This window comes from Hyla sarda, chromosome 3 (assembly GCF_029499605.1).
Source record: "Hyla sarda isolate aHylSar1 chromosome 3, aHylSar1.hap1, whole genome shotgun sequence".
Taxonomy (NCBI): domain Eukaryota; kingdom Metazoa; phylum Chordata; class Amphibia; order Anura; family Hylidae; genus Hyla; species Hyla sarda.
In genome coordinates this window covers 157,658,164-157,802,342 of record NC_079191.1, presented here as the reverse complement: position 1 = coordinate 157,802,342, position 144,179 = coordinate 157,658,164, and the positions used below count along the sequence as shown (strand labels likewise).

The 144,179-nt window shown below is 42.3% G+C and overlaps 2 protein-coding genes and 1 long non-coding RNA gene across 27 annotated transcripts in view; 2 read left to right on the top strand and 1 right to left on the bottom strand.

Annotated features, from left to right (window-relative positions):
* DLG1 (discs large MAGUK scaffold protein 1) overlaps positions 1 to 4,975 on the top strand; it is a 296,709-nt gene extending 291,734 nt beyond the window's left edge. For all 25 annotated transcript variants that reach the window (XM_056565340.1, XM_056565338.1, XM_056565345.1 and 22 more), the window contains 2 exons: positions 1 to 58; positions 3,321 to 4,975. The exon at positions 1 to 58 is cut by the window's left edge and continues 34 nt beyond it. In XM_056565340.1, coding sequence (XP_056421315.1) covers positions 1 to 58; positions 3,321 to 3,427 — 165 coding nt within the window. In that variant the 3' untranslated portion in view covers positions 3,428 to 4,975. The remainder of the gene's footprint in view (positions 59 to 3,320) is intronic.
* A 38,171-nt stretch (positions 4,976 to 43,146) lies between these two features.
* Positions 43,147 to 141,738, top strand: MELTF (melanotransferrin). The gene is made up of 17 exons (XM_056563208.1): positions 43,147 to 43,272; positions 45,464 to 45,667; positions 90,943 to 91,097; positions 92,073 to 92,172; positions 92,436 to 92,618; positions 93,096 to 93,240; positions 95,032 to 95,096; positions 95,366 to 95,553; positions 98,502 to 98,682; positions 105,336 to 105,487; positions 107,505 to 107,601; positions 111,238 to 111,429; positions 112,279 to 112,435; positions 116,485 to 116,549; positions 119,435 to 119,622; positions 138,639 to 138,828; positions 140,782 to 141,738. The coding sequence occupies exons 2-17, from the start codon at positions 45,622 to 45,624 to the stop codon at positions 140,847 to 140,849; spliced, it is 2,172 nt and encodes a 723-aa protein (XP_056419183.1). The 5' UTR covers positions 43,147 to 43,272; positions 45,464 to 45,621; the 3' UTR covers positions 140,850 to 141,738.
* LOC130360659 (uncharacterized) lies at positions 106,732 to 119,018 on the bottom strand. The gene is made up of 3 exons (XR_008890747.1): positions 118,883 to 119,018; positions 113,676 to 113,882; positions 106,732 to 106,866 (listed from the first exon to the last, which is right to left on the bottom strand). It is a non-coding gene; the product is annotated as an uncharacterized LOC130360659 (long non-coding RNA).
* Positions 141,739 to 144,179: the final 2,441 nt, after the last annotated feature.

Here is a 144,179-nt window from a genome sequence, read left to right as displayed (position 1 = left end):
CGGAAAACCTTTGAAAGGGCAATGAAATTAGAACAGGAATTCACAGAACATTTTACAGGTTTGTTACTTGTTTATTTTATTACATTGCAACATATATATGCAGTATTGGATTAGGGTTTCTTTAGGTCCAACAGAGATCTTTCTACAGTCCCACCCTCCATCAATACAGAAGATGCATGCATTTTAATTTTAACTCTACTTTATTGTTGCACACATAGGACATACAGTCATGGCCGTAAATGTTGGCACCCCTGAAATTTTTAAAGAAAATGAAGTATTTCTCACAGAAAAGGATTGCAGTAACACATGTTTTGCTATACACGTTTATTCCTTTTGTGTGTAGAAATTGGACATAATGTCACACCAAACTGCAAAAATGGGCTGGACAAAATTATTGGCACCCTTAACTTAATATTTATTTGCATACCCTTTGTAAAAAATTATTGAAATCAGTCGCTTCCTATAACCATCAATAAGCTTCTTACACCTCTCAGCCGGAATGTTGGACCACTCTTCCTTTGCAAACTGCTCCAAGTCTCTCTTATTGGAAGGGCGCCTTTTCCCAACAGCAATTTTAAGATCTCTCCACAGGTGTTCAATGGGATTTAGATCTGGACTCATTGCTGGCCACTTCGGAACTCTCCAGTGCTTTGTTGCCATCCATTTCTTGGTGCTTTTTGACATATGTTTGGGGTCATTGTCCTGCTGGAAGACCCAAGATTCTGAACGCAAACCCAGCTTTCTGACACTGGGCTGTACAGTGTGACCCAAAATCTGTTGGTAATCCTCAGATTTCATGATGCCTTGCACACATTCAAGGCACCCAGAGGCAGCAAAACAACCCCAAAACATCATTCAACCTCCACCATATTTCACTGTAGGTACTGTGTTCTTTTCTTTGCAGGCCTCATTCCATTTTCAGTAAACAGTAGAATAATGTGCTTTACCAAAAAGCTCTATCTTGGTCTCATCTGTCCACAAGACTTTTTCCCAGAAGGATTTTGGCTTACTCAAGTTCATTTTGTAGTCTTTCTTTATGTCTCTGTGTCAGCAGTGAGGTCCTCCTAGGTCTCCTGCCATAGCGTTTCTTTTTATTTAAATGTTGACGGATAGTTCACGCTGACACTGATGCTCCCTGAGCCTGCAGGACAGCTTGAATATCTTTGGAACTTGTTTGGGGCTGCTTATCCACCATCCGGACTATTCTGCTTTGACACCTTTCATCAATTTTTCACTTCTGTCCACACCCAGGGAGATTAGCTACAGTGCCAAGGGTTGCAAACTCCTTGATAATGTTGCGCACTGTGGACAAAGTCAAATCTAGATCTCTGGAGATGGACTTGTAACCTTGAGATTGTTGATATTTTTCCACAATTTTGGTTCTCAAGTCCTCAGACCTCTCCTCCTCTTTCTGTAGTCCATGCTTAGTGTGGCACACACACAATGCAAAGTCTAAGTGAACTTCTCTCCTTTTTATCTGCTTTCAGATGGGATTTTTATATTGCCCACACCTGTTACTTGCCCCAGGTGAGTTTAAAGGAGCATCACATGCTTGAAACAATCTTATTTATCCACAATTTTGAAAGGGGGACAATAATTTTGTCCAGCCCATTTTTGGCGTTTGGTGTGACATTATGTCCAATTTGCTTTTTTTTCCCCTCCCTTTTTTGGTTTAGTTCCAATACACACAAAGGTAATAAACATGTGTATAGCAGAACATGTGTTACTGCAATCCTTTTCTGTGAGAAATACTTCATTTTCTTTAAAAATTTCAGGGGTGCCAACATTTACGGCCATGACTGTAGAATAAATAAGCTTTCCCAGGATATTTCTATACAGGGGTGTGGAAATAAAAAATAAATAAAAAAAAACTTGTTCACAATCTACTTGTCCCTCATGAAAATCTACTTCTCCTGGTGGACAAAATAATTTCAACCAAAATAGTACATAAATAAGGTCTTTATTAGTTTTTGCACTTTCATTTTTTCCTCCTCATCCGAGAATAGCCATAACTCTTATTTTTCCATCTACAGACTCGTATGAGGCTTGTTTTTTGCGGGACCAAATAAACTTTGTAATGACACCTTTCATTTTTCCATAACTTATGCTGTGAAACTAAAAATAATTATTTGTGAGATGAAAATGGAAAATGCTAATTTGGGGGTTTTCTTTTTTTTTTCGCCATTCACCTTGTGGTCAAACCTACTTATTATTTTAATACTTTAATACTACATGTCCCGGGCGTCGGAAGATAGGATTTCCACATCCCTGTATATAAATTGACTTTATCCTGACATGAACTACGGAGTAGGCTCAGGAGCAGCCCAAGCTCCAATCAAGACAGGCTCTAGCTGTTAAAGCTGTCAATTCTCCTGCAGCAGCCAGATCAGGGATAACTCTTTGATGCCGCAGTTAATAGCATGTGCAGCATCTAAGCTGTTAGACAATAAGGCACCCCTCTTTGTCACATTCAAAAATATTGTACTAGTGATCTAATCTCCTAGTGACCAAGTCCAATAGTGAGAATTAGACTTAAAAAGTATATTAAACTAAATGATAAACTGAATTTTTACACAATAAAAAAAACAATACAATTGTATTGTTTTGTCTGTTAGGCTGGATTACACGTTGAGGCTAATTAGTGGAACCACATCTAATCACAGTACGTGTTTTTGCTGCAAATCACAGAAATTTAGCAGATCGTGGTAAAATGCACTCTTTTTCCGTTCTGTCAGTCGCGGCTAAAACACGTGGTAATTAGCTGTAACGTGTGAACACAGCCTAAAAAGCCTGAATTGCTGTTTAAAATGTTCATGTTAAGTTCAGTTCCCTGGATTACCCCTTTATTAGACACTTCCTGGACGAATGTGTGAAGTCCTGCTTAGCCAATCACATGGCGCAGCAGTGTCCCACCACAATCAGTGATTGACTGATAGTAGATAGGCCCCCATACAGGAGATAGCTGGGGTCCCAGTAGTTGGACCACTGCGATCAGATACTTATAAGTTTCTGATAAGTTCAGTTCCCTTGACTACCCCTTTAATTATTTTACACTGTAAATACTGTAAAATAAAAGTATACAATGTGAATTTCTATATAGTGATTAAAAGTTGAATGTGCTTCAAAAAAACTAGTTTATGCATTATGACATGCTTATAAAAACCAATTGATAGCATAAAATTGCTATAGCACAGCAGCTTCAGACTATAGTTCTGTTCTTATATCAAGAGTATAATCCTATATAGATTTGAATTTGTATTGTATTTACCAATAAAATACCCTTGCCTGCTTTAGTCATTTGTCTTATTTTTTTATTTTAGCGATTGTTCAAGGAGACACATTAGAGGAAATTTACAATCATGTGAAACAGATAATAGAAGAACAGTCCAGCACTTTTATCTGGGTACCTGCGAAAGAGAAGTTATGAAACATGAAATGAACTGCATCAAAGTCCCCATCACTGCCCGTACATATACCCAATACCTTCTCCCATATGAACAGGCTCCATTTCTTTTGGGACTGTTCTTGCCACTTATTTGCTGCCGTTCCTTCCACCTTTTTACATTGTCATATTTTAACTAATATTTTAATTATTTCCCAATTTCTATTTTTTTTTGTGTGTTTTTTTTTAAAGGTGGAACGGCCGGACCAGTTATTAAAGGTTAAAAAAAGTGGCAACAAGTGGCAAAATTCCTTAATGTTTAAGGGAAAATGACAAATGCATTTTAAGGAGAAAAAAAAAAGCTTTATAGACAATTTTCAGAAAATAAAATACATGAAATAAGTGGTCTTAACTATATTGTGAGCATCTTTGCACAATTTCGCTTTTAATAGCACGGTTTGGCCTATGCATTTCATTCTCTAAATACTGTTTGACTTGATATGGTTCTCTACATAGGCAGAAGTTTTTATTTGAATTCCATTGCTGCAGCATTAGTATATACCATCCTGGAATAGAAGGAATAATCTAAACTCTTCATTGTAATAAAGTTTTTTTCAGTTTTTTTTTATCCCAGCATTCTTGCTAGGAATGACACTTTACCTTGGTAAATCATGTATCTGTAACAAAATTTAACGGTCTGAATGTGTTTTTTTCTTTTGAAGATCACCTTTATGAAATGAAAGTAAAAACTTCAGGTAATTAACATAGCCTCTTGAAGATCTGCTCATGTATATAAACACTAAACGAGAACGCATTATCTCTTCATCTCTTGGAGAATTGGATTCATAGACTTAATGCTGTATGTTTATTCTTAGAGGACAGATTTTAATATTTTACCCACAATAACTGCCTATTTTGTTATAATAAAATATTAAACTTTCTTTAAAATCTAACTATGGAAGTACTTTTCTTGCACACGTGCATATATATATATAAATATAAAATATATATTTTTCTTTTATCACATCCATGTTTTAAATTTTTTTTGGGGGGGAGGCGGGATAGAAGTATGAGGTATATCATCTTTTATGAGGTTTATCATCTTTTCACAAGAATTATGAACAAGACTTTGGTGGCTGTGTTAATTGATGCTGGGATAAGAAAGGTTAGCTGATTTATTAAACCTAGGCGTGTTCTCCTCTCTTCTGAAGAGTCCCTGGTGTGTTATTTTTATGTAATGTGCATGTGTTTACTTTGTGTGGAATTTGCCTATAATGGTCTTGAGTTTTTATGTAGACCTACACTGAGCTGCATGTGCCATGTTCATGACAACCTGTGTTTAGATTCATGCCAGATTCTTCTTTTAGATGGTGGGAATTTCAAAGGAAGTTCTGGTCTTGGACAAGTACATTGTTTGGTACTAATTATCCATTGCTAGTTTTCTGGAATTGTATATACAAAAAAAAATGTACATGCTTCTGAGAGCCTCACTATACACCTACTAAATGAACATAGTTGGTAATAAACAGGCAGCATTATTCATTCCATTTGTCAGAAAGAGGAGAACAGCTAATAAAATTTTATTGAACAATGTACATGTGTGGAATGTGTCCTAATTTAGATGTAATTGTTTTATAGGTTCTTTCTTTCATTACACCATACAAATAGCCTCAAAAGTGGAGCAGCTGGCCACTAAAAATCTACCTCTCATTTTTGTTAGGCCACTAATTTAAATATTGCTTGACGTCGTTATGCATTACTTTATAGCACATAGACCAATATGTCAGTTTCTGTCTTTTTTTTCTTGAGGTTTCATCGTGATCCTTGCACACTAGTTATTCCTTAAGTTTTCTCTCTGTGAACTATTTACATAGTGTTTTCTCACTGAACCCTAAAATCTTGTCATAGTAGATTGCAGTATATGTCAACTGAATCATACTGCACACATCCACCTTACAGGATATGCACAAGTAAATACACAATAGAAAAATATAACTCTAAGACTGTAGTCTCCCTCTCTTTCTCCCCCTCTCTTTCTCCCCCTCTTTCTTTCTCCCCCTCTTTCTTTCTCCCCCTCTTTCTTTCTCCCCCTCTTTCTTTCTCCCCCTCTTTCTTTCTCCCCCTCTCTTTCTTTCTCCCCCTCTCTTTCTTTCTCCCCCTCTCTTTCTTTCTCCCCCTCTTTCTTTCTCCCCCTCTTTCTTTCTCCCCCTCTCTCTCCCCCCCTCTCTTTCTTCCTCACCCTCTTTCTTTCTCCCCCTCTCTCTCCCCCCCTCTCTCTCCCTCATTCTCTCTCTCTATCACTTTCTCGCTCTCCCTCCCTCCTTTTAATTTCATTTAAATATCTTAAAGAGCTATTCCCATAGCAAGAAGAAAAATGCAGGGAAAAAGGCTGAAGATCTGTAGAGAGTTTAAAGTAAACTGTCCTTTTTAGAGTACATGTCACCTAACAAAACTTTTAATATAGTGTTCCTTGTGTAATTAGCAGACACTTTCCCATTCACTTGATTTTAAAATGATCAACATAAATATGTTTAAAATTGAAAAATCGGCCATTAGTTGGCTCTGTTCTGTTCCATGCCACAATTTAATACAGTAAGTTTGGTCTCCAGGCAGGCAGGGAGAGGACCAAACTCAGGAAGTGCTTCTCTGCACTGAGCTTGATTGAGAGCTGCACAGAGCCTCCCTGAAAGCTGCACAGAGCTTCCCTGAAAGCTGCACAGAGCTTCCCTGAAAGCTGCACAGAGCCTCCCTGAAAGCTGCACAGAGCCTCCCTGAAAGCTGCACTGAGCCTCCCTGAAAGCTGCACTGAGCCTCCCTGAAAGCTGCACTGAGCCTCCCTGAAAGCTGCACTGAGCCTCCCTGAAAGCTGCACTGAGCCTCCCTGAAAGCTGCACTGAGCCTCCCTGAAAGCTGCACTGAGCCTCCCTGAAAGCTGCACTGAGCCTCCCTGAAAGCTGCACTGAGCCTCCCTGAAAGCTGCACTGAGCCTCCCTGAAAGCTGCACTGAGCCATCTTTGAAAGATGAACAGACAGAAAGCTGCACAGAGCCTGAGGTCTTCTATTCAACACAGCGCTGTAAAAAGTGAAGGCGGAAGTGGTCCCCCAGCAGGCTTCAGTGATGTAATGCCTGCTGGGGAATGCCCACTTTCTCCTGCTGGGAAATTGCACTATGTGAGTAAGAAGAATGGTAAGATACAGAGCTTTTTAAAGCTGAATTTTTTTTAAGGGTGGGAGGGGTGTTAGGAGTAGTTAGGGAACATAGCCTGAGGAGGTAGTTTATTTTGCTGCCATACTGCTTAAAGACTGAGCTCAGTTACACTGTTCTATGAAGAGGGATGCTGACATCCTACTGACAAAAACATGGGTAGTGTACGTATGTACAGAGGGGCAAAAAAGTATTTAGTCAGCCACCAATTGTGCAAGTTTTCCCACTTAACAAGATGAGAGGCCTGTAATTTTCATTATAGGTATACCTCAACTATGAGAGACATAATGAGAAAAAAAATCCATAAAATCAATGTCTGATCTTCAAAGAATTTATTTGCAAATGATGGTGGAAAATATTTGGTCACCTACAAACAAGCAAGATTTCTGGCTTTCACAGACCACTTAGGGACCCAGGGGGTACCTGTACCGGGATGACTGCTGATATCGATAAGCAGGCACACCATGCAAACCCCTGGGGGGTACTGAGACACTCTAAACTGTGGCCCTCTAGATCTTGCAAAACTACAACTCAGCATGCCCACACAGCAGTTTGCTGTCTGGGCATGCTGGGATTTGTAGTTTGGCAACATCTAGAGGGCCACAGTTTGGAGATCACTGTGCAGTGGTTTCTAAACTGTGGCCCTTTAAATCTTGCTAAACTACAACTCCCAGCATGCACGAACAGCAAACAGCTGTCTTGCCATGCTGGGAGTTGTAGTTACGTGCCTACAGCTGTTGTATAACTGCATCTTCCAGCATGCCCTTCGGTGATCAGTAAATGCTGGGAGTTGTCGTTTTGCAACAGCTGGAGGCACACTGGTTGGAAAATGAGTTCGATAACAGAACCGAACTGAAGGTTTTCCAAACATTGGGCCTCCACCTGTTGCAAAAGTACAAACCCCACCATGCACGGTCTGTCAGTGCATGCTCGGAGTTGTAATTTTGCAACAGCTGGAGGTTTGCTTCAAGTTTGAGCTGGGGCTAATTTTCCGCCGCAGAGCAAACTCCTAGCGGGAAACTCACCGTAAACTTGCCCGTGTGATTTTACCCTAAAAACACTACACTAACACATAATAAAGGGTAAAACACTACATATACACCCCCTTACACTGTCGTCCCCCTCCCCAATAAAAATGAAAAACGTATCGTACGGCAGTGTTTCCAAAACAGAGCTTCCAGCTGTTGCAAAACTCCCAGCATTTCCAGACAGCCGCTGACAGCTGGAGCCACCCTGTTTAGGAATCACTGGCATAGAATACCCCTATGTTCACCCCTATGCAATCCCTAATTTAGTCCTCAAATGCACCCCACAGGTGTTTGACGAATTTTCGTTAAAGTTGGATGGGAAAATACATTTTTTTTTTTTTAACTAAAATGCTGGTGTTACCCTAAATTTTTCATTTTAACAAGGGAAAATGGGAAAAAAAGCCCCCCAAATTTTGTATTTGTAACCCCATTTCTTCTGAGTATATAAATACCCCATATGTGGATGTAAAGTGCTCTGCGGGTGAACTACAATGCTCAGAAGAGAGGGAGCCTTCCAGAATTGAAGGCCACGTGTGTTTACAAAGCCCCCATAGTGCCAGAACAATGGACCACCCCCACATGTGACCCCATTTTGGAAACTACACCCCTCATGTAATGTAATAAAGGGTACAGTGAGCATTTATGCCCCACAGGTGTCTGACAGATTTTTGGAACAGTTGTCCGTGAAAATGAAAAATAAAATTTTTCATTTGCTCAGCCCACTGTTCGAAAGATCTATCAAACGCGAGTGGGGTCTAAATGCTCACTGCACCCCTTATTAAATTCTGTGAGGGGTATAGTTTCCAAAATGGGGTCACATGGGAGGGGGTCCACTGTTTTGGCACCACGGGGGGCTTTGTAAACGCACATGGCCCCCGACTTCTATTCCAACCAAATTCTCTCTTGAAAAGCTCAATGGTGCTCCTTCTCTTCTGAGCATTGTAGTGCGCCAGCAGAGCACTTGACGTCCACACATGGGGTATTCCCTTACTCAGAAGAAATGAGGTTACAAATTTTGGGGGGCATTTTCTCCTATTACCCCTTATAAAAATTTAAAATTTGGGGAAAAACTGCATTTTTGTGAATTTTTTTTTCTCATTTACACATCCGACTTAAACAAAAAATCGTCAAACACCTGTGGGGTGTTAAGGCTCACTGTACCCCTTGATACGTTCCTTAAGGGGTGTAGTTTCCAAAATATATATATTTTTTGCTGTTCTGGCACCATGGGGGCTTCCTAAATGTGACATGCCCCCCAAAAACCATTTCCGAAAAACTCACTCGCCAAAATCCCATTGTTGCTCCTTCCCTTCTGAGCCCTCTAGTGCACCCACAGAGCACTTGACATAAACATATGAGATATTTCCTTACTCGAGAGAAATTGGGTTACAAATTTTAGGGTGATTTCTCTCCTTTTACCCCTTGTAAAAATTCTCCCTCACTTTGCTGCTATTCCTGTGAAACACCTAAAGGGTTAACACACTTATTGAATGTCATTTTGAATACTTAGAGGGGGTGAAGTTTTTATAATGGGGTCATTTATGGGGTATTTCTAATATTAAGGCCCCTCCAATCCACTTCAAAATTGCACTGGTCCCTGAAAAATACAGATTTTGAAAATTTTGGGAAAAATTGGAAAATTGCTGCTGAACTTTGAAGCACTCTGAGGTCTTCCAAAAGTAAAAACTTGTCAACTTTATGATTCAAAAATAAAGTAGATATATTGTATATGTGAATCAATATATAATTTATTTGGGATGTCCATTTTCCTTGTAGGCAGAGAGTTTCAAAAAAAAAAAAAAAAAAAAGCAAAATGTTTACATTTTTCATCAAATCAGAAATGATCCAAGTATCGACGAAATTTTACCACTAACATAATATGTCACGAAAAAACAATCTTGGAATCAGAATGAAAACTAAAAGCATCCCAGAGTTGATGCTTAAAGTGACACTGGTCAGATGTGCAAAAAATGCCCGGGTCCTTAAGGTGAAAATGGACTGGGTCCTTAAGGGGTTAAGAGTCTCCTCTGTCCTCCACTCGTTACCTGTATTAATGGCACCTGTTTGAACTTGTCAGTATAAAAGACACCTGTCCACAACCTCAAAACAGTCACACTCCAAACTCCACTATGGCCAAAACAAAAGAGCTGTTGAAGGACACCAGAAACAAAATTGTAGGCCAGCACCAGGCTGGGAAGACTGAATCTGCAATAGACAAGCAGCTTGGTGTGAAGAAATCAACTGTGGGAGCAATTATTAGAAAATTGAAGACCTACAAGACCACTGATAATCTCCCTTGATCTGGGGCTCTTCGCAAGATCTCACCCTGTTGTGTCAAAATGATCACAAGAATGGTGGGCAAAAATCCAAGAACCACATGGGGGGGGGGGGGGGGACCTAGTGAATGACCAAAGTAACAAAGGCAACCATCAGTAACATACTACGCCACCAGGGACTCAAATCATGCAGTGCCAGATGTGTCCCCCTGCTTGAGCCAGTACATATCCAGGCCTGTCTGAAGTTTTCTAGAGAGCATTCGGATGATCCATATGTACTGTGAAGCATGGGGGTGGAAACATCATACTTTGGGGCTGTTTTTCTGCTAAGGGACCAGGACAACTGATTCGTTTAAAGGAATGAATGAATGAGGCCATGTATTGTGAGATTTTGAGTGAAAACCTCCTTCCATGTGCAAGGGCATTGAAGATGAAACGTGGCTGAGTCTTTCAGCATGACAATGATCCCGAACACAACGCCCGGGCAACGAAGGAGTGGTTTCGTAAGAAGCATTTCAAGGTCCTGGAGTGGCCTAGCCAGTCTCCAGATCTCAAGCCCATAGAAAACCTTTGAAGGGATTTGAAAGTCCGTGTTGCCCAGCGACAGCCCCAAAACAGCACTGCTCTAGATGAGATCTGCATGGAGAAATGGGCCAAAATACTATCAACAGTGTGTGGAAACCTTGTGAAGACTTACAAAAAATGTTTGACCTCTGTCATTGCCAACAAAGTGTATATAACAAAGTATTGAGAGGAGTATTTGGTCAATAACAAAAGTTCATTTTCCACCATCATTTGCAAATAAATTCTTAAAAAAATCAGACAATGTGTTTTTTTTTTCTCATTATGTCTCTCATAGTTGAGGTATACCTATGATGAAAATTACAGGCATCTGGGGGCGTGGCTTGGGCGTGCCGGAGATGAGCTGCGTGTGCTGAGAGCTCCTGCAAGTGGCCGTGATTTAGGGTCTTTTTCCGGGCTATGGGAGGCAGGAAAAAATACAAAAAACCCCCAAGAAGACCTCTGAAGCCAAGCACCGCACAATAGAGAAGTTTTTCACAGTGTCCGTCCCTGCTGCTGCGGCTCTTACCGAGATCGCAGCGCGGCCTTCTCTTCCTGCACCGCCGGAACGCTGCGACTCCACTCACACAGCCAGGAGCGCACGAACTGCCGACATCCGCCCACCGCGACAACACAGGGTGCCGCAGGCACTGGAGTGCCATACTGCTGCTGATCCCCAGTGTTCGGGGACCGAAGCCGACATACATAAGGTCAGCCAACTTCTTTCTCCTTCACCCCCTGAGGCCACTTACCGGCAACCAACAATGGCGGCGCTCCCCCCTCGTGCTGAATCGGCCTCCTCCCGCTCTGTGCAGCCTCCTGCAATGAAATCAATGGCCGCACTGCCAGATCCCCACACTGGGGGCTATACAGACTCTATCCCTGTACCCACAACCCGAGTACCCCACTCCAGCTGAGGCTGCTAAACATGCCAAGCCTCCACTCTCTGTCCCCCCTGGCATCAAATCGCCTCAGATGTTACGTCAGAGTGCTGCTTTACCTGGTTTGTCTGCTCAGACGTCAGCCACATCCTCTACTAACCATACTGTGCTCCCTGCAGGAAATCAATTGGCAGAAAATGCCTCTCACTCCACTTATCCTTCACATTCTGATCCAGGTTCCCTCACTTGCAACCTGAAATCATACCAAACTAACAGCCAAACATGCCACACGCCTTGTAAACGAACCACGACTCCACCTTCTGTTTTCGCCCCACAACCGGCATGTCCATCTTTACCACCGCCTGAAATGGCGGCCAACACTCTTAAAAATCACCCAGAACTACAAGCCTTGTTAGCTTTATTGCCGACCAAGTCTGATATGCTAACACTTGCATCTGATCTAAAAACTGCCTGGCGACAGGATCTCAAACCGGTGAAGTCTGCGGTCTCTGTGGCCCTACAAACCCGTGTTAAAACATTAGAAGACTTTCAAACATCGGTCTCCTCTCAACTCCAGGACTTGCAAAAAGCTACTCAAAATCTGTTGCTGCAACAATCAGCTACTACCGAACATTTAGACGACCTTGACAACCGCAATAGGAGGAACAACATTAGACTCAAGGGCCTCCCCGAATCTGTTCCTCCGCATGAAATAACAGGCACCCTCCAAAAAATTTTCAACACCATTCTGCAGAGGCCCCCAGATTCCCCACTGGAGCTAGACAGAGCTCATAGAGCCCTGAAAGCAAAAAGCCAAGACCCTTCCAGACCTAGAGATATCATATGCAGAGTATATAATTTCCTCCTAAAAGAGGAGATTATGCGTAAAGCAAGACGTCTCCCCAACATTTCATATAACGGCACCACTGTTCAAATTTATCCTGACCTGTCGCTCCGGACCACCAGACTAAGGGCAACACTGAAACCTCTCCTGCAACTTCTTCAGAATGCCCAGATTACCTACAGATGGGGATTTCCATTCTCCTTGACGGCTAAACATGGAACTGTGACTGCTACTATTCGTCGCCCAGAAGACCTCCCTGCGTTCCTAATGATATTCAAACTCCCACATGTGTCACTGCCAAGATGGCACATAATGTATCTGACGCTGTCTCCTAATGGACTCCCTATTCCGAATGGACAGCGTGACCCGACTGGAGGACAAGTCGACCCTACACCAGGACCCCTTCCCCAGAGATCCAAACGCAAGACCTGATGTGCTTGGTTTTGTATTATTCTTTTCGCTTACCTGCCTCAACAAGTATTGGCTTCTTTGAATGTACCATTCAATAACTTTATGATGCCCTGGTTCCCCAGGGATTCGGCCATCAGTGTGGGTGCTAGACCCAGTGGCCTCTTCCTGGGTAACCAATTTCATCTTACATGATTTTGTTGATTCATTTGTTCTTGAGTTACATATTCACCTTGTTCGTATACCTAACCCCCCTTCACACCCTACCCTTCCCCCACATTCCCCCCTTAAGGGAGTGGCTATATCTCCTACCTCACTTGGACACTAAGTGGGGGACATGACTTACACATAGGACCCCCTAACTATTTCCTCCCTCCCCTACATTTTCTATGAGTTCGTTAACAATGCATCTTACTTCCTCCCACTCAGTAACCATCACGCGGCCTACCACGTTACCCACCCTAGGTACGTGATTGGACTGGACCCGATCACATTTCTGGCCCATATGGCCCAGCCTTGTAGTACTCTGCGCACCCATTCTCTTATGGTTGCTCTCTACTCTCCCAATCTCCGCTGCTCATACCTCTGTTTCTTTTCTTTTCTCCCCTAGGACTTGCTATTCACTACAACCTTGTGGACGAGAGACATCGGTGATCTGCACTCCAGGCGGTAAGTGGATCCTTAACACTACATACCACAATGGCCACTAATATCACATTGACCACCGTTAATGTTAAGGGCTTCAATACCCCAGAGAAAAGGGCCCAAATTCTCTACTCACAACATAAGCAAAAAACACACATTCTTGTACTACAAGAGACTCATTTCTAAGAAGGACATGTACCCAAAATACAAAATAAATATTACACCACCTGGCTCCACAGTGTGAACCCAGATTCACGAACCAAAGGAGTCTCTATTGCATTTCACAAATCGTTGCCAGTCGTAGTGACTGCCTCAGTACTAGACCCTAATGCCAGGTACATTTTTACTAATTGTACCATTTCAAATCACGCGGTGACTATTGCTGCCATTTATGCACCAAATGTGACCCAAGTTCCTTTCCTCCTGAGAACACTGGAGTCCTTAGCTGATTTTGCTACTGGACCGATTCTACTTTGTGGTGACTTAAACTTGCCCATGTTTCCTGAGGTTGACACATCCTCTGGGAAATCGTACCTTTCACACAGTAAATTACGGGCTCTCAGGAGGAAACTTCACTCTCTTCAATTGGTGGATGTCTGGCACTCCCTCCATCCACAGGACAGATACTACTCTTTTTACTCCCATCCAAGATAAATGTACAACCGCATAGATTACATCTTCTGCTCCCACCATCTTCTTCCCTCGATAACTAGCTCCCGCATAGAAGTCATCACATTCTCAGACCATGCACCTGTCAATTGCTCATTCACGCTCCCCTCTTGGGTTAAGCCCCATTCCTCTTGGCGCTTAAATGAATCCTTACTCCTGGACACCCTGTGCATGCAGGAACTCAAGGAAACCATATTGCGCTTCAAAAGTGACCACATAGCTGATATGTCTTCCTCTATGGTTAAATGGGAGGCGCTGAAATGTGTTCTAAGAGGTGTATTGATAAGCCATGGGGCGAGACTCAAGAGGGAAGCGTCGGACAAACTACAAACGCTGCTGCAGCAACTACACTCTCTCGAAACATTACACAAGAGATCACGACAAGACCTCGTGTTCCGAGACCTGATTCGAGTTTGCGCAGAGATTCTCTCTCTACTGAACTCTAAACATCGACACTATAAACAAATAACCAGTCGGCTGTTTTATGAATGGGGTAATAAGTCAGGCAGACTGCTGGCCCGGGTTCTGAGAGCTAAAAAGTCCTCCCTATTTATTTCTAGCATTAAATCCCCATCTGGTGTGGAGTTTTCCCTCACGCCCGTCATCCTCAAATCATTCAGACAATACTACACGTCCATTTATAATCTGCCAAAACCAGCAGGGTTGGCGTCACGCCCCCATAGTGGTCCCTCCTTAGCTCACTACATCAGTGATACTGCTCTCCCTCGACTTCCGGATATGACGATCCAGGCAATGGAAAGACCTTTCTCTTCTGACGAACTAGAAGCAGCCATATCTTCCCTGCCTGCCGGCAAGAGCCCGGTCCCGGATGGATATACAGCTAGATTTTTTAAATCCCTCTCCCCAGAGTTGTCTGCTCCATTGCTTGAGGCGTTCAATGACATATCGGACGTCTCGCCCCCCCCCTCCCTCTTTTCTCAAGGCCTATATTACAGTGCTCCCAAAAGAGGGCAAAGATCCCCTACAATGTTCCAGCTATCGCCCAATATCCCTTATTAATACAGATGCCGAATTGTTTGCAAAGTTAATCGCTAACAGACTATCCACACATGCAATTCCTAGTCCACCCGGATCAAGTTTGTTTTATTACTGGAAGAGAGGCTAGAGACAACACCCTTCGTACATTCTCAGTGATTCATCATGCTCGACCATGTGGTGTTCCCCTCCTCTTATTGTCACTAGATGCTAAAAAGGCCTTCGACCGGGTGGACTGGGAATTTTTAGCAGAATCTTTGGCTCAAATAGGGCTGGGTAAGTCAATGTTAGGTCGTATAATGGCACTATATTCTAACCCACAGGCACAAATTAGAGTGAATGGCCGGCTGTCTGCACCATTTAGCATTCGCAATGGCAAAAGGCAGGGATGTCCCCTGTCTCTGCTCCTCTATGTTCTCTGTATGGAACACTTGCTAACAGCCATACGTAGCAACACAGATATTAGGGGATTATCCCCTCCTTTGGGCCATTGCAAATGTTCAGCATTTGCCGACGATCTGCTCCTATTTATATCCTCCCCACTCATCTCGCTTCCCTCATTAATGTCCACAATACATACCTTCTCGGGATATAGTAATTACAAACTCAGCCCCACAAAATGTGAGGCTTTAAACATTTCCATTAACCAAACACTTCTTGGCCAACTCCAATCGTCTTACCCTTTCTGCTGGCAAACAACTTCCATCAAGTACTTAGGTATACAGGTCCCGACTGACCCGTTAAACACATTCTGTCTTAATTTCCCTCCACTATTGAAGCAATTCAAATCAGACCTGACCAAGTGGGACCGTAAAGATTTCTCTTGGATTGGCAGGATTAATATTTTAAAAATGAATATTCTCCCACGTCTGCTATACCTCTTTTCCTGTATACCATGTCACATTCCCAAAACCTTCTTTAAAGAACTCTATGCACTCCAATCAGGATTTGTATGGGCGCACAAACATCCACGACTGGCGCGCAGCGTACTTGTCAGGAGGAAGACGGAGGGGGGCTTAGCCTTGCCTGATTACATATCTTACTATGTGGCTTCAATACTGACCCTAGTCATCGACTGCTTCTTTCAAAAGACAAACAATGGGTCCTTTTCGAAGGCTTCATGGCTAATATCGCTCCACATAATCTTCTCTGGCTGCCCCATCTGTCTTCCAACTCACAGAGACTTGCGGGCCTCCCACCAATACTCCATTCCATAGCTAAATCAAAACTGACTTACATGAACAGACTCTCGCTTTTTTCTTCTGACGGACCACTGACACCCATCTTCAACAATCCAGACTTCCCGCCAGCAGCTAACGCCCGCTCTTTCCTTACCTTACATCGCCAGGACGGAGCTACCCTTCATACTCTCCTAACTGCCACATCTCTCAGACCCCTGCAAGACCTCATGGACGGTGCATCTCCAACAGCCGCTCACACACTTCAATATGCTCAATTAAGACACTTTTATCTATCAGCTAGAAATCGTTTACACCTTCACCGCTCTCTCACTCAATTCGAGTCATTGTGTGTCTCCCCCTCTGCGTTGCATCGACCAATCAGTGTCCTCTATCCCATCGTCCTAGCTGCATCCTCTATCTCCCCACCTGCTTATCGAGCTGGATGGGAGAGGGACATTGGCCGCCCGATCAACGACGGGGATTGGAACAAGGCTCTCTCTCTATGCCACCGCACATCCATCTCCTGCAGGGCGCAAGAGACTAATTACAAGCTTCTCACCAGATGGTACAGAGTACCTGATTTGTTGGCCAAATTTTATCCAGATGTCTCTGACGCGTGCTGGAGATGCGATGCGGCTGGAGGCACTATTCTCCACATCTGGCTCGGCTGCCCCACAATGACATCATTCTGGGCCGTGGTTCTAAGGGTTGTTGCACACCTCACAACTTATAAACTGCCAGACAAACCCGAAATTCTCCTGCTGAACATCCTCCCTTGCAGTATCCCGAAACATACCTTAAAACTGATTTCATTTCTTCTCCTGGCGGCTAGGACAATAATACCGAGACTGTGGAGATCCAAAACTCCTCCTACCATATCTAATTGGTTTCAGGAGATATCCTATCTACATAGGATGGAGGAGTTGAGGGCAGAATCCCTTCGCCAAATAGACACATACCACAAGATCTGGCATCCCTGGACACAATTCACGTCCTCTAGGCTATATGAGGAGGTTCACCCATCCAATTGATAGCTGATAGCTTCCCCTATTAGACGTACTCATGACAGGTACACCTTGGCCCTTGACTGTCACCTAGGTCATACGTCGCTCGCCTGGCTGTAGCGGAGATCCGGTGTCTACTCGCCACACAAGGTATGTCTTTAATCTCGTCTGTCCTTTTCATTTGTCTAATCTATCCCCCCTTCCTTTCCTTCCCTCTCATTGCTCTACTACTACTCCCCCTTCTCTTTTCGTTCTTTACTTACCTGTTGTTGAAGCGACCTTTCAAGTACTATGTCAGTTGTCCTTGACGTCGCCATGCTGCCTTGTGTTTCATAGATTTAGTATAACTGTATGACTATACTACTGAATACACATGAGATAATGGCCATGTGCGGCAACTCGCTAATTGGATGACTGTACTTTCTACGACAATTGTTACGCCCTGTAGGTCGTATGCCATTTTGTTCATGTTTTCTTTTGATATTGCATGTATGTTTGTACTTTGATACTTCTTGTACATCTGTTAAAAATCAATAAACACTTATTGTTAAAAAAAAATAAAAAATTACAATTACAGGCCTCTCTCATTTTTTTTAAGTTGGAGAACTTGCACAATTGGTGGCTGACTAAGTACTTTTTTGCCCCATATAACAACTACGTATCTTGAAAGATGTATGTTCCTATGAATAATCCACATTGACAATGCTAATAAACATAGAGAGAATGCCATTATTCCAGATGGCAATTGGTTTACAGCAGAGTGCTCAATAACAACCTTTAAGGGGTGACCCCCTTGCGTGGAAAACACTTACTAGAACCCTCCCTTTAAAAATATATCTTTATTCCTCTTTATTAAAATATATAGTACCCCAAGAAAATGTTAAAATTTGCAGTGGTATTGGGTGACTGAGTTTAGAGTGTGGGGTTCTCCCACACTCTGTAGCTAGGTCAGATCCGGACTGCGGTGTCTATTCATTCATGTAATGCGGACCATTGGTGCCTCCAATGTCCGTTATATCACCGCAGTCCCTGACTCTATTAATGTCACTGATACCCTATAACCACGCCACTAAAACACTAGTCTGTAAGCCTTCCTGACGTTTCGGTGACGAATCACCTTTTGTCGAAGGTTGCGAGGCTACTGAGCTCCCTAACGCCCGGTGGGTGTTTATATAATCTCTGGTGGCCGGTACTTCCTGTACGCTGAATGCCCAATCCCTGGGCTACACATTATCTTCTCTGATCTCGCGTTGTTACCATCCACCAATAAACTACCTCCCTGATGGCTGATACTCCCTGTTCACTAGATAGCCAATCCCCGGGTTACGCGTCATCTTCGCTCGCATCGTGTTATCTCCATCAGCCAGTCATGTGCCTCACTCAGCATACTGCTTTTGTTTACATGTGAGGTCACTACTACGTGATTCCACGCATGCGCGTACATATACTGTTGGAGTATTATGTCTCCAGCTACACGTAATTCGCGCATGCGTGAGAACTTAACATCGATGTGAGTATGTGGCTTCAGTATTAAGTGTCTATGACTTGCCTTTTTATCTATTTCGCGCATGCGGGAAAACTTAGTGTCGGCATCTCCATCTGTCATACACTCTGCATCGCTTACTGCGCTTGCTATTTGTACTTTAACTCGGAATCATTCACATTATTTCATATGTTATTTGGGTAAGTAAAATACCTCCTTGTCATTATATCAATAGTCAGGGAGTATTAGAGATGGATGTATGGTGTGGATATTACAATAGATGGATTTGGAGTCTACTCTAGACTTATTAATAATAACACATTATTAAGAATATGAAATACCCTGGATTTCCATAGGGGTGACAAAATGGAATAAAGGTATGACATTCTAGATGGAGCTAGGAAGTGAGGTTCGAGTACACTGGTGCATTGGTGGAACTTCCCAAAATTTTGCATTTCTTGGCAACTCTTGGCCACTATTAAACAATAGGGACATGGATAGATCCTCCTATGTATCAAATAATGATTTAGTAGTTGTTCCATAATCACCCATCCGGACTCTGGACCGAGTTCCTCCGGTTTCTCTCTTTGTGATGTTTTCAATGCTCCATGCATTACATAACATCCTACATGGATGCCCCCCGCCATAAAGTATCTGCTGGAGGTTCAAAATCAGTCCCATTATATATATCAACTGTGTACCCACTATTCAGCATGGTACCACTGGTCAGGGTCCCAGCAACACTAACCGGGTCCATGCCCTTATATTATTAGTGTGTGGTATAGCTGATGTTGTCTATTAATATATTTATCACCATGTCTCCTAATAACACAGTATTCCAAATTCCTCTCTGCACCATATATGCTTCGGTCTCTTGCGTGGATTGTCCTAACACTTAAATCTATGCTTTCACAGATTCTCGCTCACTGTTTCTTAGCCTCAGAACTCCATTCCTTCCTTCATACTCCTCTCATCTATCCACTAAACCACAGGTAAATCTATGCTTTCACAGATTCTCGCTCACTCATGAGACCATTGTTCCGGTTTACCACTGCTACATCCTTATGTCTACTTCATCCCTCCATCTCACTCCAAGGTAAGTGCCCTAATATCAATCATCTCAATGGATGTTAGATTTTAGATTTGATATAGAGAGTTGTTATTCTTATATTTTATAGGTATCTTTGCTGTTTCTTAGCCTCAGAACTCCATTCCTTCCTTCATACTTCTCCCATCTATCCACTAAATCACAGGTAAGTGCTGTAGTGTATTTCATACAGGAATAACCAATGCACCATAGGAATAAACCTACCTACTAGTATCACCGTGTAATTGGAGTAGTCTATTAGACGGGGTTACTTCATTCTCGATATTTACAATTTAGTAGTAATTTCACTCGAGGAACGCTGTAAATGTAAAATCCTCATTTAGTCCAAATGGACTCTTGGTATTGGACAGGACCGAATTGCTGAATGCAAATAAGACAGTTAACCCTAGATCTAAAGTCATTAGATGTATAGGTACTTTTGATGGCTATGCCTCAAGGATTACCGAGATACTTAAGCATCATTGGCATATTCTTAAATTAGACCATGACCTACAAGGGGTCATTATTACCAGACCTAGACCTATTTTTGGCCCATTTTGAAAATTATTATGTTTACAATGAGAGAAACCCCTTCTTAAAGTACATAAAAACATATCACCGTTATGTAGACGATATTTTGGTTATATGGTCTGGCCCAGAGGAAATGTTCGAGGACTTTGTCCTATACTTAAACAGTAATACAGTTAATATGCAGTTTACGAGTCAATTCAGAGGTAATACACTTGAATTCTTAGACATAAAACTCATAGCAGAACATGACAGAATAGTCACAGAAGGATTTAGGAAGCTGGTATCCCGTAATACGCTTCTGCATTTTAATAGCTCTCATAGGACAACTGTCAAACAAGGGATCCCGTATGGACAATTTGTCCGTTTGAAACGTAATAATAGTAAAGAAACAACATACGTACAGCAAGCAGAACAGCTAGAGAACAGATTAAGAAAGAGAGCGTATCCAGAGAGAGTAATAAGAAATGGTAGAGAAAAAGCAGATAAAATTAATAGAAGAGATCTACTAAAGGATAAAGAACAGAGAAAAGGTGAAAAAAAGTTCATATTTATCCTACAAAACTCACCAATGAATTCGACAGTTGAAAGGGCTATTAGAAGAAATTGGTTCCTGCTTGAATCAGATGAGGATCTGAAGGAGGTAGCTAAAAGAAAGCCACGTATTACTTATAGGAGAAACCCCACAATAGGGAATATTCTTAATAAAAGTAAGAAGCAGAGAATGAATAAAACTGCAAAATTAACATGGCTAGGCGACTTCCTACCAACAGGTAATTTTAAATGCAAGAGTTGTAATTTTTGTAAGTTTTGCTGGGAAACAAAGAGCATAAGGCTGGGCTCCATACATCATACCATTAACAAGCTGATCACTTGTAGAACTGTTAATGTCATATATGCGATCTTGTGCCCATGTGGCTTCTTTTACATAGGACATACCAGTCGCCAACTCCGCGTTCGTATTAGGGAGCATTATTATGCCATACAGACAGGGAGACTGGGCACGACTCGTTTAATAGCCCATGTAAAGGACGCACATGAGAACAACCCAGAGGTCCTGCATTTCCTAGGGTTGGAAAAAGTACAATTCAGTAAAGGTGAACGGATTGACCAAAAACTCCTTCGCGCTGAAACTCTATGGATAGTTAAAACCAGCGCAACAGGAGTTTTAGGGTTAAACGACCGGACTGATTTGGCAGCTTGCTTCTAGACAGAAAGGTACCTCCCCCTCCTTCCCAGATCATCGGGTCACATGACCCGGATTCAGGGGAATGATTGGAAGCACACTTTCACTTACCTGTATATAGTCACAGTCTAAGGTTTGGTTAACATGGCCGGAGGAAGCACGATCATCGTGCGAAATGGAGCTTGGTCGCCATCCTGTGTCCCCCCACTACCCTCTTCCCATATGATACTTTTGTGAGTATGAAATAAAAGAAGATTTACTCAGCTGGCCGCGGTGAGTTGCCGATTATTTCTCTGCTTCTTTGTTGCGATTCCATGCACTATTGCTAGTCAGAGCACCACCTCCAGCAATCCCAGTCCCGGTCTGCCGTTTCATCACTGTTCTGCACCTAAAGGGAAAGTAGTGCCGTGCTGTCTATCTATGAACTGTGATTACCAGACCTAGTATCACCTATAGGCGAGGGGCCAACATTAAGGGCATATTAGTACATGGCCACCATAAGAAAGAAGAAATATTAACGAGTAAGTCGTGGATTCCAAATCCTCCACCTGGCTCTTATCCATGTGGTCACTGCGCGATGTGCAGATTTATGCCTAGAATTAAAAAATTCCGAAACCCAGGAGATGGAAGAGAGTATGAGATCAGGCAATTTCTCAATTGCAGTAGCCGTAATGTCGTTTATATAGCTACCTGTACCTGCCCAATGTTATACGTGGGGAAAACGACACAGGAACTAAGAAGGCTGGTTGGAAAACACATCAGCATGATTAAGACAGGGGCTGATACCCCCCTAGCACGTCACATCCGCTTGAGACATGGAAATAAGCTTGATATAGTGAAGTTCTGGGGCCTTTGTCAACTTAAGTTGGGCCCCCGAAAGGGGAACATTGATAGATTACTGTTACAAAAGGAGGCATGGTGGATTTACCGCCTCAATACCAAGAGTCCATTTGGACTAAATGAGGATTTTACATTTACAGCGTTCCTTGAGTGAAATTACTACTAAATTGTAAATATCGAGAATGAAGTAACCCAGTCTAATAGACTACTCCAATTACCCGGTGATACTAGTAGGTAGGTTTATTCCTATGGTGCATTGGTTATTCCTGTATGAAATACACTACAGCACTTTCCTGTGGTTTAGTGGATAGATGGGAGGAGTATGAAGGAAGGAATGGAGTTCTGAGGCTAAGAAACAGTGAGCGAGAATCTGTGAAAGCATAGATTTAAGTGTTAGGACAATCCACGCAAGAGACCGAAGCATATATGGTGCAGAGAGGAATTTGGAATACTGTGTTATTAGGAGACATGGTGATAAATATATTAATAGACAACATCAGCTATACCACACACTAATAATATAAGTGCATGGACCCGGTTAGTGTTGCTGGGACCCTGACCAGTGGTACCATGCTGAATAGTGGGTACACAGTTGATATATATAATGGGACTGATTTTGAACCTCCAGCAGATACTTTATGGCGGGGGGCATCCATGTAGGATGTTATGTAATGCATGGAGCATTGAAAACATCACAAAGAGAGAAACCAGAGGAACTCGGTCCAGAGTCCGGATGGATGATTATGGAACAACTACTAAATTATTATTTGATACATAGGAGGATCTATCCATGTCCCTATTGTTTAATAGTGGCCAAGAGTTGCCAAGAAATGCAAAATTTTGGGAAGTTCCACCTATGCACCAGTGTACTCGAACCTCACTTCCTAGCTCCATCTAGAATGTCATACCTTTATTCCATTTTGTCACCCCTATGGAAATCCTGGGTATTTCATATTCTTAATAATGTGTTATTAGTAATAAGTCTAGAGTAGACTCCAAATCCATCTATTGTAATATCTACACCATACATCCGTCTCTAATACTCCCTGACTATTGATATAATGACCAGGAGGTATTTTACATACCCGAATAACATATGAAATAATGTGAATGATTCCGAGTTTAAGTACAAATAGCAAGCGCAGTAAGCAATGCAGAGTGTATGACAGATGGAGATACCGGCACTAAGTTTTCCCGCATGCGCGAAATAGATAAAAAGGCAAGTCATAGACACTTAATACTGAAGCCACATACTCACATCGATGTTAAGTTCTCACGCATGCGCAAATTACGTGAAGCTGGAGACCTAATACTCCAACAGTATATGTACGCGCATGCGTGGAATCACGTAGTAGTGACCTCACATGTAAACAAAAGCAGTATGCTGAGTGAGGCACACGACTGGCTGATGGAGATAACACGATGCGAGCGAAGATGACGCGTAACCCGGGGATTGGCTATCTAGTGAACAGGGAGTATCAGCCATCAGGGAGGTAGTTTATTGGTGGATGGTAACAACGCGAGATCAGAGAAGATGATGTGTAGCCCAGGGATTGGGCATTCAGCGTACAGGAAGTACTGGCCACCAGAGATTATATAAACACCCACCGGGCGTTAGGGAGCTCAGTATCCTCGCAACCCTTGACCCTCGGATCTGACCTAGCTACAGAGTGTGGGAGAACCCCACACTCTAAACTCAGTCACCCAATACCACTGCAAATTTTAACATTTTCTTGGGGTACTATATATTTTAATAAAGAGGAATAAAGATATATTTTTAAAGGGAGGGTTCCAGTAAGGGTTTTCCCCGCAAGGGGGTCACCCCTTAAAGGTTGTTATTGATTAATTTGCCCTGATAACTCAAAGGGACCAATTTCTGTTATTGTACAGCAGATTGCTGGCCCAGATGTACTAATCTGTCTGAAACAAAAACAGAAAATCTGTCTGGCAACCAATGGGAGCTTGGGTTTAATTTTTCAAGCTGAGCTGTGATTGGTTGCTACAGGAAAACCCAGACACATTTTTTATCTCGGACACATTTATGAATCTGGGTCATTATACCTTTTAACTCCTGTAGGAGAGCATAATGGCTTAAACTTGGAGTTAAATGGGCACTGTCAGATACAAAAACTTTTGATATGTTGTAAAGCATGCAAAACCAATAGGTTTTGCAGTTGCTTTCATTAGAAAATTTTCTGTGTTTCATACTGAAAAAGCCAGTCAAACAACTGCCCCCCCTGCCTGCTTGGATACATACCAGTCCTGCTGTGTCCATGAGTCATCACCTATGTCATGAACACACTTCCTTGATTGACAGCTGTGAGTGCAGGGCTCACCGCTGGAGGAAAAATCCTCCCACTGTCAGCTTGTGTCCCGTTACTGTCAGTGAGGACAAGCTGGGAGTTGTAGTTTTGCTAATGCTAGGGGAGCTGTGAGCAGACAGAATACTGAGGGAGGGGGCGGAGACCTGCACAGTGAGGCCACACACCCTCCCTTTGAGAGGAATTCAGACTAGTGAGCTAAATTAAAAGTGTAATAAAAAAAATAAAGGTGCTAGACACATAAAAATTAGATGTACATGGTCAGGATTAGGTACTAAGTGATATATTAACCCCTTCACGACCACGGAGGTAAATGTGCATCCTGGCTTGGCGGGGCTTCCCGCACCAGGACGTACATTTCCGTCCTGTGTATGACCGCGAGCATCGGAACGGTGCTCGTGTCATACACGGCAGGTTCCGGCTGCTAGCAGCCGGGGACCCAGCCGTAATGGCCGACATCCGCGATCGCACGGATGTCCGCCATTAACCCCCTCAGATACCGTGATCAATACAGATCACGGCATTGCGGTACTTGGATTGGATGATCGGATCGCCCGCAGCGCTGCCGCGTGATCCGATCTTCCAGCATGGCGGCCGGAGGTCCCCTCACCTTGCTCCGGCCGTCTCCCGGGGTCTTCTGCTCTGGTCTGCGATCGAGCAGACCAGAGCAGAAGATCACCGATAATACTGAGCAGTGCTGTGTCCTATACATAGCACTGCACAGTATTATCAATCAAAGGATTGCTATAGATATTCCCCTATGGGGACATAAAAAGTGTAAAAAAAAGTTGAAAAATTTAGAAGTTAAAAGTAAAAAAAAAAAGTGAAAAATCCCCTCCCCCAATAAAAATGAAAATTGTCCGTTTTTCCCATTTTACCCCCAAAAAGTGTAAAATATTTTTTTAATAAACATATTTGGTATCGCCGCATGTGTAAATGTCCGAACTATCAAAATATAATGTTAATGATCCCGTACGGTGAATGGCGTAAACGTAAAAAATAAAAAAAGTCCAAAAATGCTGCTTTTTTGTCACATTTTATTAAAAAAAATTAATAAAAAATAATCTAAAAGTTTTATATATGCAAATGTAGTATCTAAAAAAAAAGTACAGATGACGGCACAAAAAATGAGCCCTCATACCGCCCTAGATACGGAAAAATGAGAAAGTTATAGGTGGTCAAAATAGGGCAATTTTAGATTACTGATTTTGTACAAAAAGTTTTAGATTTTTTTTTAAGCGGTACAAAAATATAAAAGCCATGGGAATCATTTTAATCGTATTGACCCACAGAATAGAGAACGCCTATCATTTTTACTGTAAAGTGTACAGTGTGAAAACGAACCCCTCCAAAATGTTCCAAATTTTGGTTTTCATTAAAATTTCCTCCCTAAAAATTTTTTTTTGGGGTTTGCCGTACATTTTATGGTAAAATGATAGGTTTCATTATAAAGTACAATTGGTCATGCAAAAAACAAGCCCTTATATGGGTCTGTAGATGGAAATATAAAAGAGTTATGGATTTTAGAAGGCGAGGAGGAAAAAACGAAAACGCTAAAATAAAATTGGCCTGGTCCTTAGGGTGCGTTCCCACAGGGCGTATACGCAGCGTATTTGACGCTGCGCAAAATTTACGGCAGCAGCGGGAAATACGCTGCGTATCCCTTGCTCACTACACACACAGGGCTTTCCGGCGGCAGCCCTATGTGTGTAGTGAGTTTTGGAGGCGGGGCCGTGTGCCGGCGTGTCTGTGACGCGTGGCTCCACCTACAAAACTCACTACACACATAGGGCTGTCGCCGGAAAGCCCTGTGTGTATAGTGAGCAAGGGATACGCAGCGTATTTCCCGCTGCTGCCATACATTTTGCGCAGCGTCAAATACGCTGCGTATACGCCCTGTGGGGACGCACCCTTAAGGTGAAAATGTGCTTGGTCATTAATGGGTTAAAAAAACTGTTTTTGGAGGATCTGACGGGAACGCTTTAACAGTTTAAAAAAGACTTTCCAGGGAAAATTTGTCTTCAGTCTTGAATTTAATAACATATTGAAGTGAACTGTTGATAAAAATGAGATGCATACTGTAATGTACCGATCCACCCACCATGGCAACAATTACCTAGATTAGCTATAAGAAAAAACTGCAAAACAGAACACTATATCAACTTATAAGGGGAGATTTATCAAAACCTGTGCAGAGGAAAAGTTGACCAGTTGCCCTTAGCAACCAATCAGATTGCTTCTTTAATTTTTCACTCTTTAAAATTGGTCAACTTTTCCTCTGCACAGGTATGATTAATCTCCCCCATAGTGTCTTAAAGGCATACTCCACTGGAAAACATTTTTTTTTTAAACAACTGGTGCCAGAAAGTTAAAAGGATTTGTAAATTACTTATTCCTTCCAGTACTTATCAGTTGCTGTATGCTACAGAGGCCTGCCTCACCACAGTGCTCTCTGCTAACACCTCTGTCCATGTCAGGAACTGTCCAGAGCAGGAGTTGTCAGCAGAGAGCATTGTGGTCAGACAGAAAAGAAATTCAAAAAGAAAAGAACTTCCTGTGCAGCATACAGCAGCTAGTACTAAAAGGGTTAAGATTTTTAAATAGAAGTAATTTACAAATCTCTTTAACTTTCTGGAACCAGTTTATTTAAAAAAAAATGTTTTCCAGTGGAGTACCCCTTTAAGATCTGTATGTCATTTTGCCTCATCTAGGTAAATGTAATAGCGATCTGAACCTGTCTGATAGAGCTCCTCTGGGCACTGTCCTGTCTGATAGGACTCCCCTGTGCTATCTCCTGTCTGATAGGACTTCTCTGTGCTCTCTCCTGTCTGATAGCACTGCTCTCTCCTGTCTGATAGCACTCCTCTCTACTCTCTCCTGTCTGATAGCACTCCTCTGTGCTCTCTCCTGTCTGATAGCACTCCTCTGTACTACCTCCTGTCTGATAGGACTTCTGTATGCTCTCATCTGTCTGATAGAACTCCTCTGTGCTTGCTCCTGTCTGAAAGCACTTCTCTGTGCTCTCTCCTGTTTGATAGCACTCCTCTGTGCTATCTTCTGTCTGATAGGACTCTTCTGTGCTCTCTCCTGTCTAATAGCACTCCTCTGTGCTCTCTCTTCTGTCTGATAGTACTCCCCTGTGCTCTCTCCTGTCTGATAGTACTCCTCTGTGCTCTCTCCTGTCTGATAGTACTCCTCTGTGCTCTCTCCTGTCTGATAGTACTCCTCTGTGCTCTCTCCTATATGATAGTACTCCTCTGTCCTCTCTCCTCTCTGATAGTACTCCTCTGTGCTCTCTCCTGTCTGAAAGTACTCCTATGTTCTCTCTCCTGTCTGATAGGACTCCTCTGTGCTCTCTCCTGTGTGATAGGACTCCTCTGTGCTCTCTCCTGTCTGATAAAGCTCCTCTGTGCTCTCTCCTGGTTGATAGGACTCCTCTGTGCTCTCTCCTGTCTGATAGGACTCCTCTGTGCTCTCTCCTGTCTGATAGGACTCCTCTGTGCTCTCTCCTGTCTGATAGGACTCCTCTGTGCTCTCTCCTGTCTGATAGAGCTCCTCTGTGCTCTCTCCTGTCTGATAGGACTCCTCTGTGCTCTCTCCTGTCTGATAGGACTCCTCTGTGCTCTCTCCTGTCTGATAGGACTCCTCTGTGCTCTCTCCTGTCTGATAGGACTTCTCTGTGCTCTCTCCTGTCTGACAGCACTCCTCTGTGCTCTCTCCTGTCTGATAGCACTCCTCTGTGCCTGCTCCTGTCTGATAGCACTCTGCTGTGCTCTCTCCTGTCTAATAGCACTCCTCTGTGCTCTCTCTTCTGTCTGATAGTGCTCCCCTGTGCTCTCTCCTGTCTGATAGTAGTCCTCTGTGCTCTCTCCTGTCTGATAGTACTCCTCTTTGCTCTCTCCTCTCTGATAGTACTCCTCTGTGCTCTCTCCTGTCTGGTAGTACTCCTCTGTGCTCTCTTCTGTCTGATAGCACTTCTCTGTGCCTGCTCCTGTCTGATAGCACTCTGCTGTGCTCTCTCCTGTCTAATTGCACTCCTCTGTGCTCTCTTCTGTCTGATAGTGCTCCCCTGTGCTCTCTCCTGTCTGATAGTAGTCCTCTGTGCTCTCTCAACTCTAATAGTACTCCTCTGTGCCCTCTCCTGTCTGATAGTACTCCTCTGTGCTCTCTCTTCTCTGATAGTACTCCTCTGTGCTCTCTCCTGTCTGGTAGTACTCCTCTGTGCTCTCTTCTGTCTGGTAGTACTCATCTGTGCTCTCTTCTGTCTGCTAGCACTCCTCTGTGCTCTCTCTATCTGATAGCTCTCCTCTGTGCTCTCTCCTGTCTGATAGCACTCCTCTGTACTGCCTCCTGTCTGATAGGACTTCTCTGTGCTCTCTCCTATCTGATAGGACTCCTCTGTACTCTCTTCTGTCTGATAGCACTCTCTTGTGCTCTCTTCTGTCTGATAGCACTCCTTTGTGCTCTCTCCTGTCTGATAGCACTCCTCTGTGCTCTCCTGTATGATAGCACTCCTCTGTGCTCTCTCCTTCCTCGATAGCACTCCTCTGGGCTCTCTCCTGTCTGATAGCATTCCTCTGTGCTCTCTCCTGTCTGATAGCATTCCTCTGTGCTCTCTCCTGTCTAATAGTACTCCTCTGTGCTCTCTCCTGCCCGATAGCACTCCTCTGTGCTCTCTCCTGCCTGATAGCATTCCTCTGTGCTCTCTCCTGTTCTATCAGACAGGAGAGAGCATAGAGGTGTACTATCAGACAGAAGAGAGCACAGAGGAGTGATAGCCCACTCTCACTTACTGGACTTTGTCCATGCCTGTGCTTCAGCTAACAGCTTTGATCGGTCAGTGGATCAATTTGTTTTTATTACTGTAGAATAATGGTGTTAAAGTGTACCTGTCTTTATCAATTTTTTTTATATAATGCCATTATATTTCTATTTGTAATATTGGTTAAAAAATTTGTATATTTGTGGGTGAAAAATGCCATCCCTGCAGCTACTGCCTGTGTGTCACTGCTCCTGGCTTTTCAATCAGCCTGATGTGTGAGCCGGGAGTGTGTCCTAGAGCCTCGGTGCACAGAGCCCTGCTTGTCCACCCTCACTTCCTGAATTTGGTCTCTTTACAGAGATACACTGGCAATAGCTGCAAGGACAAAAATATACACAATTTTTTACCAATGTATATTACAAATATACATATAATGTTATTTTATACATTATATAAAAAGTTTTTGCTAATGACATGTACACTTTAAAGGGGTTGTCCAGGATGTTAAAAACAGAGTTTATTTTTCCAAAACAGCATCACACCTGTCCTCAGGTTGTGTGTGATATTGCAGCTAACCTTTATTGAACGGAATAAAGCCAAGTTGTAGTACCACACACAACCTGAGGATAAGAATGGAGCTGTTTTTGAAAGAAATCAGCTCTGTTTTTCTGATAACCCCTCTAAGTCTATGCTTCACAAAATATAACTTACTAAAGCAAGCTTTGGGTAGACACTGAGTCAGCTTGAAAAACTGTGTGATTTCTGAGACCTGGTTAAGTGACTGCAGCTGAGAACAAAATACACAAGGAGATATTTACTTAACCCCTTATCGACGCAAGACGTAAATGTACGACATCATGCGCGGCAGGTCCCGGCTGTGGATCGCAGCCAGGGATCCGCCGGTAATGGCGGACACCCGCGATCCTGCGGATGTCCGCCATTAACCCCTCAGATGCCGTGATCAATACAGATCACGGCATCTGCAGCATCGCGGTCACTTAACAGGATGATCGGATCGCCCGCAGCGCTGCCGCGGCGATCCGGTCATCCTGCACGGCAGACGGAGGTCCCCTTACCTGCCTCCGCTGTCTTCCGGGAGTCTTCTGCTCTGATCTGCCTTCCCGCAGACCAAAGCAGAAGATGACCGATAACCCTGATCAGTGCTATGTCCTATACATAGCACTGAACAGGATTAGCAATCGAATGGTTGCTATAAATAGTCCCCTATGGGGACTATAAGAGTGTAAAAATAAAAGTAAAAAAAAAATAAAGTAAAAAAATGTGAAAAACCCCCTCCCCCAATAAAAACGTAAATTATCCCATTTTCCTTATTTTACCCCCAAAAAGTGTAAAAAAAAATAATTTTATATACATATTTGGTATCGCCGCATGCGTAAATATCCGTACTATTAAAATAAAATGTAAATGATCCCGTACGGTGAACGTCGAGAACGTAAAAAAATAAATCAAAAATAGCTGCTTTTTTATAACATTTTATTCCCCCAAAAAATTAATAAAAAATGTTATAAAAGTTTTGTATAAGCAAATATGGTATTAATAAAAAGTACAGATCACGGCGCAAAAAATTAGCCCTCATACCACCGCTTATACGGAAAAATGAAAAAGTTATAGGTCTTCAAAATAGGGGGATTTTAAACGTACTAATTTGGTTAAAAAGTTTGCAATTTTTTTTAAGCGCAACAGTAATAGAAAAGTGTGTAATCATGGGTATCATTTTAATCGTATAGACCCAGAGAATAAAAAACACGTCATTTTTACCATAAATTGTACGGCGTGAAAACAAAACCTTCCAAAATTTGCAAAATTGCGGTTTTCTTTTTAATTTCCCCACACAAATAGTATTTTTTTGGTTGCGCCAAACATTTTATGGTAAAGTGAGTGATGGCATTACAACGGACAACTGGTCGCGCAAAAAACAAGCCCTCATACTAGTCTGTGGATGAAAATATAAAAGAGTTATGATTTTTTGAAGGGGAGGAGGAAAAAACGAAAGCGTAAAAATAAAATTGTCTGAGTCCTTAAGGTCCAAATGGGCTGAGTCCTTAAGGGGTTAAAGGGGTTATCCAGGAAAAACTTTTTTTTTATATATCAACTGGCTCCAGAAAGTTAACCCCTTAAGGACCGAGCCCTTTTTCATCTTATGGACCGGAGCGTTTTTTGCAATTCTGACCACTGTCATTTTAAACATTAATAACTCTGGAATGCTTTTAGTTATCATTCTGATTCCGAGATTGTTTTTTCGTGACATATTCTACTTTAACTTAGTGGTAAAATTTTATGGTAACTTGCATCCTTTCTTGGTGAAAAATCCCCAAATTTGATGAAAAAAATGAAAATTTAGCTTTTTTCTAACTTTGAAGCTCTCTGCTTGTAAGGAAAATGGATATTCAAAATAAAAAAAATTTGGGTTCACATATACAATATGTCTACTTTATGTTTGCATCATAAAATTTATGAGTTTTTACTTTTGGAAGACACCAGAGGGCTTCAAAGTTCAGAAGCAATTTTTACATTTTTCACAAAATTTTCAAACTCGCTATTTTTCATGGACCAGTTCAGGTTTGAAGTGGATTTGTAGGGTCTTCATATTAGAAATACCCCATAAAAGACCCCATTATAAAAACTACACCCCCCCAAAGTATTCAAAATGACAATCAGTAAGTGTATTAACCCTTTAGGTGTTTCACAGGAATAGCAGCAAAGTGAAGGAGAAAATTCAAAATCTTCATTTTTTACACTCGCATGTTCTTGTAGACCCAATTTTTGAATTTTTGCAAGGGGTAAAAAGGAGAAAATTTTTACTTGTATTTGAAACCCAATTTCTCTCGAGTAAGCACATACCTCATATGTCTATGTTAATTGTTCAGCGGGCGCAGTAGAGGGCTCAGAAGGGAAGGAGCGACAAATGGTTTTTGGGGGGCATGTCACCTTTAGGAAGCCCCTATGGTGCCAGGACAGCAAAAAAACACACATGGCATACCATTTTGGAAACTAGACCCCTCAGGGAACGTAACAAGGGGTAAAGTGAACCTTAATACCCTACAGGTGTTTCACGACTTTTGCATATGTAAAAAAAAAAAAAAAATTTTTTTACCTAAAATGCTTGGTTTCCCAAAAATTTTACATTTTTAAATAGGGTAATAGTAGAAAATACCCCCCAAAATTTGAAACCCAATTTTTCCCGATTCAGAAAACACCCCATATGGGGGTGAAAATTGCTCTGCTGGCACACTACAGGTCTCAGAAGAGAAGGAGTCACGGTTGGCTTTTTGAAAGCAAATTTTGCTCTGGGGGCATGCCGCATTTAGGAAGCCCCTATGGTGCCAGAACAGCAAAAAAAAACACATGGCATACCATTTTGGAAACTAGACCCCTCGGGGAACGTAACAAGGGGTAATGTGAACTTTAATACCTTACAGGTGTTTCACGACTTTTGCATATGTGAATTTTTTTTTTACCTAAAATGCTTGGTTTCCCCAAATTTTTACATTTTTAAAAAGGGTAATAGCAGAAAACACCCCCCAAAATTTGAAGCCCAATTTCTCCCGATTCAGAAAACACCCCATATGGGGGTGAAAAGTGCTCTGCTGGCGCACTACAGGTCTCAGAAGAGAAGGAGTCACATTTGGCTTTTTGAAAGCAAATTTTGCTCTGGGGGCATGTCGCATTTAGGAAGCCCTTATGGTGCCAGGACAGCAAAAAAAAACACATGGCATACCATTTTGGAAACTAGACCCCTCGGGGAACGTAACAAGGGGTTAAGTGAACCTTTATACCACACAGGTGTTTCATGACTTTTGTATATGTAAAAAAAAAAAAAAAAATTTTTACCTAAAATGCTTGTTTTCCCAAAAATTTTACATTTTTAAAAAGGATAATAGCAGAAAATACCCCCCAAAATTTGAAGCCCATTTTCTCCCGAGTACGGCGATACCCCATATGTGTCCCTAAACTGTTGCCTTGAAATACCACAGGGCTCCAAAGTGAGAGCACCATGCGCATTTGAGGCCTAAATTAGGGACTTGCATAGGGGTGGACATAGGGGTATTCTACGCCAGTGATTCCCAAACAGGGGGCCTCCAGCTGTTGTAAAACTCCCAGCATGCCTAGACAGTCAGTGGCTATCTGGCAATACTGGGAGTAGTTGTTTTGCAACAGCTGGAGGCTCCGTTCTGGAAACAGTGGCGTACCAGACATTTTTCATTTTTATTAGGGAGGGGTGGGGGGCTGTGTAGGGGTATGTGTATATGTAGTGTTTTTTACTTTTTATTTTATTTTGTGTTAGTGTAGTGTAGTGTTTTTAGGGTACAGTCGCACGGGCGGGGGTTCACAGTAGTTTCTCGCTGGCAGCTTGAGCTGCAGCAGAAGATTTGCCGCAGCTCAAACTTGCAGCCGGATACTTACTGTAATCCTCCGCCCATGTGAGTGTACCATGTACGTTCACATTGGGGGGGGGGGGGGGGGACATCCAGCTGTTGCAAAACTACAACTCCCAGCATGTACGGTCTATCAGTGCATGCTGGGAGTTGTAGTTTTGCAACCGCTGGAGGCTCCGTTTTGGAAACAGTGGCGTACCAGACGTTTTTCATTTTAATTGGGGAGGGGGGCTGTGTAGGGGTATGTGTATATGTAGTGTTTTTTACTTTTTATTTTATTTTGTGTTAGTGTAGTGTAGTGTTTTTAGGGTACAGTCGCACTGGCGGGGGTTCACAGTAGTTTCTCGCTGGCAGCTTGAGCTGCAGCAGAAGATTTGCCGCAGCTCAAACTTGCAGCCAGATACTTACTGTAATCCTCCGCCCATGTGAGTGTACCATGTACGTTCACATTGGGGGGGGGAACTTCCAGCTGTTGCAAAACTACAACTCCCAGCATGTACGGTCTATCAGTGCATGCTGGGAGTTGTAGTTTTGCAACCGCTGGAGTCTCCGTTTTGGAAACAGTGGGGGGGGGGGGGGGGAGAAACATCCAGCTGTTGCAAAACTACAACTCCCAGCATGTACGGTCTATCAGTGCATGCTGGGAGTTGTAGTTTTGCAACCGCTGGAGGCTCCGTTTTGGAAACAGTGGCGTACCAGACGTTTTTCATTTTTATTGGGGAGGGGGGCTGTGTAGGGGTATGTGTATATGTAGTGTTTTTTACTTTTTATTTTATTTTGTGTTAGTGTAGTGTAGTGTTTTTAGGGTACAGTCGCACTGGCGGGGGTTCACAGTAGTTTCTCGCTGGCAGCTTGAGCTGCAGCAGAAGATTTGCCGCAGCTCAAACTTGCAGCCAGATACTTACTGTAATCCTCCGCCCATGTGAGTGTACCATGTACGTTCACATTGGGGGGGGGAACTTCCAGCTGTTGCAAAACTACAACTCCCAGCATGTACGGTCTATCAGTGCATGCTGGGAGTTGTAGTTTTGCAACCGCTGGAGTCTCCGTTTTGGAAACAGTGGGGGGGGGGGGGGGGGAGAAACATCCAGCTGTTGCAAAACTACAACTCCCAGCATGTACGGTCTATCAGTGCATGCTGGGAGTTGTAGTTTTGCAACAGCTGGAGACACACAGGTTGTGAAACACCGAGTTTGGTAACAAACTCAGTGTTTTGCAACCAGTGTGCCTTCAGCTGTTGCAAAAGCTACAACCCCCAGCATGTACGGACAGCGGAAGGGCATGCTGGGTCTTGTAGTTATGCAACAGCCGGAGGCATACTACATTGGCTGGGGATGCTGGGGATTGTAGTTATGCAACAGCTGGAGACACACTGGTTTGCTACTTAACTCAGTGTGCCTTCAACTGTTGCAAAACTAAAACTCTCAGCAGTCACCGACAGCCAACGGGCATGCTGGGAGTTGTAGTTATGCAACCACCAGATGCACCACTACAACTCCCAGCATGCACTTTAGCTGATTGCGCAAGCTGGGAGTTGTAGTTATACAACAGCTGAAGGTACACTTTTCCATAGAAAGAATGTGCCTCCAGCTGTTGCAAAACTACAAGTCCCAGCATGCCCATAAGGGCATGCTGGGAGTTGTGGTGGTCTGCCTCCTGCTGTTGCATAACTACAGCTCCCAGCATGCCCTTTTTGCATGCTGGGAGCTGTTGCTAAGCAACAGCAGGAGGCTGTCACTCACCTCCTGCTGCTGCTCCATGATGCCGCCGCACAGGACAGTCCCTCGCCGCCGCCGTCGCTCCTGGGGCCCCGATCCCAACAGGGACGCCGGGGATCGGGGTCCCAGCACCCGGGGTCTTCTTCCCGCACCCGCTCACATCCTCCGGAAGAGGGGCGGAGCGGGTTGCGGGAGTGACACCCGCAGCAGGCGCCCTGATTGGTCGGCCGGGAAACCAGCCGACGAATCAGGGCGATCGTGAGGTGGCACCAGTGCCACCTCACTTCTGCTGTCACTGGAGACCCGATTGACCCGGAATCCACCGCAGATCGCTGGACTGAATTGTCCAGCAATCTGCGGCAATCGCCGACATGGGGGGACATAATGACCCCCCCTGGGCGATATGCCGGGATGCCTGCTGAACGATTTCAGCAGGCATCCGGCCCCGGCTCCCCCCCGGCTTGCGGCAGGGGCCGGAAATGCTCAGGGCGTATCCATACGCCCTCGGTCCTTAAGGACTTGGAAACGGGGGCGTATGGATACGCCCTATGTCCTTAAGGGGTTAAACAGATTTGTAAATTACTTCTATAAAAAAATCTCAATCCTTTCAGTACTTATGAGCTTCTGAAGTTAAATGGGCACTGTCATGAAATAAAAAAATTGATATGTAGTAGTACTTAAGTCCTACAACATATCTCTAATATACTTTAATTAAAAAAAGTGATTTTAAACCAGTTTAAAATCACTTTTAATTTTGGCCACTAGGGGTCGCCCTCCTAGTGGCCGAATGCATTCTGCAGTGACGTCACTACAGAATTTCGACTCATTTAAGCCTGGCAATGAGTCGAAATTCAGTCACTGCGGTGCTCGCTCCCGCCTGTCAATCAGACAGGCGGGAGCGAGCGCTTTGAAGGAAGTGGATGCGCGCAGGCTCCCGGGGACAAGGTAAAGAATTATTGGGGGAGGTGTTGCGTGTTCACCTATACAGTATGCCTCCAGTTTCCCCACTACAACTCCCAGCATGCCCTGACAGCCAATAGATGTCAGGGCAAGCTGGGAGTTGTAGTGGGGAAACAGCTGGAGGGACACTGAATAGATAAACTAAGGGGGGTGGGGAGGGGGTTGAGCGGAGCGGCGGGGCTGGGGGGGTTGCGTTAGGGCTGGACGGTATACCGGTCGTGGGATGTGCAAGAGCGGGAGCCGCTGAGCTAACGTGCGGTGCACATCCCCGCTCCCCCTGCAGCTGCCGCTGGCTCTCAGTGATCAGAGCCAGGGGAAAGCGCAGAAACTTCATCCCCTGGCTCTGATGTTTCCCTCAGCCCCGAACCGGCTCCCTGTTCAGCCCCCCTCTCCCCTTCCTGCAGGCTGTTTGTTTATCATGCCCGTCCCCAGGTGCGGGCTCTGCAGGGCCTCCTTCCCCTGCAAGTGCTAAATGTGACAGGCAGGCACAGGGCATCTGATCTTCATCCCCGCTCTGTTCTCTGATCCCCGAGCGGGGACCGGGATCAGAAGCTCTGCAGCGCCCGTACATTCAGCGCTTGCAGGGGGAGAAGGCTCTGCTGATTCTCACATTCCCGTCCCTGCTCGGGGATCAGAGAACGGAGCGGGAACGAAGATCAGAAGCACTGCGTCTGCTCATTCTGCGTTTGCAGGGGGAGAAAGCTCTGCAGTGGCCGCAGCTGGGGACCGGGATTATAAGCTGTGCAGTGGACGAAAATGTAAGTGAATAGCCGTCAGTGCGCCCATGGGGGAAATCATGATTGCGCTGCGGCTGGCAGTTAACCCCTTCCCTGCGATGGGGGCCGTGCGCACGGTCCCCATGGCGGGGAAGGGGTTAACTGTCAGCCGCTGCACTTATACACTGTTTCCCCCATGGTATCACGGTAATACCGTGATATACATATTAGGTCATACTGCCCAGCACTAGGTTGCGGGCTGCGCGGTGGGGAGGGGGTATTCTGGGTGAACTAAGGGGGAGGGGGAGTGGGTTGAGCGGCGGGGCTGGGGGGGGGGGGTGTTGCGGGCGGGGAGCGGTATGTGCGGCCATCACAGATCCGGTGTTCACCTATACAGGGTGCCTCCAGTTGTTTCCCCACTACAACTCCCAGCATGCTCTGACAGCCAATAGATGTCAGGGCAAGCTGGGAGTTGCAGTGGGGAAACAGCTGGTGGTGCCCTGTATAGGTGAACTACGGGCGGACGTGTCGGCCCCAGCAGGCACCAGTGACGTGGTGCCTGCTGGGGAAGTCTGCCTGGTAGTGAGCACACTGCCAGGCAGACAAAAGGCATTTTTAACCCCTTAAGGACCCAGCCATTTTACACCTTAGGACCCGGCCATTTTTTGCACATCTGACCACTGTCACTTTAAACATTAATAACTCTGGAATGCTTTTAGTTATCATTCTGATTCCGACATTGTTTTTTCGTGACATATTCTACTTTAACATAGTGGTAAAAAATTTTTGCAACTTGCATCCTTTCTTGGTGAAAAATCCCAAAACTTGATGAAAAATTTGAAAATTTTGCATTTTTCTAACTTTGAAGCTTTCTGCTTGTAAGGAAATGGATATTCCAAATATTTATTTTATTTTATTCACATATACAATATGTCTACTTTATGTTTGCATCATAAAATTGACGTGTTTTTACTTTTGGAAGACACCAGAGGGCTTCAAAGTTCAGCAGCAATTTTCCAATTTTTCACAAAATTTTCAAACTCACTATTTTTCAGGGACCAGTTCAGGTTTGAAGTGGATTTGAAGGGTCTTCATCTTAGAAATACCCCACAAATGACCCCATTATAAAAACTACACCCCCCAAAGTATTCAAAATGACATTCAGTCAGCGTTTTAACCCTTTAGGTGTTTCACACGAATAGCAGCAAAGTGAAGGAGAAAATTCACAATCTTCATTTTTTACACTCGTATTTTCTTGTAGACCCAATTTTTTAATTTTTACAAGGGGTAAAAGGAGAAAATTTATACTTGTATTTGTAGCCTAATTTCTCTCGAGTAAGCACATACCTCATATGTGTATGTAATGTGTTCGGCGGGCGCAGTAGAGGGCTCAGAAGCGAAGGAGCGACAAGAGGATTTTGGAGAGTACGTTTTTCAGAAATTGTTTTTGGGGGGCCTGTTGCATTTAGGAAGCCCCTATGGTGCCAGAACAGCAAAAAAAAAACACATGCCATACCATTTTGAAAACTAGACCCCTTGAGGAACGTAACAAGGAATTAAGTGAGCCTTAATACCCCACAGGTGTTTCACGACTTTTGCATATGTAAAAAAAAAATAAAAAAATTTCACTAAAATGTGTGTTTCCCCCCAAATTTCACATTTTAGCAAGGGTTAATAGCAGAAAATACCCCCAAAATTTGTAACCCCATGTCTTCTGAGTATGAAGGTACCCCATAAGTTGACCTGAAGTGCACTAGGGGCGAACCACAATGCTCAGAAGAGAAGGAGTCATATTTGGCTTTTTGAGAGCAAATTTTGCTCGGGGGCATGTCGCATTTAGGAAGCCCCTATGGTGCCAGGACAGAAAAATAACCCCCACATGGCATACCATTTTGGAAACTAGACCCCTTGAGGAACGTAACAAGGGGTACAGTGAGCATTTACCCCCCACTGGTGTCTGTCAGATCTTTGGAACAGTGGGCTGTACAAAATTTTTTATTTGCACAGCCCATTGTTCCAAAGATTTGTCAGACACCAGTGGGGTGTAAATTCTCACTGCACCCCTCATTACATTCCGTGAGGGGTGTAGTTTCCGAAATGGGGTCACATGTGGGGTTTTGTTTTTTTTGCGTTTGTCAAAACCGCTGTAACAATCAGCCACCCCTGTGCAAATCACTTCAAAAGTGCATGGTGCACTCTCCCTTCTGGGCCTTGTTGTGCGCCCCCAGAGCACTTTACGCCCACAGATGGGGTATTTCCGTAGTCAGGAGAAACTGCATTACAAATTTTGGGGGGCTTTTCTCCCTTTTACCTCTTGTCAAAATGAAAAGTATAGGGCAACACCAGCATGTTAGTGTAAAGAAAAATTTTTTTTTTTTACACTAACATGCTGGTGTAGACCCCAACTTCCCCTTTTCATAAGGGGTGAAAGGAGAAAATACCTCCCAAAATTTCTTAGGCAATTTCTCCCGAGTACGGCGATACCCCATATATGGCCCTAAACTGTTGCCTTGAAATAAGACAGGGCTCCGAAGTGAGAGCGCCATGCGCATTTGAGGCCTGAATTAGGGATTTGCATAGGGGTGGACATAGGGGTATTCTACGCCAGCGATTCCCAAACAGGGTGCCTCCAGCTGTTGCAAAACTCCCAGCATGCTTGGACAGTCAATGGCTATCCGGCAATACTGGGAGTTGTTGTTTTGCAACAGCTGGAGGCTCCATTTTGGAAACAGTGGCGTACCAGACGTTTTTCATTTTTATTGGGGAGGGAGGGGGGCTGTGTAGGGGTATGTGTATATGTAGTGTTTTTTTACTTTTTATTTTATTTTGTGTAGTGTAGTGTTTTTAGGGTACAGTCACGCGGGCAGGGGATTACAGCGAGTTTCCCGCTGCGAGTTTGAGCTGCCGCGCAAAATTTGCTGCATCGCAAACTTGCAGCCTGATACTCACTGTAAGCCCCCTGCCCATGTGAATGTACCCTGTACATTCACAGGGGGGGGGGGGACCTCCAGCTGTTGCAAAACTACAACTCCCAGCATGCACAGTCTATCAGTGCATGCTGGCAGTTATAGTTTTGCAACAGCTGGAGGCACACGGGTTGGGAAACACTGAGTTAGGAAACAGACAATGTTTCCCAACCAGTGTGCCTCCAGTTGTTGCAAAACCACAACTCCCAGCATGCCCAGGCAGCCGAAGGGCATATTGGGAGTAGTGGTTACGCAACAGCTGGAGGAGAACAGTTTGGGGACCACTGTGTAGTGGTGTCCCAGCCGCAGCCCTCCAGATGTTGCAAAACTACAACTCCCAGTATGCCAAAACTGTTCAGGCATGCTGGGAGTTGTAGTTCTGCAACATCTGAAGGGCCAGATGTTACAGAACTACAACTCCCAGCATGCCTGGACAGTAAGGGCATGCTGAGGATGTGTAGTTTTGCAACATCTGGAAGGGCACAGTGGTCTCCAAACTGTGGACCTCCAGATGTTGCAAAACTGCAACTCCCAGCATGCCCAGACGCCAAGGGCTGTCTGGGCATGCTGGGAGTTGTAATTTACAGGGTCCCAATACAGCAATGCATGTCGCTTTATGGCGACGTGCATTGCTGTAAAGGGCCCGACCGTGGCTGAAGATGAACTCACCTGTCGCCGCCGCTGCCGTCTCCGCCGCCGGGATCCGGGTCTTCAGGGACGAGGTAAGTACCGGGGCCGGGCCCCCGCACTCCCCCGTCCCCCGCCGTGTCCTCCGGTCTTCCTCCCGTCCTCTCCGGACTTCCAGGGGCCGGGCAGGACGGGAGGAAGTAACCGCCCCCCCTCCTGCGATTGGTCGGTTAACTAACCGACGGATCGCAGGGGATCGGAGGAGGTGGCAGGCTTGGCACCTCGCTCCTATGCTTTAGCATGGTCCTGGCTGTCTGTGACAGCCGGGATCATGCGAAATTACCGGGCGGACGGGTCCCAGGGACCCGATCAGCCCGGTATCGCCGCAGATCGCAAGGGCGATTTCCCTTGCGATTTGCGGCGATCGCCGACATGGGGGGCCTACATGGCCCCCCTCGGCGTTTGCCCTGGATGCCTGCTGAAGCATTTCAGCAGGCATCCGCTTCCGATCTCTGCCCGGGGCGCGGCAGAGACTGGAGAAACACCAGGACGTACTAGTACGTCCTGGGTCCTTAAAGCCCAGGGTGCCAGGATGTTCTAGTACGTCCTGGGTCCTTAAGGGGTTAATATGTAAAAAAAAAAAATTTAAGGCAGGGAGAGGGTTAGGGATAGATGGGTAATAGGCAGGGACAGAAAAAAGAAAAAAAGTGATGGTGGGAGCTACCCTTTAAGGTTGTTCTTTTCTGTTTAAGTCCTCTCTGATTACATGTGTCTCAGGAACTGCCCAGTTTAGAAGCAAATCCTCATAGCAAACCTCTTCTAAACTGGGCGGTTTCCGAGACACGTGTCATCAGAGAGCACTTAGACAGAAAAGAACAACCTTAACTTCAGAAGCTCATAGGAACTGAAAGGATTAAGATTTTTTAATAGAAGTAATTTACAAATCTGTTTAACTTTCTGGAGCCAGTTGATATATATAAAAAAAGGGTTTTTCCTGGATAACCCCTTCAAGCTGATTCTAGACAGCATCAACTTAGACTACACAGCAGGGCCGGACTCAGTCTAAAATGCCTTAGCCTACTTTAGTTCTAAGCAGCCCATTTTGGCCATGGGTGTGGCTATGTGAAGACGGAGCCACAAAGAGGAGGGACCAAATGTCAATCAGTAGAACAGGGTACATAATGAAAAAAATTTAACAAGAAGATGAGATAGTTATTTGTTAATATCTTTATGGACACAACATAGTTAAGACAATTTTCCAAAATAAACACATCTACCTCTGAATAAGTCATATCGCTACCAAATAACATTGGTATATATATGGAGGAAATATTACCATACATATTACCATCATACTGTTACTGCTTAAATTCTGTATACTGTGAACAAAATTACCACTAATACCAGTATACAAGGGGGCAATATTTCCTCCATACAGTGACCATATAGTAGTAGATACCAGTTGTACACAAGCTCTGCACACCACATAAGTGATTACAGTGCAGTTACATTGGGTGACTCATCAGTGACGTCTTCTTTAATTGGAGTCATTCACTTTCCTTTTTATTTCTCAAGTCCTTTACTTCTCCATCCAGTCCAAACCATGATGATGATCTTCCAGCCACAACTTGTTTTCAAAGAACCTACCAGACAAACATTTTATGCTCTGCACTTTTCTAGCACATATAGTGTCCCAAACAGTAATAATAACCCCCTTAGTGTCCCACACAGTAGAGTAGGTAGATAAGTGGGTTGGGGAGGAGTATGTAGTGCCCCCCCCCCCTTAAGTAGTTAGGTCACTCCAGTAGGTAGACAGCTCCCTTCACATGGTTTCACCTTTTAAGTAGGTAGGCCCCCCATGTAGATACCCGCCCCTTGTAGATAGTAATTCCCTGTAAGTAGGTCCTCCCATTTATATAGATGCAGTCCCCTTGTATGTAGTAATAGCAGCAGCTTCTGTTAGGTAGTAGTAGCAGAAGCCCCTTTTAGGTAGTAGTAGCAGCAGACCCCTTTTAAGCGCAACTGTCACCAGTTTCTAACCCACAGCCTACCAACATGAGCTTACTGTTAAGAACACATGTAACGCAGCCATACCTATGGCTGCGCTTCTGCTTGCTTTATAAGGCCGAAAATGATCTTTGTACGCCGTTCACCACTTAGACCACTGTGCCAGAGAGACAGAGGTCCTAATGTGCTGGACATGCGAGCGTCCTGACGTGACTTCACAGAGCGAACGCTTGCTCTCTCCGCGAGTGCTGGCTCCTGCAGGCTGAAACCACTGTGCGCCTGCGCTGTGCTAGAAGCAGTGAGTGAGCGGGCTCTCTGCTTCTAGTGACAGCTCAGGTGCACAGAGGTTTCAGGCAGAGGGACCGAGCACTTGCTCTGTGAAGTCAGGCCTGGCCACACGCACGTCCAGAATGTTAGGGGCGCATGCGCTGAGGACCTCTGTCTTTCTGGCATAGCTATCCAAGCAGTGACGTAGGGAGGATAGGCGTGGAGGTGGGGGGCCATTGCAAAGCCCAGCCGACCTATCTGACTGTTGCTGACCAGTATACGAAGATCATTTTTGGCCTGATATAACAACCAGAAGCGCAGCCAAAGGTATAAATACGTAGAAAAAATGCAGCACAGCACTCACCCTTTTGAAATCAACAAAGTGTGGTTTATTCAAGCAATTCCATCAGTACAGTTGATCGTTGGGAGAGGAGAGAAAAGTGGGCTCCCCTGAGACAGGGGTGTGATCTTCCAAATCCTGTCCAATCAGCTGAATTTACTACAGGTTACTCCAATCAAGGTGAAGAAACCTCTCAGAGGGGTTTAAGAGAAATAGGAGACCCTAGAGCTAAATATCAAGTGTCATAGCACAGGGTCTGAATACTTATGTCCATGCGAAACTTTAGTTTTTCATTTTTTTTTTTATAAATTAGCAACATTTTCTAAAATTATTTTTTAAGATTCTCATATTAGGGTATTGTGGGCCAGAACGCTGAGGAAAAAGATAGATTTTGCTTTTATTTTAGCACAAATCCGAAACAGAAGACAATGTGAAAAAAAATGAAAGGGTCTAAAAACTTCCCAAATAAAGTAGAGGCAGAGATACACAGAGGAAAGCTCTTTGTTAATGTTATATCTCACCACAGCTACTGATTTACCAGCTTACATTGCTCATTACTGTTATATAAAGGCCTTTATGCTTCATCTTTAAAAGGGTACTCCGGTGCTTAAACATCTTATCCCCTATCCAAAGGATAGGGGATAAGATGCCTGATCGCAGGAGTCCCGCCACTGGGGACCCCCGTTTGTAATCATTCCCCGGAGCGTGTTCGCTCCGGGTCTGATTAGCGGCGACCACAGGGCCGACGGCGTGTGATGTCACGCCTCCGCCCCCGTGTGACGGCACGCTCCGTGCCTCAATGCCAGCCTATGGGAGGGGGCATGATAGCTGTCACGCCCCCTCCCATAGGATTGCATTGAGGGGCGGAGCGTGAGGTCACACGGGGGCGGAGGCGTGATGTCACATGCCGCCGGCCCCGTGATCGACAGTAATCAGAGCCGGAGCAAACACGCTCCAGGGACTGATTACAAACGGGGTGTCGTGTGCAAGATCACGGGGGTCCCCAGCGGCGGGACTCCTGCGATCAGGAATCTTATCCCCTATCCTTATCCCCTGTAAGATGTTTAAGCACCGGAGTACCCCTTTAACAAGTATGCTTATACATCTATTACATAGATACCACAATAGCACGAGAAACTGAGTATAGTGTTTAGCTGTGATTAAAAAAAAAATCAATACATTCTGTAATAGAGAACATATTTTTTTTGTTTTTTGGGGGGTTAAAAGAAGATCCTGATTTCTTATATTCTGATACATCCTAAAAAGCAGAAGTATGTAAAGCATTATAAAGTACTACTGTGCAGTCTAAGCTGTGTAAAACTAGAAGGTTGATATACTCTTTCAGTAAATTTGTGAAATATCTATTTGCTTACAGCTCTCTCCACACACTACCCATCCCATTTCCCTCCTTGCCTATTTCCCTGGACTTGCATGGACAAGATTAACTTTTTTTTGTTTGGTTTTCTAGTTTTTTAGAGTTTATGAACGTATGGGGAAGAGTAGTCAGGAAAGGTACCTGATATGTAGAGAAAGAAGCATTTTTTGTGCAGGAGAGTAGCTTAAGGCTCATGGGCCCTGGTGCAAATGTTTAGCATGGGCCCCCAACTTCTCTTTACATAACAGGGACTACAGCTCTCATTAGATACACAGATAAACAGTTTTTAATACAACTGAATCCTGGGACTGCAGTGAACATCTTTCTTGTTTCTTAAACTGTCTGGAGGTGTTGGAGGCCCCTGCGATTATGGGACCTGGTTGCAATAGTGACTGCTACAACCACTATAGTTACACTATTGTTTCTCTGATAAGATATCTTTTAAAGTTTCTTACATGTACTGTTGTACTAATGTGTAAAGTTTGCTGAAATGACATTGCCTATTTAAGTAAGAACAATCAAGTGAAGGGTTCACCACCCTTAATATATGCATGCTAAAATATTCACTCGCATGACACCAGATTTGTTTGGCTGAAAGTTAATTTTGTGGTTTACCTATATAGATATATGCATATAATATGTGTAATCTGTTGATAAATCACATAACCCATGAAAACAGTATGGGTCTTGCATAAACCCTGAATTACTACAAACACTTTATTGAGTGAGTTACGAAATGGCTGTTCTCTGTGTAGTAGACTGATGACTTCAGACATTTTTCCCTGGTGTTTTCCATCTGCCAGCCCCTCTTTGCCCTTTAGTCAAACACTCCTGGATGTGGAACTTAGCCAGCAGGGAGCAGGCGTGATCACCAAACACCTTTTCATAAGAGTAGATGCCTGCAATATAACAGTCTCTTTCTTGGAAGCAACTTGGAGAGGAGTCTGGAGTTCCAGGAGAAATGATTTGGAAAAGTTTATTTTTCATCGTTTACGTCTTCCAGACAAGTGAGTGTTTTCTTATACATTTATTCTATCAACACTTTTACATTCTTCTATTGCATGTGATGCTTTTATAGGTTGAAACATTTTCAAATTAAAAAAACTAAAAACTGAAAATGAAGAGTTTATACCATGTATTAAATAGCTGAGCAATATAAATAGTTTCAATGCTTGTTACATTTTCATGAGTTATTGACGTTACATAAAGACTATTGAATCTAGATACATTGTAGCATGTTCCTGAATTCAGGCTTTTACTAGAAAAAGTTAATGATCTATTTGCATTGTAAAGATTGTGATAGGAGATTGCATCTGTTATGGAAAATGCTGACTAGCCTCCTTTATATGGCATTTCCATTATTATACTATACCTGACCAAAAGGACGTCATAAAAAAAAAATCTATCATAAATTCATTAATTTATTCTAACATATTTGTTATATAGTTCAACTTTATGTACATTTTAGTATAGTGATTTTTCAAGAGGTGTCAATACTTTGAAGACTAGTACAATTTGTTTCCCCAGAGTAGGATCAATTAAAAATGTCAGCTAACCTATGTCTTCCCTTCATATTCATAATGTACGTGTGATGTCTAGTTCTTTTCCTTCTTTCACTACAAGTAAAGCAGAAACAATCATTCTGGAACACAGGCTGAGGCTTGGTTAGCACACACACAATGGCCCTCGTTTACTAAGCTAAAACCCATTAGTTTTTGTCGGGTTTTTCCAAGTTATTTTGGTGCATAGTGTCTGAGACATGTCTGAGACAGTGTGCACCAGGAAAATCCAACTAACCCAACACTGCATTGTGAAATGCCAAAATGGGGTGTGGTCTGTTGCAAAGGGGGCGTGACAAGCCCAAAAGGGGGCATGGTTTTACAACCTGACCTATTTACTATTGAATTCACAGAAAATTCTGGAAATGGCTGGAAATTTCAACCTAGAAATCGCTGGTCAGAAAGTTTCCTGACTTGTAAATCTGGGATCCCCATAGTAAATAGAGAGAAATCCTACAAGTCTGAAACAACGTAAAACCCTAGACTCTTAGTAAATGAGGCCCAATATTTTGGCCCATTTTGTTGAGCCATAAGACAACCCATTTATTACTCAAAAAGGGAACTAAAAGCATTTGCTGTAGCAAATAAAAGTCAGAAAAAAAATCTGAATCTGAAAAAAGTTTTAGATTTGCTTTTGCACATTGCATTACTTGTGTTAGTCTGAAATGTGTTACAAGTAGATCAATCAATCCTATACATTCTTATATCTAGAAGGGCAGATTTATTAATGTAGTAAGCTAGACACGTGGCAAGCATAGACTTATACATTTGGCATATCTTGCTACTCATTCTTCCTTTCACCACTTTATGACTAGCTTACTTTGCTTCACTATTTTGCATCAAAAACTTCCCACCCAAGGATAATAAATTTGGTGTCTTTTATGATGACTTTTATCCACTTTTCTTGTAGTCACTTTTTTAATAAATAATTATAATACACATAATAAAATTGATACATGCATTTCCTAATTTAGTTTAGAAATATATTTCCTCTATAGAGTCATCCTACTAATAAGAACAATATTTTTTAAAACATTATTTCATTATATACTCATAGGCCCAGATTTATCAAAGAATGTCTACGGTAGCGCTATTTTCCCATGTTTATTTGGGTGGTGGGTTTGACTAGCATGCATCTTATTTATCAAGAAGGTGCAGCAGGATGATGACTTTTGCGCAGCTCTGCTGTGGTGGGAAAAGCTCTACCACATACACTTTTTCTAGACGCTTGTGAGGGAGGGAAGTAGACACTTTCCCGGGTCCTGAATTTGGCAGGTTAGATGTTTTTACTTACTTTCACAGAGCTGCCAGGACATTTTTACTTGCACTTTAGACGCTACAATCAAATTTGATTGCAGTGTCTAAGGGGTTAAAGCTGGGCATCACCGTGATCGGTAATGTCTGGCATTAGAGATGGGTCCTGGTGGCAGCTAGCCACCAGGACCACCCAGCTATGACCCGCGCTCAGCTCCTGAAAGCATGTCATAGAAGGGGAGTGGGTCGCTGTCGTCCACAAGAGGTTAAAGGTTGAATTGTGGAAGATAGAAATTATTCTCACGTCTCCCGGTAGGTGGTGTAGCTTTGCGCCTAAAAAAGTACATTTGCGCACAAAATAGCGACTATTGACAAAAGTTGCAAATGATAAATACGTGACCACTGCATGGTCAAAAAGAAAAAGTTCTAGGGGTAGACAAAAAGAGTAAAACTGTCTATATCAAAAGGCGCATAAAAGTCTCAAAATATGCTGCTTGCGCCTGAACTGCGCCTAAACATAGACGAAAAAAATGCTCTAAAAGCAATGATAAATCTCCCCCACATTGTTTTGTATACTGATTAGAAAGAACCCATTTCTGATATTTTAAAACTGCTCGTGGTCTGTACTACAGTACTACTAGGGTATACAGTAGCTTTGAGTATTAGTCCAGTGATGCAAATGCAAAATCATAGAATGTTGCTTGTCCCTACAAAATACTGTTAGTCCATGTATGTGTATACAGGAAATTCGGGACCAACTTATTATCAAAATTGTCATTTTAGAAAAATGGCATCTATTCACATTATCAACATGTAATGGGGGAAATTTATCAAAACCTGTGTAGAGGAAAAGTGATGCAGTTGCCCATAGCAACCAATCAGAGCAGGGTTTTATTTTTTATCTGATTGGTTGCTATGGGTAACTGCTTTACTTTTCCTCTGCATAGATTTTGATAAATCTCCCCCAATGTATTAAGAAAGTCTTCAGACTCTTTTACGTTTTTCACATCAAATTCTCCCCATCATCTGTACTCAATACCCCATATTGAATTGAATTTGTTGAAGATATATTAAAAAGGAAGAAATACAATTTTGCGGGGACATAAGTAGTCAGACCTTTGATATGATACAAACTAAGTAATTGGGGGGGGGGGGGGGAAAGCCGTGGAAAGAGAAGTGACTAAAATATAGTGGTCACTCTGGCTGAGCTCCAAAGATTCTGTTTGCAGATGGAAAAAGCCTTCAGAGGGTCAGCTATTGATGTTACACTCTACAAATCTGAGCTTTATGGCAGAGTGGCCAGGAAGACACCTCTTCTTAGTAAGAGACACAAGAAAGCCCATCTGGAATTTGCAGAGGAACACTACCCATTACCCACCCAATACCCTCCCTACAGTCAAGCATGGTGGTGGTAGCATCATTCCGTGGATGTTTTTTTCAGCGGCTGGGACTGAAAGACAGGTGGAGGTTGAGGGGAAGCTGAATGGAAAAAGGTACAGAGATATTCTTAATGATAATCTGATCCACAGTGCTCTCAGATTGGGCCAAAGGCTCACCTTTCAACAAGACAAGGGCTTGAAACCAATCAAACATCTCTAGGGAGAACTAAAAATGGCTTTCCACAAACCATCCTCATCCAACCTGACAAAGCTTGAGAAAATCCCCAAACCTAGGTGTGCAAACCTTGAGGCATCATACCCAAGAAGACTGGAGACTGTAATCTCGGACAAAGGTGCTCCAACTAAGTACTGATTAAAGGGTCTGAATACTTATGTCTATGCAGGATTTAAGTTCTTCCATTTTAATAAAAGCAAAGATTTCTAACATTCTGTGTTCACTTTGCCTTCATGGGGTATTGAGTGCAGAATGAGGCCACAAAATGTGAAAAAAGTAAAAGGTCTGAAAACTTTATGAATGTGCTATTTATGGTGAATATATAAAGGGTTAAAGAAATAACTTCAAATATATCTGATAAACATATAAAGTATGGTATGATCAAATTTAATGGCATATGAAGTAAATTCTGTTGTGAAGAGTTGATACCTATAGTGTGCATTTAAACTAGTAGTTCAGAATTTTTTAAAATATATATTGTGAGAAGGTGAAAGGTATCGTGGTGGATGGGCGATATGTGTCACCAAGGCTTCTGGCTTTGGTGAAGTAAGAGTCGGTATTCATTCAGTGTCTGTGCTGTGATGCAGACTGACACCATGGCCGTAGTATGGCTGGAAGGCCAATCCGGGATGGCTCTTACTGGGAATGACCATGTGCAGGGTGGGGGTCATTCTCCACAATCCAGGCTGCCTTTTGTTGGCCTTGGGCAACCTGTTTCACCAGCTGAGGGGGATTTACTAGTTGCAGCTCACACTGCCAGAGAGAGCTGAGAGTGGAGTTCTTCCCTACGTTTGCTCCAAGGTTGGAAGCTGGTGAGCAGCCTGCCTGGAGGCCTGGAAAAGACTTGCTTGATGCCGCATGGCATGGTCTGAGGTGTGAACAAACACCTAAGTAATACAGGTGGACTTTTGTTATGTTTTCCTTTGATCTTCATTTAAAGACTTTGCTGTGTGCCAAGTGTGAATAAAACACTGAACTTTGATTTGGAAAATAGTGTTTCCATGCCTCTATACAGCAACCGCACCTATTTGCAAGAGCGAGCCATCACAATATGTGCATTTGAATGGGTTGTTCAGAAAGTTTTTTTTTTATATTTGTGCATTTAAACGGGTAGTTCAAAATAGTTTTTTTTATATATATGTGCATTTGAATGGGTAGTTCAGAATAGTTTTTTTTATGTATTGCTTTAACCCCTCAACGACGCAGGACGTATATTTACGTCCTGCGCCTGCTCCCGCGATATGAAGCGGGATCGCGCCGCGATCCTGCATCATATCGCGTCGGTCCCGGCGCTCATCAACGGCCGGGACCCGCGGCTAATACCACACATCGCCGATCGCGGCGATGTGCGGTATTAACCCTTTAGAAGCGGCGGTCAAAGCTGGCCGCCGCTTCTAAAGTGAAACTGAAAGTATCCCGGCTGCTCAGTCGGGCTGTTCGGGACCGCCGCGGTGAAATCTCGGCGTCCCAAACAGCTGACCGGACACCGGGAGGGCCCTTACCTGCCTCCTCGGTGTCCGATCGGCGAATGACTGCTCCGTGCCTGAGATCCAGGCAGGAGCAGTCAAGCGCCGATAACACTGATCACAGGCGTGTTAATACACGCCTGTGATCTGTGTAAAAGATCAGTGTGCGCAGTGTTATAGGTCCCTATGGGACCTATAACACTGCAAAAAAAATTAAAAAAAAAGTGTTAATAAAGGTCATTTAACCCCTTCCCTAATAAAAGTTTGAATCACCCCCCTTTTCCCATAAAAAAAATAACAGTGTAAAAAAAATAAACATATGTGGTATCGCCGCGTGCGTAAATGTCCGAACTATAAAAATATATGATTAATTAAACCGCACGATCAATGGCGTACGCGCAAAAAAATTCCAAAGTCCAAAAAAGCGTATTTTGGTCACTTTTTATACCATTAAAAAAATGAATAAAAAGTGATCAAAAAGTCCGATCAAAACAAAAATCATACCGATAAAAACTTCAGATCACGGTGCAAAAAATGAGTCCTCATACCGCCCTGTACATGGAAAAATAAAAAAGTTATAGGGGTCAGAAGATGACATTTTTAAACGTATAAATTTTCCTGCATGTAGTTATGATTTTTTCCAGAAGTGCGACAAAATCAAACCTATATAAGTAGGGTATCATTTTAACCGTATGGACCTACAGAATAATGATAAGGTGTAATTTTTACCGAAATATGCACTGCTTAGAAACGGAAGCCCTCAAAAGTTACAAAATGGCGTTTTTTTTTCGATTTTGTCGCACAATGATTTTTTTTTCTGTTTCGTCGTGCATTTTTGGGTAAAATGACTAATGTCACTGCAAAGTAGAATTGGCGACGCAAAAAATAAGCCATAATATGGATTTTTAGGTGGAAAATTGAAAGGGTTATGATTTTTAAAAGGTAAGGAGGAAAAAACGAAAGTGCAAAAACAGAAAAATCCTGAGTCCTTAAGGGGTTAATAAACCTATATAACTGTTAAATCATTTTAATTCCATGAAAAAAATTACTCTGCTGTTCATATGTCTCCTTGATAAAGCCCCACTTTATAATAAATAAAAATAAATGTGTACTTCACCTATAAACCATGATATATAGGGGACCTTAAAATTATCAACGGTACAGTTCCTTATTTATACTATTTAAACTTTTAAACCTATGATCAGTGCTCCTCACAAGTATTGAAATAAATATATAAGGAGCGCAGTTTTGCACCAAATTATAATGTGGACACAGATCATAATTCTTTAACACCCTTATTGAGTGATCATCAATGGTTCATATGCGAGAAGCTCCAATAATGGTGTTAAATATCCATATAACATTAACAATATGATGAGGTTCTGTTGCAAATAAGATAACACTGTTATTGAATCATTTATAATTATTCAGAGGTATTCAACCCACAACCTATACTATGACTGAGTGTAATTTTAATTCACTTTAGCATTACTCACCTTTACATAGCTGTGGTGCTGTTTTTCCACTCTGCTTTTCTATTCCTTACAACCCCTTTAAGGCCAAGGCTGACTTGACCATTTTATAACATGGAATTGCTCCAGTTAAAGGAACTGCAATTGATATTGTATGACCAACCTCTAGAGATGTAGACGACAGACAATATATCTGCTGAATTATTTCATGATCCATTTTGGAACAATCAGTCCTTTAAAAGTTGAAAGATTTCAGGCCCTGAAGCAGCAAAATAGCCCCTTCCCATTTTCTGCTTTCATTAAGTGCTGGGATGGGGTTTGGGTGTTTAAGGAGATCTCTGGGACAAAAAAAAACTTAACCTTTATCCTAAGGATAGGGGATAAGTGTCAGATCACAGGGGGTCTGACTGCTGGGACCCCTGCAATCTCCTGTATGGGGCCCCAGCTCTTCGGAAGTGGGTGTATAGACCTTGGCACGAAGCGATGGCTGACACGCTTCCTCCATGCTACTCTATGGGAGAGCCGGAGCGTGGCACTTGGGAATCTCCGGCTCTCCCATTGAGGTGCATGGAGGGGGGCATGTCAGCCATTGCTTCCTGCGGTGGTCGACATGCCTCATTCAGGAGGAGAGCGGGGTTCCCGTACAGGAGATCCTAGGGGCTTTTTCTGTCCTTGAGTTCTCCTTTAATATGCAAAGTCTTATTTCCGCCATACATAAAATATTGTCATCCAGCTTTGGAAAATCCAGGTTGACTAGAGCAATAATACTATTTTTGGAAAGCTTTGATTTCTGCATTGGTTCTCTTCTGTTAACACCTTTAATTTATAATTGGTTAAAACTATATTGCTACATTGAATGTGGGAACTAGAGAGACAGGACTTGTACTCTGTAAATATTTTGTTGAGAATGGATCATTGCAGTCCGGGGCTACACAAAGACTTTTCTTTAGCCCAACTGATTGATTTTGGCTGCTACACTCCAGCTGCAGTACACATGAATGCACTGAATTGTATGCAAGCTTTTGGAACACAGTTGTCACTCAATAGTAAGAATCTATCTGTAGTACTACAAAAAGGTCTCTTTGTAGCCCTGGTCTAAATATCCAGATGTAAAGACTGAAATATATGTTGGTGAAAGGTATTAAGCAAACAAAATGCTCATAATAAATCTCTTTTTATATTTATTTACAATAAGTAACAAATTTTAACACATGACAACTGACTCACTGTATGCTCCTCATTTTAACCATCAAACAAAGAAGCTTTATTGTAATGTAAAATAAGTCACATACAGATTGTGCATAGTAAGTAACCAAACAGGGTCTCTCGACCCATAGAGAACTGAACATCCAGGTACACTTAGTCAGTAAGTAAGAAATAGCTCACAGAAATCGTAACACAAATGGCGTACAGGGTTCAGTACGGTGCCACAATAACATAGGAAACTATACATGATACCAATATAGAGAAAACCCATACCCCAAAGGTAGTGTCTGTATACAAAACATAATCAATACAGTGTGAAGCAATGGCGCATATCAGGGCAATGTGATGATGAGAGCCACGGTTTCCAAACCATATTAAAGCGATCCACCTGATCCTCCCTTATGGCTGACAATTTTTCATTTATAACACCTACAGTATGTGCGCAAGGCACAAGAAAAACTTCAAACAATAAACAATTTGAAAAGATTAAAATATTAATTCTTTATTAATATGAAAAGTAACATTAAAAAGTACATATAAGGAATCACACAAAGGGACAATATCATGGAAAAAAATGGGATACTGGGGTGAAGGTCCTGGTCACATAGTGAACTGTATGTCTGAATAAAATGTAATGCTAAAAGAATAGATCACCACTGTGCATGTATGGTGTATGCATAAATAGTAAGAGGTAAATACCAGCAAAGGGTTAAATGTATAAAGTATAAAGTGCCACAGTGCAAACAGCATATTATTTTAAGGCTAAAACAGCTCCCATAGTTAAACATATACAGAGAACTGAGGCTAGAGAGACAGGATGGAGCACATTAGTGCAAGTAAGAGAAACCACTTTGTGAGAGAGATGTAGCAGCAGACACATACAGTGAAAACAGGACTCACCACACCTCCGGCGCGTTTCGCGGGAATAGGCTTTATCCAGGAGTTTGACTCCAGGCACTTTATACATTTAACCCTTTGCTGGTATTTACCTTTTACTATTTTTGTATACACTGTGGCACTTTATATATTTAACCCTTTGCTGGTATTTACCTCTTACTATTTATGTATACACCATACATGCACAGTGGTGATCTATTCTTGTAGCATTACATTTTATTCAGACATACAGTTGACTATGTGACCAGGACCTTTACCGCAGTATCCTGTTTTTTCCATTATATTGTCCCTTTGTGTGATTCCTTATATGTACTTTTTAATGTTACTTTTCATATTAATATTTTAATCTTTTCAAATAGTTTATTGTTTGGAGGTTTTTTCTTGTGCCTCACGCACATACTGTAGGTGTTATATTTATTCATTTCTGATCAACCTCCACTTCTATATCTTTTGTGCTGGAGCCTACATTGGGGAAAGGGATTTTATAGGTTCAATTTTTCATTTACCATAATGGTAATAATTCGCTCCACCACTCTCTGAAGATACAAATCAGGTTTCCTCCTTTGGGAAGCTATATGGATACGGGATGCCAACAGGACAAACGTAAATAACTTGAAAACTCGATAAAGCATTCTAGTAGGTTTATGATCTATTAAACAGTATGAGAGCAATCTAGGTACATGGCAAAGAAGAATCGAGGAGAGTAAATCTAGTACCTGCTTCCAGAAAAGTACCACCACTGGACAACTCCACCAGGTATGATACAAAGTTTCCCTCACTCCACACCCATGAAAACATAGGGGCGAAATCTTGGGGAAGATATTGTGAAGAAGGGTAGGTACTCTATATGACCTGTGCAGCACTTTCAGGGAGGTCTCGACTAGGGAAACCTGCCAACTACCTCTGCTAGCTGTCGCACAACACCCCCTCCACTGAGATGGAGAGAGGGTGGTGCGTAAATCCCCCTCCAAGGCTAACATACAGTTGCAAGAAAAAGTATGTGAACTCTTTGGAATTATATGCATTTCTGCACAAATTGGTCATGAAATGTGATCTGATCTTCATCTAAGTCACAACAATAGACAATCAGAGTCTGCTTAAACTAATAACACACAAAGTATTAAATCTTACCATGTTTTTATTGAACACACAATGTGAACATTCACAGTGCAGGTGGAAAAAGTATGTGAACCCCTAAACTAATGACATCTCCAAGAGCTAATTGGAATGAGGTGTCATCCAACTGTAGTCCAATCAATGAGATGAGATTGGAGGTGTTGGTTACAGCTGCCCTGCCCTATAAAAAGCATTGCCTGATGTGAATGATGCCTCAAAAGAGCTCTCAGAAGACCTACGATTAAGAATTGTTGATTTGCATAAAGCAGGAAAGGGTTATAAAAATATCTCTGAAGGCCTTGATGTTCATCAGTCCATGGTAAGACAAATTGTCTATAAATGGAGAAAGTTCTGCACTGCTGCTACTCTCCCTAGGAGTGGATGTCCTGTAAAGATGACTGCAAGAGCACAGTGCAGACTGTTCAATGAAGTGAAGAAGAATCCTAGAGTGTCTGCTAAAGACTTACAAAAGTCTCTGGCATATGCTAACATCCCTGTTAGCGAATCTACGATACATAAAACACTAAACAAGAATGGATTTCATGGTAGGATACCACAGAGGAAGCCACTGCTGTCCAAAAAAACATTGCTGCACGTATACAGTTTGCACAAGAGCACCTGGATGTTCCACAGCAGTACTGGCAAAATATTCTGTGCACAGATGAAACCAAAGTTGATTTGTTTGGAAGAAACACACAACACTATGTGTGGAGAAAAAGAGGCAAGAGGCACAGCACACCAACATCAAAAACTCATCCCAACTGTGAAGGGGACAGATTGCTATCATCAATGGAAAATTTAAGGCCATCTGTCCACCAGCTGAAACTCAACAGAAGATGGATGTTGCAACAGGACAACAACCCAAAGCATAGAAGTAAATCAACAACAGAATGGCTTAAACAGAAGAAAATATGACTTCTGGATTGGCCCAGTCAGAGTCCGGACCATGCTGTGTCATGACCTCAAGAAAGCGATTCCCACCAGAAATCCCAAGAATAACAATAAAAGGTGGAGTTAGTCCACTGTATCGCCTTTTCAACAGAATGCGAAAGGATCGCGTCCAACTGTGCCCTGGTGTCAGAGATAAAGAGAAGGGGACTGTTGGTGTGCAAACGTCAGTCTAGCCAACTTGGTCTCAAAAGCAACTCTAGTTGCCTCACAGTCTTTCTTAATCCCTGAGGCAACAGAAATAATTTGACCCCTTATAAACAATTTATGGGCCAACCATATCCAACTAGGGGCACTGTCAGGGCGGGTATTGGTAGCAAAATAAGATGAAAGATCAGCGTCTAATTGGGACCTAACACGTGGCATAGTGAGGAGGGATTCATTAAGTCTACAACTAAAGGGGACCGTAGAACGGTCTGCCAATTTAAAGACCGCCTGTACCACGTCATGATCGGATCAAGCCAACGGGGCATGTCTAACATAAAAAAGTTTCTGTAATAAAGACGCGTGAGCTAGGATCCAGTCTATGCTGGTATAGGCCCGTTGAGAAGGGGAGTAGTAAGTAAATACCCTATTCTGACCGTGTTCGATGCACACATCAGCTATATTACAATCTTCAAGCATTTTGAGTACCTGATGCTGTTGGGTCCCTGACCTGCGAAGAGGGGCAGAGGTAGTTCGATCCAAAGAACTATTAGCTATAAAGTAAAAGGAAAAATAAGACTTAACACCCTAATTGTGGATATTACACAACTTAGCAGACTTATAGAAGCCTACAACTCCAATAATAATTTATATAAACGGGAAGACTATCGTTTAACCCTAGCGGACCCTGTGCGTCTACCTGCAATATCCAACAGGCCTCAGCTTGCATTAAAAGGCGCCTTCTATCCATCTTCTTAGGACTTCTTTCTATCAATTCCAGTCCTCCAAATCTTAGGTCAGAGTAATTGCTCTTATGTATTTCTTGCATATGCTGGACGTACCTAGGTGAGCCTCTTCCTCTCCTGATGGAATACAGATGTTCCCTTATTCTTATTCTCAATTGTCTCTCCGTCTTTCAAATAACATTTCTGAAAGCTGCACATCATGAAATAAACTATGAACGAACTTCGACATGTAATAAGTTTATTAACAAAGTATTCATAATTTCCTAAGGTGCCATGGGTCAAATTAGTGTTAACTTTACACTGGGAACAAGGAATACATCTTTTTCTCCCTGCTTTTAGTGGTATGGGTGGACATAAAAGTAAGTTTATAGGATTTATGAAAAAATGTAGGAATTGAAGTAATGGTAAAATGCGATTCCTGTATACAAATAATATCAGGATGCAATCTAGCATAGTCCCGGAAAGCCTTCCCTTTCTTATGTGGGGAGTTAAAACCCCTTACGTTATGCAATATCAATTTACACATAATAGCTCAAGGAAACGCCAAGAGGGGAGGCTTTCACGTGATCTATAGGAAGTGGCACCGCTCCAGCTGAGTAACGTGAGCAATGTACTATAATCCTTCAAAAGTATGTGTACCTAGTTGAAACAAAAAAGAACAAAAAACAAAACAAGACACGCAAACATATAGACAAGCAACAGTGTCCAGATGAGGAAAGACGGTTCCGGAGACGCCACGGCCCATCCTACTTCATTGCCCCAAGCCTGGGGTATGAGGGTCACACTGATCCAAGCCATAATCAGCCACCATCAGGATTAGGTAGGAGGTATCCATCCGGATCAACAATAGTTCCTAGTGTCACTGGATAGCGTCCATAAAGGTAAAGGGTAGCAGTAAAGAGCACAAGTCACGTACTATGTAAAGAGATCAAGTGCTGCGAGGAATAACAGTCCTTGCAATATGTTGCAGGAGTGGATCAGATAGACTTGTTATTTTGATGTGTGGGATCTGAAGGTGCCCACATGCGGATAACAGGGAGCTCTCTGCGGCTGTGGGGGTAGGTCAGCCAGCTGTATGTTTTCCTTAGATAAGGCTTCCTGAGTTTCCTTCAGCGTGCGGACCAAATATGAGTGTCCATTAGCTTGAAATGAGAGCGAAAATGGAAAGCCCCATCTGTACTTTAGTTGCTTCTGCATAAGGGCCAATGTAATCGGCCAGAATTCCCGTCTTTGAGCCAAGGTGGAAGGGGCAAGATTGGAGTATAGTTTAGCAGTTGGAGGCAGGCTCGGCAGGGTGGTGAGATCTCTAGCAGCTTGCAAAAGCGTGTCCCAGACTTCCGGGTAATCAAGCTTAAGTATGACATCATGTGGAAGGTCCATGTTTTTAAGCCTTGCCAAGGCTCTATGGATTCTATCAAAGGGGAGCATTTCTGGTTCAAGATGGGGTGCCAGCTTGTAAAAAAAGAGAGGTAAGTACCTTAGTGAGGTCAGTCACCGTGTCCAGTAGGCCTCGCAGTCCAAATTAGCTCTCCTTGAGCGGTTCTCAAGATCCTCTAGCTTGAGCTCGAGGTTTGCCATTTTCTGGGCCTGCTCATCAATATCCTGGCAGTCAGCTTCAACCGCGTCGACAAGCTCATCCACTTTGGATTCAGTGTCTATAACCCTTTGTGTCAGGTCCTGAATTTGGGCAGTAAAGTCCGGAACTTGTGCCAGCTCCTTCTGGAACATAGCCTGAATGCTGTGAAACATGGCCGCCGGCGTCAGGTCAGCTGAGGAGGCCGGGTGTTCATCTTCAGAGTGCTCGTCCGGCATGAGGGAGCTCTCGGCGGCCATCTTGGATCTAGTTCCCGATCTAAAGATATCAGGTATAGACTGCGAAAGGCCCTGAGATCACAGTGGCAACTTTTTCCGGGAGGAGCAGGACATATTCAGAGGGATCCGGGAATGTTCTCTTATGCTGTGGAGCTGGTAATCGGCGCTGAAAGTGGCTTTTATGTCACTGCCGGCACGGAACTCACATTGGGTGCGTCCGCCTCAGTTAGCTGCACGCATGCACCCCCTATACTCCTAATTTTAGCACATTACTCCATAGGATAATATTCTTAATTTAGACTGGGGGAGTAGATTTCCGTTTCAGGTACTAAAACAGCCACAGTTGTGCCAAATTTAAAAGAGATGTGTTTTCCTCTTATTAAATTTGTTGCATCTTGCTTTAGTGTAGTTTTTGTCTACAAAACAGGTAATGGTTTGAGGATTTCTCATACAGAGAACACTTGTGGTGATGCCTGATGCTCTGACCAAAATTATATCACATGTGAAAGACAAAGGAAACCCTGAAAGCATGACTTGTTGGGGGTACTTGAGTACTGTGCTTGGAAATCACTGCTTAAGTGAATGTAGTGAAGTATACCTGTGTAGGATTTTTGAAAAAGGATGCCACAGGCTTACTTTGTAACTGGTGCTGATCCTGGTGTTTAAATTCTGATATTCATCCTTTAATAGCTCCTATTTTCCTTGTTTATGTTGCTCACACTGCATGCAGCTCACTGAAGAGGAGGGGCATTTCCTTGCTTGTCCTTACATCTCATGTGGAAACTTCTTCCCTAACTCCTCAGACCTGACAACTGGCTGTTCTGTGCACTGAAGCTCTATGGCACACCCCAACTTACACAACAGGAGCCCATACAGAGTCCTGCTTGTCCTGCCCTCACTTCCTGTATTTTGTCTCGGCACAGAGACACACAGGCAGTAGCTAGAGTGACAAGACAGTGAAGGGGTACCTAGTGGTAAGAAGTATGGAGCATTATTTCACACACAAAAAAGAACATTTTTCATTAATGTATATTACAAATATACATTGAATGTTATTATCTACATTACATACAGTTTTTTCACCATTTAACTTTAGACTGTTCTGTGACTGGCATAGCTAAATCTCCCTCTTTGAGTCATAATAGATACTAGTTTTTTTAAGTAGAACATTTACATAGATGAGGAATTAAGTGGGTACTTCTCCCCTAGACATCTTATCCCCTATCCAAAGAATAGGGGATAAGATGTCTGATTGTGGGGGTCCGGCCTCTGGGACCCCCCACGATCTCCATGCAGCACCCGGCGTTCTGAAAATTATGTTCAGAATGCTATGTGGGGGCGGCAGTGACGTCGTGGAGGGGTCATGAAACGGGGGGTGGATCCCAGAGGCCGGACCCCTGTGATCAGACATTCCCCCACGATCAGACATTTTATCCCCTTTCCTTTGGATATGGTTCATCAGCTGATTGGATGTTTTGTACAGCCGTTCAAATCATCATTATTAGCGGCACTTCGGACTGTGCAAATGAATGATGTGCAGCCAACAATGATGAAACTAAAGTGCTGAAATAAAAATCTAGACCCAGCCGACAACTAACTGAGCTGTCACGATTCGGCTTCCAGGTAGTGGATCCTCTGTGTCAGCGAGGGATTGGCGTGGACCGTGCTAGTGGACCGGTTCTAAGAGGCTACTGGTGTTCACCAGAGCCCGCCGCAAAGCGGGAGGGTCTTGCTGCGGCAGTAGCAACCAGGTCGTATCCACTAGCAACGGCTCTACCTCGCTGACTGCTGAGAAGGCGTGGGACAGAAGGACTAGGCAGAGGCAAGGTCAGACGTAGCAGAAGGTCGGGGGCAGGCGGCAAGGTTCGTAGTCAAGATGGATAGCAAGGGTTCAGGTAACACAGGCTTTGGACACACTAAGGAAACGCTTTCACTGGCACAATGGCAACAAGATCCGGCAGGGGAGTGCAGGGGCAGTGATCAGATATAGTCTGGGAGCAGGTGGGAGCCAATTAAGCTAATTGGGCCAGGCACCAATCATTGGTGCACTGGCCCTTTAAGTCTCAGAGAGCTGGCGCGCGCGCGCCCTAGAGAGCGGAGCCGCGCGCGCCAGCACATGACAGCAGGGGACCGGGACGGGTAAGTGACCTGGGATGCGATTCGCGAGCGGGCGCGTCCCGCTGTGCGAATCGCATCCCCGACGGCCATGACAGTGCAGCGCTCCCGGTCAGCGGGACCGACCGGGGCGCTGCGGGGAGAGAGACGCCGTGAGCGCTCCGGGGAGGAGCGGGGACCCGGAGCGCTAGGCGTAACATGAGCTTTGTAAAGGCCCATTAAAATAGCGCTAATCTCTCTGATCGACGCTCATTATTGTGAAGCGGTCGGTCTATCTATAGTAGATACATGTTTTTAAAGGACACGACACTTGTACAGCCAATAAGTTCCAGCCAGCAGAATTAAACTGCTTTCAGACTCCTCTATCAGGGCCTGAAAGGATTGGGGACGCAAAGTGTAAGAACCCGAAGGGTTAATCTGCACTGAGGTCTTTTGTTTTTCTGGTTACTGTGGAAACGCCCTGTTCTCTGGATGGTCAGCTGACCTAGTTGTTTTTTCTCTTGCTTTTCTCGGAGTGTAAAGCCTCAGTATTCATCAAGGCCTCCCCTGCGAAAGAGCTCATACTCTTAGCTAGCGATTGTACTGTATCTTGTATTTCTGGCATATTTTACCCATTGGCTCCTCTCCTGTTTCTGCAATTTGGCTTTTCTGTTATCTCTTGGTGCTGACTTGCTTGTGGACTGTGACATTTTGTATGTGTATGTTTAGTTATTATTTCTGTTAGTGTGTGTGATTCCATACAGTGTCTTGACCTCCGTCTGTATTGTTAGTTTGTTTTGTTGATGTTTTACTCCTTGCACGTATTCAGGCAGGGACTGTTACCATGGTTGTGGACCCGTAGCCTAGGGCGGGTATGCAAGTAGGCAGGGCAAGTTGGAGCGGGTGAGTTCAGGGCTTCACTCTTCCCTGCCCATACATGACATAAAGTGTATTAGACTGTACAGTAGGAATGTGTGCTGTGATGTAATGGCTTGTTTTTTCCATTATTTGACCTGTGAATAGTATATGCAATATTTTTCCATTCAAGCAGCAATAGTTGTTATTGTTTGCTACAGAAAATCTTTATATAAAAAGTCATTTCACAACAGGGTTATAATGTAGCCTCTGTTCATTTGAGATTTATTGCTAAGGATTAAAACCATGCGTTCAGGTTGGATTGCAGTTGCATTGTGGTTTGTATCTGCATTACCCAAGTTCTCATAGTAAGTAATGGAAATATTAACTTATTGTACTAATGGTCTGTTTCCCAATCCATGCTTTTGATCCTGCGATTGGCCTTAGAATTTTTTATGTGCATCTACATGAAGGCATTGGCTGCATCATCATTGTTTCAGCTGAACTGTGTGCGCATGAGGCACTATTCAAGCTGATACAGAGACAGAAAATTGCACAAAATTTTCATGTTAATGAATCTAAATACAACATAGTTATTTAAAGGACATCTGTAGTGCAATATAACTTACCCCCTCCCCCCCTCCCGATCTCCTTGACGGAGAGCCGCGGCAGTATGCTGGAAAGGGGGCGTTCCGTCCCCGCATAGAGATACATGGAGGGGGCGTGTCTGCCGCATCTTTCTGCTGGGGATGAAACTGCACTTCCTGCAGACTGCCACGGTCCCATCCAGGAGATTGCGGGGGGCCCAACGCTCGGACCCCCCGCAATCTATAACTTATCCCCTAACCTTTAGATAGGGGATAAGTTATATTGCACTACAGATGTCCTTTAACAACTTATGGATCCAGGACGATGTACGGCATTAACCCCAGATCAAAGTTGATTGTGCTGTCTAAATGCAGGTAATTTACTTCCCAGGTAGCTTAGCGGAGCTGATCGGGACCACTGCAATGAAATTGTGGGGTCCCAATCAGCTGAGAGGATGGCGGGAGGGCCCTTACTTGCCTCCTCGCCATCTGATCGGTGCTTCTATTCTCCATAAAGCCATGGCAGCCTGAAAGCAATGGAGCACCTATAACACTGATCAATGATGTGCTATGGCACATCATTGAACAATGTATGCAATGTAAAGATTTTAATATAAAAGTCCCCTATGGACTTAAAAAAAAGTGTTAAAAAAATTATAATAAATGTAGATAAACCCCTTGCCTAATAAAAGTTTGAATCACCGCTTTTCCCATTTTTCAAATAAGATAATGTACACACAAAAAAAAAAAACATGTGGTGTCGCCGTGTGTAAATGTCTGAACTATTAAAATATAATGGTAATTATTCCGCACGGTTAATGGCATAAATGTAAAAAGTCCAGAATTTCGCAATTTGGTCACTTCATATACTAGAAAAAAATTAACAAAATATGATCAAATTGTCCCATCAAAACAAAAATGGTACAGATAAAACTACAGATCATGTTGCAAAAAATGAGCCTTCATACATTCCTGTATACAGAATAAAAAGAGTTATCAGGGTAAGAAGAGGGCAATTTTAGGCAATTAAACATTTTTAAAACTAATTTTTGCCACAAAAAGTTATAATTTTTTAAAAGTAGTAAAATAAAACATAACCTATATAATTTTAATAGTATAGACCTACAAAATAAAGATAGCTTGTCATGTACTGCATAAAAAACAAAAGCCCAATATATATATATATATATATATATATATATATATATATAAACATATATCTATATTTGTATATATATACATATATATACGTATATATATATGTGTATATATGTATATTATGTATATATATGTGTGTGTATATATATATATATATATATATATATATATACACACACACACATATATTAAAAATGTTATTGTTCCCCCCAAAAACTGTGATTTTGAACTTTTGTAGAAAATTTGAAAAAAAGCTTATAATAATATAAGCTTTCTAATGTCGTAAAAAAGCAAAAGAATGTTTAACAACTGATGCCAACATAAAGTAGACATGTTGTGGATGTGAATTAATAACTAAATGTATTTGGCATGACTATTTCTCTTACAAGCAGAGAGTTTCCAACATAGAGAAATAAAAAATTTCACAAAAATCGCTTCATGTATCAACAAAAAACAACCAACATGGGGGAGTGGCTTGGCCGCGAAAGGAGATGGCCGCGCAGGAAGACAGCTCTGTAGCAAGCACACAGATAGCCGCCTATATCTCTTGCCAGCGATGATATCTACCTGCTTAAAAGATCTCTGGTCCACCATGGCGACTTCAGGCAGGAAGAGACCTAACAAGACGGGCGATTCTAGGTCTCTGCGGCACATTTTTCTGACAGAGAAGCCCGGTGCCCGGGAGCATAAAGATGGTGCGGATCCTCCTGTCTCTCCACGCGGGAACTCCGGTGCACGGAGATCACAGTTACCGCTGCCTCAGAGGAAGAACAGATCAGCTACCCCAAAGGAAGGCGACATGACACTGAACACCAGAGCCCAGAAGGACTGTGTGTTACCCCTGAGTTGGGGACCTCCAGACCCGTCTACAGAGTCCCTCATGGCAGATAATGCGGACGGTGACGAAATCTTACCCCTGCCTCCTAGCGAAACCGCCGCTATCCTTAGAGGAGAAGGTGGTTCTCCCCTGCAGTTGTCATCATCCCCACAAGTTAGCCCAGTCAAACAAAAACCTCGACTCACCTCTAACAGCACAAGTGACTGGGCGGAAGATGTCGCAGAGAACCCGGGCAACCAGGCGGACGAGGAAGACATGTTTGCCACGTATCAGGCCTCTGACAAAGCTGTCTCTGAGATTGCATTAAAGAATATTCTACAGCTGCTCCAGTCCTCTCTCCATAGAGACTTTTCCTCTTTGCTGATTCCGGTCAGGACTTCTGTAAAAATCCTTGAACAGAAAGTGTTGCATGTGGAGACTAAGATGGCGTCCTTTGCTGCAGCGCATAATGGATTAGCGGATGCTCATAACGCCTTAAATGACACAGTGGTGGCGGTTAAGGAGAAGCTCATTGATGCGGAGGACAGAAATAGGCGTAATAATATAAAATTTTGCGGCATACCGGAAACAGTGCCGAACTCACAACTTACGTAGTATGTCAAGGAAATGACACACCATTTTCTGCCTGATTTGGAGATCTTCGAATATAGCATTGATAGGGCGCATAGGGTGGTGAAACCTAAGTCCTTGCCTAAAGATCTCCCTAGAGATGTCTTAGCCCGATACACCTTTTACAAGACTAAAGACTTGCTGCTACAGTTCTCGAGGAAACGCAAGTCCTTACCTGCGCCATATGATGACATTTAGCTCTTCGTGGACAGGTCGGCAGCAGCCTTGCAGGCTAGACGAATTTTCACCCTTTAACTGCTGAATTACGTCGACTGGAGATACCTTATCGGTGGGGATTTCCGACGAAGCTACTGGTTCTATGTCAGAATAAGATGCATGCTTTCACTTCCATTGATGCTGGATTCGACGCCCTTCTCCAATGGGGTTTCCCTGTCCCTACCTCCAGCAGATTGCTAGATCGCTATTCGGATGAAGAGTCCCGGGCACCTACCTGACTGACTGTTTGTTTCTCATTGCATAATCTGAGTGCTTCTACTGACTATATTGCCTTTATTCAGTCTTATTTCCCACGCACCCCACACATAGTGTTATTGTCATAGTTGGCACTGCAGTGTTAATTAACTTTTATTTTAATTTTACCAATTATTACCAAAACATTCTTCCTTATTGATTGCATTGTGTTCTGTGTCTGAGGTGTAGCCTTCTCTTTCCTACTTTTTACCTCTTTCTCTTCCTTTTTCTTACTTTTTCTTTTTTCTCCTTTTTTTTAAGTGAGATCTGACCATGGGGATTGAAGTGGTGTCCTTTAATGTCAATGGGCTCTATAGTCCACAGAAACGGAATTTCCTGTGGCGCGAGGTGGCACATAAGAAAGTGGTTATAGTTTGCGTACAGGAAACGCATGTCTCCTCCAAGAATCCCCCTACCTTGAGCCACAGGAGATTTCCTACGGTCATTGCGTCTTCTTTTGTAAAGAAGAAACGTGGAGTGTTGCTAGCTTTCATAAGCAGATTGTAGATCCACATAGCAGATTTCTAATTGTGGTTGGCACTATTGACAATGTTGATTATACCATTGTGAATCTCTATGCCCCTAATACTCACCAGGGGCGGTTTTTGAACAGGGTTCTCCGCAAAGTTGAGGCTGTCCGCAGGGGCACCATGCTAGTTTACGGGGACTTTAACACCGTTGTCTCTCCATCTCTAGACCATTCATCACAGGCTTCGCAGCGGTCTTTCTATTTAGACAGTGTTCTCTTGTTTATGGCATGTTCGAAATATGGAGGTTGCACAACGCCTCTAAGAGTGACTACACACACGGCTCTGCAAGATTTCGTACATATTCGAGAATTGATCTTATCTTAGTAGATAGGTTTCTTGTAGAAAGGGTAGAGAAATCGGAAATAGGCCAAATAACCTGGTTGGATCATGCACCAGTTCATATCACGATTAGAGATGAGTTCTCGAAGCATAATAATTTTGTGTGGATGGTGAACACTCACTTGATTGCACACTCCACACACTCTGCTTTTTTAGAAGGGGTGCTAGCTGAATACTGTGCACTTAATATGACACCTGATGTTAGCAGCACGACCACTTGGCTGGCACACAAGGGGGTGAAAAGAGGCTCATTTATTCAACTGGGAGCTACCCTGAAAAAGCAAAGAGCTTGAGCATTTCAGGAATCTCTTGACAAAATTGCCACCTTGGAGGCCATCTAAAGGGTTAATCATTCTGAAGACACAAAGAACCACCTACGGGCTGAACATCTCCATATACGGAGATTGTTATTGCATGATTACAAGAAAACCCTTAAGAAGTGAAAATTATCTCATTATGTGAATGATTACAGATAAAAATTGAAACCTGCTTTCTATCAACAGCGCATTCCTATGTTTAGAAACCCTAAAACACAATTGCTCCAATTGTCCCCTCGCCACATAGTGAATACTTTTTGAGACTACTATGAATCTCTGTAAAATCTAAAACTGGATCCCCTCTGCCCGCAACCTTCTCAGGAGTCCATAGACTATTTTCTCTCTTCCCTACATCTCCCCAAACTTTCTTCTTCTACTCTGGAGTGTCTAAACTCCCCTATTACTGCTCAGGAGATTACCGATGCTGTCAGATCCCTTCCTGCGCATAAAGCTCCTGGCCCACACGGCCGTCCAAATGAATATTATCAAAGATTCCTCCCGATTCTGCTGCCTCATTTACTACCTGTTTTCAATGCAGCGGTAGTAACGGGTTCCCTTCCCACGGACATGCTGGACGCTCTTATTGTAATGATCCCCAAGCCCAGCAAACCCACTGACCAGACATCCAATTATCGACCTATCTCCCTACTCAATGGAGACACGAAGATTTATGCGAAGATCTTGGCCTTGCATCTGCACCCGCACATGCCGGCATTATTAGGACGGGAACAGGTGGGCTTTACTTTGGGTAGACAAGACCTGGACAATACGAGGAGAGTGATTTCTATTTTACAGCATTGTGAACGACACTGTATATCTTCCGTCTTTTTGACACTGGACGCTGACAGGGTGAACTGGCAATATGCATTTTCTGCCTTGAGAGCCTTTGGCTTTGAGGGCCATATTCTTACAGCTATCCAAGCCCTATACTCCAATCCGGTAGTGAATATTTTTACCAATGGTTGAGATCTTGCTGGTTCACCCTGTCGAATGGCACGTGCCAGGGATGCCCCCTGTTGCCGCTGATTTTTCTTATTACCATTGAGTCTTTGGCACAGACTATATGCCTGTGGAAAGACATCAAAGGGGTGACTATAAGCGGGGTAGACCACAAACTGGCACTTTTCGCGGACGATGTCCTTCTTACCCTGACGGACCCCCTTCCCTCCCTGACATCCTTACAAGTTAAATGTCACCAAATCACAAGCCCTTCCTGTTGATATCCTATCTACCCTACTGAATGCATTAAAACCCATGTTTCCCCTGGATTGGCAGCATCGGTCCATCTCATACTTGGGGACTCAACTCTCATATCCGTGTACTTTGCTTTTCCACACTAACTTTCTCCCACTGCTTTCTACTATTACCTCCTCTCTTTCAAGCTATGCGTAACACATTCTGTCATGGTTCGGCAGACTGGCTGCATTTAAAATTCTCCTACTTCCGAAACTCTTGTATTTGTTTTGCACCTTTCCGATAGCTATCCCTAAATCCTTTTTTGCATCGATGAACAGGCTGTTTGGAGTCAGAGGCTCCCCAGGGTGTCCAGAAGAGTCATGATACATTATAGATTGTCGGGTGGTTTGGGAAGGCCTAATATTGAAGGTTAATACAGGGCATGGATTCTGGATCAGATCAGACACTGGTGGACGGGAAAGCCAGAAAAGTTATGGGTCACTTTGGAACAATGTTATAGCTGAGTGTTCCGTGAAATCTAGGATACTAGCTGCACTTTCGCATGTAAGATTAGCTAAAACACATCTTTCAGCCATTGATGTCACAGAACAAGTATGGAGATCCAGCCTTAAAACCTTCCCTAACCCTATCAAATGCCCCACTGGGTCAATACCGATTGAGCATCTATCTCTATATGTCCCATATTTAGATCTCACTAGCTGGAGGGCTGCAGGTTTCTTTTCAATTACGGACATTCAGGATGACAACGGCACAGTACATTTTGTAACCATTAGGGAGAGGTTTCACATATCATATAAGGAATTCTACAAATGCCTGCAAATTAGGAGCATTCTCAATACAGGATTACTAGATACCATTAAAATACCAGCAAGGTTGTTAGGACTATTCAACTCCTAGGGTAGGGGCATCTCTTTTTTCTACAACTTCTTGGTGAATAAATCTTACATGACCTCTTTCCCTTACATGCTGATGTGGGAACGTGATTTGGGGCTTGCTATCACCCCAGAACAGTGGCAGACCGCCTTTAGCAATATCCGTCGCATATTCAAATGTGGCAATCACCAAGAAGCCATGTTTAAGACAATTCATCATTGGTACTATACCCCATATAGACTACATAAAATTGATCCGTCCTGCCCTGATAGTTGTTGGAGGGATTGTGGGCACTCTCCGACACACGCTGTGGGACTGCCCAGTGTTCCAGCCAGTCTGGAAGGGTGTCAAATTGGTTATAGCCAGGCTGCTGGGAATTGCTCAGCCCCTCACTCCAACAACTGCACTATGATTAGAGATGAGCGAACTTACAGTAAATTCGATTCGTCACAAACTTCTCGGCTCGGCAGTTGATGACTTTTCCTGCATAAATTAGTTCAGCTTTCAGGTGCTCTGGTGGGCTGGAAAAGGTGGATACAGTCCTAGGAGACTCTTTCCTAGGAATGTATCCACCTTTTCCAGCCCACCGGAGCACCTGAAGGCTGAACTAATTTACGCAGGATAAGTCATCAACTGCCGAGCTGAGAAGTTTGTGACGAATCGAATTTACTGTAAGTTCGCTCATCTCTACTACTGATGATAGGTTTAGATACATATCCTCCCTTTTCTAGAACTGTTGTGGCTCATATCCTCGTGTCCACTAAATTATTCATTTCTAGGAAATGGAAGACTTCCTCGATCCCTACTGTCAGAGATCCTTTCTTATGTCAATGTCACTTGTGATTATGAAAGAATGTTTGCGCTTGCAAATTCCTGAGACCTACCATTCCTGAAACAGTGGGATGTGCGGATTCATAGTCCTCATTATGTATCCCCAATTTAACATTACTTTGAACTGTCTGTTCTCGTCAATCTAAATCTCTCTCTATCTTTCTTTTCCTCCTTTTCCCTATTTTTCTCTCCTCTACTGGAGAAGTTGGCTACTTACCTCCCTGTTCCGATCGTGCGAAGGAATGCATGGTTGGGCTACGATTGGAGGTTGACTTGAGGTCGGTCATTTTTATTTTGCTATTCTGAACAGTTTGTTTTCTCTTCTGCATTGATATTCACCAAGGTCCCACAGTTGCAACAAGTGGATGATGGACTGTGCTCGCCAGTGTTGGAGACCCACCTATGTATAATCCTGCAACTATATTCTACTCCGGGACTTTGGACGGTTACGGCTGTTAGAAGGATAACTGTTTTTGTTAGATTCCCTGATACGGGACAAGGTTTTTTCCTTCTTTCTTTTTTCCTTTTTTTTTTTTAAATCTTTACTGTGTATACCTTCTAATATAGTACTTTGTTTATGGATATTGTATCACCGTTTGTTTGTCCTTTATTATGAATGCAATAAAGTGTTTAAAATTTTTTTTTCAAAAAACAACAACATATTTTGAGTAAAATCCTAAATCTAACTTATGCTGTAGATAACTGTAAATAATCACAAAATAATTAAAAATTTTACTTTTTTTCTGTATATAAATTGTCTTTGGGCTTCAAACTTAAAAGATAAATGTGTGCATTCTATTTTATGGCTTTGTTCACATATGCATTTACCTATGTCTCCATGGGGGTTTCTGTCCTTTTTGACAGCAAAAATAGCACAGCATGTAGCACTTTTCTAGATATCCAAAATGACAGAAGCCTTGAGGGAGCCCTGACCGACCTTGATATAAGTCAATGCAGTATGCCAGTCATTGTTTCAAAGTTGTTTGACTTATCCATCTCGGCGTCATGGCTTTTGTTGTAAACTATAATGTTAATGTGAGCAGAACTTTTAATATGTCACATAGAACAGTAGATGTGTTTATTTTGGGTGATGCTTGCCCGTAATATCACATTTTCTTTTTTATTCTTTTATTTTTTAACAGACATTTAGAGCACACAGAACATTTCTTTGTCATGGCAGATTTATGTAGATTTATGGCTTGGCTACCACTAAGCAGGTTAAACACATTAAAGGGGTACTACACTGGAAAAAAAAAATGTTGAATCAACTGGTGCCAGTAAGTTAAACATATTTGTATATGACTTCTATTACAAAATCTTAACCCTTCCAGTACTTATCAGCTGCCGTATGCTCCACAGGAAGTTATTTTCTTTTTGAATTTCCTTTCTGTCTGACCACAGTGCTCTCTGCTGACACCTCTGTCCATTTTAGGAACTGTCCAGAGCAGGATAGGTTTACTATGGGGATTTGATCCTACTGTGGACAGTTCGGGGTACTCTGTTGGAAAACAAAAGTTTTCACATTAACTTGTGCAAGGAAGTTATACAGATTAGTAATTTACTTCTATTTAAAATTCTCAATCCTTCCAGTACTTATCAGTACTGAACTGTATGTTCCAGAGGAAGTTGTGTAGTTCTTTCCAGTCTGACCACAGGGCTCTATGCTGACACCTCTGTCCTTTAAGCTATGTGCTCCTGATGTCAAGCTAGGTATGGTGTCAATTTTATTGTATTACCTGTACTGGGAGGGCCGTGGCACTTTTTTGTATTGTTATGCTCCCGCAGATTCCACATTGTTGTGCACTATGTATGACTTGTCTCCTTTCCCATCTTCCTGTATAGCTCGAGACAAGAGCTGATCACAGGGGGCTTGGTTTCTTCTCATCTTCTCTGACAAACCAGCCCTCTGATGACGTGTGTGGCCCATCTCTGCATCCCAACGTGCCTGTGTTGAATACACCCCGCTATCTGCAGACTGTGCTGAGATCATGTGACAGCGGGGGATGGATTTAACGCAGGTACAAGGGGACACACATGTCATAAACAATCATGTCATCTTGTCAGGGAAAGATAAGAAGAAGCCAAGCCAACTCAACTGTGATCAACTGTTGTCTCGAGCCGTACAGGAAGATGGGAATGGCTCAAGACAACATTCATGCATAGTGTACAAGAATAAAAACCTCTGAGTGTATAACAATACAAAAAACACATGATCCACCCAATACAGGTAATACAACCAAATTAACACCACACCTAACTTGGCATCAGGGACACATAGGTTAAATGTTCAAAAGACCTGGATAACCCCTTTAAGATTTTTGGGATCACCATGTCCTATTCTTACTAGTTTATGGTCATTTCATCATGTGTAATTAAGTCAATAAAAACTGTTGTAAGTGTATTGAAGCGCAAAGTTCCTTCTTAGTCCATCATTCTTGTCATAGTAATTTACAGTGCCTTCAGATAGTGTTCTAACAGGATCAGCAATGATTTACAGAACTGCTACAAGAATGTGTTACCTAATCATTAGCAATGAGTGATTACCCGGCTTTTTAAAGAGGTTGTCCCATCTAAACAGCCCTTTTCTATATGTCTGTGGATAGTCACTGTAAAGAGCGTCTCTTGTTCTGGAGGACGTGACAATGGCACACATTTCCACATTTCTCTTGTAGCATTCAGGGGTTACAGAAGCCAAGCTCAAGATTACGGCGTCCATTTTAGGACATCGTCAGTCGTCAGATGTAACTCCGTCCTCCGTCAGGTGAAACGACGTCCCGCCTCCTCCCTCGGACCAATCTCCGTCAGCCGCAACTCCCTCCTCCCTCCTTTGTCATCATAAAGTCTCTCAACCGAAACTCTGTCATCCCTCAGACGAAAAACCTTCCTGCCGTGTAGCAGAGCCGAGTCAGTGTCGGCTCTCTGCTATATGAGTTCTGCTTTACACGCTATCCAATGTCGGCTCTGCTATACAGACTCTGTAGCACATGTAGTGTCTGTACTACACACGTGCAAGTTTCACTGTTTCGACTCTGCTATACAATGGTGTGCAGCATAGGCTCTGCTATGCGGCAGCAAGTTGCGTCTGAGGAAGAATCGTCTGAGGCATGACAGCGTTTTGGACGATGGAGTTTCGGATGAGGGAGGATGGAATTTTGGCTGAAGGAGGACGGCGATTGGTGTGAGGGAGGAGGCGGGACGCCGTTTCACATGACGGAGGATGGAGCTATGTCTGACGACTGATGATATCCTAAAATGGACATCGTACAAGATGATCAGCTGATAACTTCATTTTAGAGCAGTGTTCTCAAACTGTCGCCCTCCAGATGTTGAAAAACTGCTGGGAGTTAAAGTTTTGCAACATCTGGAGGGCTACAGTTTGAGACCACTGTTTTAGGGTGTGTTCACACTTTCAAGTTTTTCATTGCAATTATTGAATACAAAAGCTAGGAAGAGATCATAAATAAATAGAGACCATTCCCCAGATTTATCAAACTGTGTGTGAGAAAAAGTGGAGGGATTTTCCCACAGTGACCAATCACAGCTCAGCTAAAGTGAAACCTGAGCTGTGATTGGTTGCTGTGGGAAAATCTCTTCACTTTTTCTCTCACACAGTTTAATAAATATAGGCCATGGCATATTCCTGGCTTTGTATACTTTGTAACATACTTGTTCTCTTATCTTTTTTTTTTTTGAAAAAATAAATATATATATATATTTTTATGTGTTGTACCAAGTGTTTTATTAAATATCAACATATGTATTAATAATACTTATAATAACAACATAAATATAAGCAACATTTTTTTTAAATAAAAAATGTAACCCCCCCCCCGATGAATGAGAAAAAGATTAGTCTAGGATTGAAGATAAGACAGCCAGGTTTACATTTCTAGTGAACCGCTTGATTTCTAGAGAGCCTAATGAAAGTTGAACATAGATCGGTTGCTATGGTTACAAGGCCACTTTCCTTTGAAATATTTCTGATGCATGAGATCTAGTGTTCCCAGGCTTAGAAAGAAAAAAGATTCTCCTTTGTTATAAAAAAAAATATATGTTATAGTCCAGTGTCAAAAATAGCTATGTTTCCAGCATAATATATATATACACACACACACACACACACACACACACACACACACAGTGGGGCAAAAAAAAGTATTTAGTCAGCCACCAATTGTGCAAGTTCTACCACTTAAAAAGATGAGAGGCCTGTAATTTTCATCATTGGTATACCTCAACTATGAGACAGAATGAGAAAAAAAATCCATAAAATCACATTGTCTGCTTTTTAAAGTATTTATTTGCAAACTATGGTGTAAAATAAGTATTTGGTCACCTACAAACAAGCAAGATTTCTGGCTCTCAAAGACCTGTAACTTCTTCTTTAAGAGTCTCCTCTGTCCTCCACTCGTTACCTGTATTAATGGCACCTGTTTGAACTTGTTATCAGTATAAAAGACACCTGCCCACAACCTCAAACAGTCACACTCCAAACTCCACTATGGTCAAGACCAAAGAGCTGTCGAAGGATACCAGAAACAAAATTGTAGACCTGCACCAGGCTGGGAAGACTGAATCTGCAATAGGCATGCAGCTTGGTGTGAAGAAATTAACTGTGGGAACAATTATTAGAAAATGGAAGACATACAAGACCACTGATAATCTCCCTTGATCTGGGACTCCACGCAAGATCTCACCTCGTGGTGTCAAAATGATCACAAGAATGTTGAGCAAAAATCCCAGAACCAAACGGGGGGAACCTGGTGTATGACAGAGAGCTGGACCAAAGTAACAAAGGCTACTATCAGTAACACACTACGCCGTCAGGGACTCAAATCATGCAGTGCCAGACGTGTCCCCATGCTTAAGCCAGTACATGTCCAGGCCCGTCTGAAGTTTGCTAGAGAGCATTGGGAGAATGTCATATGGACAGATGAAACCAAAGTACAACTTTTTGGTACAAACTCAACTCGTCGTGTTTGGAGTAGAAAGAATGCTACTGTGAAGCATGGGGGTGGAAACATCATGCTTTACATCTAAGGGACCAGGACGACTGATCCGTGTAAAGGAAAGAATGTATCGTGAGATTTTTGGTGAAAACCTCCTTCCATCAGCAAGGGTATTATAGATGAAATGTGGCTGGGTCTTTCAGCATGACAATGATCCCAAACACACCTCCTGGGCAATGAAGGAGTGGCTTCTTAAGAAGCATTTCAAGGTCCTGGAGTGGCCCAGATCTCAATCCCATATAAAACCTTTGGAAGGAGTTGAAAGTCTGTGCTGCCCAGTGACAGCCCCAAAACATCACTGCTCTAGAGAAGAACTGCATGGAGGAATCGGCCAAAATACCAGCAACAGTGTGTGAAAACCTTGTGAAGACTTAGAGAAAACGTTTGACCTCTGTCATTGCCAACAAAGGGTATATATAACAAAGTATTGAGATGAACTTTTGTTATTGACCAAATACTTCTTTTCCACGATATTTAACAAATAAATTCTTAAAAAATCAGACAATATTTTTTCTCATTATGTCTCTCATAGTTGAGGTATACTTATGATGAAAATTACAGGCTTATCTCATCTTTTTAAGAGGGAGAACTTGCACAATTAGTGGCTGACTAAATACTTTTTTGCCCCACTGTATATTGCTTTCAATATACACTGTATATTGTTTTCAGCACATAACCATTTCTACACTAGTGAATGTAGTATTCTTAAAGAGTACCTGTCACCAAACAAAACTTTTATTATATTGTAATTATAAGATGCTTTGCCATTTACTTGCTGTTAAAATTCTCAACCTTTACATGTTTTTCATGTGATTGAAAAAAATGGCCACTAGGTGGCTCTGTTCTGTTCCCTGCGCAAATCAAACAGTTTCTTTGGTCTCCTACTGGCCTGGCAGGAAATTAAACTCAGGAAGTGTGTGTGGGGCATGGCGAGGCACAGCTTTCACAGGCTTCAGTAACATCGCGCCTGCTTGGGAACATCCACTTTCTCTTGCCGGGAGCTCACACAATGTGAGCAAGGGGAAAGGTATGATACACAGCTTTTTAAAGCTCTGAAATTTTTTTAAGGGCAGGAGGGGTGTTAGGAGTAGTTAGGGAATACAATCTGAGTTAGTTTAGAAAATATGGTTTGATGACGGTACTCTTTAAAATATCAAATTAAAATGATAGGTAATTTTAAAGTTATTTATCCAAGGAGCTGTAAATAATATCATGGGAAACATAATTGATAGTAAGTAAAGGAGAAGAAGTGATAATGTTTATGTAGTGTTATGAGACACTGTTGTGTCCTGAGGATAAATCTTTATGAAGTGCTATGAGACATGGTTGTGTCCTGGTGATAAATCTTATGCACAGTGAATGCACAAGAATGTTCACAGCAGTGTACTTTGCACTTGTAGCTGATTCTGTATTCAGCTAACCCCACTTCCTTAACAAAATTCCTGTTCAAAGTCGAAATGTTGCCTATTACCGTAGTACTCAACAGCCACGATCTCAATAAGCTACTTTCAAGTATATGTATACATGTAAGCAGTATGTAAGGTCTCATAAGAATTAATATATCTCTTTCATAATCCTACAATCCATAAACACAGACATCTAGTTTATTATACAGCAGGAATAAGTTTATGTTCACACAGGGCATTGGTGAGCTATTTGTTTATTGCCAAACTACAAGGTCACCTGGGTGACCCAAAAATACCCAAAATTTCCCAAATACCCAAAAGAAAATGTGCTCATTCTTTATTAATACATATGGTTAAAATAAGTGCAATCTATCTCAGGTCTAAATAAGGCACTCTTATATTACACTCAGCTGCCTGGCCTCTATCTGTATTGCCAGATGAACACTCGTATCTGCAGTACACGGGTGTGTTGAGACCTAATAGATGCACAGTATATTAAAGCCTAATATGCTAAACCCCTTGAACATGTTTCGTCACAGAAGGGACTTTGTCAAGAGGGTAAGGAGCCCATTAAAGGGGTATTCTGGCCAAATACATCTTAGCCCCTATCCAAAGGATAGGGGATAAGATGTCTGATCGCGGGGGCCCGTTGCTGGGACCCCCCGCGATATCCGCGCAGCACCCGCATTCTATGTGGGGCTGCGTCTCCAGTCTCGGTAACCTGGACTGGACACGCCCCCTCGTGACATCGCACCACGCCCCCTCTATTCATGTCTATGGGAGGGGGCGTGATGGCCATCACACCCCCTCCCACAGTCATGAATGGAGGGGGTGTGGCATGATGTTAGGTCTCCAGTCCCAGAAACAAAGAGGTTTCCCAGACTGGAGACGCAGACCCACATAGAATGTGGGTGCTGCACGGAGATCACGGGGGGTCCCAGCGGCAGACACCCTCCCGGCACGCTCAGAGAGAAAGAGAATGTTTTTTCCTTTTCGAGAACGGTGAATTTGCATATTTTTTTTGTCAATGGGGCAGGACAAGACTAATTATGTGCAGAAGGGAGCTCATATTACTGCTCATTAGGTTTTAAGGGTATGTTCACATTGAGGAATTGGCGACAAATTGTCATTTAGGTCAGTAAGTTCTTCAAATCTGCTATCTTCTGCTTGGAGCAGAACTGGCATGAAAATAATGTGAAATTTGAAGAGGAATTTAACACAGAATTTTTAATAGGAAATCTGGAGAAGGATCAGTACTACAACCACCAATAGGCTGGCTCTCAAGGCAGCGTGAAAATTCTGCTTCAATTTTGCATCGATTCCACTCCAAACTCATTTTATCTGGAAAAATAAAGTCCCTTTGTCTTCAATGGGCTTTGACCCACAGATTCCGCCAGAAAAATGAACATCAATCTTCTGGCGGAATAGAATCTCCTATTCAATCTTCTGGTGGATTAGAATTGAGCGTTGGAATTCTGCTTGCAGAAATTTGTCAGTGTGAACAGATTGGCAGAAAGATTATTAAAGTCAATAGAGCTTTTATTCATAACAGAATTGTGCAGAATTAGCTAGCGGAAAGACAGCAGGAAGCCTTTCTCAGTCACAGTAGTTTCCATCAGAACAGACTTGCTGCTGTCTTTTCTGAGAAAGGCTTTCTGTTGCCTTAAAGGGGTATTCCAGGCCAAAACTTTTTTTATATATCAACTGGCTCCGGAAAGTTAAACAGATTTGTAAATTACTTCTATTAAAAAATCTTAATCCTTCCAATAGTTATTAGCTTCTGAAGTTGAGTTGTTGTTTTCTGTCTAACTGCTCTCTGATGACTCACGTCCCGGGAGCTGTGCAGTTCCTATGGGGATATTCTCCCATCATGCACAGCTCCCGGGACGTGACATCATCATTGAGCAGTTAGACAGAAAACTTCAGAAGCTAATAACTATTGGAAGGATTAACATTTTTTAATAGAAGTAATTTACAAATCTGTTTAACTTTCCGGAGCCAGTTGATATATATAAAAAAAGGTTTTGCCTGGAATACCCCTTTAAAATCTAATGAACAGTAAAATGAGCTCCCCTCTTCAAACCAATGGTCTCGTCCTGAGCCGGCAGATGGGAAATAGGGCAGAAATTAAAAAATAAATACATTGGGGGACAAGTAATCAAGAGGGGGAACGAGCAAGAAGCTAAAAAAAAAAAAGCTGATCAACATAGTGGCAGGTACTCTTAAGAACTGCAGTGGCAGTTTTCCAAAAATTGCCAGAAAAAAAAACTAGAAAACCTAGCCTTATACAGGCTGTGTGCTGCATAATTTTGAGTGAAAATGTCATTGATCAGTGATCATTTAATGAAAAGTCACAAAGCTGAACCAATTGAAGGTGGGGCTGCATGAATGATCGCTGGATCGTCCATGCGGCCCTTTTGGCCACACATACACTGTTCATACAGAGCGATATGCATTCGATAACATGATTTGTAGCACAAAATATGTGACCAGCTGATGAAGTCAGTCCGTAAAAAAGGGCCCTAAATGGGCATTGTCAGCCCCCCCCCCCCCCAAAAAAAACATTTAAAATGTTTTTATTGATGAAAATTAAAGACCATTGTAATATGGATGTTTACATCTTTTAAATATTTAATAAGGAAAATGGTTCCTGAAAATCCCACCACTAGGGGTCCCCATACCTACTGGGACACTAACCAGTCCTGCAGCAGGATCAGGCTTGTCCATGAGTCATGGACAAGAGATGACTCATGGACAAGGCTGCATGAGCAGACACACCAATCACCTCTCACCACCACAAGGGAGGGACACACCCCTGAGAGGATTTCTAACACTGTGAGCTAATGAAAATAAGTATTTTTATAGGAAATATAGGTGATAGAGGCATAAAAATTAGATGGACATGGTCAGGATGAGGTACTAAGTAACATATTAATTGTTTAAGATGCTCTTTAAAGATTCTTCAATACAGAACTACTATGTAAAGTGTATATACAATGCTTTCCACAGTGAAGCATTGTTTATAGACAGGGCATTTTTTTTATTTGATCTATGCTCTTGCAATCGTACTTTTAATATAACATATTTTGTTGAAAGGAGCTTTTAGTAAAATTTGAAAAAAGGTAACTTTAACCTCTCGGTACCATCTGTTTTACATTTAACCCCCTTAAGGACCAGATTTTTTTTGTTTTTGCACTTATATATTTTCCACCTCACCTTCTAAAAATCAGAACACTTTCAATTTTGCACCTACAGACTCATATGAGAGCTTGTTTTTTTGCACCACCAATTGTACTTTGTAAAGAAACCAATCATGTCACCAAAAAATGTAGGTGGAAAGCAGAAAAAAATTATTTGTGGATCAAAATTGGAAAAAAAATGGTATTTTTAAACTTTTGGGGGCTTTCAATACTACGTAGTGCCCTTTTCGGTAAAAATGGCACCATATATTTATTCTGTAGGTCCATATGGTTACAATGATACCCAATTTATATAGTTTTTTATTTTACTATTTAAAAAACATTATAACTACATGCACCAAAATTTGTATGTTTAAAATTGTCATTTTCTGACCCCTTTAACTTTTTTGTTTTTGCATAAACAGGGCGGTATGAGGGCTTATTTTTTGCGCCATGATCTGAAGTTTTTATTGGTACCATTATTGTTTTGATTGGACTTTTTGATTGCTTTTTATAAATATTTTTTTAGGGTGAACAAAATGACCAAAGATATGCCATTTTGGACTTTGGAATATATTTTTATAGTTTGGAAATTTACACAGCGATACCACATATGTTTATTTTTATTTTTGTATACATTTTTTTTATGGGAAAAGGGGGCTGATTCAAACTTTTATTCAGGAAGGGGTTTAATCACATTTATTAACTTTTAAAATAAAAATAAAAAAAATGTTGCCCTATGCATAGCACGGAATAGTATTAGCAATCTAATGATTGCTATAAATAGTGCCCTATGGGGACTAAAAAAGTGTAAAATAAATGTAAAAAAAAAGTTTTAAATCACCCTTCTCCCCCATATTAATACATAAAAGCATAAAAAAGATAAATAATAAACATATTTGGTATCGTTGCATGCCTAAATGTCCGAGATATAAAAATATAACCTTAATGATTCCCTACGGTGAATGGCGTAAACGCAAAAAAAAGTAAAGTGTACAGTACGAAAATGAAACCCCCCAAATTTGCAAAATTATGGTTTTCGTTTAAATTTCCTTACACAAAAAAAATGTTTTGGGTTTACCATACATTTTAGGGTAAAATGAGTGATGCCATTACAAAGTACAACTGGTCACACACAAAACCAGCCATCATATGGGTCTGGGAATGGAAATATAAAAGGGTTATGAATTTTAGAAGGCGAGGAGGAAAAAAGAAAAACGCAAAAATAAAATTGTCTGTGTCCGGGTACACCCGTGGAAAACTTTCTTTTATTAAATCAACTGATGCCAGAAAGTTAAACAAATTTGTAAATGAATAGAAAAAATATATGTGGAGATGCAGTTCACAAAAAATTAGTTGAGGTATGAATGGATAGTACTTACACCGCAAAGTACAATGTCACGGAGATAGATGTTGGAACTCCGGCGGTGGAAACAAACGGAGTTCCAACATCTATCTCCGTGACCGGCGGCATTACTAGGTCTGCGGCTAACAGACCAGTCGCCGGTGCGCATGCCAGCGCACATCAGCCTCTACAGGACGGACAGCAAAAACAGCTTTAAAGCTCGGCACATCTATCTTTTTAAGCCGGTAAATATATGCTGCACAAATATATGTAAATGTGGACTTGGATAATATATGCATAACCTGCTTAAAGGAGTACTCTGATTTAAAAATGTATACCCCCCAAATGTCCCCCATGGCTGTACCTGTCTGGCCATGTACTTTTTACTCCAATCGGTCAAGCCTTTCTCCCGGTGTGGTGCTCGGTATTTCATGGCACTTCCTGGTTATGGTGGTGTGGATGATGACGTAAAAATCGTCATCCCCCATGCTGCTTTGCTGCAAGTTCCTGTCCCTCCGTGCCTCCCTTCTCCGCAACCCCTCTCCTCCCTCCTGCTCTCCCCTCCCTAATAATGTCAATAGTAACGCCGCCCATGCCCCTAACCCCACCCCAATCATCTGTGTCTCCCTCCCCCTCCATTCCCTGGCTACAATATGAAGATAACTAACTTGCTACTAGAATATCCCTGGTAGTTACACCAGCGTAACTATCAGGGATATCATTGGACTACAGATGACCGATCCCGGGATGCGCAGTGCGCAGGCGCGTCTGGCACAGGAGCTTGCCCGCTATGTAAAACTAACTAAGTATTTTTGAGAATATCCCTGGTAGTTACAACAGCGTAACTGTCCGTAACTGTAACATGTCCGGTCCCGGGAAAGGATTAGTGCGCAGGCGCGTCCGGCTCGCGCTGATAGGCTAGGGGCATAGTGAGGTGTTTGCACAGCCCAGCGAATGACGGCTGTGCAAACGAAGATTGTATGAATATGCAAATGGTGGGAGTGATCGAGTCGTGGCTAGGGGGGCCGGCATAGAGCGGGGAGGATCCTGAACAAGGTGACGTTTCGTTACCAAGATGGCTGCGGCCCGGGAACGAAATTCATAATTGTGACAGATAGCCTGTACTTCCGGATTTCGGAAAAGTCGGGGATGCGTGGAAGTAAGACAACTGAGGTAATTGAGGTTGTTATATAACTTATTGCTGGCTTTACAATGGGATAAGATAAGTTTGCTTCAGAGTACTCCTTTAACTGCACTATATCTCTGCTGGATTATTGGATCTAAGACTCTTTGCGGTATTGCAACATTTTATATAACTTTTAAAGTCATTGTATAACATTTTTCCTCCACACAAGGGCCCTGCGTAAGGAGGTATTGTCAGATATATTGTTATATTATATGACATATCATTTTATCAGCGGTTGTTTTATATGAATAAATACAATTTTGTATTCATCATAAATTTGAAGCACAGTTCTAATTATTACTATTACAATTATATACAAACATCATGTATCAGATTTTTCTGGTATTAGTCTAGAGGGGATTAGTCTAGAGGTAAATTTGTGAATTACTTCTATTAAAAAAATCTTAATCCTTTCAGTACTTTTTTGGGGCTGTATACTACAGAGGAAATGCTTTTCTTTTTGGATTTCTCATTTTGGATGTCACAACCACAGTGCTCTCTGCTCACCTCTGCTGTCCATTTTAGGAACTGTCCAGAGCAGAAGAAAATCCCCATAGCAAACATTTGCTGCTCTGGACAGTTCCTAAAATGGACAGCAGAGGTCAGCAGAGAGCACTGTGGTCTTGACTGAAGAGAAATCCAAAAAGAAAAGCATTTCCTCTGTAGTATGAAGCCCCTAAAAACTACTGGAAGAGTTAAGATTTTTTCATAGAAGTAATTTACAAATTTAAACAATAAAGATATTTGAGGCTCAAGGTCTTTGGATAAGGAAAACACTTGTTGGTTAAGATAAATCAGATATTTATTAATTGGTTTATATCAAACTGACAATCCGGGATCACACGGCCATTGTTAGTCCACGGAGTCAGATAAATTTAGATAAAAATATATAAAATCATAAAAATTCATATATAGAAATTCATAAATATGGAAATAAAAATATCTATAAATGTATAAGACCACTGGAAATGATAGCAGCAAATTCAGATTGGCACTCTGGATAGTGATTGCTTATAAGTAAATGTCCATTAAAGTGCCAATGCAGTCCTAGAAGCACATCACAGTCTTTCACACTTATAAAAATGTCCTTTTGTAACAGTTGAGTGGCAGTTGAGTAATACTCAGGTGTCTGTGACCTCAGACTTAGATACTGCTCTGTATGTCATATAGAGCAATTGTGGGATACTGTATTCTTAAATTCAGCAGCACTGGTTATTATACTCGAATGCCGGCAATTTTCGGAGGTATAGTTACCGCTCCTTGCTTATCCTCAGCGATGTCAGGCAGCCGTCTGTCCCCGCTAGACATGTGCAATTCGGTTCGGCACGAATGTCTAAATTACCGAATGTTACCGTTTTCGTGCATTCGGACCGATCCGAATGCACGAAAACATATTTTGAACATTCCCGAATAGCCACGATAATACGAATAGCAAAGTAACGAATACATTCGTTATTTCCCGACCATATGCTGTAAATAACGAATGCATTCGTTATCCGTAAAAGAACGTGAAGAATTCATTCTGATAACAAAGTTAATAAAAAGGATACAGATAGTTTGATTTTTCGGATACATTCGGTATTCGGGTACATTCGGTAAATCTTTTTATTCTTTTTTTGGACTTTAGCGATCCTAAAAAATTATGGAGATACCTTTTTTATAAAAATTTCGTAGGGTATCATAAAAAAAATCATAATAAAAAAGATACAGTGGTGATGGAAAAAATTGTATCTAACGAAATGTATCATTTTTATTATTAAATGTTTATTCATTTTTAAACAGGGATCAATTTATGTGAGCGGGTAAAGCACTAAAAATGTAGCCGACAATAGTAAAAATGTAGTGTGTGCGTGTTTTTCACTTTTTTTTAAAACATTTTTTAGGTAGTACTACTACTCCCAGCATGGAACACACTCTTCCATGATGGGAGTAGTAGTTACCTGTAGTAATTGACAGATCGCAGGGGTCTCTTGCGATCCTCTTGTATAATGTATAGATGCAGTGGCTGCTCTTCTATGGTCCCCTGCACTCACGTATATATACACATATTCATATTTCCCGCAGAGCTGTGATTGGCCAGATGGTTCCAGCCAATCACAGCTCTCAGTGAGAAATAGGAATATGTGTATATATACGGCCGTGCAGGGGTCCATAGGAGAGCGGCAGCCGCATTCATACATTATACTGGAGGATCGCAGCGGGCGTCAGGAGTGATACCCGCAGTGATCTTCCCTTTACTACAAGTACTACTACTCCCAACATGGAGTACACTCTGCTCCATGCTGGGAACTGTAGTACCTGTATTAATAGACAGATCGCAGCGGGTGTCAGAATTTACACTCGCTGCCATATGTCTATTAATGCAGGTACTACAGCTCCCAGCATGGAGCAGAGTGTGCTCCATGTTGGGAGTATTAGTACCTGCAGTAAGGGACAGAACCCAGCGGATGTCACTCCTCCTGACACTGCTGCGATCGTCCTTATGTGAATGTCGGGATCAGCTGTTCTCAGGGCTACAGAGCCGGGAGAACAGCTGACGCTGAGCCGTAGGTATACATCGTATATCTACTGCCCAGCAAGAACTTACAGTGAGCCTGCAATGTGTATATACAGTATACACATTGCTGGCTCACTTAACCCCTTGCTGAGCTGTGCGCTATGCGCAAGCCCAGCAAGGGAAGAGTTAACTTACACTGCTGGACAGTGTAGGTTAACCCTTTGGGCGGTATACACTATATACAGCTATCTATAGATAGCTGTATACAGTGTATGCAGAAGACGAAGTCCAGCTTACTTCCCTCGAGTTCCGGGCCGGGTTCGTGTAGCTCCGCCCCCTAGTGATGTCGTCATTAAGGGCGGAGCTACAGAAGGGAACAAGGCTAATTAATCTGAAGCTCTGTTCACATTGTACGTTTTGTATAATGTGAACAGACCCTTCTGGCAGTGCCTACCCAGACAGGGAGACTCCAGCTGTTGCCAAACTACAACTCCCAGCATGCCCAGACAGCCAAAGGCTGTCTGGGCATGCTGGGAGTTGTAGTTTTGCACCAATTGGTGGCTCCCTGTTTGGGTAGACATTGCATCATGGGTGCTCTCCCCAGCGGACAGCGCCAAAAATGTCATAACCAATTTTTTGTGTTTTTTTCTTCTCGTTTCAGATCCGTGTATGCAGAGGATTACTGCGGATTCGATGGATTACGGCGGATTATTTATTTTTTCCTTTAATAAAATGGTTAACGAGGGCTGTGGGGGAGTGTTTTTTTAAATAAAATAATTTTTCCAATGTGTTGTGTTTTTTTTATTTTTATTGAATTTTCAGGGTTAGTAGTGGAAGCTGTCTTATTGACGGAATCCATTACTAGGCCAGGGCTTAGTGCTAGCCCCAAAAACAGCTAGCGCTAACCCCCAATTATTACCCCGGTACCCACCGCCACAGGGGTGCCGGGAAGAGCCGGTACCAACAGGCCCGGAGCGTCAAAATGGCGCTCCTGGGCCTAGGCGGTAACAGGCTGGCGTTATTTAGGCTGGGGAGGGCCAGTAACAATGGTCCTCGCCCACCCTGATAACGTCAGGCTGTTGCTGTTTGGTTGGTATCTGGCTGAGAATGAAAATACGGGGAACCCTATGCGTTTTTTTATTTTATTTTTTTATTTAAATAAAAAAAAAAACGCATAGAGTTCCCCGTATTTTCATTCTCAGCACAATACCAACCAAACAGCAACAGCCTGACGTTACCAGGGTGGGCGAGGACCATTGTTACTGGCCCTCCCCAGCCTAAATAACGCCAGCCTGTTACCGCCTAGGTCCAGGAGCGCCATTTTTGACGCTCCGGGCCTGTTGGTACCGGCTCTTCCCGGCACCCCTGTGGCGGTGGGTACCGGGGTAATAATTGGGGGTTAGCGCTAGCTGTTTTTGGGGCTAGCACTAAGCCCTGGCCTAGTAATGGATTCCGTCAATAAGACAGCTTCCGCTACTAACCCTGAAAATTTAATAAAAATAAAAAAAAACACAACACATTGGAAAAATTATTTTATTTAAAAAAACACTCCCCCACAGCCCTCGTTAACTATTTTATTAAAGGAAAAAAAAAATCCGCCGTAATCCATCGAATCCGCAGTAATCCTCTGCATACACTGATCTGAAAAGAGAAGAAAAAAAAAACAAAAAATTGGTTATGACATTTTTGGCGCTGTCCGCTGGGGAGAGCACCCATGATGCAATGTCTACCCAAACAGGGAGCCACCAATTGGTGCAAAACTACAACTCCCAGCATGCCCAGACAGCCTTTGGCTGTCTGGGCATGCTGGGAGTTGTAGTTTAGCAACAGCTGGAGTCTCCCTGTCTGGGTAGACACTGCCAGAAGGGTCTGTTCACATTATACAAAACGTACAATGTGAACAGAGCTTCAGATTAACTAGCCTTGTTCCCTTCTGTAGCTCCGCCCCCTAATGACGTCATCACTAGGGGGAGGAGCTACACAAACCCGGCCCGGGACTCGAGGGAAGTAAGCGGACTTCGTCTTCTGTATACACTGTATACAGCTATCTATAGATAGCTGTATATAGTGTATACCGCCCAAAGGGTTAACCTACACTGTCCAGCAGTGTAAGTTAACTCTTCCCTTGCTGGGCTTGCGCATAGCGCACAGCTCAGCAAGGGGTTAAGTGAGCCAGCAATGTGAATACTGTATACACATTGCAAGCTCACTGTAAGTTCTTGCTGGGCAGTAGATATAGGATGTATACCTACGGCTCAGCGTCAGCTGTTCTCCCGGCTCTGTAGCCCTGAGAACAGCTGATCCCGACATTCACATAAGGACGATCGCAGCGGGTGTCAGAAGGAGTGACATCCCTGGGATCTGTCCCTTACTGCAGGTACTAATACTCCCAACATGGAGCACACACTGCACACTCTGCTCCATGCTGGGAGCTGTAGTACCTGCATTAATAGACATATGGCAGCGAGTGTAACTTCTGACACCCGCTGCGATCTGTCTATTAATGCAGGTACTACAGCTCCCAGCATGGGGCAGAGTGTACTCCATGTTGGGAGTGGTAGTACTTGTAGTAAAGGAAAGATCACTGCGGGTATCACTCCTGACACCCGCTGTGATGCTCCTGTATAATGTATAGAAGCGGCCGGCGCTCTCCTATGGACCCCTGCACGGCCGTATATATACACATATTCCTATTTCTCACTGAGAGCTGTGATTGGCTGGAACCATCTGGCCAATCACAGCTCTGCAGGAAATATGAATATGTGTATATATACGTGAGTGCAGGGGACCATAGAAGAGCAGCCGCCGCATCTATACAAGAGGATCGCAAGGGACCCCGGAGATCTGTCAATTAGTACAGGTAACTACTACTCCCATCATGGAAGAGTGTGTTCCATGCTGGGAGTAGTAGTACTACCTAAAAAATGTTTTAAAAAAAAGTGAAAAACACGCACACACTAAATTTTCATTATTGTCGGCTACATTTTTAGTGCTTTACCCGCTCACATAAATTGATCCCTGTTTAAAAATGAATAAACATTTCATAATAAAAATGATACATTTCGTTAGATACAATTTTTCCATCACCACTGTATCTTTTTTATTATGATTTTTTTATGATACCCTGCGAAATTTTTATAAAAAAGGTATCTCCATAATTTATTAGGATAGCTAAAGTCCAAAAAAAGACTAAAAAGATTTACCGAATGTACCCGAATACCGAATGTATCCGAAAAAAAACAACCTGAATACCCGAATACCGAATGTATCCGAAAAATCTAAACCGAAAATATTGCCGAACCGAAATTTTTTTCCAAAACGAAAAAACGAAACGAAATTAAACGAAAATTTTTCTAGTGCACAAGTCTAGTCCCCGCTCTCTGGCCTGAGAGCGCACCGCTGGAGTCTCTGCCGACTCCTGTTTGCACGGTGCTAGCGGATGGTGGGCGATGTACACAGGGGCTGCAGCGCTTGCAAAGGCAGGTATTCCAGGTGGCGTCCTCGTGCAGGTAGCGCGCGCTCTCGGTCTCTGACTGCGCGCTCAAGAAATGTCCGTGTGCTAGCTGGTAGTTACTATGGACTGCAAATAGTGATGGTTCAGTGGTCTCATACGTCTCTTAGGGGGGTCGCTGGATGCGTTTCAGCACCCACTAGGTGCTTTCTTCAGCGGCTTGAATATATAGCCGTTGAATATATAGAGCCTCGCCGTTCTTTGCTATATTTAATTTACAAATCTGTTTAACTTTTTGGCACCAGTTAATAAAAAATAAAAAATAAAAAGTTTTCCACCGGAGTACCCCTTTAAGGTGAAAATGGGCTGAGTCCTTAAGGGGTTAATTAATTCTAGACCTTGTATAGATAGGTGCTTCCAATCACTTTGCACCTCTGTGCACTCGTTTTACAGAAGTGGCCTAGTAGCTTAGGCCACTTACACATGAAAGTATTTAATTGAAAGGGGAACTCCGGTGGAAACATGTGTAAAACAAATGTAAAAAATCTTAACCCTTCCAGCTGCTGTATACTACAGAGAAAATTGTGTAGTTCTTTTTAGTAGCTGACACTTCTGTCCATGTCAGAAACTGTCCAAATTAAAAGCATATCCCCATAGAAAACATCTAGACAGTTCCTGACATGGACAGAGGTGTCAGCAGAGAGCACTGTTGTCAGACTGGAAAGAACTTCACAAATTTCTCTGTAGTATATCTGTAGTATACAGCAGCTGATAATTACTGGAAGGGTTAAGATTTTTAAATAGAAGTAATTTACAAATCTGTGTAACTTTCTGGCACCAATAGATTTGAAAACATTTTTTATTTCCCCACCGGAGTTCCCCTTTAATATTATGCATTCATGTTTGTAAGTCAAATCTAGGAGATGGTCCAAAACATAGATTGTGCAATTTTTAATGTATTTACTTATTGTGATCATCATGATTTTATCCAGTTACACACTTCGCAGGTGTGTCAAATCTGAGACAAATTTACACCAAAAAGCAGCTTGATTACCCCCCCCCCCCACAAGGAGTCAGGCTGGGTTTCCACTTAGCAGTTATTTGGAGAACTGCCACTGCAGTTTATGAGCCAAAGTCAGAATTGGATTCAATATGAACGGGAAATACAAAAAAGGACTTATACTTCTCCTTCCTCGTGGATCTACTTCTGTCTCAGGCTCAAAAACTGCAGTGACAGTATTCCGAAAAACGTGGAATGCCAGCCTCAGAGAGAGCCTAATTAAGGGTACGTTCCCACAAGCGGATCCACAGCGTATTTTACGCTGTGGATCCGCCGCTTAAGGACTCTCTGTATTCTGCCTTCACATTTGCCTGCTCGTAGCGGCCATACGCCGCTACGTGCAGACACACTGAAACGATGTGCATGCGCGGTGTACTCGCACACATCGCGGCCGCTCCCCCTGCTCAATGAGCCAGGCCGAGAGCTGGCGCGATGTGCGAGTATACTGCGCATGCACGCGGGGAATCGCACATCGCACTGTGTCTGCTCGTAGCGGCGTATTGCCGCTACGAACAGGCACATGTGAAGGCAGAATACAGAGGGTCCTTCAGCGGCGGATCCGCTGCGAAATCCGCTGTGAAAATCCGCTCGTGTGAACATACCCTTAAAGAGCAAGCAGTGTAGTAAGAGGTGTGGTGCTGTCAGTCTGCAAAAGGAGAGTTTTGATATTTTTTTTGTTTGTTACCTCAAATAGAATATTTAAAAAATATATATGTTATTCAACTCTGGGACAGATATAGACCAGAAGTATGTGAAAAAGGTATTATACAATTTTTTTAATATAATGTAGATAATACCATTATATGTATATTTGTAATATTAATTTTAAAAAAAGTGTATATTTTCGGGTGAAAAAAAAGGCTGTACCTTCAGCTATTGCCTGTGTGTCTCTGTGAGGAGACCAAATACAGGAAGTGACGGAAGAACAAGCAGGGATCTGTGCAGGCTCCTGGCTTGTCAATCATCCTGCTGTGGGAGTGAGGAGAGTGTCACAGAGCCTCACTGCACAGGGCCCTGCTTGTCCTTACTGCACAGAGCCCTGCTTGACCTCAGTATACAGAGCCCTGCTTGACCTCAATATACAAAGCCCTGCTTGTCCTCAGTGTACAGAGCCCTGCTTGACCTCAATATACAGAGCCCTGCTTGTCCTCAGTGTACAGAGCCCTGCTTGTCCTCAGTGTACAGAGCCCTGCTTGTCCTCAGTGTACAGAGCCCTGCTTGTCCTCAGTGTACAGAGTCCTGCTTGTCCTCAGTGTGCAGAGCCCTGCTTGACCTCAATATACAGAGCCCTGCTTGTCCTCAGTGTACAGAGCCCTGCTTGTCCTCAGTGTACAGAGCCCTGCTTGTCCTCAGTGTACAGAGCCCTGCTTGTCCTCAGTATACAGAGCCCTGCTTGACCTCAATATACAGAGCCCTGCTTGTCCTCAGTGTACAGAGCCCTGCTTGTCCTCAGTGTACAGAGCCCTGCTTGTCCTCAGTGTACAGAGCCCTGCTTGTCCTCAGTGTACAGAGCCCTGCTTGTCCTCAGTGCACAGAGCCCTGCTTGTCTTCAGTGTACAGAGTCCTGCTTGTCCTCAGTGTACAGAGCCCTGCTTGTCCACCCACACTTCTTGTATTTGATCTCCTCACAGAGAGACACAGGCAATAGCTGTAGGGACAAAAATATACACTTTTTTTAACCAATGTATATTACAAATGTACATATAATGTTATTTTCTACATTATATAAGAAGTTTTTGTTAATGACAGGTACACTTTAAGATATAACCAGATAGGGCTGTCACCTTCTATACATGCTGTAGTCCTGGAAAAGAATATCTAGGGGAGGCTAAACGGAGCTGGATGTTAACAGAAAATGCTGCCATTAACCAATATCCTTATTTACTCTGCTGCTAATTGTCAGAACTAAACTAGAGCCAATATTATGGTACAACAGGTATGAAAAAATATTCAGGCCGAAGATATGGTGGAATAAAGTGGCATATTGAAAGTATCGGGAGACCTTGATAAAGGCCTTCCCAGCATCTAGACTGCATTGTTGGTCATTTGAAATAATGTTGCCATTTGTTATGATCACAATTGTTTTGTAAATGTTTGAGGGTTAAATCTACAGTGTGAAAGTGTCATATATATGTGTCACAGTTCAAAAGAAAAACAAGAACATATCTGTCATGAAATAATCACTAATCTGACCATATGCCCAATGTCTTTCATAGTCTTTTGTCTGAACGAAATCCGATGGTGCACAGTCTCTGAAAACGAGAGTAAAAAATGCAATGACATGAAAGCGTCTTTTGCTGAAGCAAAGATTGTTCCTTCTTTGTCCTGTGTCGCAGGCACTTCATCCTTGAACTGTATCAAAACTGTGCAGGTGAGAGGTCCTCTCCACAAATAAACACCTTTTACAGGGATTCAGTCTACCCGAACATTATCAGGGACATTATGGGATTTCAAGATCTCTGTTTACAGTCATTGAATTTAAAGTTTAATTGTTTACTTCCAGAGACTGACAACCGGTCACATTTATTGATCAGACAGGTTCTTCACCGGTTACAGTACAGGACAGTTATCTGACATCTTTCCTAAATAAATCACGTGATGGGGTAGACTGTCACTCAGGAAGTAAACCATGACACTTCCCTTTCAATGATTGCAACCTGAGATGTAAAAAACCCCGTAATAAATCAATACACAAAGCATATTAGAAAATTACATAACGTGTCAATATATAAAGAAAAAACTTTATTATGTGAAAGGGGAATACCTGGCAAATTTATTGACTACTGTACTTAATTACTAAAGGGACACACATAACATGTCTACTGCTGTTTTTCTAACTTCTTAGGGGCACGTTCACATATGCATATCTTGTTGTAGATTTTCCACTACTTATTGAAGTCAATGGGAAGCAAAATCAACTTTAGAAAATCTTTAAAATAATACGAAGTAAGATATGCAGTTGTGAACATACCCTAACTCAGAATTTGGGTAGACTGCATATGTTGCTGTTTGCATCAATAGAGTGTATTCACCTGTGTTATATGCATTACATGTGATGTGCAGTATTTGAAGCTGCAGATTTGAAGCTGTGTTCAATCATTTAGTTTACATTGAACTTTACAGCATAAAATCTGTAGCTTTAAATCTTGCGCATCAAATGTGCACAGGGTACTAAATAGACCCTAAAAGGTAAAATCCACCATCTCAGTAGGTAAATAGGAATAGTGTATTTTATATGAGACAAATTGTCCTTTCATTCAATTGATTCAATAGACAAATTATAAATACAAGTACATTAGGTTCAATAGTACTGTGCCTAACCCTGTTTTATTACTTTGTTTTACAGGATAATTTGGCAGATGCTGTAATGCTCAGTGGCATACTCACATATAAAGCCGGCAGGTGGTACAACCTGAAGCCTGTGGTTGGAGAAGTATATGATCAAGGTTAGTACCCCAACAACATTTAAAGAGCTAGGCTAGGACTATATGGAAACTTTGATCTCACAAAATAAAAACAAATAAAACAAAGATTGCAATGTGACATTTCAGTATCAATATGGTTGCGTTGCAACCTTTTGTGATCACAAGTCTCATGTGACTTTACCATCACAGACCACAATGTTATTACAGCTAAATTACACATCCAAAAAAAGTTGCATTAAAGCAAGTGTATCCCTAACCTTATATGTAGATACTGTTGCCTACAGGTGCGGGGACCTCCTATTATGCTGTGGCTGTAGTAAAGAAAAATTCCACTATCACAATAAATACTCTGAAAGGCACAAAGTCTTGTCACACAGGCTATGAGAAGACCTCAGGATGGAATGTTCCAATTGGGTTTCTCATTGATAGTGGGCGTATGTCTTCAGTAGCGTGTGACATACCAAAAGGTAAGAATAAAACGTAACCCTATATCAAATCATCTGTAAAACAGATTTCTAAACTGACTTTGGTCATCATTCATTTTTGCAAAAACGTTTGACTATCCCAAAACATAATAGCTGCTTGACTCCCGGTTTACTTTCTAAACATAATGGCGGAGATTTAACAAAACCTGTGCAGAGGAAAAGTTGCTGTGTTACCCATAGCAACCAAACAGATTGCTTCTTTCATTTTTGAAAAGGCCTTATAAAAATGAAAGAAGCAATCTGATTGGTTGCCATGGGTAACACAGCAACTTTTCCTCTGGACAGGTTTTGATAAATCTCTCCCAATATGTTTAACATTTGACATAGTTGTTAAAGTTTAGGCCCAGTGTCAAAAAGTATCACCCATAGTACACCATATATTCAAGTTTCACGTCAGCATAATCGGAGCTGGGATTTTTACATGTTCTAATTTATACCTTGGCATATTTCTTCTTATAGGAGTGAGCGAATTCTTTTCTGAAAGCTGTGTACCTGGAGCTGAAAAATTCCAATACTCCTCCCTCTGCGATCTGTGCAGGGGAGACAACAGCACTGCAAATCAATGTGGGCAGGATAAGTATCAGGACTACGATGGAGCCTTTAGGTAATGCACAGATTGATACTTTATATGCTGAGAAAACACATAAAAGTTACGGAACCATGTTAGCTTTACTGAGGTGGACAGTTGTTACAGTCTATGCAGTACAACCAGGGCCCAAGGAGAGGACCAGTGACACAGAGACCTCGCAGGATTGCTGGGACTTGTAGTGGATGGGAGAATTGAGTGCAGGCCACGCTGGATAGACAACAGACTTGACTTGACTGACAGGGCTATGACTTTAGCTTACTGTGCACTTGACTTGTGGTTGTAGGACTTGACTTGAGGCTGCAGGACTTGACTCGAGGCCTACAATGCTCTGGACACACAGTCTGAGATGTCTTGACTGCACTGGACCTCAGAAACAAGAGAGAGAGAGAGAGCTAGCTCCACCCAGGGCTTATATGGAGGAGACTAGCAGGGAGCCTATATGTCACCTTTGGGTCAGCTGGTCACTAGTACCTCCTGGGTAACAATCACATGGTAAATTTATTAAAGCTACAATACACAATAAAATATACAACTTATATACATGAGGGATACGACTGCAGGGGGCCCTGGGGACACGGAGTGACACTGCCTGACAGGGAAGGAAGGTACAGGGAAACACCATCCCGTACTGGGACGCCACATATGCATTTATGTAATTTCTAGTGGTCAGGAGCTACATTAAAGTGAAATTGTACCATTAGAGGCAATTAAAAGTAGATATTAGGTACTAGCATGAATATTAGTTTCCTAATAGCATATTATTACAGGACTTTTTACATGCAAGTTGGCTCTTCTCCAAAAGGAAGAAATGTGCTCTCTATAGCCACCTATTGGAGGTAGCTACCCTGTAAGTCAATACTTGATCCATTAAATAGTCTTGAAACATGACTAGGAATTAGGCTGAGCACTGACATATAGGGTATGTCACGATCACACCCTATCGGTCCGGCCAAGACATTAGAGAGAGTGTGATGGTGCAAGGGTTAAAGCTGCCAGACCTCTGGGTATCCACTATTAGTCCCAGCAAGTCACCAAATTAACCCTTAGATAAACGTGTTTTACCAGAGCTGCCTTCAGAAAGGTGAGCTCATATATTTAGAGATCAAAGACCAGAGCTGATTAATAAAACATTTAATCTGATAAAAGGTATCACAGTGCCAAATATATATAAATACAGCAACAAATGACATACAGTTACAAAAATATATAAAAGAGTTTAGCAAGGCAAGTTCAGAAAACAAAAGATGAAGTTCTTACAGCATGATGATATAGCAGTCCATGAGTGAGTGAGAGTGCTGTTCTTAGAGACAACTTTCTTTCTCTTAGAAGAGCGTTAAATTTGCCTGCTTGTTTTACCCATTGTTGGGCCTGGAAGATTCCCTACATTAGCTTGGTAGTGTGCTACACCGTATGCTACTACCTGTATTCTAACTTGTAGCAGTTCTTGTTCCCAATATATTTATCCCCTGAGGAATTTAATATTTGTTTTTGGGCCCAAATAGGGTGAGTTTTTCCGCCACACCTCCAAACCCTTAGATATTGGAGTTACCTGACTGCTCAAGTAATAGAGAGACACCCCAATCACAAATTTTAGCTGCCTTGTCCTTATGTTAGGAGTCTGGCAGCAGCTCTCTCTTTCTTTGTTCCGAACACATGCACACTTATGTATTATGTGTGTGACCAGCTTTAGTGCTGTGGATATTATCTTCCTAATATGCCACCTCTAACACTATTGCCTAGTAATGTGTTGATTTGGAATATTGATCTAACATAATGGAATTCTTTTTCTCTTATTTACTTCTCCAGGTGTCTTGTGGACGGAGGGGATGTGGCTTTTGTAAAGCACAGTACAGTGTTGGACAATTCTGATGGTATTTTCACTTCTAAGTCTTTTTTAAACTGGTTTTTAGGGGAGGAAATCATGGTGGTTGTTTTTTTTTTAAATCATCCGTAATTCCAATGTTGAAACAGCCACTTTTCTACTGTCTTTTATTGTGCACATTATTAGATTGAAAACACAGTCATATATTATTCCCTATATTATGGACATATTTTGCTATTCATTTTACAATGTGTAAACTTGGCCTGTAAATAAGACCTGTACAAATAAATGAATCCTATTTTTGTTCATACAAATTAGGAAAGAATTCAGCTTCTTGGACCAAGGATATCCTATCTTCAGATTATCAGCTGCTGTGCAGGGATGGTACCAGGGCAGATGTCACTGAATGGAAAAGGTGTAACCTGGCCAGGGTACCGGCTCATGCTGTTGTGGTCAGGTCTGATGTTGATGGTTCTCTTATTTACAAGATGCTACATGAAGGACAGGTGGGTCAGGATAGTCAAGAACACCTAAGCTTGTTTTATTCACCTATCAGTTTACTAATGTTATGTTTTCAGTCCATGTTTCATTCATATGTCCTTAGATGGTTTGGGGAAAGTAGTAAAATATAGGATCCGAAATATGGGATGAAAGTAGTCTAAGCAGGTTCAAGAGATTCTGAGTAAATATACAGCTTGTGGTTTTGAGATCACTACACCATTACTGCAACTGTGTTATTGCATGCAATTTCCCTATTCATTAAGGAAGCAGTGCTTGAGAACATGGCTGATCAACATCCACTATTGGCATTTTATTGTGGATTAAAAGTGTCTAAATGGTGCATATGTTTTACCAAAGGTCCAGGGTGAGGTTTAACCCCTTAAGGACTCAGGGTTTTTCCATCTTTGCACTTTCGTTTTTTCCTCCTTACCTTTTAAAAATCATAACCCTTTCAATTTTCCACCTAAAATTCCATATTATGGCTTATTTTTTGTGTCACTAATTCTACTTTGCAGTGACATCAGTAATTTTACCCAAAAATTCACGACGAAACGGAAAAAAAAATCATTGTGCGACAAAATCGAAGAAAAAACGCCATTTTGTAAATTTTGGGGGCTTCCGTTTCTACGCAGTGCATATTTCGGTAAAAATTACATGTTATCATTATTCTGTAGGTCCATATGGTTAAAATGATACCCTACTTATATAGGTTTGATTTTGTCGTACTTCTGGAAAAAATCATAACTACATGCAGGAAAATTTATACGTTTAAAAATGTCCTCTTCTGACCCCTATAACTTTTTTATTTTTCCATCTACAGGGCGGTATGAGGGCTAATTTTTTGTGCCGTGATCTGACGTTTTTATCGCTACAATTTTTGTTTTGATCTGACTTTTTGATCACTTTTTATTCATTTTTTAATGGCATAAAAAGTGACCAAAATACGCTTTTTGGGACTTTGGAATTTTTTAGCGTGTACGCCATTGACTGTGCGGTTTAGTTAACAATATATTTTTATAGTTCGGACATTTACGCACGCGGCGATACCACATATGTTTATTTTTATTTTTATTTACACTGTTTTATTTTTTTTATGGGAAAAGGGGGGTGATTCAAACTTTTATTAGGGAAGGGGTTAAATGACCTTTATTAACACTTTTTTTTAAAAATTTTTTTGCAGTGTTATAGCTCCCATAGGGACCTATAACACTGCACACACTGATCTCCTATGCTGATCACTGGCGTGTATTAACACGCCTGTGATCAGCGTTATCGGCGCTTGACTGCTCCTGCCTGGATCTCAGGCACGGAGCAGTCATTCGTCGATCGGACACAGAGGAGGCAGGTAAGGTGATCGGGACGCCGCGATTTCACCACGGCGGTCCCGAACAGCCCGACTGACTAGCCGGGATACTTTCACTACCGCTTTAGAAGCGGCGGTCAGCTTTGACCGCCGCTTCTAAAGGGTTAATACCGCACATCGCCGCGATCGGCGATGTGTGGTATTAGCCGCGGGTTCCGGCCGTTGATGAGCGCCGGGACTGACGCGATGTGACCCCGCTTCATATTGCGGGAGCCGACACAGGACATAAACATACGTCCTGCGTCATTAAAGGGTTAAAGAATACCTCTCATGATCTTGTTAAATTTTATAATCCTCCCAGTTCACTGCCCCCATCATGATAAACTACCCCCTGCCTTTATTTTTACTAATTTTTTGTCTTCTACCTTGATATTGCTCTGTATTTTCTGCTCGGTCTCAGTCAGATTCACAGACTGGGAAGGGGTGTTCCCCAGCAGGTGTGACATCGTCTGAAGCCATACAGGGGAGAACTTCCTCCCTCACACTGCTACACACAGCCCAGAGCAGTTTAGTGTGTGAGATGAGCTATGATTGGCTAAGGCTGCACCCCCCCCCCCGCCCCTTCAGCACTCAAGACTGCATTTCCTGATATTGGACTTCTGCCAGGCCAGCAGGAGTCCATAGTCTGTGCAAGAGATGGGGGACATGTGTTCTGGACAAGTAGGGAACATGTGTTCTGGACAAGTAGGGAGACACCTAGTGGCAGATTTTTTTAAACACAAATAAAACATAGAAAACTTAATTTTTTTTAAAACATAGTACATTAGAAAGATTTTCATCTACCATAAGGAGTGCAATAGCAAAAATTAGTTTTAATGACAGTTCCCTTTTAAGGTAATTTAGAATGTATGTAAAATTAGCCCGATGTTGAGCTCAGAGGAGTGTTCTTATCACTGCATCCTGTATTTATATAGCTGTTATAGAGATGTTAAGGAAAACTTCATCTAGTCAGTCTTTCTCTCTACCAGTCTTACATGCTATCCATTTAAATGAAATGTTAGCTTATAGCAGGCTTGTGATCTTGCTAATAGTGAGGGATCCTGAGTAACCCCCCCCCCCCCCCCCCCCCTCTTCCTTCTGATGTCCGTATCTCTTATTACTGTTGTCTTTATGATAAAAAAAAAAGATTATTTCCAACACTGCAAATGTAAAATAAATGTTAGGCTACTTAAAAAGGCCAGTGTAGCTAGCGACCACATAGATATTTAATAATATGCATAGTAAAGCATCTTTCAATGACAAGCTTGATCAATGGAAATTTCACTACAATCCCTTAGGAGTATACTGAGAAAGCAGAATTGGCACTTAATAGAGAAGGACCTTTGTTCTACAAAGGTTACTAGATAGTGCATGCCATTTTCTGTTTTTACATCATTGCATTACTAGTGGGACTGTATTGATCTAATACCGGCCTACAAAGATTTTTTTTTTTCAATTAAAAGAAACACCAAAGTCTTGTATTCACCAGCATTCATTGTTTTTTAGTAACATGTGAAAATATATTATTAGTACACAGTGACATAAGAAAACAAAGATACTGACTTTCTATATGTTGTGATATAATGTCATATGCTTCTATGTTTTATATAGCAAAAATTCAACAGTCCCAGCTCCGGCTTCAAAATGTTTGACTCTGCTGCCTATAATGGCATTAACTTACTATTCAGAGATGCCACAATAGAATTCAGGACGATTTCTAACCAGACATATCAGTCCTGGCTCGGTGATGAATTTCTGCAAGCAATGACAGGAATAGACTGCGACCTTGACAGTAAGGACAATGTCATTTATAATTCATAGGAGGCCAAAATCTGAAATTTTATTGAAACTGTGTTTTTATGGTTTAGATGTTGCAGTACATGAAATAAAACAGTATTGTTCAAAAGTTTTAGGCAGGTAGGGAAAAATGTAGGTAGGGAAAAAGTAAGAATGCTTTTAAAATTAAAGTGGTTATAGTTTATTTTTATCAATTAACTAAATGCAAAGTGAATGAACAGAAGAAAAATCTATTTACCTTCAAAACAGCATGAATTCTTCTAGGTACACTTGCACACCGTCAATGATTTTGTATGACTATAGTTAAGTGTATGATTAACCAGTTATACCAAATGAGTGATGATGATCATCATTTTGATACATTGAAACGCAGTCATTAACTAAAACAGAAAAAGAGTGAAAGAGGCTTTAACTCTGATGGGTACCAAAAAGGAGTAGTTGTAGATCAGCTCACCGAATCTTCATGCACCACAGGCACTAGTAGTAATGTCCGGAAGCATGGATGCCGGGAACCGCTCTCCCCTGGTTATAGCAAACAAGTGGAAAAAGATGCATCCAGCTCCTGGAAAACTAGAATCCAGTAAAACTTAACGTTTAATAGTGCTCATTAAAATGGTATGCCATCATTGCGGCAAGTGACATGTCACTCAATAAAAACAGGGAGTGTAACACCGACACGTTTCAAGCCTAAGTCATGGCACTGCTAGACTGGATTAACCACTTCCCAGCCTAACATGAAACAGCGCGCCCTGAGGTCTTGATGTCCAAAGAAAATGCTTCATGTAACCGGCGGCTAAGCTTCTTCATAGTATTGTGATACTCCCGGCTCATGAGACACACGCGGCAAGGCTAGGCATAATGTACTTAATATTCCACATACAAAGTTTGTTTGCAATAAGCCCTCTTAAAAACTCCATAGTGAGAAAGACGGCCTAAAGAGACAGTATATAGAAGAGTCTCACACATATCAACCACAGTTCATGCGGAGAAAACAGTTATTAGTTAAATCATACTCCAGGTAGAAAAACCTACAAAAAATTATTCTGTATATAACACACACACACACAAAAAAAAGGCTTTAACTCTGCCACATTGTGAGGTTGAGGCAGACAGTGACATGTCACATGTCATCTACAAGGGGGAGCATTTATCAAGACCATCATCTCTGTTGCTGGTTTGGATGAATGCCCTGCCAATGCACAGGTGTGTACCTCTACGCAAATTCATGCACATTAGGCTGCCTGTGCCAGCTCTGAACTGGCGGAGATTTCAAGCACAGTTTTAGCTTGCTAGTAAACTGTGTTAAATTTGGTGATCGGGGAGACCTCGCCCCTTCATGTAATGTCACCGCCTTCTGGGAAAGCCCTGCGCACTCTGCAAGCATGTCATAAATGATCAAAAAGTCACATTATACAGTGGTCCCTCAACATACGATGGTAATCCGTTCCAAATGGACCATCGTTTGTTGAAACCATCGTATGTTGAGGGATCTGTGCAATGTAAAGTATAGGACAGTGGTCTACAACCTGCGGACCTCCAGATGTTGCAAAACTACAACACCCAGCATGCCCGGACAGCCAACAACTGTCCGGCCATTCTGGGAGTTGTAGTTTTGCAACATTTGGAGGTCCGCAGGTTGAAGACCACTGGTATTGGAGGTTATACTCATGTGTCCCCGCCGCTCCGGACCGTCACCGCTGCCCTGGATGTCACCCTCCATCGCTGTTGCCGCGTCCCCTGGGTGTCCCCGATGCTCCGGCAAGGCCTCTGCTTCCCCGGCATCCTCGCTCTCCGTCGCCGGCATCACGTCGCTACGCACCCTGCTCCTATTGGATGACGGGACGGCGTGAGCAGCGACGTGATGACGACGATGATGGAGAGCGCCAACGATGCAGGGGATCCCGAAGAGGACGTGCACACGGGGCACCATAAACGGCTATCCGGCGGCAGCTGAAGCAGTCTGTGCTGCAGGATAGCCATTTATGCGATGGCCCCGACATACAAAAGCATCGTATGTTGATGCTGCCTTCAACATGCGATGGCCTCTGAGAGGCCATCGTATGTTGAAATGATCGTATGTCGGGGCCATCGTAGGTCGGGGGGGGGGGGGGGTCATTGTATTGCCTCAGCAAGGTCTTTCCCAGGCAAAGATTTCTGAGTAGACTGAAGTACCAAGTTGTGCTGTCTAAACTCTTTTGAGGAAGCACAAATAAACCTGAAACATTGAGGACTATGTAGATGCAGTGGTCAGCCATAGAAAGACATCATGCTGGCAGAAACTAGTGAGATCCAGGTATGCCCATCTACTGTTCGGTAAAGTCTGGCCAGATGCGGTCTTTATAACGGAATTTCAGCCAAAAAGCTATACCTCCGACGTGAAAACAAGGCCAAGCGACTCAACTATGCACAAAATAGTAGCAGTCCTCCTGGACTGCTGAGTCAAAAGTAGAAATATTTGGCTTTAACAGATGGAAATTTGTTCGCCAAAGGGCTGGAGAATGGTACATCATGACTCCATCACGACTCCGCCCCGTGTGACGTCACACCCCGTCCCCTCAATGCAAGTTTATGGGAGGGGGCGTGACGGCCGCCACGCCCCCTCCCATAGACTTGCATTGAGGGGATGGGGCGTGACGTCACGGACTTCCGTTGTGGTGGTCGGGACCCAGACCCTGCAGCGCTTCCTGAGAAGAAACAGGTGGGTGCCGCATGCAATATTGCGGGGCAGTGGCGTAGCGTGGGTTGTCAGCACCCGGGGCAAGGCAAGTAGACCCGTGGATTTTAGCATTCGAGTGTCTTCCACTAGATTAGTTAAAGAAACCCTTACCCCCTAAGCACATGTATTGTTTACCTCTGAATTACTATTCCTCTGAAATGCAAAACACTCTGTGCCCCTCACTTATAGTAATAATGCCCCATCCTGTGCCCCCACATATGATAATTATAATCCATCCTGTTCCCCCCACATAATAATAATAATGTCCTCTGTCCTGTGCCCCTCACATATAATGCCCCCTGTCCAGCCCCCTCAGGGGGCAATATATGTGAGGGGCACAGGACATTGGGCATTATATGTGGAGGCACAGGACAGCCCCCCTGTCATATGCCCATATAATGCCCCCCTGACATATGTCCCTGACTTATAATGCCCCCTGTCCTTTGCCCCTCACATATAATGCCCCATGTCCTATGCCCCTCACATATAATGCCCCCTGAGGGGGCAGGACAGGGGGCATTATATGTGAGGGGCACAGGACATGGGGTATTATATATGAGGGGGGCATTATATGTGAGGGGCACTGGACATGGGGCATTATAAGAGGGGCATTATATAAGGGGGGGCACATGTTACGGGGCATTATATGTGGGGGGCACATGACAGGGGCATTATATGTGGGGGGCACATGACAGGGGGGCATTATATGTGAGGGGCACAGGACAGCGGGTATTATAAGTGATGGGCACATGACTTTGGGTATTATAAGTAAGCGGCAAATGTCAAGGGGACATTATATGTGCATTATATGGGCACATGACAGGGGGCCCCTGTCATGTGCCCCCGCATAAATTGCCCCCTGACATGTGCCCCTCACATATAATGCCCCCCTGTCATGTGCCCCCACATATAATGCCCCCCTGACATGTGACCCTGACTTATAATGTCCCCTGTCCTGTGCCCCTCACATATAATGCCCCATGTCCTGTGCCCCTAAAATATAATGCCCCCCTGACATGTGCCACTCACATATAATGCCCGCTGAGGGGGCAGGACAGGGGGCATTATATGTGAAGGGCACATGTCAGGGTGGTATTATATGTGAGGGGCACATGACAGGGGGGGGTCCTGTCATGTACCCCCACATATAATGCCCCCCTGACATGTGCCCCTTACTCATCATTTGCCCCTCTCACTTATAATTTGCTCCCCCCTCCCCTTTCTCACGCCCGTCACATTTCTCCCACGCTGCGGCTACTCCATTCCTGCAGTCAGTGAGAGCCGCGGGGACATGATCTCCGGGCGCCGGTGCCATGATGTGATGTCATCATGCCGGCCTGCCGTGATTGGCTCTCACTGACTGCAGGAATGGAGCAGCCGCGGCATGTAATAGCAAGGTGACGGGCGTGAGAAAGGGGTGGTGGAGCGGGACAGTCGACAGCTCCCGCTCCACCATGCAATAGTTCAGGAAGAGGGGCAACAATCTCGGGGGGGGGGGGGGGCAATTGCCCCGTTGCCCCCTCCCCCCTGGATCCGCCACTGCCTGTGGGCGGCGACCCGGCGGCTCGGATCGGATTCGCACAGCCAGCACTGCAGAGAGAGTGAGTGAGCCAGGCAGGGGCAGAGAGCTGCGAGTCCGAGCGCGCCCCCCCCCAGATGTTGCGCCCGATGCGGCCGCCCCCCCCTGCACCCCCCACGCTACGCCTCTGTTGCGGGGGCCCCCCGCGATCAGACATCATATCCCCTATCCTTTGGATAGGGGATAAGATATCTAGGGGTGGAGTACCCCTTTAATGCTAATAATTACAGACAGATGCTTAACCATCATGCAGTACCATCAGGGAAGTGTCTGATTGGTTAAAAATGTATTCTGCAGCAGGACAATGACGCCAAACATGTCCATGTCATAAAAACTGGAAGTGATGATATGGCCCCCAGATTCCTGATATCCACATGATTGAGTTAATCTAGGATAACATGGAAATACAGAAGAATTTGAGCGAGCCTCTATCAACAGAAGGTCTGTGGTTGTCCGAGATGTTTGAAACAAGATCCCTGCCCAGTTTCGTTCAAAAACCATGTGCAAGTGTACCAAGAAGAATAGATGCTGTATTGAACCCAAAGGGTGGTCACAGCAAATTTTAAATTAGATTTATTTTCTGTTAATTCACTTTGCATTTTGTTAAGTAATTAAAAAAATATAAACACTTTTACTTTTAAAAGCATTCTTTGAAAACATTTTAGACAGGTGTAAAAAAAATGCTGTGCAGTACTGTATATGTTCTTCTCAAAACAGTAACTAGCATTGCTATGTAGGCACAGAGGAGGAGAGTTACCAAAACCAATCAGATCGCTTCTTTCATATTTCAGAGGCCTTTTCAAAAATGAAAGAAGCGATCTGATTGGTTGCTATGGGCAACTCAGCAACTTTTCCTCTGGACAAGTTTTGATAAATCTCCCCCCAGAGTTTTGCACTTATGTAGGCACTTATTTGGGAGAACTGTTATAAAAATAAAAAATAAAACAGGATATATATGTATACTGTATATGTATATTAACAAAAAAAATAATGCACCCAGATGGAAATGTTGGATTTATGCAAACCTCGTCATTCAGTTATGACTCAGGCACAGATATGTAAATGATTACAGGTGAGATCTAACTGGACACTTTCCACAAGAGGGCGCAAAAGTTCTCTACCTTGTCCTATTAAAAAAAGCTCTCAGAGGCCACTTTTGGGTAGTGTTCCTTGTTAACTGCAAGACTTGCCTCTGTGATACGCCTACATACATTGTGCCCATTTGACAGACTTTGAGAGGAGGCACATCATGGGAACATGAGAGCACACACATATGATGAATAGGCTCTGGATGGCTCAGACAGACCACCAGTAGAAACGATCGTTCAATTCACTGACAAGCATCTAGATTGGCATCTAGACACAGGTGGCCCTTGTCTGGCATCTAAACCCAGGTGGCACCTTTATTAAACAACCCTGTCCCTGCCAAGACCGTTTCCAGGAACTTAGCAGAAGAATATTTGGTGTGACAGCGTCCATTACATGTTCTGCTGTCTAGTGGTGTGAGTCCAGGTTCTGTTTAGACTCTGATGACAGTATGGAGGCCTCATGGTGAGTGCTTCAATCCTGTCTTTGCTGTGAAGCGACACACTGCCCCAATTGCTGATGTCCTGTTCTGTTGCAATTTGCTCCCTGCCTATTCAATCCCCACATTTTTCACCAGCAGTCGTGCCAGCTTTGGCAACCTATGAGTGTGCAGGATTTACAGGCAACTGTAGGAAAACGTGCCACAAGATTCCATACGAGACCAGTATCACTCCATTCCCAATCATATCTTATCTTGTATCCAGTCTAGAAGCAGCCCAACAGGGTATTAGAGCCTCCTTTCAAATGTACAGTTTTCAAAAAAGTGTATCCTTTCATTCTAAAATTGTAATCCCATATATCATCATTACAGTCACATATATAAAGTTTAATTTGATTCCAACAATTTAAATTGGCATCTTATTGTTTTTATCAATGAGGATATACGTACATATATAGTTGTATTGAGAGAGAAAATTATGTTCAAGTCATCAAATCTACTCTCTATGTATTTTCTGGCACATGTAAATTGATGATAATCATTTAAAGTGCATCAATTACATTAAAAAAAGCCTGTGAAGCTGCACACACAGAATAGTAGGGTTTCACACGCCAATTCTAGCCATATACATGTGCTGATAATTTAGAAAATATTGCTTTTTAATGGATATACTGCACTGTGTGTGCAGCTTCACAAGCCTAGTTAAGGTAACAGATGCACTTTAAACATCAACATCATTGATTTGAAATAAAACACAATTCTGCTATGAATCATCCAACAATATGTGATTTGTCAGTAGTTATATGTCCCACTCCCTATATATTTAAGAGCTACAAAAACCCCTGCGCTGGTGCACCCTTAGCACAGAAGAAATCTGGAAATGTGGAGATATGGCCATTGCATTTAAAAATCAGAGCTTGAATCCATCAATTCAATGTGTCTCTGCGAACAACCAGGAAGACTGCATGAGAATGATTCAGGTAAGCATGCCAACATCAAATAATAATTATAGCTGTATTTGATGGGATACAGAGTATGTACTGTATGGATGCTAAGGCATAAGGATGTTGTAGCCAGAACAAGGAGCAAAGATGCCAAGTTTGGTCCCTGCTCTAGAGGACTCTCCTTAACCATGTACATAGTCACCTATCAATTTGAAAGGTTACCATGTGACAACACATTTTATAAGTGGTGGCTGCTGGAGGACAAATAAAAGGGGATGTCCTGATTGATTATCTGTGTATTGTATTTTGTTTGTAATAAAGGGGAACATGGGGTATCTCCACTGATCAGAATAGCTATAAAAAATTAAAACTAATTTGTAATTTTATTTACAACATGTAACCATTTAAACAGAAACTGACAATAGCATTAAACACACTAACCTGCTTATTCAGGGTAACAGTGTGGGTGATGATGATTCCAGAGCTCTTAACCATTTTCCAGTCAATGGCCCTGTTCCCAAAAATAAAAATAGACAAATGACCTTCTCACTTCTCATACCACTAGTGCGCATGCACCACTTCACCACTGCTTCCGACAGCCTAGAGCGGCGCAGCTTAAGAACACTGGCCATACAAGGGACATCATCATGTTAACAGCAGAAGAAGAAATACACATAAGTATTTATGAAGGGGGCTCGATCACAGGGAGGGTGTGGGTAAGCATTTTAGTGTGTTAATGGACTAGGGAATGCCCTGAACGCACCAAGGTAATTTACATATTTTTAGCTCGCAAACAGTGTGCTGAAGACAGTTTGCTGATTTTCATATAGGAATGTACTCCCTTTTGTTGCCAAGGTTTAGACATTAATGGGTGTCTGTTGAGTTATTTTGAGGGGACACAACAATAAACACTGTTATACAAGGTGTGCACTCACTACTTTACATTATAGCAAAGGGAAATGTCTTCAGTGTTGTCACATGAAAAGATATACTATAATAAAATATGTTAAAAAATGTGAGGGGTGTACTCACTTATGTGAGATACTGTTAATGATTGAATGTAGCATCAAATCTGCAGAATTAAATATGCACAGGATACTTTAAATATGAATACACGCTAAGGGTGGGGTCACACATAACTGATCCGCAGTATATTTTTACGCTACGGATCTGCTGGTGACCCCACCCTATAGTGTGCCTCCAACTGCCCCCCCTCCGTGTCTTATTCGCAGCAGCAATCTGCCGCTACAAGAAGCCACACAGGACCTGTGGAGTGGCCACAATGTCTGAGTACGGACGGGGTGGGGGGTGTCATGGGTGTTAGGCTGGAGGCACACTATAGGGTCGGGTCATCGGTGGATCCCCATGTAAAATACGCTACGGATCCGTAATGTGTGACCGTACCCTTAAACTGCCTACAGACATAGAATACTTGTTAACAATTACAATATTAGGAAAACGTCACAGAGAAAATAAGACAACTGCACTCACCGTCCAGTGATGAAGGTATCTTTACTGTAGTCCGTTAGGCATGCATGGTACAACAGTAGCTATCATGCGAGGAGCGGAGGCAAAGGTGATTACGAGACAGAACTGTTTCGCATGATGGACGTGCTTCCACTAGCCGAAACCTGGCTAGTCGGCAAATGGAAGCACGTCTATCGTGCGAAACAGTTCTGTCCCATAATCCCCCCTGCTCCTCGCACGCTTGCTACTGTTGTACCATGCATGCCTAACGGACTACAGTAAACATACCTTCATCACTGGACGGTGAGTGCAGTTGTCTTATTTTATCCGTAACGTTTTCCATTTGTCTTGTGGATTTCATGCTTGCATCCCACGCTCCAGGATTAGGTGTTGTTCACAGTGGTCAGCCTTCAGTGATTGTCTCATTGCCAGCAAGCTGCAGCAGTGCTGGCTCATTCATCCCTCCTCTATACAATTACAATATTAGTTGTCAACAGTATCTACAATTGCATTGTTGTTACATTAACTTAATCAATTACTAATATCCTGCTGTAATTCACCAGCACTCTCTGCTTTATCCATTCAGCAAAAAGAAGTTGATGCAGTAACACTAGATGGAGGAGACATTTATACAGCAGGGAAAACATATGGGCTCGTGCCAGCAGCTGCAGAGAGTTATCCTGGTAAGTAATGCAGACAATGTTATGCCATCCCAAAAATATATAATTATAGCTTTACTTGATGTGATACAGAGTATGTACTGTATGGATGCTAAGGCATAAGGATGTTGTAGCCAGAACAAGGAGCAAAGTTTGGTACCTGCTCTAGAGGACTCTCCTTAACCATGTACATAGTCACCTATCAATTTGAGAGGTCACCATGTAACACATTTTTCAAGTGGTGGCTGCTGAAGGAGAAATAAAAGGGGATATCCTGATTAGTTATCTGTGTATTGTATTTACTTTGTAATAAAGGGGAACAGGGGGCGAGATACTGAAGTCTCCCATTGAAGTCTATGGGAGTGAAAAACTGCTACAAAAAAAGCCATGGAGGTATCAACATTGGCGTTTTTGCAGGTGGTTTTTTATTATTTTTTTACATTAGCAATGTAAAAAAGGGATGGAGTTTGTTTTTTTGATTACATTTCGTAGGTTACTATTAAAAAAATAAAATAAATAAAAAAGATACAGTAGGGATAGGAAAAATTGTAGGAAACAAATGATATCATTTTTGTAACGATTTTATTTATTTATTTTTAAAGCAAGAAACAATTATCGAGAGCCGGGCAGGGAATTACTAGGGGCTGATAATATAAAAATAGTGAAAATGTCAGATTTTTTTAATTGAAATTTAATAAAAAAAATAAATTTATTACTTAAAATGAATTATGTGTAATGTATATGTTTTATTAACTTTTTTCCCCTGCCATCATAACTGAAAAGTGGGGAAGCAAGCAGTCAGCTGGGGCTGCTGAAATCTCGGTTCTCTACTAGTATATTCATGTTTTCCATAGAAGCCCTCAATGGTCAATCAGTGGGGACCTATGAGTACAGCCAGCGGGAAATATGAAATATGAAGAGAAGTGGCCATATACTTTATACAGTAACCTGCACTCCCTCCAAATGACCGCCTGCCCCTACAGAGCTGCGGCTGTCACTGCGGCAGTGAGCCCCTATTCCCCGCTCGCCTCTGCATCACTCCCTACTACCTAAAGATGGAACTACAACTCCCAGCATGTCCTCACTCTCAGGACAAGCTGGGAGTTGTAGTATTTTCTGTATTGAGCAAGGAGATGCAGGGGCTGAGGGGCTCAATATAAATGTTCTAAAAATAAATGTTTACTAAAATTCAAAAATAAAATGTATACATATCAGCAACTGTGTATGTTGCGGAAACGGCTGTACTGGCCAGGCTCGGGCTGGCCTACTGGGATACCAGGAGTTTTCCCGGTGGGCCGCCGGCCCTGGGGCCGCTTTGCAGGACCGGATTAACGTAGGGGCTACAGGCCCCTACATTAAAATAGGCCCAGCGGCCTGCACAGGCAACCCGCATAAGCAGCCCGGTGCCCAAGATAAATATCTTAACAGAAAAAGAGGGCCGGCCCTGCACTGTCGCAGGCCGGCCATGCTTATTACTTATGGCCTGGGTGGTCAGTGTGGCTGCCTGGGAGAGGCGCTTTGAACTCCGTTGTGGCGTGCGGCTGCGCTTAGACATGAGGTCACGTCACCGTGGGGTGACGTGACCTCACGTCTAAGTGCAGCAGGGCCATGTCGAGTTCACTGTGCCACCGATCAGTGCGCCCGCTGCCCTGCTCTCTCTCTCATACAGGGCCTGCTTGTCCTCAGGTACAGAGCCCTGCTTGTCGTCAGTGCACACGGCCCTGCTAGTCCTCAGGTACAGAGCCCTGCTTGTCCTCAGTGTACAGATCCCTGCTTGTCCTCAGTGCACAGAGCCCTTCTTGGCCTCAGTGCACAGAGCCCTGCTTGTCCTCAGTGTACAGAGCCCTGCTTGTCCTCAGTGTACAGAGCCCTGCTTGTCCTCAGTGTACATAGCCCTGTTTGTCCTTAGTGTACAGAGCCCTGCTTGTCCTCAGCATACAGAGCCCTGCTTGTCCTCAGTGACTGCACCTAATGTGGGGAACTATACTGCACCTAGTGTGGGGGAACTATAATGCACCTAATGTGGGGGAACTATAATGCACCTAATGTGGGGGAACTATACTGAACCTAATGTGAGGGACTATACTGCACCTAATGTGGGGGACTATACTGCACCTAATGTGGGGGACTATATTGCACCTAATGTGGGGAAACTATACTGCACCTAATGTGGGGTACTATACTGCACCTAATGTGGGGGACTATGCTGCACCTAATGTGGGGAACTGTATTGCACCTAATGTGGAGGACTATACTGCACCTAATGTGGGGGACTATACTGCACCTAATGTGGGGGAACTATACTGCACCTAATGTGGGGGAACTATACTGCACCTAATGTGGGGGAACTATACTGAACCTAATGTGAGGGACTATACTGCACCTAATGTGGGGGACTATACTGCACCCAATGTGGGGGAACTATACTGCCAACCTAATGTGGGGAACTATACTGCACCTAATGTGGGGAAACTTTTTTGCTCTTTATATATGTCTTATCTATAAATAAGGCACTCTTCAAATATGCTTTAAAATGAATGATTTTACCTTTTATGAACAAGAAGATGACAACGTGCTGGTATAATGATGCAACACTATGGGGCTGGTATGTAATTTTTTCCAGGGCTGGTTTTCACACCCAGTACTGGTACTGGCGGACAGTTATCAAACAGTGCGATGTACCGCCGGGCCCGCATCATACACAGTGGCAGTGGTCTCCACTGATTGACCAATGAGGGCTTCTGCAGAAAATGGCCGGCAGGGGAGCGGAGAGGCATGCCGCTGGCTTCCAACTTTTTAAGTTATGACGGCAGCAGGTCTCAGGAGTGAGACCCGGTGCCATGAGTCCCTTAGCACCTGCACAACTACTCCCATCATAGAACAGAGTCTGTTTTATAATAGGAGCAGCGCACCCAGAATAAAATTTAAAGTACCTAAAATAAAAGTAAAAAAAAAGGTGATAAAAAACATACATTTGCCGGAAGAAGCATCCGCAGGTGACACGAAACTAGTTGCCTTTCATTGGTGTGCCCGCGTCTGAGAGCTTGCCGGCTCTCGCTCCCTGCTATTGAACTTTGTCTTCATCTACTTGACTGCTATGCTTAAGAAATTAAAGTGTCTGAGATGCTGAAGAAATATTCGGGTGAGTGCGACTTCATTCATTTTCTCTTTTGTTATTACATGTAAAAATACATTTATTACACAAAATTTATTATTAAATTACATATAAAAAAACAGACATTTTCACTATTTTTATATTATCATTAATAATAATAATTGCTCCTTGCTTTCCAAAAATTAAAAATTTGTTATATAAAAAAAAAATTATTGTTCCATACAAATTCCTGCATCTCTACTGCATAATTTAATTTTTTTGGAACGGTACCCTACGAAATTCCTAAAAAGCTGCCAAAGAGCAAAAAAAAATAAAAAATAAAAAAAAAACACAAAGGTTAAAACGCCAGAAAAGTACGCCAAAATGCAGGGAAAATCAGTGGCAGTTTTTCTGCCGTTTTTCTGGCATTTTTATTTTTGCCTAAAAAAACGCCAGAACAAAACCTCTGTTGAATCCTATCCTTATAGAGAAAGGTGTAGGTCCCAGAGGGGACTTGCCTTTTATAACCAATCTTATCTTGTTTGCACTTATTCTTATCCACCTAGATATTGCACCTGATAACTACTATGCCGTGGCTGTGGTTAAGAAATCACCTCAGGATTCCTTTACTTTTCATGAACTGAAGGGCAGAAAGTCCTGTCATACAGGCTATATGCGATCAGCTGGATGGAATATCCCAATTGGTCTGCTGACTAAAAGGGGTCTGATCAGACCAGAAGGCTGTAATATTGTCAAAGGTGGGTGCATGATAGAATTCCAATGCATAAATTATGTAAATGTCTACAAATGTATTGTTACTGTATGTTTTCTTTTAATAACTTGGATTTTAGGGTTTCAAAGTTTTCTAAAATTTCATTTGCACCAAAGAGATCACTACCTGTTGATCCAGACAGGTAGTGCAGGTGACACTAATGACAATGGTACTTACCCATTCCATGCTCTGGTTCTCCCGCAATCATCCCCAGTATGTTCTGTTCCAGGGCCGACTTGGAGCATGGGCGGAGCTTAATGACGTCCCCACTGCTGTTTTCTAGTAATGGGACCCAGCAGAGAAGCAGCAGAGGTGAAGTCACTAAGCTCTGCCAAAGCTCTAAGTCAGCCCCAAAACAGAAGATAGGGCGAAAGATTTTGGAAGAACCAGAGCACGGAACCGGACCAGGTAAGTATAGTTGTCATCAGTGTCACCTGCACTAATTGTCTTTACCGACAGGTTAGTGCAGGTGACACTGATGAAAGATTTCCTTTAAATATCCCATTTAGGGTAGGGTAACATATTTGCTGCTACGTATTTTCCTATCCATTGTAGTCAATAGTTACCAAAATCAGCTAAATTTGACAACCTATTGACTTCAATGGGTGGGAAAATATGCAGCAGCCACTAAGCAGTGAAATACGGCATATGTGACCCTACCCTAAGGATCCGCCAAGAATTTGCTGCGGCACATTTGCTGCTGTGTTCGGCTATTTATTCACATTGATTTAACAGCAGCAAATCTGCCGCATATACTATATGTTTGTGAATATACCCTAAATAAATCATACATGTCTAAAGAATAATAATCTTTCTTCTTTCCTTTATTTTGAAGCTGTTGGTGATTTTTTCTCGGAGAGTTGTGTGCCAGGGGCAAACCAAAAAGAGTTCCCATCCAAACTGTGCCAGCTTTGCAACGGTGATGGAAAAGGAAACAACAAATGTGAAAGCTCAGACAAGGAACAATACTATGGGTATTCAGGGGCCTTTAGGTAAAAAAAATAAAAATAATTTCTCTCTCTATTCTATCTTATATTATCAAACTTTTTATGTAAAAACTAAGAATTTTTAACCTGACAGTAGTTAAAATAATATTCGACAGCAGCTTTGTTGCATATGAAGACATTGCTTTGACAGATTCATAGTAAAGAGATGACATATTCTGCCGCATGCTAGATCCTGAGACACTGCAGGCATACAAACATACTGAAAAGATACAAAAGACTCATACTAATTAATCATTTAAAATTTAGATTATAACCCCCCCTCCACCCACTGAAATCTAGAAAATACAGTATAATCAGTCACCTGTTGCTTATTAAGATCTTTAAATACTTGTTTGCACCATTTTTCCTATAAGTCTACAGTATATATATAGACAAAAATGAAAGTCTGTAGAAAAATCCTTTCCGCCCCACTCTGTTTGGGTTTGTGGTAATACTATAGATTACCATAATAATTATAGATAAGGAAACTGTGAAGGTTGAAAGTAGATTAATGCAAAGGATGGACTTGTAGGGAGAAGATATGAAACATTAAGGCTAGGTTCAGACTACGGAATTTCCGTCAGAAATTCCGCCTGCTAAAATGTCTAGTGTAGTGAATGGGTTTCCGTTCACAAATTCACACTTCGGAATTTGTGAAGCGGAAAATCCGCTTTGAAAATCCGCTTAGAAATTTCCACCTGAAGAAAGTCGGTGCTCTTTCTTCAGGCGGAAATCCGCGCGGAATATATTGCAGTCTATTGGAGACTGCAGTGTCCGCGCGGTCCTAGCGCCGACTGATTCAGCCGGCACTGGCCGCACTCGGAATCTCCGGGTGGAAATTTTCTGCCTGGAGACTCCGTAGTCTGAACCTAGCCTAAGGGTCTATTCACACATACAGTATTCTGCGCAGGATTTTCTGCTTCAGATTTCAATGTAAACTGAACACAGCTTGAAATGCTGCGCATCAAATCTGCGCAGAATACTGTATGTGTGAATAGACCCTAAAGGGGTTTTCCTATGATGACAACTTATAGGGCGTTGTCACCCCCTTCCCTGAATTAAAACACATGTATGTGTGTCTGAGAGTGCATGTATCTGGAAATTTTTCAGTCCCTTTTATCTTTTTCTCATCTTTGTTATGTGCGGCCTTGTGCTGTATAAAAAAAAAAAAAAAAACATTCCCTCATGATTCCCTCATCATGACAAAGGGAAAACAGAATGTTACAAATCTTGGCTAGTTTCTTACCTTTAAGAATTATGGAGACCACTATGCTTTTGGAAACTTTCATTGCCTCTGACCTCTACAGGCAGTTCTTTCCATCTCATGGCTTGGATTTTTCTCTGATATACATTGTCAGCTGGGAGACCTTATGTAGACAGGGGTGTGACTTTCCAAATCCTGTCCAATCAGATGAATTTACCACAGGTGACTCCAATCAAGGTGTAGAAACATCTCCAAGATGATCAAGAGAAATGGGAGACCCCAGAGATAAATTTCAATTGTCAAAAAGTCCTAATACTTCTGTCCATGCAAGATTTTAGTTTAATACATTTGCAAACATTTCTAAAAAAATCTACTTTCATATTCTCATTATGGGTTATTGAGTGCAGAATAATGGGGATAAAAAAAGATTAATTTATCCCCCCCCCATGAAATGTGAAAGAAGTAAAGGGTCTAAAAACTATATAAAAATAATAAAAATGTATCACCTATATTTATGTATTTATTTATTTGCTGATTAAAGCTAAATACTGAAACATACCGTATATTCTTTTTTATTTTCTTATTGTTATTTTTTCCATTTTTTTTGTACATTGTTATGTACATTGATATGCTTTAAAGCAAGTTTCATGGCCATAGACACTATAGACTGGCCAATACCTTGTTTACTAGAATGAGTTCATTCTACAGGAGGGGAGGCCGACCACTCGACTTTAGCTATTCTGGATGGTGTCTCATTTATACACTTTATATACTGTAATTATGACAAAAAGCAGATAGGCTTCATGCAATAAAAACACTTAGAGGTGTAAGAAATGCAAAAAAATAAGATTATAAACATGAAGAAGGAACACTGGCAAATATCCCAACCTGCACAACCCAAAAAACTGGGGTTGCCGGTAATTTGATAAGCAAGCTCCATCTTTTTGCACTTTTAATATATTAGTATACATGTGGTGGCATATGGTGTATTATTATGTTCGTGTATGTTCTGAAGGATCTATTGTTCACCTTCACCCTGGATTATCATATGTCTTTAGTGGTTGTAATGTTGTTGTAGTAAGTGTTCTGAATAGAGGTTAGTTTGGAACATTATTTCCTTCTTCTTCTTCTTCATGTTTATTTTCTATACACTGGGTCACCTTTCACTGTTCTCCTCTCAGTTATGATAAGGAGGAGACTTCTGGAAAGTGATCTGTCCAGAACAAGAAGTCTTTGTTTAATATTAGGCCTGGTGGGTTGAATGAAAACGACAAGATTTTAGGATTGTTTTATTTAAATTATTTAATTTTCATTTATGCACTGCTAAAAAATAAATAAAGGGAACACTAAGATAACACATCCCCGATCTGAATGAATGAACTAATCGTATGAAATACTTTTGTCTTTACGGCCCCCAAAGAGATGCCACCCCACACCATTACTGACCCACCACCAAACCGTTCATGCTGGAGGATGTTGCAGACGTCTCCACGGCGTCTCCAGACTCTGTCACGTCTGTCACATGTGCTCAGTGTGAACCTGCTTTCATCTGTGAAGAACACTGGGCACCAGTGGTGAATTTGCCAATCTTGGTGTTCTCTGACAAATGCCAAACGTCCTGCACAGTGTTGGGCTGTAAGCACAACCCCCACCTACAGACGTTGGGCCCTCATACCACCCTCATGGAGTCTGTTTCTGACCGTTTGATTGGACACATGCACATTTGTGGCCTGCTGAAGGTCTTTTTGCAGGACTCTGGCAGTGCTCCTCCTTGCACAAAGGCGGAGGTAGCGGTCCTGTTGCTGGGTTGTTGCCCTCCTATGGTCTCCTCCACATCTCCTGCATTGAGGTGCCATCCTGGATGAGCTGCATTACCTGAGCCACTTGTGTGGGTTGTAGACTCCATCTCATGCTACCACTAAAGTGAAAGCACCACCAGCATTCAAAAGTGACCAAAACATCAACCAGGAAGCATAGGAACTGAAAAGTGGTCTGTGGTCACCACCTGCAAAAGCACTCCTTTATTGGGGGTGTCTTGCTAATTGCCTATAATTTCCACCTGTTGTCTGTTCCATTTGCACAACAGCATGTGAAATTGATTGTCAATCCTTGTTGCTTCCTGAGCAGACAGTGTGATGTCACAGAATTGACTTGGAGTTACATTGTGTTGTTTAAATGTTCTCTTAATTTTTTTGAGCAGTGTCTTTATTTATATTATAAAATAATCCTGTGATTTTGCAGATTTTAGTCTGGCTACTAGGCCTAAAACTAGGCTTAGACATCCCGTTCTGTCTGTCATGTTAAGGAGGAGGGTGCTAGAAAGTGATCTATACAGAATTACAGTGGATGACACCATTATATAGAAAAGGCAATAGCAGCTCATCCTCCCCCTCCCTGTAGAATGGCTTCTGCACAGGTCCCAGAGGTCTTAGAGTTCTCTTACGAACATGCCTGATACAAAAATAGGGTCGGGAGATGTTCATTGTGTCTATTTCCATGGGGCTTGCCATAAAGCATATCACTAAATGCTGTTAAAAACTGTTCAGGCAAGATGGCCATCAACATAATAATGTACTAAAAATAAGATGACAAACAAACTAACAAACTAAACTAAAACATATTCCAGTAACTGAATCTGTATCAGTATCTGAAATCTAGGGGACACATTAAATCAATTAACATGACAAGACAGATGTAAAAATACAGGGGTAAAAATTCCCTGAAAGGTTTTCTAGTAGTATAAGTCTAGGTCATTCTTTAATGCACAGAACTGTGTGTGTGTTTTCTCGTTGAGTTGTTATAATAAATATTGAATATTAATTCGATTTTTTTTCTGTATCTGTGACTTCAGGTGTTTGATTGAAAGAGGCGACGTGGCATTTGTGAAGCATAGCACGGTTTTTGAAAATTGTGATGGTATTTTTTACAAAGTTTTTTCCGTTATAATAGTTTTTATGAATAAAAGAAAACACAGCATTCTCTGCAAGAATAGCCCTGTTTCCCCCCAACTACCTAGATTTTTCTTCTTAACTTCATGTCTCAAAACTAGAGCTTCATGTTAAAGGGATTATCCAGGAATAGAAAAACAGAGCTACTTTCTTTCAAAAACAGCTCCAAGTCTGTCTCCAGGCTGTATGTGGTTCTGCAGCTCAGTTCCATTGAAGTGAATGGAGCCAAGTTGTAAAACCATACACAACCTGGAGACAGATGTGAGGCTGTTTTTGAAAGAAATTAGCTGTGTTTTTCTATTCCTAGATAACTCCATGTGTGAATCAGTGATGATGGTCTTCATAGGATTTCGGCAAGTGACAATTTCATATGAATAATCATAACAGAACACAATTTACACATTAAAGTTAAAGTTACAGCATAAAGTTACAGCATATACTGTAGATCAGTTTTTACTAGGGATGTCCCGATACCGATACTAGTATCGGTATCGGGGCCGATACTAGCCATTTACATGGTATCGGGGACTCGTTTAATGTCCCTGAAACCATGTCCGATACCTGCTGCCCCTCCGCTGCCCCGTTCTCCGGCCCTCCCATCCACTTCATAGTCTTCCATGGAGGAGCATGTGACACAACATCACTCCGCCTCCTCCCCTGCGCCCAGCGTAACGCTACAGAGGAAGCAGAGTGACGTGTATGTCACCTGTTCCTGCATAGGAAGCCATGATGGGGACCGGGAGGACGGAAGAACGGGGCAGTGGAGCGGTAGCACCCGACGGAGGACAGAGGCAGGTGAGCTGTGTACTGCTCCTAATGTCTAAAGGGGGGCCCTGCTGCTGCTAATGTCTAAAGGGGGGCCCTGCTGCTAATGTCTAAAGGGGGGCCCTGCTACTCCTAATGTCTAAAGGCGGGCCCTGCTGCTCCCAATGTCTAAAGGGGGGCCCTGCCACTGCTGCTAATGTCTAAAGGGTGGCACAGCTGCTGCTAATGTCTAAAGGGGGGCCCTGCTGCTGCTAATGTCTAAAGGGGGGCCCTGCTGCTGCTAATGTCTAAAGGGGGGCCCTGCTGCTGCTAATGTCTAAAGGGGGGCCCTGCTGCTGCTAATGTCTAAAGGGGGGCCCTGCTGCTGCTAATGTCTAAAGGGGGGCCCTGCCGCTGCTAATGTCTAAAGGGGGGCCCTGCTGCTGCTAATGTCTAAAGGGGGACCCTGCTGCTGCTGCTAATGTCTAAACGGGAAGCCCCTGTCTATTGGGGGGGCTGCTGTCTACAGGTGGGCCTGCAGTCTATAGGAGGGGGGGGCTGCTGCTGCTGCTAATGTCTTCAGGGGGATACTACCTACTATTATAAGCAGTCTTACAGCAGAATCACCTGCACTAATTTGAATTTATAGGTAGATAGTGCAGGTGACGCGGTTTCTACTGCTGCTCACCAGGTGGTCATCGGTCTCACCGCCAATGCAAATTCCCTGTTCTGTCCAATGGGGAAGGGAGAAATCTTGGCTCATATTACAGCAGCTGCCTCCATTGTACACAACAAGGACCCACATATATGGTAACCAGCGCCAGAAACCGTGTCACCCTGCTGTCAGATTCCTTTAAAATATAAGTACTCGTACTTGGTATCGGAGAGTACTAGAATTAAAGTATCGGTACTCGTACTCGGTCTTAAAAAAATGGTATCGGGACATCCCTAGTTTTTACCATTTACAATCATGTTCTTGTTCATGTACTTTGTAATCACCGTTAAAACTCAGAATACAACCTTGTGTACTCAAAGTACTTCACAGAGATACTTAATATGATTAACAGACTCATTGATGACGTTTAAGGTAGAAAAATCACTTTTTTCATACTTCATAGAGTGAAAGACAACTGAAAATAATTGAGAATAGCAAAAAAAAAACAAAAAAACATAAGATTGAGGTGACCCACGGTGTATAGCGGGATCACGGGGTGTAGCAGTGTAGGTGGTAGGGTTGGATGCTGTTAACCCCTGGGGCAATATGTTGGTAACACCTAGTGTTCGTGATGCCAGGATGTGGTTGTATGGTGTAGGGCACTGCCGACAACCAACCCAAAACGGCATAGATTAAATGAGAGTCCAAAGCAGGTTTTGATGCAACTGGAACTTTACTGAAGAAGGCAGAATAACAGTCTTTACAGGAAGCCAACTTCCATAGAGGTGACCAGGACACAGGGAATCTCTAATGCTTGCTTGGACTTGTAGTGGTAATAATGATGATGCAGGCCACTGTGGTAGGGACAGTAGAGACATGACTTGTAGACACAGAAGACTTACAGAATAGATGTGGCTGCAGACTTGTAGGCTTTGGTCTAGCTGTTCTGGACTGAACTTGTACAGGACTGGTGTTTGCTTTAGTGTCCAGGAATCAAGAGGAAGAGAAGAGAGGTAATGTGGAGACTACAGCCATTTATATATTAGGGGGGTGACTAAAGCCCATTGGTAGCTGGTTGCCTGGGGTTACTTGTGCCTCTGGAACTCTGGGTATCAGGTGATCACATATCACATGACCATATCACATGACCATAGGAAGGACCTATACAGTGTAAACATCCAAATAACCTTTACACATAGTTTATATTCACTGTACAATACTTATAATAAATGTACATGAGTAATATACAATAATAATCATAATAATTACCTAGGGGGACCCTGCAGGAGAGCCCTGTGGACTTGAGGGACTCTACCTGAGGGGACACCACAAGATATCATATAAAGGTGTACAATTTTACATTTGCTTATATATCCAGTGTTATGCAAAGGTAGAACATTAGTGATATAAAATATATAGATTTGTATTCTACAATATATTATTTACTTTTTTAGGAAACAATACAAATGAATGGACAAAGAAATGTAAATCTTCTGACTTCCAGTTGCTTTGTCCGAATGGTGCCAGGGCAGAGGTGACTCAGTATGCAGACTGTAACTGGGCCCAAGTCCCTGCACATGCAGTTATGGTTCGCCCAGAAATGAATATACATGCATTGTTTGGTCTTCTGGATAAAGCACAGGTAAGGATTACCGTAATATAAGATATTGCAATATTTTGATCATAGCATATTATACCATACTAACTTATACATTTTAGGCTATGTTTATATTGTATAATTAACCTTCTGCCAGAGGAATACATTGAGAGCACCACTGACCTATACCTATTTCTGTGATGATTCCTCATACAGTCACCCTTGTAGGTATGTGCACATTTAGGATTCTCTCCCTTGGAAGCTGTCTGAAAAAACACAAGTGACCTATATGTGCATACATGGACAGTTACATTATGGGTGCTTTCTTGAGGTGGGAATGCAGACTGGGACCCTGAAAAAACAAGGGTGCCTATATAGGGGTTTATCACAAGGAGACCAACACCAATCCCCATTGCTGCCAGCAGCACCAAGACCTGTTAACACCAGTTTCACCTAGAAAAAAACTTTTCACAGTGGCCAGTTACAGTGGCATCCACCAGCCGTAAACACTTATTGCATTAGTTAAGCATATGCATTTTATCTGAATGTTGTTGTATGGAATAGTATAGGATATGATATAATACAATTTGTGGTATACTAAATTGATATATATACCAGTGAGATGGTATTTGTTGGCCACCATATGGCCCATGGACACGTGTGTCGAGAGGTTTCTGAGCATTTAAATGTAGATGGAAAAAATGTGAATTGGACCATACAACTTGTATATTTGGCTACTCATAGTCATAATTTAGCTGCTTGAGAGAGTTTGGATTTAAATGGGACAATCTCTCTACGGCAGGATTATAAGTAAGCCTAAGAAACGGAAAAAAACCTTCTCGTAATGTCTAAAAGTACATGGTAATAAAAATATTCCCAAACAATCCACCTTGAGATTCGCAGGGCTCCACCAATAATAAACAGTCAATTTGACCAACATTTAAAAAAAAAACATTTAATTGTAAAAACAATAACAAAAAAACATATAGGGTCTCCACATCTATGCTTCTATGGTTCTACAGGGACCCCTGCCACATAGATGTGGAGGCCCTATACAGCTTGATACCCCAAAGTCTACAATGCATATTAAGTTCATGGAGTCATAAGCAAATCATAGGATGGGCAAAACAATCTTGATCAATTAATATGACTATTCCCTGTGTAACTGAGCCAAAGCCGGATACTATTGAACTACCTTTCAAGGGGTCATTCACCTTGTTAATCCTGTGCAGAGAGAAGACATGGCAATTTGGGGGTGAATAAATAGATATTCTTTTTTGATAATAAAGTCACACTGTTTTTCTACATTTAGGATCTGTCTCAGTTTATTAAGATAGCTAGTGGTAGCATCAGACTTCAGGTTCTGTTGCTGGCTTAGATGTGCTCTGGTGATTGAGGTCTGTGAAGGGACCAATATTTGAACCCCAGGTAGGTCCTCTTCCGGGATTCCTAGTTCTTGGCATTGCCATGTATTGTGTAGATAGAAGAAGCGATGACACTAAAAGGCTGCACCTTTGGAAAGCATTTGTGGTGTTGCAATGGTGTAGCAGGGTCTGGTGGTATTAACCCTGTGGGGTAAGGTGTTATTAACCCCTGATTAGTCGTGACGCCAGGGTGTGGTTGTTTCGGTATAAGACCCTGCTACCAACCAACCCAGAAATGGCAGGCAATAAAGGAATGTCCACAGCAGGAATTGTGAAAATAACTGGAACTTTTACTTGGAATTCTTATTAAACAGTCTTTACAAATATGCAGTTTCTCTAGAGGCAACCGGGATGCAGGATACCTCACAGGCTTGCTCGGACTTGTAGTATTGAGATGATTTATGCAGGCCACTGTGCTACTAATATTATTCTTGAGTTGAGTAGTAGTCACTAGAATTGTAGAAATAGCTTGATAACTTACGTTTTGAAGTGGCTGCAGCAGGGCCGGTTTTAGGCTTAGCGTGGCCTCAGGCAAAATCAAAAGAGGGCCCCCAAAAGTCGTAATAGTGCACTAACCAGATTTTCCCATTTTTGGTCAGTTCAAATACCATAAAAAATATCTAAAAAGCTATTGAAAAGTCCCATCAAAACAAAAATTTCCCCACATTAGTTTGGCAGTATAGTTCCCCCACATTAGGTTGGCAGTACAGTTTCCCCATATTAGGTTGGCTGTATAGTTCCCCCACATTAGGTGCAGTACAGTTCCCACACATTAGGTGCAGTACAGTTCCCCCACATTAGGTGCAATACAGTTCCCCCACATTAGGTTGGCTGTATAGTTTCCCCACATTAGGTGCAGTAAAGTTTCCCCCACATTTGGTGCAGTACAGTTCCCCCCACAATAGGTGCAGTACAGTTCCCGCACATTAGGTGCAGTACAGTTCCCCCCACATTAGGTGCAGTACAGTTCCCCCCACATTAGGTGCAGTACAGTTCCCCACATTAGGTGCCGTATAGCTTTCCACATTAGGTGCAGCATATCTCCCCACATTAGGTGCAGTATACAGGGTGGGCCATTTATGTGGATACACCTTAATTAAATGGGAATGGTTGGTGATAGTAACTTCCTGTTTGTGGCACATTAGTATATGTGAGGGGGGAAACTTTTCAAGATGGGTGGTGACCATGACGGCCATTTTGAAGTCGGCCATTTTTAATCCAACTTTTGTTTTTTCAATAGGAAGAGGGTCATGTGACACATCAATCTTATTGGGAATTTCACAAGAAAAACAATGATGTGCTTGGTTTTAACGTAACTTTATTCTTTCATGAGTTATTTACATGTTTCTGACCACTTATAAAATGTGTTCAATGTGCTGCCCATTGTGTTGGATTGTCAATGCAACCATCTTCTCCCACTCTTCACACACTGATAGCAACACCGCAGGAGAAATGCTAGCACAGGCTTCCAGTATCCGTAGTTTCAGGTGCTGCACATCTCGCATCTTCACATCATAGACAATTGCCTTCAGATGACTCCAAAGATAAGTCTAAGGGGGTCAGATCGGGAGACCTTGGGGGCCATTCAACTGGCCCACGACGACCAATCCACTTTCCAGGAAACTGTTCATCTAGGAATGCACGGACCTGACACCCATAACACCACCCTGACACCACCCATGTGGTGTTGCACCATCTTGCTGGAAAAACTCAGGGAACGTGCCAGCTTCAGTGGATAAAGAGGGAAATACACCATCATGTAGGCCACTGGATATGCAAAATTGCTACATGATGATGTGTTTCCCTCTTTATGCACTGAATGAAGAAACATCAGTGGCTGTCCTAGCTTTATTCAGCAAGAGCCCACAGCGTAGCACTCAACGCATGTCACTGGAGAGTGGCATTAGTCGAACATCCCTTCGGCGGATATTAGCTACTCACAAATGGCACCCTTACAAACTACAGCTACTGCAGCATCTTAACGAGGATGACCTAGATCGGCGCACTGAATTTGCAGAATGGGCAAAACAAAATTTGGAACAGGACCCTCAGTTTACGCAGAAGATTTTGTTCAGTGATGAGGCAAACTTTTATGTGAATGGTGAAGTTAACAAACAAAACCACCGCTATTGGTCTGACACTAACCCACATTGGATAGATCCCTACAAGACTGTTGGAACACAAAAATTGATAGTATGGTATATGGGGTACAAAGATAGTGCGGCCATTCTTCATCAATGGACACCTCAAGGCCACTGGATATGCAAAATTGCTACATGATGATGTGTTTCCCTCTTTATGCACTGAAGCTGGCACGTTCCCTGAGTTTTTCCAGCAAGATGGTGCAGAACCACATTATGGGTGTCAGGTCCGAGCATTCCTAGATGAACAGTTTCCTGGAAAGTGGATCGGTCGTCGTGGGCCAGTTGAATGGCCCCCAAGGTCTCCCGATCTGACCCTCTTAGACTTTTATCTTTGGGGTCATCTGAAGGCAATTGTCTATGCTGTGAAGATACGAGATGTGCAGCACCTGATGAAACTACGGATACTGGAAGCCTGTGCTAGCATTTCTCCTGCAGTGTTGCTATCAGTGTGTGAAGAGTGGGAGAAGATGGTTGCATTGACAATACAACACAATGGGCAGCACATTGAACACATTTTATAAGTGGTCAGAAACTTGTAAATAACTCATGAAAGAATACAATTATGTTAAAACCAAGCACATCATTGTTTTTCTTGTGAAATTCCCAATAAGTTTGATGTGTCACATGACCCTCTTCCTATTGAAAAAACAAAAGTTGGATTCAAAATGGCCGACTTCAAAATGGCCGCCATGGTCACCACCCATCTTGAAAAGTTTCCCCCCTCACATATACTAATGTGCCACAAACAGGAAGTTAATATCACCAACCAATCCCATTTTATTAAGGTGTATCCATATAAATGGCCCATCCTGTATACTATATTATATTATTAAGTATATAATAATGCCTCTTATATATAATGCTACTTATAGTATATCTATAAGGGGCATTATTTTTATTATATACCATAAAGGGCATTATATACTATAAGGGGCATTATTATTATTATTATATACTATAAGAAGCCTTATTTTATAATATAAGGAACATTTTTATTATATAATGCCCTTTATAGTATATAATAATAATACCCCTTATATTTAATGCCTCATAGTTCATACTATAAGGCACATAATTCCTATTATATACTATAAATGGCTTTATTATATACTATAAGAGGCATTATTATTGTATAATGCCCCTTATAGTATATAATGCCTTTTATAGTAAATAATAATTCCCCTTATAGTATATAATAGAAATAATGCATTATATATAAGAGGCTTTATTATATACTATAAGGGGCATTACAATATTATTCTAATGCCCCTTATAGTATATAGTACCCCAATAGTATATAATAATAATAATGTGAAAGTACAAGAAGAAAGTGAGGAGGCACTCACGTTTCCATACTAATGTCCCTCCCCCTCCTCTCTTTCTCTATATCATTTATATTTGCTTCCCTGATTGTTTAATGTGCTTTTCCAATGTGAATACTCAGTCTTCGTCATGATACATCTATTGTCGTACTGATAGTTTTGAATTAATCTTTTATAATTTCATTATATTTTTTTCAATATATGTTGCCATTATGCCCGCTCATGTTATAGTGGTTCATGAAACACAAGTAATATATGGTATGTGGCATTCTTTGGTATATTGTAAAGGCAGCTGTTTATTTGAAACCAGATATTGGCATATAGAGTGTATAATTGTATATGTTTAGCACATCCAATTGCATTCTTCTTGGGTTCACATAGTATATACATCAAAAAGTATTAGAGAATGCTACTCACTTTTTGTGTATCTGTGATGAATGCATTACATTATGCATATGGTTTATGCATTATGCATATTATCCACTACGCTATTCAATTGTATTGTATTACCTGTCTGTGCATCCCCTCCGCGCTTTATTATCTTATCACCTGTAGCAAACAGGATATAGCATACTTTGCTACATACAGTGCTATATGGTTCCTTAGAGTGATAGTAGTTGCTGCGCATTTTGCTGTGTATCCTGTGTATCCTGTATTTTGGATTTGATCTAATAAACTTGCATTAGCCGTAATATTGGTTATGACGTGCACTAAACGCAGTCTATACGTTTGAATGTGCACACAATGTCTATATGAACCATAATACTTTTGTGATGTGGTGCCTTTTTGTGCCGTATATGTTGTGTTGCTATGGGATCCGGTGTCCCGATTTAAACTGTAGTACGTTCTTGACATACAAGGCATCCACTCCAGGTTTTTGTACAATACCTGTACAAGCCCACATACCGGATCTTTTGTCACACGCTGAACCCGGTGTCCAGCGTCCTTCTGGAAATCACTTTTCATTTACTTGCAGGGTATATAAACCAGCATTGTTCTGCCTAATATTGCCATGATTAAGAGCTTGCCATAGCTCGAAACACATCGGTGTGTTGCTTTTTAGTGCACTTAAGCAGTTTTTTTGTTCCATGTTTTATCTGAAGTGAAAGTCAAGTTTTAATTGTTATTTCACATTTATGAGCTGGATAATCATTAAATTTGTCTAAGGCTCACATACCAGTAAGTGCAGGATTTATTTTATTCAAGGTGCTTAATGCAGGCTTGTAATGCAGGTGATACTGATCAAAACAATACTTACCGTGTCCCAAATCCTCCAGCCGTTCCACCATTATTTTGCTTTTTCTTCATATGTAAATGAGCTCCTTGGGACATGGGTGGAGCTATGACCGGAGCTCCGGGCACCTCTACGCTATCTTCAGCCGGGCATAGCCCGGCTCAACCATATGCATAATGCCCCTCCCTTATTTACCCTGGAAGCAGCGCATGTGCTGTAGAGTAAATCTGCCACGCAAGCAGGGAGGGGGATTATGCATATGGATGAGTCGGGCAGAGCGCCCGCCCAGCTGAAGGTGACGTAGGGGTGCCTGGAGCTCCGGTCGTAGCTCCGCCCATGCCCCAAGGACCTCATTTATGTGGTGTCCCAGTACAGGGTCTTGTCCTGTTCCTGTCTTAATTCCCATCAGGAAGAGTCCCTAAAGTCCATAGGGCTCTCCTGCAGGGCTTCACCCCTTACTCATCAGTTCTTGCCTTATATAAATTCATTATAAGTGTATTGTACATATTTTTCAGTATGTATAAAGGTTGTACAAATGTATAAAATGTATAGGACCTTCCTGGGTCATGTGATGCTGTCATGTGATGTACCAGAGTTCCCTGGGTACAGGACCTCCAGGCTTGACAACCAATGGGATTAGTCCAGCCCCCCTAGTATATAAGGGGCTGTAGTCTCTAAATTCACTCTTGGTTCTTGCTTCTCATCCTGTACCTACAGCATATACTAAATTCATCTCAGCTAGGCCAAAGCCTAAGGAACCTGCAGCCACTTCAAAACGTGAGTTATCAAGCTCTATCTACAATTCCTAGTGACTACTATTCAACTCAAGCATATAATTAGTAGCACAGTGGCCTGCATACATCTCAATACTACAAGTCCCAGCAAGCCTGTGAGGTATCCTGCATCCTGGTTGCCTCTTGAGAGACCACATAACTGTGAAGACTGTTCTATAAGAAGTTTAAGTAATAGTTCCAGTTATTAGCACAATTACTGCTGTGGACATTCCATTATTTCCTGCCATTTTTGGGCCGGTTGTCAGCAGGGCCTTCTAGACAAAACAACTGCTTCCTGGTGTCACGACAAATCAGGGGTTAATACCACCTTATCCCACAGGGTTAATACCACTAGACTCTGCAACACCCCAGACACCACATTTACATATGAAGAAAAAGCAAAATAACAGCAGAACAGCTGGACGGTTTGGGACACGGTAAGTAGCGTTTTGATCAGTATCACCCGCACTACAAGCCTCTATGACAGGTTAGTGCAGGTGATACTGATGACAGATTTCCTTTAAAAAAAGAAATAGAGACCGCAGATGGTACGGAGTGATCAAACCTCCCGTAATACAGCTTGTGTGACTACAATTGCACACACTACCTTCTAGCTTCCACATATCTCTGTTAGGCTATGTTTACATGTCGGGAAACGTGCGTAATGTCTGCTTGTTTGAGTGTCCGGCAGTATTAGGACCTTTTGGAGATGCGCTGTCTACATAGACGACAATGCATTTCCGAGCGGAAGCCACAAAAACATTGAATAGCACAAGAAATCTCCCAGCAGCACACAAAAAATTGGTGGAAAAAAACATTAGTGTTTTATTCCATAAAAAGTGTCATACAGCTTTTTACGGAATAAAATACAGATTTTTTTTTTCCACCAATTTTTGTGTTCTTCAGGAAGATTCCTTTTGCTGTTTAATATAGTGGGCCTGTAACCACGGACTTCAGAACCCATGTGCAACATTCACCATTTTTTATCAAAGGATGTGCTGCTTTTCTTCTATATTATATACAGTGAACCCCCGACTTACAATGGCCCCAGTTTTATTGACAATTTTAACACAATTACATCACAATACTTACCATACATGTGTAGTTCCTTTATGTATGTTTATATACATAGAAGAACTACATGTATAAGCTTTGTGATGTCATTGTAAAGATGGTAAATCAGTATTTCCCAACCATTGTTCCTCCAGCTATTGGATAACTACGACTCTCAGCATGTCCTTAGCTGTCTGGGCATACTGGGTGTTGTAGTTTGGGCAAAAGCTGGAGGAACGCTGGTTCAAAAACTACAATTCCCAGCATGCCTGGACAGTCTTTAGCTATCTGGTCATGCTGTAAGTTGTTCTTTTGCAAAAGCTTGAGGAACACCGGTTGCAAAACAAAAACTCCCAGCTTGTGGGCATGCTGGTTGCTGTAGTTTTGAAACAGATGGAGGCCCACTGATTGCAAAACTACAAGTCCCAGCATGCCCGGACAGCTTTTAGTTGTCCATGCATGATTGGAGTTATAGTTTACTACTGGAGGCACACTGGTTGCAAAACTACAACTCCCAGCAAGTGAGTATGCTGGTTGTTGTAGTTTTGCAATAGGGGGAGTGACACTGGTTGCTGCCTTTAGCAGTCCGTGCATGCTGGGAGTAGAAATTTTGCAAAAGTTGGAGGGATACTGTTTGCAAAACTACAACTCCCAGCATGTGAGCATGCTGGTTGTTGTAGTTTTGTAACAACTGAAGGCACACTGATTGCAAAATTACTGTTAAAGGCTGTCCAGACATGCTGGGACTTGTAGTTTTGCAACCATTGTGGCTTCACCTGTTTCAAAACTACAACAACCAGCATGCTCACATGCTGGGAGTTGTAGTTTAGCAGCCAGTGTGCCTCCAGTTGTTGCACAACTTCAAGTCCCAGCAAAACTACAAGTCCCAGCATGTCTGGAGAGCCTTTTGCATGCAGGTTGTTGTAGTTTTGCAACAACTGAAGGCACACTGGTTGCAAAACTACAAGTCCAAGCATGCACGGACTGCTAAAGGCTCTCCAGACATGCTGGGACTTGTAGTTTTGCAAGCATTGCGGCTCCACCTGTTGGAAAACTACAACAACCAGCATGCACAGACAGCTAAAGGCTGTCCATGTATGCTGGGACTTGTAGTTTTTCAACCAGTGTGCCACCTCCTGTTGCAAAACTACAATTTCAAGCATTCCTGGACAGCCTTTAGCTGCCTGTGTATGCTGGGAGTTGTAGTTTTGCAACCAGTGTGCCTCCAGTTGAAAACTACAACTCCAATCATGCACGGACAACTAAAAGCTGTCCAGGCATGCTGGGACTTGTAGTTTTGCAACCAGTGTTTCTCACCCTCTTGCAAAACTACAACAACCAGCATGCTCATGTGGTAGGCCTCAGGGGTAGGGGTAGTGTAGTCATGGTGTTGTTTCAGTATATCAAGGGTTAAGGTTAACCCTGTTGTTCGTGACGCCAGGCTGAGGGCTAGTATGATGAGGTAATTCTCCGGCCTATCGCCGCCCTTCCCAGTAACGATAGGTACATGCATATAATGACTGAAGGTCCACAAGGTAGTTGAACTTGAACTTGGATAATTTATTTAAAGACTTGCGGTACATCCAATGAACAGTAACAGTCTCATTAATACAGTCTCCATACACTTCAGTGGCTGACAGTTGTTGCGGACCTTGACTTTTGATATAAGTCTCTGAATTTAGGGTAATTTGCGAAGATCCGTCCGGATTTAGGGGTTAGATATGGTCCGGTGATCTTGCAGAGTGCTTAGGGATTGATTACCCTCACAGTTTTGTAGAGATCAGCCGTCGCCGCAAGGCTCGGGCCTAACTCACTGATGACAGCAGCGCAGATCCTTCCCTGTCAACAGCCCATGAGGAAAGAGAGAGAGTAATGGCCGCCGCTCCCTTATATGGGCAGGGCCGTTTTGGATTGGTCCAAGTCAGCTGTCACTCACCGTTACATAGCCTGATGGGTAAACACCTGACTTCTTCCAAAGGTCCTTGAACTACAAACCATAGAGTCTTTGGAACGCATAACGGGAACCGCAGGTCCTGCGACGCCAACTAGGTAAGTACACTTACTATATAAATATATACACATTAAATTTGATTAATTTTAATTACAAAAGGGGTGACAAGGGGCTAGCTAAGGATGAGGACCCCACCTACACCTAGGGACTCTGACTTTGGGGACCTCACCAAAAGGCAACGGATGCAATCCGGTGCCGGGACACCACACTCATATTGTTGCAAAACTACAACTCCCAGCATATACGGACAGCTAAAGGCTGTCCATGCATGTTGGGACTTGTGGTTTTGCAACAACTGGAGGCACAATGGTTGTAAACTGTGAGCATGCTAGTTGTTGTAGTTTTGCAAGAGGGGAAGAGATACTGGTTGCAAAACTACAAGTCCCAGCATGCCTGGACAGCCTTTAGCTGTCCGTGTATGCTGGGAGTTGTAATTATGGAATAAGTGGAGGGACACTGGTCGCAAAACTACAACTCCCAGCTTGCACGGACTGCTAAAGGCTGTCCAGGCATGCCGGGACTTTTGCAACCACTCTGGCTCCACCTGTTGCAAAACTACAACAATCAGCATTCCTGGACAGCCTTTAGCAGTCCGTGTATATTGGGAGTTGTATGTTTACAACCAGTGTCTCTCCCCCTCTTGCAAAACTATAAGTCCCAGCATGCCTGGACAGCCTTTAGCAGTCTGTGCATGCTGGGAGTTGTAGTTTTGCAACAATGTTAGCATACTGGTTTTTGTATACTGCTCAAAAAAATAAAGGGAACACTAAGCTAACACATCCTAGATCTGAATGAATGAATTAATCGTATGAAACACTTTCGTCTTTACATAGTTGAATGTGCTGACAACAAAATCACACAAAAATTATCAATGGAAATCAAATGTATCAACCCATGGAGGTCTGGATATGGAGTCACACTCAAAATCAAAGTGGAAAACCACACTACAGGCTGATCCAACTTTGATGTAATGTCCTTAAAACAAGTCACAATGAGGCTCAGTAGTGTGTGGCCTCCACGTGCCCGTATGACCTCCTTACAATGCCTGGGCATGCTCCTGATGAGGTAGAGGATGGTCTCCTGAGGGATGTCCTTCCAGACCTGGACTAAAGCATCTGTCCTGGACGGTGTATAGATTAGGGAACCTGTGCTGTATATTGTACTGTCATGCTTTGCGTGATTGTAATTTATTGTATGACTTGTAATGACGACTGAATGACGAATAAAGCTCTTTCAATACCATTGGCAAGCACATGGAGGGCTGTCCTCCAAAAAAATGCCACTCCACACCATTACTGACGCACCGCCAAACCGGTCATGCTGGAGGATTTTGCAGGCAGCAGAACGTTCTCCACGGCATCTCCAGACTCTGTCACGTCTGTCACATGTGCTCAGTGTGAACCTGCTTTCATCTGTGAAGAGCACAGGGCGCCAGTGGCAAATTTGCCAATCTTGGTGTTCTCTGGCAAATGCCAAATGTGCTACACGGTTTTGGGCTGTAAGCACAACCCCCACCAGTGGACATCGGCCCTCATACCACCCTCATGGAGTCTGTTTCTGACCGTTTGAGTGAACACATCCACATTTGTGGCCTGCTGGAGGTCATTTTGCAGGGCTCTGGTAGTGCTCCTCCTGCTCCTCCTCTCACAAAGGCAGATGTAGCTGTCCTGCTGCTGGGTTGTTGCCCTCCTACGGCCTCCTCCACATCTCCTGATGGACTGGCCTGTCTCCTGGTAGAGCCTCCATGCTCTGGACACTACGCTGAGAGACACAGCAAACCTTCTTGCCACAGCTCGCATAGAGGTGCCATCCTGGATGAGCTGCACTACCTGAGCCACTTGTGTGGGTTGTAGACTCCGTCTCATGCTACCACTAGAGTGAAAGCACCGCCAGCATTCAAAAGTGACTAAAACATTAGCCAGGAAGCATAGGAAATGAGTAGTGGTCTGTGGTCACCACCTGCAGAGCCACTCCTTTATTGGGGGTGTCTTGCTAATTGCCTATAATTTCCACCTGTTGTCTGTTCCATTTGCACAACAGCATGTGAAATTGATTGTCAATCAGTGTTGCTTCCTGAGTGGACAGTGTGATTTCACTGAAGTGTGATTGACTTGGAGTTACATTGTGTTGTTTAAGTGTTCCCTTTATTTTTTTGAGCAGTGTAGTGTTGCTAGAGGGGGAGAGACATTAGCTAACCATTATGCATGGACAGATAACTCCTGCTAACGGACAGCTAAAGGCTGTCCAGGCATGCTGGGACTTGTAGTGTTGCAAGCGGGGGAGAGACACTGGTTGCAAAACTACAAGTCCCTGCATGTCTGGACAGCATTTTGCTGCCGTCCATGCTGGGACTAGTTTTGCAACAACTGGAGGCACACTGGTTGTAAATCTACAACTCCCAGCAAGTGTGCATGCTGGTTGTTGTAGTGTTTCAACAGGGGCAGAGACACTGGTTGCAAAATTACAAGTCCCAGCTGTAATTTTGCAATAGCTGGAGGGACATTATTTAATACATTTTTTATAGATTTTATTAATCACCTCTGATGGTGATAAGTGGTGATGATGATAATCTTTTTTGAGATGCGAGGTCTCACTTGATAATGCAAGAGCTCGCATCTCTTTTTCCATACAGAGAAAGCGCGATCTCGCGTTATCCATCTTCCAAGCTGTTTCTCTTTTGCGGCGGGGTTGTATGAGTGTATCGACGCAGGGGAGGCCAGGAACGGCTAGGCAGTCTCACGCCGACTCTTTTCTCATATTTATTAAAATAAAATGAACAGATAAAAAATGTTTGTGTGACCCAGGTGATTGGTTTTCTTTAATCCTTCCGGTACTTATCAGCTGCTGTATGCTCCACAGGAAGCTCTTTTCTTTTTGAATTTCTTTTCTGTCTGACCACAGTGCTCTCTGCTAACACCTCTGTCCATTTTAGGAACTGTCTGGAGGAGGATAGGTTTGCTATGGGGATTTGCTCCTACTCTGGACAGTTCCCAAAATGGACAAAGGTGTCAGCAGAGAGCACTGTGGTCAGATAGAAAGGAAATTCAAAAAGAAAAGAACTTCCTCTGAAACATACAACAGCAGTACAAGAAGGGTTAAGATTTTTAAATAGAAGTAATTTACAAATCTGTTTAACTTTCTGGCACCAGTTCATAAAAAAAATTAAATAAAATAAAAAATTCCAGTGGAGTACCCCTTTAAGAGTACAATTCAAATGTTATTGCACAAACCTCCTAATGATAACAGTATTTTTTTTAACACAAAAAAGCTTACAATGCACTGTTCCAAATTATTACGCACAGTGGCGCAGTTTGCAACAGCTGGAGGCATATTATTGTAGTCCCCCTGTATTATACACACACACACATATTGATGTAATGTATACATACATACACACGCACATTACCTAGACAACACAGATTTACACACATATATATCCACATACACATATATACATGCAGGGACACTTATTTTTTAAACAACAAATTCCTCCATTCAGTCCCCATCTTCAGTCACCAGCTTCTTTCCTCATCTGCTCACAGGTGGCAGTGTACTCCAACCCCTCCCCCCTTCTCCTCACACAGGAGACTAAAGTAAACACAGACAGTGAGGGAGCCAATCACAGCAGCTTTAGATTTGCATACCTGTCAATCATGAAGTGTGTCCATGATGTAGGTGATAAGTGGACACAGCCAAGCTGGTATGTATCCCAGGAGGCAGGGAGGCAGTTTTTTGACTGGCTTTTTCAGTATGAAATACTGAATTTTTTTTAAATGAAAGCAATAGCAAAACATATTGGTTTTGCATGCTTTACAACATATCAAAAGTTTTAATATCTGACAGTGCCCATTTAAATTGGGCTCTCCTGGCGATCTTATTATCACAGGTGTCAGAGATTGTTTTCAGTGATCAAAAGTGCCATGAGAGACAATGTCATCCATAAGTTAAACTGAAAAACTAAATATTTTATCTTTTTGACACTTAAATAGAATTTGCATAATAATTTTGAAAAGGTTGTATTTCATAATATAAATAATAAAATAAAACATTTTAAAAACAATTCCTAAATATGTTTAACATAAAAATTTTATTTAAACAATAGGACATTTTCTGCTGAAATTTTGTCAAATAAAAAAAAAATTGAGGTAAAATTGAGAAAAAAAAGAACCCAAAAAGTTGTCAGCTTTTCGGGTTTTTCATTTTACCTTTTAAAAGTTTTTACAAGGTGTGCTAAACATGTTATCTTTATTCTGTGGGTCAATATGATTACAACAATAACCAATTTATATCGTTTTTGTCATGTTTATTATGTATAGTACAGCTTCTAAAAGAAACAAAAAACTTTTTAAATGAAGATGCTTTTCATTGCCATATTTTAACCCCCGTAACTAAATGTTTCATCTTCAGAGCTGTGTGATGGCCTGTTTTTTTGTACTGTGATCTATAGTTTTTATTAGTACCATTTTAGGGTAGACTTCTTTATCGCTTCTTATCCCATTTTTTGTGGGCCGGTTTACAGGAATATTATCTGTGCCTGTATGTTTTCATGCTCTGTGCTTGTTTCATATGTTTTCACCTGGTCAAGAACCAGATATGATTATCTTTTGGTAGCTTTATGCAAAGCTGTATTCCCTGGTTGCATTTGATCTATTGCTTTTTAGGAGTCAATTTCATTAAAGCATTATTGTCTTTCCATAGAAGTCTATGCAGAGAAATGTATGGATCTCTTGGTCACGCAATGCTGCCCGTTTCCCTGCCTAATAACTCTCAATTGCAGCAGGTGTCAGCAGTGAGACCTGGTGCGATCATCAACTTTTGACATGTCTGATCAACATGTCAAAAGCTGTTTCCAATTACAGTAACTATTTAAAAATGGTCAGTTGGTCACCTGACGATCCCTATGTTTTATTTTCTAGGGGTTAACACATTGAGATATGTATATGTGTTTTTGAGGTTTGAATACATGCATTAGAGGTGTATGCAGGACTGTAAACAAGGATCAAGTGGGTCCCCTGACCCCCCCCCCTTTGCATGATTTTGGCATTTGTGTGTTTTATGTTTCCTGTGCAGTCTGAATGGTTGATTTTTAAGCATCTGCGTGGGATATAGTCTTTTTTTTTTATTTCTTTCTTTAAATTTTCCAGTACTACATATATAAATACATTTCATTACATACATATATTGTACTTGTAAATTTAATTTTTTTTTATTAGGAGAGCAATTAACAGCATTGGACAATATTTTCTTCCAAGTTTGATCATTCACGTTGTCACACTCTTTAAGCCATCTTTTTGAAAAGTAACAGGTGCTTCCCTAACTAAACTTCTATATATACTTCTTAGTGTTTTATTTCTTATTGTCGGTTCCACTATATATGTGTTTAGCTGGTGTGTAGTGGCTTTAAGTGCTTATTTATTGTGTTTTATAATCTTCCCTTAATTGCATATATCATATTTTTTGTTTGTTTCTAAGTGATATTCAATATTAAGTGTTTCAACAGTGATCAATTTTCCATCCCTTATAATTTGAACTATATACTTAATACCTAACCGTGACCAAAACACATTGGCCCTCTTTTACTAAGAGTGGAATGTAGGTTTCTTTGTGGGTTTTAATTCCCTACAATTTATTTTCCATGGTATTTACTAAGGTTTCCCTACATTTTCCACTTTCCCTACACTTTGCTTTTTTTTTACACATGCTCTGATCTGTCTGGTTTTCCTCAGCTCAAATCCACCACATTTTCTGTGGAAACCTTAGTAACTATGTTGGGTTTTTGTGAAAATGTCGGGAAGACGCCCCTTTTCAGAGGCCATGCCCCCTTTTTCCGGCAGCCATGTCCCTTTTTTGGATTTTCTTAGCAAAATGGAGATTTAGTTGTTTTGTTTTTTTTATATTCTGGCGCAAATTCTGGCACAAAATCTGGCGCAGACAGAATTTCTGGCGCAATGCGACAGAATCTGGCACACAACCCCACAAAACATGTCGGGTTTGCAATGGTAAATGAGGGCCATTATTTATACTTTTATTGAACTCTGGCAAGCTAGAATTCCCCCAAATAGGTGAAAATGTAAAACTATTTTTAATTTGGCAAATTGTCTTTATTTTATTCCATACCCTATAGTACAGCCTATAAAAAGAAAAAGCATTTTTTGGCTGACATCTTGGTTTTGCTTCCAAAACTTTAACTATTTCCTAAAATTTCCCCTCAAAGGAAACATATAATTTAGTATAAAATTACTTTTACCATTCTTAATATCTTGGGCCTTAGCTGCAAGAAAATATTTCTGAAGATGGGGAGAAAGCCTCCCTCACCTTCAAACATAGTCAAATGCTCAGATTTTAGTCCAACTCTACCCCAACTCCATATTAATGTAATCAGAAAGGCTTCCAGGCCTCTAAACCATTGTTCTGGTATCCACATTGGAGAGGCTTGAATAACATATAGGATCTGTGGAAGGAGGGCCATATTTAGACTTGCCACCCTATCAGTTTGATTGAGTGGGAGCTTTCCCCATATCTCTGTTTTTTGTTTAATATTTTCATAAGAGGTTTTAAATTATTATTTACAAATGAGTTCTTCTTAGCAAAAATTTCAGTCCCAAGATATTTTAACGTATCATCTGCCTTCAAGATTTTAGTACCTGCCACCTTAGGGAGTGTCCCTTCCACCACTGACAGTAGGAAGGACTTACCCCAATTCACATTTAGTCCAGCTATATTCCCATATTCATTTACTATTTCAATAACTTTAGGTAGCATTGTTTCAGGATTGCTCAAAAACAACAAGAGATCACCGGCATATCTTATCATTATTGCCCTCCAAACCAAAGCCCCTAATATCCTTTGACTCTCTAAGTGCCTCGGCCAAAGGCTCTATATACAATATAAATAAAATTGGGGATAGGGGGCAGCAATGATGGGTCCCTCTCCTGAGGGGAAAAGGGTCTGTTAACCTACCATTTATAATGATACTTGCTTTAGGATTCTCATATAACATTTGGATCCATTTTATCATTCCTTTCCCCAAATAAAGTTTTTCTAACACTTTACAAAGGAACCCCCATTCCACCCTGCCAAAGGCCTTCATTGCGTCCAATGACAGGATGGAAGGTAGTGGGTCCCCTCCAACTCCAGGTTTGCTAGTATTCTAGCAATTGTTCTTGAATCAATCTACCCGTGATAAATCCTGATTGGTTTACATGGATCAAATCAGGAGTAACTTTAGCTAAACAGGAAGCCAGAATTTTCACCAACAATTTTGCGTCAACATTTAAGAGAGAGAATAGGTCTCAAATAGGCAGGGTTAATTATGCTTTCCTTTGCTTTTTTAGGAAATAAAATTATATTAGCTTCCAGCAATGAAGGAGGTAGTGCCTTGAGTTCAGAGGATTAATTCAATACACAAAATAGTTTTGTTAATAACATGTCCTCCCATATATAGCAAATGATAGACCATTTGGTCCTGGGGCAGATGTATTAGAACCAGTCTGTAAGGTTTTCTTCAATTCGTCTAGTGTTATTGTGTTATCCAAAAATTCTTTTTGGGCTTGGGAACTACTAGGGAGTTCTAATTTATCTATAAAGGCATGATATTGTCTATCTGAAAAGTTTATTTCCGATTTTTATAAATCTGAGTAAAAAGAGATAATACAATCCCAGATTTCAGGGGGGGGTTAAGACGATGTTTCACCATTTGGCATAGCTATATTAGTTATATCCTCACGGCTATTGGAATTTTGAATTATTACAGCTAGTAAACTTTCTAGCTTATTCCCTTCAATATAACTTTTTTGACCTGCAAAGTAAAATTTTTGTTGAGCTTTCTCATTTTCCTATTCCCCTTAAGAATTTTGACTACTTTTCAAATTTTCATTGTTCAATTGCGAGGGGTCTTGAGCGACCTGTAGTTCCCTTTCTTTGACCGCCTCTCAGATTTTTTTCCTTACTTCTAAACTTTATCTTAAAGTTAATTTCTTTAAATAGTAGACCATGAAAAAAAATCTTTATTTGTGTTTTTTATGTTTCCTGTGTAGTCTGAATGGTTGATTTATAAGCATCTGCATGAGATTTAGTCTTTAATGTTAGGTGAGCTTTCAGATAGGTAGTCAGGGAAGGCCTTAGTTGGCCTATTGGGGGTAGGGCTCACTATAGTGCCTAAACTGGTAACATGGACCCTAGGATAAGGTTCTGGTGGTTGTTAGACAACAGAACTGGGTTTCACCTTTAGTAATTGCCTTTTTCTGAGTCCAAACTGGGCAATAACCGACAGCTGTACAATGTGGCCTCTACATCACATGCTGAAATGGCTTGGCCTGCATGCAATGATCATCATACAGTACCCATCTTCCCTTGTATCGGAAGGTGTTCTTTTGAGATGACAGGAAAGCAGAAATAGAGCGCCAGTTTACAAGAAAAGACAATGGGGGAGGAAAAGTTTGCTTCTTTTTTTAAGACACCTTTTCAGAAATGAAAGAAACGATCTGATTGGTTTCTTTAGGCAACTGATTGACTTTTCCTCGGCACAAGTTTTGATGAATTTCCTCCAATAACTTTTCTGCTCCCTGGACAATCCCTTTAATATGAAGAAAGTTTTCTAGTGGGTGTATGGAATAGCAGTCCTGTAGAAATGGTAGGTGCAAATACAGTGAAGAGGTTGTATGAGATAGACATAAGGCTATCCTTCATATTAGATAGGGCCAGGGACTGTTCATAGTATTCAGAATATTTGGCAGACTAGATGGGCCAAATGGTTCTTTTCTGTCAATACATTCTATGTTGCTGTAGTTTTACCCAACAAAAGCTATTCATCAAGTCTTTGCTTTTAAATATTCAACTTCAATTTAAAACAAAATGTTTGCCTCACATATATAAATTGTGCACTAAGGCGGAGATTTATCAAAGTGTGTGAGGAAAAATAGAATGATTTTCCCACAGCAACCAATCACAGCTCAGCTAAGGGGCTGAGGTAAAGTGAAAGCTGAGCTGTGATTGGTTGTTGTGGGAAAATCATTCTATTTTTTTCTCTGACACAGGTTCATAAATCTGGGCCTCAGTGTTCAATATTTTACTTTGTTTAATTGTTGTAATTGTATTACAGGTTTATTATGGGAGTAAAAATAGCTCTAAATTTCAAATGTTTGACTCTTCACAATATTCTAAAAAGGATTTGATCTTTAAAGACTCTACCAATATGATTGTCCCCGTGAAAGAGAAGAAATCATATGAACAATGGCTAGGTAGAGAATACATTGAAACTATAGAGGGTTTCCAGTGTTCATCTAGTAAAGGTAAGAAATATTTGTACTATACACCATTATTCCAGTATATACGGTACACAATAAAAATTATAGCCCAGCTTAACTATCGTAAATTTGCTATAATTCAAAATGCTGTCTATGACTTGCATTACTTTCATTTTGAACTTTAGACACTTTTTGGACACTTTTCCACCAAGTCTCACAAAAGGGATGTGACCTAGGTAAAAGGGGTGTGGCTTAGTTCAAAGGTGGTATGGCCTAGCTGCATGGAGTAATTATTTTGGTTTGAAGTAAGCCAACTAATAGTTTAAACAAACTCATACTAGACAGTATTCAGATACACCAAATTCATCAATCAGCCTAGTGCACATTGAAAAATCTGGCACCTTTGATGACTGTCCGTCTAAGGTCACATTAATTAGGAATTAGACAGTTTTAGTAAATCTAAGCAAAGGGTCTTTTTACTGTGTGCCTGCACCAAATGTATTACATGGTGCAGGGCATGTGATAAATATGGTGCTGATCTCATTTCTGACATCAAACTCCATTTCGTATGGTGTTTTTGTGCGACTTTTTAACCAGTGTCACAATTATGCAACTTTTACTCATTTACTCATACTAACGCTGTCCACAGTTACTTTGCATGCACATTTTTTGGGTGAGGATTTTTTCAAATTGTCTCAGTTACATAAATCCCTGATCACTGCAAAAAGTCAACTAAAAACACAGCTTCCACAGCAAAAACAAAAAAGCACGTAAATGAAAAGTTGCACAAAAAAAATGAAAAAAATACACTGCGCCAAAGTATTGCGATAAATATACAGAGAACAACTTGAGGATAAGGCTTTATAAATACCGCCCAATGTGTTTAAAGGGGTACTCCACCCCTAGACATCTTATCCCCTATCCAAAGGATAGGGGATAAGATACCTGATCGTGGGGGTCCCATATAGCAAGCAGCACCCACCTGCTACTGCTCCGGAAGCGCTGGAGGGTCTGGCTCCCGACCATGGGGACAGAAGATTGTGATGTCACTACACCGCCCCCGTGTGACATCACGCCCCGCCCCCGTGTGACATCACGCCCCGCCCCCTCAATGCTAGTCTATGGGAGCGGGTGTGGCAGTCATCATGCCCCCTCCCATAGACTTGCATTGAGGAGGCGGGGCGTGATGTCACATGGGGGCGGAGTAGTGATATCACGATCTTCTGTCCCCGTGGTCGGGAGCCAGACCCTCCAGCGCTTCCAGGGCAGTAGCAGGTGGGTGCTGCGTGCTATATTGCGGGGGTCCCCAGCGGCGGGACCCCCACAATCAGACATCTTATCCCCTATCCTTTGGATAGGGGATAAGATGTCTAGGGGTGGAGTACCCCTTTAAACTTTCGATCATTTTTTTTTGCCGCATGTGGACGGAACTCTGCCCACCTGCGGTAGCCAATGTCAACATGATTTACTAGAAAAACCATGCAACCATTGGCCCTCAGATGTGAGAGTGGTTTCATCCACATATAGCAACCACAATATTATAATGGGCCCTAACTTGTGGAGGAAAAAGCTAAAGTGTTTCATTATCATGAACAAAATTTAGGCTTTCATGGGATAAAGTTGTATCATCATGACAGATTCCCTTTGTGTTATATAGCACATTGTAAATTAAAGGTGCCATTAATTCATTAATGTTTTGTGCCAAAATTCACATGAATTAGCATGTAGTGAACTAAGGCATTAGGAACTGGGTACAGAGGTTCCGGATACTATTTAATGCCAATATGTTTTTTAAAGGGGTCTGTCATCAAGAGGAACTGCTTACTATGTGCTAAATTAACATTCTTGACTTATCTACCTATCTGTATATCTTCCATGCACACATTTGTATCCTACATTAACAATTTAATAATAAAGCTATTTTCAGACCTCATCAAAATTAATTGGCGTCATGATAAAAATGGCCTTATTTCATTATGCTCTTTCTTTCTCCTACAGCTATAACTCCAGTGAACGCCGTCTTATTGCTAATTAGCAACATCCTACTAATTAAGTTTTGTGCATAATTACCATCTACTGAGTCTTCAAGACGCCTTTGGAAATTGCAGTGATGTAAACATGGTGATTTTTTTTTCTGCTGAAGACTAAAAAGTCTATGAATGATGAATGTATTTCTGTTTAATGTGTACCTCTCCGGTGAACAACCCTGCCCCAGTCATCATACACGATTTCTGTCAACATGTTTGATATGTTAAAATGGGAATTCACTATTTATTCTGCTAGCATTACAATTCGGCAGGTATATGTTAACACATAATGCATGTGGTGTATATCTTCATTGCCTTTTAATGACAAAGCAATAATGTAATGTTTATCGTCTACGTGACTTTTTAAGTATGTAATTATTGGTTCACGTCATTGGGTGGTCAGGAAACTGGAATAAAAAAATAAACAAATAAAGAGGTGGCCGCTGGGGCCCCCTGGGATTTCAGCTGCAGCACCCACCTTTTGCGGCTTCCAGCAGCGCTGAAGACTCTCATCCTAAGGGCTCCCGACCATGGTGACGTGAGATAGTGACGTTACGACTCCGCCCCCGAGTCGGGACCCCCGCGTTCTGACATCTTATAACCTATCCTTTCGATAGGGGATAAGATGTCTAGGGGCGGAGTACCCCTTTAAATTATTATTTGATGAGGCAGTAGAGTTCACCTACACAACCCTTTAAATGCAATGTGCAAACTGACTTACAGTTTAAGGGTATGCTCACACATACATATTCTACTGTGGATTTCACACTGTAGCTGATTTTCCTACCCATTAACTTCAAAGAGTCTCCAATACTGCAGATGTGCTGCGGACCCATTGAAGTCAATGGTAGCAAGATCTCCTGCAGATTTCCTAGGAATACGCAGCAAATTATGTTCAAGTAAATACACTCCTAGGGTACATTCAGACGGGCGGATTTACAGCATATTTTACGCTGAAGATCCGCTGCTGAAGGACCTCTGTATGCTGCCTTTACATATGCCTGCTCGGAGCAGCAATACGCCACTACGTGCAGACACACTGAAGCGATGTGTGAGTCACCACGCATGCGCGGTGTACTCGCACACATCGCGGCCGCTCCCCCTGCTGTATGAGCTAGGCCGAGAGCTGCAGCGATGTGCGAGTATACTGCGCATGTGCACTGCAACTCGCACAACGCAGTGTGTCTGTTCGTAGCAGCGTATTGCCGCTGCGAGCAGGCACATGTAAAGGCAGCATACAGAGGTCCTTCAGCGGCGGATCCGCAGTAAAATACGTGCTGTAAATCCGCTCGTCTGAACGTACCCTTAAACTGTAAGCCAGAAAGCTGAAATTACCCCTATATTAAAAAACAAAACAACTAATAGAGAGAAAAAAATTGTCTACATGTATCTAACAGATAATTCCAATAGGTAAGAAAATAGCAGGGGGCATTCCAGGCAATTGTGCAAATAAAACCGCTTCTTTTTTGCTTAGTAGCAGGTCACAGCAGAGAGAAACACACCAACAGTTTCACGTTAACCAGAACGCTTTCTCAGCGTTCTGAGCTTGAGAAAGCATTCTGGTTAACGTGAAACTGTTGGAGTGTCTCTCTCTGCTGTGACCTGCTACTAAGCAATAAAGAAGCGGTTTTATTTGCACAATTGCCTGGAGTGCCCCCTGCTATTTTCTTACCTATTGGAATTATCTGTTGGACTAATCTAATTCAAGCGAGCATCGGCGGTGCTACCGTGGATAGGCGGTCTCGGAGGATCCCGGACTCAAGTTTGGGTATATCGGGCTGGAAAGGTGCACGCAATACCTGCTCTCTCCAATGTATTTATCTAACAGCACCTACCTATGCTGTTTCTTGTTTTAAATCTCAGCCCCATTTACTGTAATGGAGATGAACTGCAAAAACAGATTAAATAGGCTGGGGACAAGAGTGGCACTGTTCTGTCTGGCAAGTAAAAGAAATGCCAAATTGCAGCAGGAGCAATAGACAGTGAAGACTCTTTAATGTTTTTTTTTTTGTGTGTGTTTTATTCGATCAATTAAAATTTTTCCAGATAATGGCAAAAAATAAACATGAAAATTAACAATAAATATTATCAAAGATTCAGAACAACATAAACTTCAGGCAATTTACACATATGAAAGGCATAATGAGATAATTGCCTTAATTGGAAGCACCAGACATTTTGGAGAAAAAAGTTGCGCAATTAAGACTTGAGAGTTAAAATAATTGAAACAAGAACCGGACAAGAAATATAAGGGAAGAAGGGAGAGGAAAAAAATGGAGGGAGCTAAAAGAAATCAAATCACTGAAAAAATGGATACCTCTACATCTACTGACAAAAGCAATCTCACTAAATGTCAACTAAACGTAGCCTTTAAAATACTCCAATATTAGACAAAACATCCAAATCCAATTCTCCATAACTTGTGTATCAAGAGAAAACAGCTAACCGGGATATTAATTTGTAGTAACCGAAAAAAAAAAAAATATATATATATATATATCTATATATATATATATATATATATATATATATATTTCACCACATTGATAAAGGGGGAGAATTATCAAAACCTATGCAAAGGAAAAGTTTACCCAAAGCAACTAATTAAATTGCCTATTTTATTTTTCAGATGAAAAGAAGCAATCTGATTGGTTGCTATGGGCAACTGGCCAACTTTTCCTCTGCACAGGTTTTAATAAATCTCCCTTATAGTGTACACCTTGTTAGATTCTTCAAAAAATGAGGGAAGTAAACTTAAAAGGGTACTCCACCCCTAGTCACCTTATAGGGGATAACATGACTGATCGCAGGGGTCCCGCTGCTGGGGAACCCCGCAATCTCTCCTGCAGCCCCCCGAGTTATCAACTCTCCGGAGCTAAGTTTGCTCCGTGGCTGATGACAGGGGCCGGCGGGTCGTGATGTCATGGCTCTGCCCCCTTATGACATCACGCCCTGCCCTTTAATGCAAGTCTATGGGAGGGGGCGTGGTAACAGTCACTCCCCCTCCCATAGACTTGCACTAAGGGGGGGTGATGTTATGAGGGGCGGAGCCATGATGTCATGAACCGCCGATCCCTGTATCGTGAGTCATCAGCCATGGAGAAAACCTAGCTCTGGAGAGCTGGTGACTCAGGGGGCTGCTGGAAAGAACGCGGGGATCCCCAGCAGCGGGACCCCTGCGATCAGACATCTTATCCCCTGTCCCTGGATAGGGGATAAAATGTCTAGGGGCGGAGTACCCTTTTATTGGGAGAAGCTAAATATTCAATTGGCAAAGGTATTACACTTTAGCTAGCCACAAGTTGAGAGAAGATTCAGATGAAACAGCCCACATGGAGAAAATGAATGCATTCTTTGCGTTCCTGTACA

Excerpts from the sequence above, each read along its gene's own strand:
- MELTF (XM_056563208.1), top strand. The coding sequence starts at position 45,622 with ATGATTTGGAAAAGTTTATTTTTCATCGTTTACGTCTTCCAGACAA. Across the intron at positions 95,097-95,365 it reads AGTGTTGGACAATTCTGATG|GAAAGAATTCAGCTTCTTGG; the intron begins GTATTTTCACTT and ends CATACAAATTAG. Across the intron at positions 112,436-116,484 it reads GGGTATTCAGGGGCCTTTAG|GTGTTTGATTGAAAGAGGCG; the intron begins GTAAAAAAAATA and ends CTGTGACTTCAG.